The sequence below is a fragment of the Lucilia sericata genome, unplaced genomic scaffold, assembly GCF_015586225.1.
Source record: "Lucilia sericata isolate MDLA Ls3-8-SP2 unplaced genomic scaffold, ASM1558622v1 Contig000835F_arrow, whole genome shotgun sequence".
NCBI lineage: Eukaryota > Metazoa > Arthropoda > Insecta > Diptera > Calliphoridae > Lucilia > Lucilia sericata.
Window position 1 is genome coordinate 50,664 of NW_023994827.1, and position 144,179 is coordinate 194,842.

The window sequence follows — 144,179 nt, forward strand, 5'->3', positions numbered from 1 at the left end:
CACAATTTGTTATAGGGTTAAGCAGTGGTGTCATCATATAGTCACATACCTTGTAACCACTATCCCCCAAAATATAGGTGTTTTTAAATTCTTTATTCTCAAGTCTAAATTTTAAACGGCTGTTATTAAATATTGTGCTATCATGGGAAGATCCGGGCCACCTTGCTACAATATCTTGAAAAATAAGTTCATTGTTGCACACAGCCTGAACGTTAATGGAAAAATATCCTTTTCGATTTCGAAAAAGTTCTGCATTATCACCACCAGGAGATTGTATGCGCACGTGAGTACAATCGATCGCACCAATTACTTTCGGAAATTTTGCTGTTTTATAAAACTCATTAATATTTTTTTGCATAGCATCGAATTTAATAAATTCGCTAGATAGTGAAGCAATTGCTTGTGAAACATCTTTAACTGCTCGACCTGCTGATGATATACTCAGTCCACAAAAATCGGCCACAGTTGTTAAAAAACTACCACTAGCGTAAAAACGCAGAGCTAACAAAAGTTTGGTTTCTGGTGATAATGCAAAATTTCTTAAAAAAAAAAAAGATTAACCACATTATCACTGAATTATGCTATTTCTCACCTTTCCGTTTTAGATAATAGTTGTTTGCTAATCCTGCTAAGGATATATTTACATGTTGACTTGGAAATTCGGAACCTCTTTCTAAAATTATCTTCATCCATATCCTCAAGGTAGTTTGGTCTATTTTTATAGATTCTCTCAGCATTTTCTTGAGGCTGAATCTCTTCAATTCCTCTTCCATTGAGATTAATTCAAAAACTCTGCTGTTCATTATTTTATTTTTATTTGTGGATATAAAAAAATTTTTGTTTTTTAAAACTGAAAAAAGTAACAGTTATGTCAATTTATTGTATCGATAAATTATTAACCGTATGATGAGTTCCGGTTAGCATTTAACGATAGTATAAATAATAAAATTTTATTGAGAAAACAAAATTACGCTGACAGGCCGAAAAACGATAACCAGAGATTGAGATTATGGGCCTAAAACTAGTTATTATAAAATTTTTTTCTGTATTAAAATCGAAAACATTTGAGCATTTTTTTCTTTATTTTTAGCACTTTCTAGCATTTTTTTCAAAACAATCTAGCACTTTTTCGCAATTAGGTTTTGGCAACACTGCTCATTATTGGTTATTAATATAACCACAATCGTATCTACGATGACATTTGCGTTATTTGATGTCTAGCCGTCCGTATTACCCACCAAAAATTGCCTAATATTATAACCTTTAATAAATAATTTATTTGTATTTGAACCCAATATCAGAAACAAAAGAATCCTTTAACAAAATTGTATTTTTTCTTTACTTCAAGATCAATTGAGGCAACCAAACAACGTGACTGAGAAAAAATTAAGTGAATCGTGGTATAAAGAGCAATAAATTTAAACAAATTTTGATATTAAACAATTTTATAAACAAAATATACATATCAAAGAAAATAAGTTTTTTCTTATCAAGTAAAATTTTTGGAACTAGTTTGAAAGCTATCACAAAAATGTATATACAAACATTTAAATAAAATTAAAAATAAAATATAGACTCATAGCATTAATGTCATGTGAAAATGCAAATTTGTATTATTTTTTTAATTCCAAAAAATATAAAATTATTTTAAAACTTTTCACCGATACATATACAATAAATATACAAAAATAATTAAATATAAGTTATTAATATTTAAATAATTAAAAAAATCAAAATATGTGCATAAAAAGAACAACAAAATATGTTAAATAATTAATATAATAAATTAATTTTTATATACATACATCTGTATCTACTCTTAAAAGGAGCAGATGGGTGTCTGGTCTTTTTCCACTTTTACATTGAGACTTTTTCTCAGGGGTGAGCACGCAAGCGTGTCGAGTTTGTAGGCAAAGGGGGGAAAGAAAAAAGGGAAGCAGCAAGACACGCACGAATCGTAATTTGAGGGGTTTTTTCGACATTGGTTTTCCTTCATGTTCGTGATTTTGCTAGTTGTTTTATTTATATTCTGCTCTCACAGCGTAAAGATCGTGTGAGACTACTCTCACATATGAATTAGTGTTGCCATTTGCAATAATTTAATTTTTTACATATTTCAATTAATTTAAAAATAATTTATTTTTTCAAATGTTATTTTTTTTTTTTTTTTCATTTTAGTTATTATTTATTGAATCTTTCTTACATAGAAATTTACAATAAGTATTGAAATCTTAACCTAAACTATAACTAACGTCGTTATTGCCACTGCAATTTCAACAAAAGTTTTCGATAATTTGATTATCTGGCAAAATCCAATGTTTCCGTTCTTCTCAGTCGTCTATGACCCTCAAATGACAGCAACTCCCTGGCAAGGGGATTTGGGTGATCCATTAGTTTCGACAGGTAGGTTAAACAAGAGAGTTTGATCTCCTCGCGTATTATGGGGACATTGAGATCCCTATGAATATTACTATTGCGAATGTACCACGGGGCACCTGTTATTGACCTTAACAGTGCTGACTGCTTTCTTTGTAATTTTTCAACATTAGATGAGGAGGCTGTTCCCCACAGTTGAATGCCGTATAGCCATATCGGTTTTATAACTGTTTTGTACAAAAGCACTTTGTACTCCAAGTCTAGAGCAGACCGTGGTCCAATTAGCCAGTACAATTGAGCTGACTTTAATTTTATTTGTGTAACCTTGGCTTCAATGTGGTGAGTCCATGTTAAGCGGCGATCAAGGTGGATACCAAGATATCTCACATGGCTTTGTTCAGGAATTTTTATATTGTTTATCTGCACGGGAGGACAATTTTCCCTTCTTAAAGTAAATGTAACGTGAGTACATTTTGTAGCATTGACTTTTATTTTCCATTTGTCCAGCCATTTTTCCAATTCGCCGATGTGAAACTGGAGTTGTTCAGAAGCTATTGAAGGGTTTGCATGCATGCTTACAAAAGCGGTATCATCCGCAAATGTAGATGTGTGAGTCAGTGCGCTCGTTGGCATATCTGCAGTATATAAAATATATAGGAGCGGACCTAGAATACTCCCCTGGGGTACTCCAGCAGATATTTTTCGACGTGAAGAGATCACATCTTTAGATCTGATTTGAAAAGATCTTTCATATATGTAATTTTTAAGCAGTTTGTGAACATTCGCAGGTAGTAATGTGATAATTTTGTGTATTAGTCCATCGTGCCAGACTTTATCAAAAGCTTGAGAAATATCTATGAATAATGCAGAGCAATATTGCTTGCTCTCGAAGGCCTTCCGAATAAGAGTTGTTATTCGATGTACCTGTTCGATAGTGCTGTGCTTTCTTCTGAAACCAAACTGATGGCCAGGAATAATGCAATTATCGTTAAAGTGTACTAAAAGGCTTTCAAGCAATAACTTTTCAAAAAGTTTTGAGAATAAAGACAACAGGCTAATGGGACAGTATGATGTCACTTGAGTGACATCTTTCCCCGGTTTTGGTATCATAACAATCTCGGATACTTTCCATGAGTTAGGGAAGTATCCAATACGTAGCATCGAGTTAAAGATGAACAAAATAATTCTCAGTGCTGAATTGGGCAGGTTACTTATCATCGTGGTAGTAATTTTATCTATACCAGGTGATTTTCCTGCCTTTAGACCTTTGATTGTCATCTTCACGGTAGAGAACCGGAATTTTATTGGGTGTGGAACCACATTATTTATAATGTTAGCACTAATAGAAGAATCTGTATCATTTTGAGTAAACACATTCTCCAAGTGATTGGCGAATGCTTCAATTTTTTCTGACGTATTTCTTGCCCATTGACCATTCTGGAGGCGTATAGGTGACTCATATGCAATACGGCACTGCATATTTTTAACAGCTTTCCAGAGACTATATTCTGTTTTCTTAGTAGGGTCTAAGTTTTTGAGATAATTTCTCAGATTAGATTCCTTATTATCCTTTAAAGCGATGTGAAGTCTTCTTTGGCACTGATTAAGTTTAACCTTTATGTTTGGAGATCGTGATTGTTGCCATTGACGTCTGAGTGTTCTCTTTTCTTTAATAAGAGACTCAATGTTCCTAGGACATTTCGATTTTTTGAAGTCTCCCAAGGTGACTGGCAGACTTTGACAGCATCTTGTAAGATATCCGTAAATATATCGACAGCGAATTGTATTTCATGGTCATTCTTCAATGAAATGTTTTGTGGCAGGTGTGAGCTAACATACATTTTATACTTTAACCAGTTCGTTTTCTTGTTAGGGAAACAAGAATAATAGTTTTCCAATTTATTTGGGGTTTCTAATAACGTTAAAATTGTAGGCGAGTGGTCTGACGAGAGGTCCAATGAAGGGATCTCTGAAACAAATTCTCAAATTATTATGAGTATTAAAATTTTATTATATCTTTAATAAAAAATAAATAACTATAAGAAGAACTAAAACATACAGCTAATAGTTAACAGTATTTTAGTATTTTTTTCATAAATTTTTTTATATAAATATTTACTTAAATAATTAAAACAATATTTAATATAACAAATATTAAAGAAATAGATTTATTCACTTATAAAATATTTAAAAAAATAAATTAAGAATTATAAAAATGGCAACTCTTACACTCATAATTTCAAAAAGCAGGCATGCCTTAAAAGTCTCAATGTAAACATTCAAGATTTTACGAAGGGCATTTAAAAGAAAATTGAGAAAAGCCCAGGGGGAAAAGTCTCGATGAAAAGAGGACTTTTTCAAAATTCGTACTTTAAAGGGTGAAAATGTGTAAAATAGGTGATTTTGGAACCTTTTTTGGCCCTTTATAACTTTTTAACTAATAACCATATTAATACTAAGTTCACACGAGCAATTGAATTACTTAATTCGGCTTCTGAATGACGATAGCCAGTTAACCCGTTTCTACGGCACATTCGTAATTCGTTTTGACAGTTCATCGCCATGTTTTTTTTCATTCATTATTTTGTACTTTTTTGGAATATTAGTGTGTGTGTCTATGATACAAAAATACGTTTGTTACATTATTTTAACAAATTATTTATAATTTTATTTTTTATTTGTCTCCAACTAATGAAATCAAACAGCTGATTATGATAACTACCCGATAAAAATTAGAGATGACACTCATTCATTCGTAACTCAAACTGAACTGCGTACAGTTTGTGTAATTCGCACCTGAAATTTTGTATGACCAATCATGTCATTCAGTATGTAATTGGAGGTTGAATGATGAATGAGAGCGTGAATGATGAATAATTGCATCATGTGAATGAGGTATAAGATGTTTGTAAATATTTTAGACATATCTTCCAAAATAACAAAACACCTGTTTTGTACTTTTTTAAAATTCAGTCCTTTTTAGGGTGTAAACAGGAGAAACCTGTATTTTTGGTACTTTTTTTAGTACATTAAGAAAAATTTTTAGATTTATTACGTATATTTATTTAAATATGGAGTAACACTGCAATATTTTTTGAAACATAATATTTGCTATTTAACCTCGGAAGAAAAAAGAACAAAAAATGGTAAAAACGGGAAATTTAGTTTTACTGCTACTCATTGAACCAATTTTTTTAAAATATGAAAAACATTGTTAATTTACTAACACAAAATAAGTTATTATTTCGGTATTCGGGTACTAAGGCCAATAAAGGACCAAATTCGGGTAAATAGTTTAGCACTTTTTGAAAACATAATTTTTGATTTATACTTTTTATGTTTACAGGATTGGCATAAAACAATAACAAAGTAAGATGGAAACAGCTGTTTCACTTTTTTTGTATGTGTTTACATAAAAATACATCCCTAATCTAATGCGACTTGTTTGTTTTTTTTTTTTTTAATAATTTCAAAAAATGAAGAGCCATACGACTTTCAAATTTTCCATCCGTATTTTCTCTTAATGTGATTTCGTTACATATTGCGTTTAGACGATCCCATCCGTTCTCTTCTACCCGAATTTTTTATAGATCATATTAAGGTTCTATAGTTGAAACGAAAAGTCGACTTTTCGACTTAGACTTTTTTCATTTAATTAAAAGTCGACTTTTCGACTATAAGTATTTTATAAATAGTCGACTTTTAGACTTTTTCCGACTTCTTCAACTTTTCGACTTTTTCCGACTTTTCGATTTTTTCGACTTTTTGACTATTTTCGACTTCTTTCGATTTTTTTCGACTATTTTTTGACTTTTTTCGAGTTTTTCCGACTATTTTAGAGTTTTTGACTGTTTTTCCACTTTTTTAAAATTTCCGACTATTTTTGACTTTTTTCTACAATTTTCGAGTTTTCGACTTTTTCAGACTTTTCGACTTTTTTCGACTTTCTTCGACTTTTTTCGAATTACTTCGACTTTTTCGACTTTCAGACTTTTTTCGACTTTTATTAACAAAGTCGACTTTTCGACTTTTTCTACAGACGATAGTCGAGTTATCGACTTTTGTGGAACAAAATAGTCGACTTCGACTTTTTTCGACAAAAAGTCGATTGTTCGATTATTCGAAAGTCGATTTATAGAACCCTAGACCATATTACTTGTGTGCTCGTGTGAAGGGGGCTTTATCTGTGATATATCTAATCTTATCTTTAGAAGCTGTAAAAATCCGATATTTATATGTCAAAAATAAACCACATTCTTTCAATGAAACGCTTATGTAAATTTCATTGGATTTTCATCAAAATTTCAAGTACTTCGAATATGTTGTTTGTAGTGACTTTTCTACATCTCTTTCCTCATTTTTAACTGTGGTTTCATTTGTAAGGATATGCTTGGTTTATAAAAGCGAAAAGTATGTAGTCGCATTTTTAGATGTGATTAAGATGTCGTTTGTAAAGTATTACATCAATTATTCTTTGCTGGGTCTCCTTTGGAACCCAGCAAAAAAAGAACTTCCAAGAAGCGAAAAAGAAGTAGAATTTACTCCATGGAAAAAGACCTGAAGAAGTGTTGATTTTAACACAGGCTTGCCATAGGTGGGATGTCCTTTTTATTTGATTCCAAATTCACTATAATACCTTACATGTAAGTTTTAATTAAATTAAAAAAATAAAACTAAAATTAATTGAATTATGTGCTAAAATTTTATTTTGTTTTATTACTTAAAGCTCTGATACACGGTTGTCAGATCTTACAACATTGTCAGTAAAATGTGCAGAAAATGTCCAACAATCGTGTGAATTTTCAATTTTTCTTTTGTAACGTTGTCAGAAAAAGCATTACTGACAATATTGCAAGATAAAATTTGTAAATTGACGCCGTTGTTAGACATTTTCTACATATTTTACTGCCAACGTTGTAAGATCTAACAACCGTGTATACATAGCTTTAGTTCTATATTTAAACAACATTATATCCCAGCAAAAAAAGAACTTCCAAAGAAGCGAAAAAAAATAGAATTTACTCCATGGAAGTACTGAAAAAGACCTGAAGAAGTGATGATTTTAACACAGGCTTGTAATGGGAGGGATGTTCTGAAGTCATTCTTAAGAAGTAATTTTTATGCTCCTTTTTTGGAAGTTATTCGGAAGTGAAATTGTAGTATTATAGAACACAACTAATTTGACTTAAATAATATTAACATTAATTAGGGTAATAGAAACATTTAATACAAAAGCCCAAATATAATATATTTCATCTCATAAAAATGTAAGAACAAAAAATATATCTTCATCATTGAAAAAATAGAATTATTTTCGCTTCTTCAGAAGTCTTTAACATCACTTCCTCAGAAGGTAAAAAAATTCAATTAGTGCTACTTTTGAAGTGGTGATAAATGTTATTCTTTAGGAAGTACTTTGTTTTATTTTTGCTGGAAAGTTACTATAGTGAGGAACCGATACAAATGACGCACGGTTCCTATAAAATGAGAATTTATAAGAGGGGATTTTTTGTGCTTTTTTAAACTTAACTTTAAATATAATGAAAAGTTTGTATTTAATTTTCATTGAGTAGCAAAGCACCCATTTTTCTAAAATATTTGGCTACGCTGATTCCAAATCAGAATTTTCCCATTTTGAAATGTCTAAAACAATTTACATGTGAGAAATCTTTAGTACTTTTTATCTTAAGTTGGGAACTGCAGCATCCGTATTAAAAAACGTAAGCACAAAATGTATTCGTGTATGAACTTTTCATGGTCCATTTTATCGCAGCACTTATATTCTTTAATATATTTTAATTGTTCATAAATGAGTTCAGATATTCCAATAATATGACAATTTGAATCAAAATATTTCATAAACTCGTTATTAAGCTCGTGCACGTATTCTACAAAATCATCTGGCGGTCGTATTAATTTATTGTTATCAAATTCTTTTTCTTGTGTAAAGGTGTATTTATCGAAGTAAGAACAATTATCAAACGTTGGCATAGGTAGTGAACATTGATGCAATTCTCGCATTTTTTTTTAAAAGTAACCACACACAAAAGCGTTCTCTCGCATAAATATTACTGAATCTAAATTATCGTTACATATTTCTATGTCAGGATTATCATTTAGGTTAGATTGAGATTGATCATTATCATATGTATTGTATATTTTTGAAAATGAATCATCAATATTACTATAAGTATTATAAATTGTTTCAGATGATTCAATTCCAAAGTTATTTTCGCAATCTTTATTTGTAACAATATTAACATAATGTATGCCCCAACGTTTTTGGAAAAGACAACAAAACATATATGCCGTTACACTTTCCGAATTTCCTGAACCTTTTCGGATTTGACCAAATAATTGTGGAAGGCTTTCATTATTTAAAAGCCAACCATTTAGATACGAAAATACTAACAATTTATAATACTATAAGTATTATAAATTGTTTCAGATGATTCAATTCCAAAGTTATTTTCGCAATCTTTATTTGTAACAATATTAACATAATGTATGCCCCAACGTTTTTGGAAAAGACAACAAAACATATATGCCGTTACACTTTCCGAATTTCCTGAACCTTTTCGGATTTGACCAAATAATTGTGGAAGGCTTTCATTATTTAAAAGCCAACCATTTAGATACGAAAATTTCTTTGTAATATCAGTTCCGTGGATATCACTTACCTCAATAGTTTTATCTGCTCACTAGCTTCTTTTTAGAAACCTATTTGATTTTCAGATTCGCAAAATATTTCCTTACCAAATTGTTTCTTTGTGGTAGAACTATTGTGTACATCAAGGTCTATAAGACCAGATGAATACAACATATTTCTACCTGATTGTGAGGTTTTATGTACTTATCAGATAATTTCGGAGCACATCAAATTGGTAAATTAGATGTAAATAGATCATTAAAATATTTAATATCACTCCAACTTACTTTTTAATTATTAAACGATATTGTATTTTTGGGGTTAACTAAACAATTTCGAGTGCTTTTTATTAGGTACGGTGTATCATGCATTATTTGTGAATTTACAACAAAATATGGCTTTTTTGCTGTAATATTCAATATATTGAATAAATTAAAAAAATTTTACCCTTGATCCTTGTACGGGTTTTAGACCAATGTTTCTTTTAATTCAAAAAAATTGCAATTACTTCAAAAAAATATTTTTTGAGATTTTGAGCACTGCAACCGTTATGAACTAAATAATATAAAATCGGTTCCTTCCATGCATGTCCGCCTATTCCTTGGGCCATAAAAACCATTACATGTGTGGCAACATTCGATGTTCGAATACCATCACCAAAATCTTCCAGTCCAATAATTTTGTCTGTCTTTTTGTCGTAATACATATTAATTTTGAGTAACATTTCGTCACACGAAATAGAAACAAATTTCTGGTCGTCAGTCAAGCTTTTAGCCCTAAGTTCCAATAAATGTAAGTGAGATTTTTTTAATCCGAGTGCTTTTAGCCAGTTTGATACGAATTCGGTTCGGGCCAGTGCAGGTCTGTCTTGAGTTAGCGGTATCAGGTGATAAGAATTATGTTCCCAAGACGACAGTCTTTATTTATGTACCGAAACGTTTTCCGTTTGAACACCTTTCTGCATTAGATATTGCATTTCTTATTATAATTTTTAAATTTGGTTTTAAACTTTTAATTTGTTAATCCAACATTTTTTCGTACTTTACTGTTCTCAATAAGCTTATTATTTTTAATTTCTAACTGTTTATTACTACTACTATTACTACCACTAAAACTAAATTTTTTTATACAAATACGTTTGGGTGTATTGGAATTTTCATTGATTGCTAAACTTGATTTATTGATTGAATCTTGAGCATTTTCAGAATTTTGGATATTTTCCAAATGTGTTTTAGGATTAGGTAAATTTTGATCGGGAATTTTTTTTGTTGGAGTACATACAATCCGAAAAATGATTTGAGCAGGCATGTAATGTTTGAATTGGGTCTTTAACTTGAAATAATTGAATCCACATATTTCCCCACTAATCACATGTACGCTTACCGAGATATTTGGGGTTAAAGGATACAAGAATTAATATTTTGAGTTCACGACTTCAGATACTACTACATTTCTGTAGACTATATTTGCCAACTTGAAAATAAAAAATTTCTTCATCTTTTGGAAACTTAAAAAGTTTGGAATAGTTTTTACATTCGATTACACAATAACGTTCCATTTTTTAACTTTTTTATAATTAACTATAGATATATCAACGTTCTTTCTTAAAAACAAAATTTTAGCAATAAGTTAATCTTTTAAAATCCGGTTTTCTCACACAATTTTCAGAAATTGATTTTTTTATTTTGTAACGTAAATTAATTTTTTGACACTATTTTATTGAATTTATTAAAGGGGTAAAAAATAATTTTTCCGTTAACAGGGTTGTTTTTAAAATATCTTTTTAGTATCAAAAATGTTAACTACACAAGTAAATATATAAAAAACCACTTTTATTTGCAGAATATTTACATGCTGATAGTTTTTCTGTCCATGGAATTTCATATAAAAAAATTCTCTCTCAAACCCGACGCTGTCAAACTACATATATGTACAAGGCGAATAGATTATAAGGTGAAGTCATTTCATTTTGCTGCGAATTCATTCAATTTTTTATATATGGAGTTTGACAGCGTCGGTTTTGAGAGAGAATTTTTTTTATATGGAGTTTGACGGCGTCAGACTAAATTTCCATAGGCAAAAAAACAATCAGCTGTTGAAATGACTTCACCTTATTAGTTTCGCCATGATATATGTATAAAAAATTTCATGAATTCGCCGCAAAATGAAATGACTTCATCAAGGCGAATTCAGATAAGGTGGTGTTATTCAATCAGCTGATAATTTTTTTCTTAATTCGCCTGCCAAAGTTTGTTATTGTTTACATTTTTATACCCACCATCAAAAAAGATGGGGGGTATATTGATTTTGTCATTCCGTTTGTAACATATCGAAATATTGATCATAGACCCACAAAAGTATATATATTCTGGGTCCTCATTAAATTCTAAGACGATCTAGCCATGTCTGTCCGTCTGTCTGTTGAAAGTACGATAGAGTCCGAATGGAAAGAGCTAGAGGGTTGAAATTTCACATAAATATTTCTTATAGGTAAGGTTTGTTTGGTATTGGAAATGGGGAATATCGGTCCACGTTTTCGGATAGCCCCCATACAAGTGGCCCCTCGAAAAGCAGCTTTAACAGCCATCTTGTTTAAAAATACGAATATAGCGATGAAATTCGACATAAGTAAGTTTCTTATGATCCAAAATCACTATGCAAAATTTTATGAGGATCGGTTCATAATTGACCCTACCCCCCATATAGGCTTGCCAGACGTACTGTTTTCAGCAGTACGCGTACTTTTTTTTAGTAATTGTACTTTTAACTGCATAACCCCTAAAGAAGTACGCAAATGTACTTCTTTTTAGTATTTTTACTTCTTTTTGTACTTTTTTTTTGTATTTTACCATAATTTTATAGGTATAAATATGACCATAGACAATTATTCTACTTATAGAATCGCTATTTAAGGACTTAATAGATAATGCTCATCCATTTGATATGAGGTTTGGTGCCTTTGTCATGTATTAAATAATACATTTATTAATTTGATTTAGACAGCAATGCAATGAAAGTTTTTAATGAATTTTCGAAATAAAAAAAATTTGAAATCTGAAGGACATGTTTGAATGTTAAAATGGTCTGTAATGCTCCGTCATGTACCATTCGATGACTTTATCCATCCCCGCTGTGGAACGATTTAAAGAAAAACGATCCTGCCATTCTAATTTTTCGTAAATGAAGTATCTGAGGAAGTTGGAAGAAAGTTATTGACTTGTAATAATTGATTGATTGACTTGTAAATATTGATATCAGAATAAAATAGTATGGGTTTTTAGAACGTTTTTCTATCAACGATATTTCAGTAATTTGTAACACAATTTGTTACTATATTCCGTTCGCGTACTTTACAAAATTTGCAACGAGAGAGTATGAGAATGATAAATATGACAGTTCGTTGATAGAGAATTTTTTTACTGGATATTTTTTCTCCAGTAAAAGATATCAAACATATGAATGTTCACAACAAATTATTGATATTTGAAAATGTAAACAAACCAAACAAAACAAAAATTTGGTGAATTCGACATTTTTTAAAGAAAAAATATAAATTAATAACACACGAATATTAAAAAATGATTTGTAATTGGATTAATTATAAATTTATTTCTCATGAATTAGTTTTCAATTGAGTTTGTTGTGAAAAATCATAACAACCTATATCAATATACCGTTTTTAGAACAATTTAATTGAATTTTTTTAAAAATAAACAATTGTACTTTTTTCTACTCAATTGTACTGCTTTTTTAACTACGATGTACGTTTTTTGTTGATTTCAAATCTGGCAAGCCTACCCCCATATAAGGTCCCCTTCAGAAAATGACTTTAACGCTCATTACTGGCTTAAAAATACTAGTATATAGATGAAATTTGACATAAGTAAGTTTCATACGAGTCAAAATCTATCTAAAAAATGTTATGAGGATCGGTCCATGATTGACCCTACCCCCCATATAAGGTCTCCTTCAGAAAATGACTGCAACGCTCATTAATGGTTTAAAAATACGAGTGTAGCGATGAAATTCGACACAAATAAATTTAATACGAACCAAATTCTGTCTACCAAATTTTATGAGGATCGACCCATAATTGACCCTACCCCCCTATATAAGATCCCCTTCAGAAAATTACTTTAACGCTTATAACTGGCCTAAATATACGAGTATATAGATGAAATTTGACATAAGTAAGTTTCGTTCGAGTCAAACGAGGTTTGATGGTGGGTATATAAGATTCGGCATAGCCGAATATAACACTCTTACTTGTTATATTTAAAAATTTCCGTTAAACGGAGAAAAACTTCGTTAATATTTTGAATTATTTACGTAAAAAATCTGAAAATACCAAGCATCTCGTAAACAAATATCATTTTATTTAAATAATTGCATAATTGGTATGTATACAAATATGTTATTTAAGAAAAATATTTTTTTCTGTTAAATGTTAACATATTACACAATATTCTTTTATATTTTATATTAAAATTGTGTAGATAATGTGATTAACTAAAAAAATCTCTTCCGGAACACTTAATATTAAGAAACGCATGAAGTATTTACTCGGCTGGCGGCAGCTGACTTCTACGTTATGGCTTATTTTTGAAATCTATTAAATGTTAATAAATTAAACAATATTGTTTTATATATACACTATATAGATAAAGAGATTAACTAAAAAAGTCTGTTCCGGAGCGCTTTATATAACAAAACCCATATGAGGTATTTACCCGTCCGGCGGCTGCTACATTATGGCCAAATATTGAAAAGTACTCCGCCGGAGTAGAATTATCCATTCGCAACAAATATTCATTCATTCGTTATATAATATTTTCATGAATATGTACTTTTTTATGTTTATTTTATACAAAAAATTAAGTTTTACTTAACTTCAGGCACTCACTTAAATTTTGCAAACTAATCTGCCGGAATAGAATTTTTCGTTTGAAACAAACATTATTCAATTCAGAATATATTTTCCTCACAAATTTTAATATATTTATCTTTATTTTTTAATAAAATATGAAAAATTTTCATCAAATGAATTCGCCGTACTTATGGTTTTTGACATCTACGTAAACCAAATGCAAAAACAAAATACATGTAAAATGTTGTTGTTGCAGAACTGCCACCACCTTATCTGAATTCGCCTTGTACGTAAACCAAATGCAAAAATAAAATACATGTAAAATGTTGTTGTTGCAGAACTGCCACGACCTTATCTGAATTCGCCTTGGACTTCACCTTATAGTCTATTCGCCTTGGGCCCAGCAATCAAACCATAATGATGATTTTGTAGTAATAATATTCGCTTTAAAAAGAACTTATTTTTATAACTAGAGAATGTTTAGATATAGGTTTAGAAAAAATATAAAGTAAAATAAAGATACTTAAGTTTACACTCGAAAAACTTAGTTAGTAATTTTTTAAAATAAGTTTAAGATATTTAAAAGTATTAAATCATTATAATTTTAGAATAGTTCTTTTATTTGTATCATTTTATTTCATTTGTATGTATTTAGTAATCTTTCATGTCTGGTTTTAATTTTATATTTAATTTTAATACTTTTAAACTCTTTTACATTTTGTTGTATTTATTTTAAAATTTAGATTTCAATGATAAATTCAATTCATATGTAAATTCATATTTAGATAGTAATTAATGAAATAAAATTGATAATTACACAATGCGGTGCAATAATTGTTTAAACATTTAAGTTATTAAATTAGTTACATATTTTACGAAAACAATTTTAGATTTTTAATAGTTAGATTTTAGATTAGAATTTTCGACATTCGACTTATAATCATAGAAATTTAAGTATTTGTTGGAAATTTAGGATTAAATATATAACTATTTATGGTTATATAGTAATATAAAATTTTGTAGAAAATTTGAATTATATTATTTTAGGAGTTTAGATTAGAAATTAGTTTTTATAATAAAGTAACTATGTATATTGGGATTTTAAGTTTTGGATAGAATGATATTTAAATAAATTTTAGTATTTTATATTTTAAATGGTTCATTTTCTGAAGGGCTGATATTTGTTCACTGGTAACATGGAGAAACTGATGATGTGACAGTTTAGTGTCAACTTCAAAAATCTGAAATCCACGTGGAAACTTTGCGATTCATGTGGGAATCTTCCACCACGTGCTGCGATGTAGGTTTTGGACTTGAAGGTTCCAAAAAAGTGATATGTCGAGGAAAATTCCACGACCAACTAAATTATATATCCTTTAAGGAAAAAATCTGTTTTATATTTGCAAAATTTTTCATTGATGTCATCTTTCCTACCTCTTGTAATATATGATTGTCACAAACAATTTGTTTAATAAATCTCCTCTAATAAGGAAAAAGAAGCTCTAGTCTTCACCAATTTTATATATTCTCGATTTATTTTTTCTTATAAAATATATTTTAATAGATTTGATCTTCCAATTATTTCTCACAATGTGTGAACTTAATATCCTTTATTTAACCCACTTACCACTTTAAAAGTATTTCTTTTCTATTAAATATTTCCTTGTCTTTAATTCGACTTTTTGTCGCAAAGATCACTTTAATAATGAAGCTTTAACTTTTAATGAGATGATTAAGTGCGTAAAATTAATTTGATGCGTAGAAAAAAAGAAGAATAAAAGACAACACTATGTATATTTAATTGACCATACGTGGGAAAAAGAAAAAAATGAAATTTTACAAAACCAGAATCATGAATTTGATGATCTTAATGAGTTCAATTGCAATGCTATAAACATTCGCACATAGTTACATATGTATACGCACTAATTGAGTAATAATCATACAGATTGACAATTGCATAAAGAAATACATATATGGTTGATAAAAGGATGTATATTACATCAAATCCGAAGAAATACACCTAGGCCACTATCGGGCCTGTTGTGCGCTTCTTATCATGAAAAAAAAGGGAACTGAAGGAATTATTTTTCAGTGTTCGTAAACTCAGTTTCCTGAACGTAATTCCTAAGAATCTTCTTCCAATCAGTATTAGTCAGGAATGTTATTTCCGGAATAACATCACTTCCAAGATACTTGGATCTAACTTCGACGAATGTCTGGCAGTGGCAAAGGAAGTGCTCCAGAGTTTCACTGTCCTCTCCACATGCTCTACATTCGTCTGAATCCGCACGTCCAATTTTGCACAGATGTGCCTGTAATCCTGTGTGTCCACTCAGAATACGTACCATCATACTAACTTTAGACTTGCTCGTTTTGAGGAGATTTTTCGTCTTGCTCTCATCAGGGTCACCCCATAGGATCTTTGTGATTCTACCCACTGTTTCATTATTCCAAGAGACCTTATGGGATTCTCTCACCCATATTTTTAGTTCAGCTTTTGTTGCGTCGAATGGTTTTGCGTTTGTCAGGTTAACTGCCCTACCTTTTAAAGCTATTACATTCGCCCTTTCGTTACCGACTACTCCCGAGTGGTCTGGTACCCATATGATGTGAACCTTACCTCTGGGAGAGTATTCAGTTAAAGCTTTCTTACAATGCAATACGGTCTTAGATTTAGTTCTATCGCCTGATATCGCCCTAATTGCCTTCTGGCTATCGGTAAATATATCCAATCTACGCATTCCGTTATTGCTCGTACTTCTGCCTGGAAGCTTGTGTTATGATTTGGTAAACGGTGGTATATTTCTGTTTCTGGGTCTTCAATATAGAACCCCAGCCCCACTTTGTCCCCCAATTTAGAGCCATCCATGTAACAACGGATTCCTACTGGTATTTGCTCTAATGTTCCGCTGACCAAGACATTCTCTCTGGGATTAGCGTTTCAAAGTTTCTGACATATTCTGTGTCTGGTATACGGTCAGGCGGCCAGTTTGCCTAAAGTAAAGAGCCGTTCGGCTGTAAGCGCCGCTTCATATCTTAAATATGTTTCAATGGGTGGAATATCTAGCAACGTTTCCAGAGCCTTGGTTGAAGTAGTACACATGGCACCACTTATACCCAAGCAGCATGTACGCTGAACTCCCTGTAGAAGTTTGATATTGCACTTTTTGTCAAAAACAGTCCACCAAATTATTGAAGCATAAGCTAGAATTGGTCTAATTACACTTTTATAAAGCCAATTTGTCATAGTAGGACTAAGACCCCATTTCATGCCTATAGTTCTCCTACATATCGCCCAGCACCGATGTGCCTTGTTGATCCTATCCTCTATGTGGTGTCTCCATTTTAATTTCCGGTCGAGGATTACACCTAAGTACTTAACTTTGTCTGTCACTGGTATCTTCTTGCCCAGGATGCAAGGTTCAGTGTACGTAGAAATTTTTGTCTTGTGAAAAGACAGATTTCCGTTTATGCCGGGTTAACATTGAAGGCGCCTTCGATGTCAATACATACCGCCAGTGTATATAGTTTGCTATCAAAGGATGCACCTATGTAGTGGACAACTTCGTTTAAAGCGGTTTCCACCGATCGTCCCTTTACATAAGCATGCTGCTTAAATTTTAGGTCTTTGTCGGGTATACTGCTTTTAATCATATTAACGACTACCCGTTCCAAATACATATATAGCATGCGAGAAGATATAAGCGACGCCAACAACCTAGAGTATTTTACTAATCAACAATATGTTCCACAAGAAAGTTTCATAGAACGAGAAAATGCCAAAAAAAAATTAGCGAAATTAACAAGAATCGCAACATAATTCTTTAAATAAGTATGTATTAAAAATTAACCATAAGTGCCGGCCTAGATTGAAACTTTTTCTTAAGGGTGAGCACGCAAGCGTGTCGAGTTTGTATGCAAAGGGGGGCAAGAAGAATGGGAAGTAGCAAGACACGCACGAATCGTAATTTGAGGGGTTTTCTCGATATTGCTTTTCCTTTATGTTCGTGATTTTGCTAGTTGCTTTATTTCTATTCTGCTCTCACAGCGTAAAGATCGTGTGCGACTACACTCACAAATGAATTATACTATGTTTCCACTGGCTTGAAATCTACTAGATTTGCGTAACCTCTTCGAGGTGTTTCCACTGAGCTTACTCGTTTTTGATATTCGAATTTTCGAACAAATCCCGTCATTTTATTTTGATAAAACGGCAGTAATGTTAATTTCCTTCAAATTTAAACATTAAAAATACAAAATTACAGTTGTAAAAGTTTATTAAATGCCACTAATTTTAAAATTATAATTTGTTTTGTTTTTATTTCGAAATGAAATGTCACTTTTTCGTTGAAAACATTCAACTTGAATAGATAGCCTATAGTTGTATTTGCTTATCCTAGACACAACGTAGTGTTGTATAAGCAAAAAAATACATTTTCGACATGTTTTAAATCAAATCTAGTAGATTAAGTAGATTTGGATGATCAAAACTATATGGCAAAACTACATGATTTCAACTAGTTTTGCCCAAATCCACTAGATTTGCTCAAAACGCCTCAGTGGAAACATAACATTAGTGTTGCCATTTGCAATAATTTATTTTTTAACATATTTCAATTAATTTAAAAATAATTTATTTTTTCAAGTGTTATGAATATTAAAATGTTATTATATCTTTAATAAAAAATAAATAACTATAAGAAGAACTAAAACATACAGCTAATAGTAGCAAAAATATGTATTTTAAAGTATTTTAGTATTTTTTTCATAATTTTTTTTTTATATAAATATTTACTTAAATAATTAAAACAATATTTAATATAACAAATATTAAAGAAATATTTATATTTATTCATTTATAAAATATTTAAAACAATAAATTAAGAATTATAAAAAATGGCAACTCTTACACTCATAATTTCAAAAAGCAGGCATGCCTTAAAAGTCTCAATGTAAACATTCAAGATTTTACGAAGGGCATTTAAAAGAAAATTGAGAAAAGCCCAGGGGGAAAAAGTCTCAATGTAAAAGAGGACTAATTTATAGAAAAAAACAACTAAAAGTTACTTTTTCTCCTTTATATTTTGAACAACCATGTAGATATTTTGTACTGTGGGGAATATTTTCTTTAAACACAATACTATTACATGTTGTTACACTAATACATTCAGACGACTTGATAAGACGACTGAATAAGCAGTAGGGTTCTATAGTTGAAACAAAAAGTCGACTTTTCGACTTTTCGACTTTTTGCATTTAGTTAAAAGTCGACTTTTCGACCTTTCGACTTTTTCCATTTTATGAAAAGTCGATTTTTCGACTTTTCGACCTTTTTCATTTATTTAAAAGTCGACTTTTAGACTTTTCGACTTTTAGTACTTTATAAATGGTCGACTTTTCGACTTTTCGACTTTTTCCGACTTTTCGACTTTTTCCGACTTTTCGACTTTTTTCGACTTTTCGACTTTTTCCGACTTTTTTCGACTTTTCGACTTTTTTCGACTTTTCGACTTTTTTCGACTTTTCGACTTTTTTCGACTTTTTCCGACTTTTTTCAACTTTTCGACTTTTTCCGACTTTTCGACTTTTCGATTTTTTACGACTTTTTGACTATTTTCGACTTATTTCGACTTATTTCGACTATTTTATACTTTTTTCGAGTTTTTCCGACTATTTTAGAGTTTTTGACCTCTTTTCCACTTTTTTAAAATTTTCGACTATTTTCGACTTTTCGACTTTTTTCGACTTTTTTCGACTTTTTTCGACTTTCTTCGACTTATCGACTTTTTTCGACTTATCGACTTTTTTCGACTTTTCGACTTTTTTCGACTTTCCGACTTTTCGACTTTTTTCGACTTTTATTTACAAAGTCGACTTTTCGACTTTTTTCATAGACGATAGTCGAGTTATCGACTTTTTTGGAACAAAATAGTCGACTTCGACTTTTCGACTTTTTTCGACAAAAAGTCGATTGTTCGATTATTCGAAAGTCGATTTATAGAACCCTAATAAGCAGTGTTGTTGTTGCTTATATCAAAGCATGAAAAAAATTGTCGGTACCCTGCCAGCAACTCAACTAACTTTAAATGCATTAAAAGCCGACTTTTTCATCAACTAGTTATGGTTGATTCTTGGATTATTTTCAATGGAGCCAACTGACTATTTTAACATGGCAATGTCCTACGTAGTAGTCAATTGTCCGACTCTGCATGAATTTTCAACTAGCTTAAAGTTAGTTACTAACAAATTAGCTTAAAGGTAACTCTTTATTAACTAACTTACAGTTAGTTGCAGAAAAGTCAAGTAATAGTTTTCTTTTGTATTCCCTATTGTATTAATTAATTACATTTTAATTAAATATATTTAAAATTTAACTACTAGTTATCTAAATTACATTTCGCTTTAATACAAGTTATGATATTAGTTCGTTAAAATTAATAGACATCAGTTTTCTGCAGGGGAACTAATAATAACACCGGTATCCATAAAATTATGAATGATTTGTTCATTATTTCCATGATTCCCATTGATCCAAATCTAAAATAAATTTTAAAATGTTATGTGTAATGTTAATTGTTAATGTATTATATTTACAGTATTAATCAGCAGAATTTTGAATTTAGGGACCGAGTTTTGAAATATTTAACCTTTTATAAATAATTTTTCCAATTTACTGACTCTAATTTCACAACGTATACAAGAAAATGACTAAAATGTAAAACAAAATTCCAAATAATAAAGAAACATGAGAAAACATGTCGAAACAAAATGCTCTCCAGATAATTTTGGGGTAGTCCCGCATTATATGATAGTTAGCTTGTAGCTAGTCTTTAGAAGTCGGCTGTTTACGTTAATAAATACCAAATTTTGGAACATTTCTTCATTACATTGTTCTTCGTTTACAGTCAGTCTACTAAAGTTAACAAATAAAATCATAATATTAGAGAAACAAGAGAAAATTTGTTGAAATACAATTAATTCTCTCCAGATAATTTTGAGGCACTTCTACATTACATTATAGTTAGCTTGTAGTTAGCATTTAAAAGTCGGTTCTTTACGTTGCCAAATACAAAATTTCGGGACAGCTCTGCATTACATTGTAGTTAGCTTATAGTCAGTCTGTAAAAGTAAACTAGAAGTAAATTTTTCTCGTAGTCGACTACAAAATTGCTGGCAGGGTATTTATGGACCGATTTTGCTGATTTTAAATAGCGATCTTCTCGAAAGCATGTCTAACAGAATTATTGAAGATTCGGATCTCGCCGATATCTGGGGTCCTCTAAAAACTGATTTCAACAAACACACAGACGGACAGACAGACGGACATAGCTTAATCAACTCCGCTACCTATAAGGATCCAGAATATATACTTTATGGGGTCGGAAAATTATATTATAGAAATTACAAACGGAATGACAAACTTATATATACCCTTCTCACGAAGGTGAAGGGTATAATAAGTGCTGGTTCACACAGACAAACTTTTGATTTTGTGTGTGAGAGAATCAAATATCTTGGGAGCACTGATTGGAAAATTCTCAGTAATTGCGTCCAGGAAACTGAGTTTCTGAACATCGGACGATAATACATTTAGTGAATACTATATAAGGGTTTTTTACTAACAAACATTTTCCATGAAAAGGAGCGCACAACAGGCCTGATAGTGGCCTAAGTGTATTTCATCGGACTTGATGTAGTTACATCCTCCTATCAACCTAACCTGGTTTCTTTTCAAAGCATGCACTAACATTCTCTTTTTTTTGGTAAAATTTTCAGAGGTTGTCTCGGATTTAAAAGAAAATAATTTTAATACTAAGCGGAGTTATTTTTATACCTTTCACCTTCGAGGGATGGGTATATCAATTTTCAGAAGACCTTCGGGATCCAAATCTTTAACAATTCTGTCGGACATGCTTTCGAGAAGTTTCCTATTTAAAATCAGCAAATCCATAAATAATGGAGACATGAGCAAAAGAAAAATAAAAACCATTAAAGGTGAAAAATAAGTCTGAAATCGTAGTGGTTAAGAAGAGCTTCGTGGTTTTTTATTTAATAAAGTTTGAATGTTTTTCTATAATAATACAAGTCAAAATTTTATTTTACGTGACTAAGTTTTTGAGCCACGATGTTGAAAATTGGTTATTATTCGGGTTAAACAATGCTAAATTAAATCTAGCTTTCGGAATTTTATAGAACACATTATTTTGAAGGAATATCCCAAATTTAAAGTCAATACGACATATAGAACTCGAAAAATATCACTTCGAAAATGAGAAATATATCGGGGTAAGTAGGTATTTACTAGGGGTTCTAAGCGGGGAAATTTTCCCGGGAAAATTTTATCGGGAATTCCATATAATGTTTTTCATTAAATTTGCGTAAAATATCAGATATTTTTGGGTAATGTTTTGCTTAAACTACAAATTTTGGTGCTAATAAATTCAGTTTCAATAGCCATACTTAAATATTAAAATTTAATTAAATATGTAACAAGGGCTGACTTCCAAAACGTCAGTTGCTTTGTATACGAACAAAGTATAGTGTTTCATAACGCCGCAGTACAAAACATTGACAATACATACTTTTCAAAACGTCATCGATAAGTATTAAAAACGCAGCGAAATGGCAATCATCGCATCAGTTTTAAAGTTGATGCTTGTTGAAATTATTTGCTAGAACTACACAAACAGCTGACTTACTAAAAGCAATATTTTGCCATTGAATACTCAAACGTTTATACCCTGGTGGAGACCATTAAAACTCAACCTTTTATACCCTAGTGGAGACCATTAAACCTCGACTGTTTATACCCTGGTGGAGTCCATTAAAATTCTTCAACTTTATTGGTGGAGTACCATTAAAAACTCAAATTCAGAGTTGTGAAAAATGGATATTCGAAATAAAAACTGGTGGAGACCATTAAAACTCAACCTTTTATACCCTAGTGGAGACCATTAAACCTCGACTGTTTATACCCTGGTGGAGTCCATTAAAATTCTTCAACTTTATTGGTGGAGTACCATTAAAAACTCAAATTCAGAGTTGTGAAAAATGGAAATTCGAAATAAAAAAAAGTTAGAGTGCTATTCGGCTGAGCCGAATCTTAAATACCCTCCACCAACTACTTTTATATTAACACTTTTCTAATTGATCAAATATTTGTAGAAATAAGTTTTCTCATGTCTTGAATAGAAAAAATCCCAAGATTTAAACAGCTTAAATCTATTACAATTACAATTCCATGATTTATTGAACATTACAAACGCCATTTTCACACACAATTTCATTGTATGTGAAAGATTTAAGGATTTTCAAAATACATATATATATATATATATATATATATATATATATATATGTATATATATATATATATATATATATATATATATATATATATATATATATATATATATATATATATATATATATATATATATACATATACATATATATAATTTTGTTCTACACAAATTAATAATGCAACTAGTTAAATACGGTTTTAGGGGCAGGACCTAGTATGGGAGATATGACCAATTATAGACCGATTGTAAAAAAAAACTTTAAGCTAGTTTAAGTGATTTTCCGAAGGGAACCTTGTATGGGACCGACCGCACCCATGTTATGTTTGTATGAATTTTTGTATACAAAACTAATATTTGTGCCAAATTTTGTACCAATAGCTTTATTTGGTAATGAGTATTTGGTAATGAATATTGTGCATTTAAGTGATTTTCTGGAGGGGACCTAGTATGAGAGCTATGACCAAATATGGACCGATCGTAAAACAATTTTATAGTTTAATTTATGTATATAAGAGCAATATTTTTGCTAAATGTATGGATATCAATATTTTGTTATGAGTTATGTGCGTTTAAGTGATTTTCGGGAGGGAACCTTGTATGGGAGTTATGACAAAAAGTTGGACCGATCATGAAAAAATGTTCAAATAACATTTCTGTGTAATGTGCGTTCAAGTGATTTTCGGGAGGGGACCTTGTATGGGAGCTATGACCAATTATGGACCGCTCGGAGAAAAATTTCACAGTAATATTTCTGTGCATATGAGTAATATAGAGCGTGTGCTAAATGATAGCAAAGTTCTATGGGGGATTGTAATTTTGCTATGGTGGGAACATTTTTACATTTTGCTGTGCCAAACGAAATCTTTTTTGATTACATTAAATTTTGACAATTGTCACTAATTTCACAAGAAAATCTGCATTTATTTTAATAAAAGAAACACTTCTATTGATTTTTTATTATTAAAATAAATTTCTACAATCACAAATGTATTATAAACTATAATTATAAAATATTTTATTTTTTGTATTTTCAAATTTTTCTTTTCATTTGTCAAAAATTTATATAGCCCTATGAGCTAGTAAAATTTTATTCAACTCATATCTATCAAACAATTTACTTGAAAATGTAAATTACATTTTCAAGTAAATTGTTACCGATTGGCACACACACATAGTACCAAACTTTATATGGATATCTTAATGTAGTAATGTGTTATGCGCGTATGGGAGCTATGACCAATTATGGTCCGATCCAAAACAACTTTCATAGTAATATTTCTTTGTATATGAGCAATACTTATACCAAATTTTATATGGATATCTTAATTTAGTAATGAATTATTTGCGTTTAAGTTATTTTCGGGAGGGGACCTTGTATGGGAGCTATGTCCAATTATGGACCGATCCAGAAAATTTTTTCTCTGAATGAATTCTATTGACATAAGATTTTAATTTGTAAAACTTTGAATAGATTTCGACATTGTGACGGAAGTTATTAACAAAAAACCCATTTTCCGGAAATATGCACTTTTGTATGGGAGGTATATTAAATTGTGGACCGATTCTGGCAATTTTCAGCAGGAATCAAGCTCTTGTGTAGAAACGAATGTATGGTGATTTTCATGGAATTATCTTGCACAGTTTTCGAGAAAATTACATCAGAATGTGTAAAAAATGCTTATTTTTTCGAGGTTGTTTCAAATTTTGGTTCATAACTTTTCCCGGTGTGAACCGATTTTGCTCATTTTCAATACCAAATTGCCTAGGACAATAATAAATATTTTGGGTGAATTTCGTTAATTTTTGTTGCATAGCTAAATCGACTCAGAATTTCATAAGGTCCAAGAATATATATACTTTGTATATATATGTATATATATATATATTGCAATGTAAAATAAATAAAATATTATTTCATAAAACTAAATATAAATTTTTACCACTTTCTAATAATATAGAAATGTTGAAAACTTAAGAAAAAAATGCAATATTTTTTTAAAAATTTTAGAGTTTATTATGTATTGAAAAATTTTATAAATTTCCCGAGAATTTTTTTTTTTAATCAAATCCCGGGAAATTAGAAACTCTAGTATTTACATAACGTTTTAATACCGTTACCCAAATAATAATACATAAATTGAATACCGATTCCGTGTGTGTGAGAGAAAGAGATGGTTCATATTACTTTTTCTATTTCTCATACATAAATTCAAAAGTTCCCAGAAAAAGTTTCCTTGTGTGAACCGGCACTAATATATTTCTTTTAATAAAAACACTTTTTCCATTTAACCTTAGAATGCAACTTTAAAAGGTCCTTAATTAAGAATTACAATTCCCATAGTAAAGTAACAATACGAGGCTCATATGAAATTATGACTAGTTGTTTTTTTTTTTGTAAAAATATTTTGGCTGTTTATGCGCAATGCGCGCAGTATATAAAAAAAATTAATATCATACTCAAATTCAGTACTAAAATAAAAGTAATCTTATAAAATTCGTTTAAATTAAATATTACACAAAATATCAACGGTCTGGTCTAAACAAAACGGTTTTAAATAATTATGTTAAAATAATTAGCAAAGTGTTTAATAAATGTTTTGAACAAAGCATCGAAATGGAATTAAAATAAAAATATATCGTCCTATTAATCTTTGAATCGAATGAACTAGTATTTATGTATACATTAAGTGCAAATTCAAAACAAATTGAGAACAAAAATTGTGTACATACTATATACATTATAATCAATGTAATAATTACAATATTTTTAAATAATAAAAATAAAAAGGAAACAAAATATTATGAAAAATAAAGATGTACGCATAAATAATTATGAAGTTAATTTAGATAATGTTGAAATGTAAGTAAAATGTATGTCACACATCATTATATTACATATGTATGTACTGTTTGTTGGTATATGTATTAAATTCTATATGTGAGAGTGTGTTACCTCCTACATTCTCTCTATCTCTCTTAGTTGCAATAAAAGGGATATTTTTGTGCTAAGAAATATATACATAGAGAGTGTGGTTTGCGAAAGAGAAAAAAGGATACGAAATAATATTGTGCCGAAATACATAGATATTCTTCATTAAGTTTTTGACCTAAGACAAAAAAATATAAATTATTGGGAAATGTATAGAAGTTTATTTAAAAATAAGTCTTTTAAATCACCATTGATAAAAACGAGTTTCGAAGTGGTATTTATTGTTATTATTTTGTGCATATTGTTTGTTTAAAATTATGTATACATTTGACTTTTGTAAGAGCAAATGACGTTAAAAATGTTTTTTATTTTGCAGAGTTAATGTGAAATATATAAAAATGAAAATATTTAATTGTCTAAATACGATACCAAAAGATGATACTTATCTGATCTTGGGAACTCATAATAATTTGTGGGTTATTTTCTGTAAATCATTTCACCTTTAACAAATTTATAATGTAAGTTGTTTTTCTTTGTCAAACTTTTTGTATGAATATACATATTTTGTAGGTAAGGTGAAGTACATACATACTTACTTCATAAAAACTTATTTTAGGTTTACTAACCAATTTTAGGCAAAATTCACGAAAATCGTATTCATAAACGTCAAATAGCTTCAAATACCTTCAATAAACAATTGATAAATACATATAGAATTTTTTAATGTAGGATCGACCCTTCTTTAAGCCAAAAATAAGTTGATTTAAAAAAAATCTCACATAAAACTTTTTTCGTAAATTTTAGGTTGATAGCGAAAACTAATTACATATGTTTTCTTTTAAAATAAAATCTGATAATTCTAATTTTAAAGTTTACAAATTTGTAAATATAATCCCAGACAAATTTTAAACAATTATATTTTGGGAAAAAACTCAAATCTAAGCATTATTGGATTAATAGAAGAATATTTGACAAAATTCGGATTGGCCAGCACTATTTTTAAGCAATTTGGAAATGCCCGTCTGTCAACCAAATGATGGCAAAATCTTTTTATTTCCCTTTTTAAAAGTTTGTTGGTTAAATATAGTGCCATAAAGCAATTAATTATTTAAATTATATTGATTAGTGTTATACCAATGCAAAATATATTCACCGGTGTTAAAATTAGGCAAATATCAAAGAAATTTATCAATATTTCCAAAAAAATTATTAAAAATTTAAATAAAAATAAGTATAAATAAGAAAATGTGCAATAGTGGTGTTTATTTTGTCGCAAAATATTCTTTATTCGGATACTTTAAAAAGTAAAAAGGATTCATAAAAATTTATTATTATGGATTATTAACCAATTTTAGGCAAAATTAACGAAAATCGTATTCATAAACGTTAAATAGCTTAAAATAAAATAAACTGTTGACAAATATAAGATTTTTATATAAATTTTTTCTCAGATAAACTTTTTTCGTTAATTATAGGTAGCGAATACTAATTATTTTTTCTTAAAAAAACTCAAATCTAGGTATTTTTGGATTAATAGATGAATATTTGACAATATAATAATTGGCCAGCACTATTTTTAGGCAATTTGGAAATGACCGTCTGTCATACAAATGTGGCTATCATTTGGATGACAGACGAGCTTTTCATCATCATTTCATATCATTTATTTCGCCTTTTTCATAGTTTGATGGTTAAATATATTGCCATAAAGTAATTAAGTATGTAAATTATATTGAAATTTATCAATACTTGCAAAAAAATTATCAATAAAAATAAGTAAATGTGCAATAGTGGTGTTATAAATAATATTTTGTAGCAAAATATTCGTTATTCGGATATTTTTAATCAAGGTTGGCAACCGTTATCGCTAAGCTATCGCTAAAATACCTTTTCAGCACTACTAACGTTACCGCATACCAATACCTAAATAAGTCGAAATGCTAAAATATCGTTACCGTTATTCTATAAAAAAAAATACCTAAAAAAGGGAATAAATCTACACTTAATTAATATTGTTAACATAACTACATACATATACTGCAGAATAGACTATACTCTAGAATATAGTCAATAATATAGAAATAGAATTAGATTCTGCAACAGAGTCAGAGCCAATGTATTACGTACATAGATCCATAATTATAAATGATATACAACATGATCGACTTTTCTATAAAGCAAAATCTCTCTACCAAATTGTATAATGATCGGTTCACAATTGATATAAGATCCGAGTCAGAAAATTACTAACGCTTGTTAAAAAAACCAAAATCCGAAAATTACTTTAAAAAGCCATGTTGAAATTCGACACAAAAAAATTTTTTAAGGAACCGAAACCTATGTATATTTATGAAAACTACTTTTATGAGGATCACTCCTACAATATAAATCCCTTACGGAAAATCAGTTTATAACTAATAATTCATTCCAAAAGTTTACCATTACAATTATGGTAGAATTAAAAATATAATCGCTCCTTTAAATTATGGAGATCTTGGTCCATAATCGACCAAATCCTATTCCGAAAATCACCATAACGTTCAATAGATTAATTGTCAATAGCAATAATAGCACCACATCCGAAATTGATTTTTTTCAATTTCGGATGTGGTTCTACATTCTGCATAGCCGAATATAACTCTTAATTAAAAATTATTTGAAATTACCGCTAACACTTTTACAAAGTACACTACCAGTACCGCTAAAATAGCCATACCGAAATATGCCAAAATACCGATAACGCTAAAATACCAATACCGAAATAAGCCAAAATACCGATACCGCTGCCTTATCACCGTTTCAAAACGGTCGCCAACCTTGCTTTTAATAATAAAACTTATGTATATGTTATATTCATACATCTGAACTAAATAAACCTTTATTATGTATATCATAAATATTAAATATAAATATTTATTTTTCTTAAAAGTTCGTTTTTATTGTCAATAATCTATTATAAACAAAAATATAAACTTATGAAAACCGAATCAACGAATATTTTATTCTAATTGTACGCAACACTAACACATAAAATGACCAAATTGTACAGTGCAGCCAAGTTAAACAAAAACAAATAAGAGTGCTATATTCGGCTGTGCCGTATGCCGTAAAAGGAATGCTGCCCTATAAACATCAGGGTGATATTACTCATCAAATTTACTGTGTAGGACCTTACATGAGAGGTAGGGTGAATTATTGACCGATCAACATAAAATTTGTGTTCATTTCAATGAACAAAACACCCATCCCTGATGTCAAACAACACCCACCTCTCAACTGCAGCCAACTTCAGCTTAGGCACACTAAAGCTAGCTGCCGCTTTATTATCGTCACTTCAAATATAATTTTGCAAGTAACAACAAGTGTGTGAGCGCTAAAACAAACCAAGTAAAACAACAACCCCTACAACAGACAGTGAGAACTCAAAGTGTCTTTTAAATACATAAATTACAAAACCTAAACCTAGTGCTAAAACTTAAAACTAGTGGTAAAATATATAACCTGTGTTAAAACCCTAAACCTAAGAATAAATAGTAAAACCCTAAAATAAAATTCTTAATTATCACAGTGAATATCACAGTTAAAAACATGAAACAATATAATAAAACCCTAAACCTAAATTAAAACCCTTAAGCCTAAAAAGAATTGAAAATAAAATAAATACATTAACATTAACCTAAAATTTATTAAATATAAATACTTACCCTATATATTAAATACTTACCCGTTAGAGTTCAATAAACATATGAATTTATAACGTTTGTGAAAAGAAAAAGAAAAGAGTTTTATTTACTTACATGCTACTTAAGATTAATCTATACCCTACCCTTTCTAACCCGTAATAACAATTTGATAAAGAGATTTTGGCTCACATGGAACTTATGTTACTTACGCTATACTCGTATTTTTAAGACAGTAATTAACGTTAAAGTCATTTTCTGAAGGGGACCTTATATGGGCGATAGGGTCATTTATGGACCGCTCCGCATAAAATTTGGTAGAGAGGTTTTGGCTCGTAAGAGACTTACTTATGTAAAATTTCATAGCTATACTCGTATTTTTAAGCTAGTAATGAGGGTTAATGTCATTTTCTGAAGGGAACCTTATATGGGGGTAGGGTCAATTATTGATCACAAAAAACTACCATTAATAATATAAGTATTCATTTTCATATATGTAGATTAGGCTTCGTTTCAAAAAACCCTTTATATGTGATCATACTTAAAATTTTCAGATTTTAAACTTTGCAACTCTATATTACGACAACCACGAAAGTTAGAAGACTCAAACCAAGGCGAATTGACTATAAGGTGAAGTCATTTCATTTTGCGGCGAATTCATGAAATTTTTTATATATGTAGTTTGACAGCGTCGGGTTTGAGAGAGAATTTTTTTTTATATTGAGTTTGACAACTTCGGGCTAAATTTCCATGGACAAAAAAACAATCAGCTGTTGAAATGACTTCACCTTATTACTTTCGCCATGACTCAAACTTTGTCATTACGCAAGTTATAATGGAGATGATGATGAAAAAACCATTGTTTGATGGAAAATTATTAAGTCCTAAACGGATTACAATAAATTAAACATTTTAGCACTATTTTTTGAAGGACATTGAATATTATATTTACGAATGATAAAATCAAGTTTTAATTTTTTTTAATTGCATTTTTTCTTTTTCTCTTATGCATTTATAGTGCATCCAAATTCTGTTAAATTAAGTTTATATATCTTAAATTTGCTGGAGAATTGTATGGCGCAATTTACATGAAGACTTTTCAGACGTCTGTTTTTTCCAATTCTCTTTTGAGAATCTTCCAAAAAATCATGAACATTTATAAGGTGATTTTTTACATGCAACTATTCATGTCGTTTTTGCTGTTTAGTTGTATAATCCTTTTTAATTACTTATTCGTAATAAAAGTAAAATTTAATTTTTAACATAAAAACAATTTAGTTTGATTAAAAATAAATGATAATTTTAATGTTTTTATTAAAAAAAAAACATGTATTTATTTTTTACATGAGTATAATATCAACCGTACGAATAAGTGTAAAGAGGAATCTAAAAAAAATCATGAAAATCCCAAATAATGTTTGTTTTCTTTCCCCCCATTCTTCTCTACCCCGCTCACCAGCAATCATCGACAAACATGAAAACAGACGTCTGAGTAAACATGAAAAAAATCATCGTGTAAATAGGGTGTACATTAAAGTCAGGTTTGAAATATGTTCTGCAGTTTTCGATCTATTAAAAAATGTCGCCCAAAATCAGTGTTTTGGCCGCAGATATGTATGCACAAAGTATATTAATAAAGTAGCGACATCTCTTGTTGTACAACAACATCTACAACAACCACATATATTTTGTTTTTGGAATAATTTAAGAATGTGTCAAAATAAAATTTCCTTGAACAACAATGTGAACAAAACATAAATAAAAAATATTACTTTTAAGTTAAAAATATTAACAATTTAATTATATTATTATATATTATACAATTTATTACACTTTTAAACTACTTTAAAACCACTTTTAATTCACTTTTTCAACTTTTCACAAATTTTAACAAATAGCAAAACACAATTTAAAAATGGCGACGTAAACAATGTTAACAATTTTCAAAACAAACTTTGACAACTTGCTTCATTTATCTAGTTTAAAAAAAATAGTCAGCTGTTCAAGTGATGCTACTTTATTAATATACTTTGTGTATGCAGATGAAGGAGATGGAATTTTAACAAAATAAGTACTCCAGTATTATTACAGATCGAAAAACTTTCAAAAAAAGTCTAATATCACAATTTCAAAAATATCGCGTGAAGCCTAATGTACATATTAAAGGCCTGCACAAGACAACAACAATGCGACAATTTGCTAAAAAACGAAATCTATTTAATTTGGTTAAAACCGATAAAAAATTTTAAATCGTTTGACGAACTTAAGTAATCTGTATACATATATTAAAGTACACAGTACATAGAGGATTTTCTGTTATGCTTATCTCTGTTCACACTTTCATAGTTAATAAATCCTAAAATAAAATTTCCTTGCAGCCAACAGTACAATATTAATTTTATTAATTTACTTAAATTTTCAGTAAGAAGTCTCGATTTTATAAGAAATCAAACTAAAATAAATGTCAATGGAGGTTGCAGATACAATATTTTATTGAGGACTATTGTCAATTAAATGATGTATTCAATTTTACAACATATACGAATACTTCGTGGACTACTGCTTATCATTCCTTTTGTGTGTATTGGTGCATATTCTGGTAAGTCAAATTAGAAAAATCTAATTGGAAATGTTAAAAAAAATATGGATGCAGTTACATCCATATGTGTTTATATTTATGCAAAAATTGGTAAAAAATATATTTTTGACATTTTAAGACCACAAAAATTTAATGTACAGATTTTCGAAGAAAAGTTATAAAGCTACAATGATGGAGTACTCCACTATGGAATGAATTAAAACGAGATAGTCAAATTTAATATACTGTTGATAAAAAAACAAAGAATTTGTTCACATTAAAAATCGCATTAGTGTAAAAAAACACCATAAAAATTGCTACCATTTTACAGAACCTCATGTCAAAATATCGAAAATTTTTATAAAAATTTGTTTATTTTTTTTAATAAATTATTTTGACAATTTTATATTCGAAAAAAATATGCAACAAACAACTGTTTTATAATTTGATATATGTAATGGCTTTTATATTTACAATTTAAAATGTAGTTAATGTATAGTACACTAGAATTACATAAATATTATTTATTTATATTTTAAGATATGGGAAAAAATTCATCACCTCAAAACCTTTTCACAAATGCTGGCCGGTCACAATTCGCAACAAAAAATAATTCACGGGTAGTTGTTCAAAAAGGAGGACTAGCGATTCTTCCTTGTGTTGTAAAATTAAATTCTCCCGCAACGGTAAGTAAATTAAATTTATTAATTTGTAATTTTATTCTACGTTTCGTGACGAATCAGCTGAAAATCTGTGTAAGCCTGTTTGAATTTTTGTATGAAAAACACTTATCAGCTAATTCGTCACGGAACGGAACATTGAAAATAACTGAGCCTATATACTAGATTTATATACATATTTATTTTTGGACGGCAAATACCACAGAAATTAGGGTGTAATAGGAATAAACATTTTTCGATTAATGATTCATCTCATAGTTTGATGAACTAGTTTACTAGTATTCCTTTTTACGTTCTGGTAACCAATAAATAATATTAAGCCACATTTGGTCCCCAAAAAAACAAATTTCAAACGACAAAATTTTTCTTCTAACTTCTAAACTGTCATAGAATCCAATAATTATCGTTATTAGTTTTTAAGGCCACAAAAATGCATAAAGAAATGTAAACAAATTTATTTAAATTAAATATTAAAAAAAGATACTAATTGAAATAGAAAAACATTTCATATAGTGAAATTGGGGTCGAAACGTTGAAAATACTATAATGTAACTGGATAATAATAAGGTAGAACCACTCGATTTCTTACAAAACCTGTTAAAATTTTATTGCTACAGTGGCTCCTACAGTCGACAGACTTAAACCCGATTAAGAATTCATGGTAAAATCGGATTAACAATTACGAACACTCACGTAAAAACACAACAGACCTCTGGGAGAGCTGCCATGAAGTATGGACGTTCATAACGCAAGAAGAGTGTGGCAAACTGATCGAGATTATGGCTTTCAGAGTTGAATTTGCCGTGAACCCAAACAGAAGATACAAAATACTAAAAATTTTGCACTAGAAAATGTTAATTTATAATAAAAATGCTCCTTTAGTACTACGCCCCAAATATGTGTAAATGAGTTAAATTTATTTTTCTGAAGTATAATTAGGTGGATTTTTATTTATTTTAGTTTAAAAATATCTTCAATAAATACAGTTTTAAAAAAACATAAAACTTGTTTAAATATCGTTTTTAGTTTAATAAGTATGACCGAAAGTTTAAATATTTGACCATCATTTACACATTTTTGCCTCACACTGTATGTGCATATATCTTAAATTTAGAGCATTTTTTTAGTTTCCCTGATTTTTTTTTACAAAAATTTCACCTATCACCATTTCAGTGTGAAGACTTGAAGTTCAATAATAATTGTAATACTAATCAAGTATTCAATGTTATATAGTTAAAATGTATTTCAAATATTTTTTCACTTTTTCAATAAATCTTAATACATTATTAGTTTATAAGTTTATTGGTCCAGCAGATCATTGATAGCTTGTCGAATAAATATAATTTTGACATAAATATACTTATTTTAAACATTATACATACATACATTACATACATTACATTAGATTAATTTTAATTTTATTTATCATAAATTAGTTTTTAAAAGAGTTTATTTGTTGTGAAAAATCATAACAAATATTGTCAATCTAGCGTTTTTAAAACAATTTAGGTTGTCTTTCTCTTAACGATGTTGTGTAAATTTTTTATTTTAATAATATGTTAGTATCATGAAGTTTTAAAACAATAATATATTTTTAATGATACTACATGTTTTGTTAACTTTAAATATCCATTTATTTATAGGAAAGAAATCAAAGTTTCAATTATTTGTTTTTAGTGCTTTGTTAGCGATTGAGATTTCAGCAAAATCTTTGTTTATAAACAAAAACTTGCAAATTTTTTTAAAAAATTGGCTTTCGCGTACTTTTTTGGATATTTTTTTGATTGAGAATAAATTAAAAATTACTCTCTATCATTAAGTTACTGGAAAATACACGAAAAGACCTATTATTGTGAGCGAAAGTCAATTTCTTTACGTACATCTTACGTACTTATGATTTTTTAAATTTAAAACTTCAAAAATGGCGCTTTTTACATCTTTTGCTCTTAAAAACTAAGTTAACGAAGTGATCGGGGAAAACTAAAAATATATTCTTACTCTATGGACTCTATGGACAAAACGGAATTGGTATATGAGAACCCCTGCATTTTTTTGGTGTATCACTGTGAAATTATTTACACAAACCAAAATTAACATTTTCTCAGTATTTTTTTATGTCCATCTCACAGTGGTATAGGAAAAAAAAAGAGGGAAATAATTCGGTAACTTCTAAACGGTTAATCCGATTTTAATGAAATTTGGTATGCACAAAAAGGAGGTGTTGTCGAGTTTAGGTTTTGGACCTTATAGGCCAACCAGGGGCCCGGCGGGGGGTCCTCAAATTAGGACACCTCGGCTATGTTAAATTTTTAAAACGATCTTATTTCTTCATTTGAGTTCCGATTTAAAAAAAATTTCGTATATAGAATCTTCTCATCGAGCACTATAAAAAATGTACTATAAAAAATGTGCAGTAAATTATCTCTTATAGTTTAGGAGATATTCGCATTTGAAAATTAAAATTTTAAAATTTTTACCGTCCTTACTTTAGTTTTTTGATAATAGCGGGTCCAAATATTCCCGATTTTCGCCATTTTTTTTTTATTCGCTTAACAACAAGTTTATATATCAAGCAGTGAAAGAATTATGTAAAAATCATGACTGAGTCCAAAGTTATAGGCATTTTAATTTAAAAAATTAAAAAAAGGCGATTTTTTGCCATTTTTTGGGAAAAAAGTATCTTTTTCTTTTTAAGTTATCTAAAAAGTTTCTAAGAAGATGTATATAGAATTTATACTTTTTGAAAAGCTGACTTTACATAAAATACGATAAATGAAACGAAACCTAAAAATTTTTGATACCGAGGGGACCAGATCCATCCAAAAAAACCCTATTTTTTATATAAAATTCAATTTTGAGCAAAAATTCTCAAATCGCATAGTCGATATCAAATTATAGTGACCTGTTTTATATGACCCAATATGTTCTTAATCATTTTGTAACGGGTTTCGATAACCCCGCCCCTGGTATGGATATAATAGGCAAAAAACCAAAAAATCCCATTTTTGGGATTTTTTAAAACTTTTTTGGGAATTCCGGGATTTCTAATAAGAAAATTCGAAATTTTTATTTAATTTTGGATTTTGAGTAAAAAAATCTACCTAACTGTAAAATTTCATCAAAAAATATTCATAAATAAAATTTTTATTGCAATTTGAAAAATTTGTATCTTCGCAAAAACTGAATAAAAAACATTTTTTAATTTTTTTTAAAAAAGTATTCCGCGAATTTTTTAATTTTCAAAAATTATATACAGTTTTGAAAAATAGACAAAATTACCTTTCCATTGATATATAACATGCCTACCTAATGTTTTTTAAGTGACAAATTAATTAGGGAAAACTCAACATCTTTTAGAGAATTTACCTAGTACTATTATTTTCATCCATACATTTGTTAGGCATGTTTTACTACCTAAATTTTTATGAATTTTTACAGCCACTTTTTACGATTAATCTTTTATTCTTTATCCCTAAAAAAAATTAACAAGTATTTATTTTATATAAAAATAGTCTTTATTTATTTTTTTTTATAAATTAATATAATTTTGTAAAATAATCGGTATCACAGTAGTCCATATCTAAAAGATAAAGTAAATATTTAAATTCATTAATATTTTCAAATGCTAACGTTTTGTAGCAAATCCAACGTTTCCTTATAGTAGATAAAACAGGATCAGAAGATAGAATCAGATTATTAAAAATATCTTCATTTTGAGACTGCCTAGAACACTTCCTTGAGCTAAACTGATGAATATGCTTAAAGTCTCTATTCCTCGATTCTTGGGGTTCTTCTGTAAGCTCTCCTAAAGGCAGAATATTATGTTCTATGATGACCTTTCCATGACATAATATCTTGTGAACTGTAGGTGTCATTTCTTTCCAGGGATATAATTCCAAAAGTAATTTAGAAACTTTTGTAGAATACTCTCCAAATTTTGTTGCGTTCACTTTATGCTTGCTATTTATCGCCATTAGAATAATAATGACCTTTTGCAGTAAATCCATACTAATTCCGGTTATTTCGGAAGTAGTTTCAAAATGTTTAAAAAAACGTCTAGCGGTATTACCATCGTTTGTGCTTCCATATCCTGTGAGTGGTTTATCAATATTTAATCCCATCCGCTTTTTAAATTCCTCTTGAATTCTTCGTTTCTCACTGGCTCTCATTTCCATTAACTCCTTATTGTTATTTGCACTTTTGTTTGCATTTTCCGGTATGCTTCTGTACTTTAAATCATATGCTAAATGTAGAAAATGTTCCAGAAATCGTATGCGAGCATGTAGGGGGGATATTCCAAATTGTAATGTTTCCTCATTTATTGATCTTTGCTTGGAAATATTCGAAAATTCTGATTTTTTATCACCACATATGTAGCAGTACCAAGTAGATGATGTTCCTGTAATGGCATTTCCAACTTTCCCATCAATCATTGTAAGTTTTAAATCATAGGACATGTTAAACGAATAATTTTCTATTTCGATTGTTATAGGTTCCAAGTTTTTAATTTCTGCTTCAATACGATTTATCAAATCTTGCGTTGTTGTTTTGGATTCCTTTATATACTCAAAGCTTATTGGCCTACAAAAAGCTTTGGATCCTGGAGTCGAATTCTTCCAAATATCATCGAAACTGGTTGATGGAGAATCGCTGTCAGCATACTTTCGAATTCTTAATGGAACTAGCGATGCCATAAATACACTTTTATACTCGGAAGATGATTCACTTGTGTTGATTTGTTTATATTCCGAGAGTGCTGATAATCCATCACATCCCCACTTACAAATGAGTTGAAGATCACAAGAATTTATTTTTTTTAGTTGGTCTGAAGAAAAGTCAGAAGCAATCCTTAAAGCAGTATTTTCGAGTAGAGCGCCGAGTCCAATAACAGCCTTCCGATCAGTTATTTCAATAGGAGGTGGTATAATGCTTTTCTTCTTTTCATTTATTTTGTCATATGATGGTAAAACATCCACTCCTTTTTCAGATAGCGCCTTTCTTAACGTTATGTAGTTATCACGACTTAATCCCAGCTGCAACATAAGCGCAATAGCTTCTTCCTCAGTGAACGTTGTATCAGATGATGGTGTGGGTATACTCTTTACAATTCTTTTCAGTCGTCTTGGTGATGCGGTTGGAAGAATATTTGCAATTTTTATGGCATCCAAAGGCTGTTTTTCTTTTCTTAACATTGCTTTAAAAGTGTCCGAAACTTCTTCGTTAGATAAGGTTTCTAGTGAAGTTGATAACCTTTTCCTCTTAGATTTTGAGCTCAAATCCTCATACTGCTTACAGGGAGCACCAACAGTTGATACGCAAATAGCAACTTCTACACATTCATCCAGCCAATCAGAAAATTTCGATCGAAATTTAGCAATGGAATACCGAACACTCTTCAGTTTTATATCAACTGATTTTATAAAATTTTCAATTTTACATATATCAGTTTTATCCACTTTATTTTTATGTGCAGTTTCAATATATTTCAATAAGAAGTTCACTTTATCTTGAAAAGGAGCTGAAGAGTGTTCAAATAAAATGGAGCACAAATCATTTTTTTTAGTACGATCGCCATGGTTAGAAAATTACAAATAATTACAAACAGATATAAACCTGTCTTATATATTAATTACAGGTACTTAAATTAAATTATTTTTTAAAGGGTTATGATATTCTACCTAATATGTCTAACGTATCCTTATGTAATGAATTTTTCCTCAATAGGTCACTTTAATAAGCTACCTATTAAAGTGACCTATAGGGGTAAAAATCATTACAGTTTAAAAAATAATACCTGAAAATTTTTTAATATATGTAACAAATTTAAGAGTTAACGTTATGGATGAAAATAATAGTGCTAGGTAAATTTTCTAAAAGATGTTGAGTTTTCCCTAATTAATTTGTCACTTAAAAAACATTAGGTAGGCATGTTATATATCAATGGAAAGGTAATTTTGTCTATTTTTCAAAACTGTATATAATTTTTGAAAATTAAAAAATTCGCGGAATACTTTTTTTTAAAAAAATTAAAAAATGTTTTTTATTCAGTTTTTGCGAAGATACAAATTTTTCAAATTGCAATAAAAATTTTATTTATGAATATTTTTTGATGAAATTTTACAGTTAGGTAGATTTTTTTACTCAAAATCTAAAATTAAATAAAAAGTTCGAATTTTCTTATTAGAAATCCCGGAATTCCCAAAAAAGTTTTAAAAAATCCCAAAAATGGGATTTTTTGGTTTTTTGCCTATTATATCCATACCAGGGGCGGGGTTATCGAAACCCGTTACAAGATGATTAAGAACATATTGGGTCATATAAAACAGGTCACTATAATTTGATATCGACTATGCGATTTGAGAATTTATGCTCAAAATTGAATTTTCTATAAAAAAATAGGGTTTTTTGGATGGACCTGGTCCCCTCGGTATCAAAAATTTTTAGGTTTTGTTTCATTTATCGTATTTTATGTAAAGTCAGCTTTTCAAAAAGTATAAATTCTATATACATCTTCTTAGAAACTTTTTAGATAACTTAAAAAGAAAAAGATACTTTTTTCCCAAAAAAATGGCAAAAAATCGCCTTTTTTTAATTTTTTAAATTAAAATGCCTATAACTTTGGACTCAGTCATGATTTTTACATAATTCTTTCACTGCTTGATATATAAACTTGTTGTTAAGCGAATAAAAAAAAATGGCGAAAATCGGGAATATTTGGACCCGCTATTATCAAAAAACTAAAGTAAGGACGGTAAAAATTTTAAAATTTTAATTTTCAAATGCGAATATCTCCTAAACTATAAGAGATAATTTACGACGACATTTTTTATAGTGCTCGATGAGAAGATTCTATATACGAAATTTTTTTTAAATCGGAACTCAAATGAAGAAATAAGATCGTTTTAAAAATTTAACATAGCCGAGGTGTCCTAATTTGAGGACCCCCCGCCGGGCCCCTGGTTGGCCTATAAGGTCCAAATTCAAAACCTAAACTCGACAACACCTCCTTTTTGTGCATACCAAATTTCATTAAAATCGGATTAACCGTTTAGAAGTTACCGAATTATTTCCCTCTTTTTTTTTTCCTATACCACTGTGCATCTGTTTTTGTTTTGTCCAGCTTTTTAAAACCCAATGTCCAGCTTTTTGCGAATCGGAATCTGGCAACCCAGATTTTTATTGCATATTTCGGTTTTTCGCAAACCGATTTTTTTAAACATTCGTTTTCGGTTAACCGGGTTATCCGGTTTTTAAGTCTCGGTTAACCGGTTTAAAAAAATTTTAATTTTTAGTACAAAATTGTATGTTTTCTTTGATTTTTTATTGTAATTCGCATTTTTAAAAATTTTGGATAGATAGTTCTAAAAATTATTTTCAATTTGTGTGTATGAAAACATACCTAAGATTGTTAAAAAAAAGTTAGGAAAGTTAAACATATGTACATACATATATTATGTATATAAAATGGAGATTGACAATTTCAGACAATCAGGAAATTAGTAAAATGTTGGCATTTAAACCAATAAAAAATTAATTATTTATACTTGATAGTCCTGGACAAAGAATAATAAGAAGTTGGACTATGACATTGTTTTACAACAATAACATTTCCTTCTCTTCACAGACGAGTTCTGTGTAAATTCAACACACTTGTGAGAACTCAATTCTCTCACAATACTTCAAAACTTTTTCGCGAAAATACCGGGATAATAGGACTTGAACGACGTTTTTTCACAAACATATAACTATTTTTTAATTTTTTACACAATTTTATCGCATTTAACAATCCGAAATATTTTTATTTTTCACTAACTAAAAAAATATTTTTTTAATTTTTTTGACAATTAATTTTTGTGTGTTGAAATTAAAATTGACAAAACAAAGTTGTATATTTTGGTATTGAAAATGAAAAAAATTATTTAAAATAAACTTATTTTTTTGCAAAAAAAGAGATTTTAAGTCCGAAAAAAATATTTATTAAATGTTTATTGATTAGATGTGGGCAAAATAAATTAAAAAATCTGCGAATGTAGAAATTTAAATGTTATTTATTTTTCCTAAAATTTTTATGTACGATTTTATGCAAGTATGTATGTTTGAAAAGTGTGGTGAAAGTGGTTGGAGCTCCAATACTAATACAAAAATTCTACCAATACATACTTAGAGTTAGGTACCGAATGACAACTCCTTTACGTACCAACTGACAAGCCCCAATTTCTTTATATTCTTTGGTCCTGGACATACCATTTTTATACCCTACACCACTATAGTGAGCAGGGTATATGGTATTGTGCTGATGTTTGTAACACTCAAAAATATTGATCCTACACCACCTTTAAGTATACCAATCGGCTCAGAATAACTTGCTGAGTCGATTAAGCTATGTCCGTTTGCCTCATTTAGCCCAAGGACAAACATGACTGAATGTATGTATGTATGTATGTATGTATGTATGTATGTATGTATGTATGTATGTATGTATGTATGTATGTATGTATGTATGTATGTATTATATCAAATATTAGCAAGTCAATATTGACACTTGAAAATTATATTAAAAAAATAAAAATGATTGAAAAATTTGTTTTTTCTGAAAATGTTTTCAATAATTTTATAGGAAAAACATAACTTTTAGCAGTTTATTGCAGCAGCAGGGGCTATTTTGCCAAAGGAATTGTGCTAATGCTACGAAATTTTGACTATATATTGTTATAATTAGTAGTACATTCATTAATTAAGCAAACATCAATCTCTTGAATATAACTTCTACATTAAAAAATACTAAATAAATTATTGATACTTACTCGCAATGTGGTAGAGTATGATGTATTCGGATACATTTTGTACTTTCATATTTTTGTTTTTTTATGTAAACAAAAATAAAAATACTCATACAATTGTATTAAATTCACACAGAACCTGTACATGTGAGAGAGTAATATTTCTTATTCTCAGTCTCAGTTCTATTTATTTTTCTATGCTGAAGGGGTTGTCAAATAAAATTTTTTATTCTCTTCACACAGACGAGTTCTGAGAGAATAAAACACACTTGAGAGAACTAAACTCACTCACAAAACTTCAAATTTTCTTCGCGAAATTGCGAGGATATTAGCAAATAATAGTTTTTCTTATCACTTAAACTCAATATTTATTATTTTTTGCGACACTTTTATTGTATTTAAAACCCCGAAAATAATTTATATTTTACAAACGAAAAAAACTATTTTTTATTCTTTGACATTTCATTTTAATTAAAACTCAAAAAAGAATAGTTGTACATTTTCGTATGAAAATGAAAAAAGTATTTCACATACTTTTTTTCTTTTTCCATTAGTACAGAAAAAAATATCAAATAGACGTGTTTATAATATGTTTTAAGATGAAATATCTTCTGAAAAAAATTAATTAACTATTATTTTCATTCACTATTATATAAAATCCCAGTAATAAAATACAAAAAATAACGTATCAGAAATACATTTATTATTTAGTACTTTTTGAACAACTGTGTTTATTTTTGTGCTTCTACTAATACATTCTCACCAGTTAGGTTTTTGACAGGGGACTTAGGTCTTTGACAATCACTTTCGCCTATATGCTACTATATGGCTTCCAATTTGTAATTAATCCTTTAATTTAAATAGATAATTATTTTAAAAAATATTTGAAAGTGATGTAAATAACTTACCTTTCAACAAAGTATGTTTTTTATGTTAATTGCAGGTGCCAGCAAAGAGTCTGTTTGTATCAATATACATAACTTTTCGGTTTCAGGCATTTGGTTAGTCGCAGACAATATTTTTACAACAGGATCCAAAATACCTGTTGACATATCCAATTTTTGTGACCACGTTTGCAATGTTCTCACCGAGGGAAGGGGAAAATATTTCTTTCTTAATAACTTGTACGCTTTTGCACTTGCGGAATACAACGTTATTGATTGGGCAATATCTGCTTCCATAAAGTTTTGTCTTTTATCGCCGTTCTTGAGTTTTTTAATTTAACCTTTAGTAAAGAGACGCTCCAAGGAATCCTCTAGATTAACATTTGCAGAACTTAAACTCTGAACTTGACAAATATTTTTAGTATTAGTCAAATATTTTTAGTACTCCATTCTCCTTCCGTAAAACATCTCTAAGAATGAATTTAATTAAATATTTGTGAATATTTTAAAAATTAACATACATCCCAATTTTCAAAGATTTTATATATTGTTGTCTGTAGTCATCATTGGCGTGGTTTTTTGTTCCAAGATTCAATTTCATTTGTATTTTGGTTTACATTTTCATTGTAAATTTTGTTTTCATTTCCGTTTAAATTTTCATTCGTAGTTTCATTTGGAATTTCATCTGGAGTTTCGTTTGGAGTTTGATTTGGAATTTCAATTGGAATATCGCAAGACTCTATGGTGGAAACAACCCCCGGTTAAAATTTTTGTGTACGGCGATTACTAAATCCTATTCATATTCATGAGGCCTACCGAAATTAAATTTGTGATAACTTACTCAACTCAAATTTCAAATTTCTGTCGAAATCCTCTTTTTTAAAGTGTAAGGCACAATTTTTTTTCTTTTTGGACATTAACGGGTTTAAAACGGTTACAAAATTTTATACAAGACTTTCTTTGTATTACATCCTTTGGGAAATTCACAATTTCTCACATGTTTTTTACTATTACTTTGCTTGCACTTGCCCACAGCACACTTCATGTTGATATTCTTTATGAAATATTTCTTTTTGGTTTTCTTGATATTGGGACTTTCTTAGATTCCTTCACTTAATATATTTGCAATATTATTTTTTTTTAAATAAGTTTTGCATTAAAATTAAAACAAAATTAGTTTTTTTTTTGTTCGAAATCAGTTACAATATTTTTTGAAAACTGTCAATGTATTTTTGAATGCAAGGTTGCCAACTCTCACTTAATACATACATTTTTCACTAGAAATAGTATTTTTATATACGAAACAAATATGTCAACCCTTAAAAGGGAACAACTACGTCATCTAACGGTAAATCATGCGCAAGGCGTAATCTTTAGTTCATAATTCTTCAGTAATACAATATTACGTGGTAATTTATGATTCTAAGGGACGTAAGGCCGTACAACGAGATAATTGCAACAGGATCATTACTAGATGATATGTATAAATTAAATACATACATAAAACAAATTTCAAAAATTATTATGCCAAATGGCATTTAAGGCTTGGGTATCTTTGCAATGAAAATTAAAAAAAAATTGCAAAAATGGTTCAAGCTATAGAAGATGTATAATATATAGAAGATGATATAAATAATAAAAGTTGTACGGTATGTATGAAAGGATTGCCATATGAAGATCTAGGGCAACAAAACTTATGTGGTCCTATGGAAGAAGTTTCATTTAGTTCTCATCATTTATTGACTTTTACAGATGATTACAGTAGAAAAGTTTTTGAAATATTTAAAGAATTTAAAAAGCTTGTAGAGAATCAGACTGATAGAAATATAAAAGTTCTGCGAATCGTTTACCATGTAAGTCATAATAATTATACTCCTGAAGAAGTTTGGTCAGGACGTAAGACTTTAAAACATTTTAAAGGTTTTGGTTGTATGTCTATTGTACAAGTTCCCAAAAAAAAAAAAACGAAAAAAGGTTGATCCTAAAGGCAAATAATTTGTTGGATAATGTGCTACATCTAAAGCATACAGATTTTTTGATCCAGAAGCGAAGAAAATAACAATTAGTAGAAATGTCATATTTTTGGCAGACAAGTTTCTCAAAGATTTGTGTGAAGACAATAACAATGTTTTTTATATTCCATTCGATGAAAAATCGAACAATGTTCAATCGATGAAAATTATAATTATGGTAACGAAGAAAATTATTCTGGTTCAGAATGTTACAATTCAGAAGATGAAGTTTTAACAGTTGGAAGTTAAAGTAATACTTCAGCAGTACAATTAGAAGAATCCATAATAATTGACAATTGACATACTGTAAGTAATGATGAAATCTTGGACGAAATTGCAAATGTAAATTCTACTAGAATTCGTAAAATTCTAGCTCGTTATGCAAATGCTGTATCAAATCTTGATCTGGTAGAGTCCACTACAGTGAAGGGGATTGATTATGAAAAGACGTTCTCACCCGTTGTGAGATATTCATCAATTCGCTTATTACTCGCTTTAGCTATTAAACATGACTTAGACATTTACCAAATGGATGTTGTAACAGAATTTTTGCAAAGTAACTTGGATGCAAATAACACGAGAAAAGCGCAATGGAACACTTTGGATTGATCAAGAGCTATACTTGAAAGACATATTTAATAAGTTTAATAAACAAGTGAGAGTATTATATTCGGCTGTGCCGAATCTGATATACCCACCATCAAACCGTATGCCCTAACATCATGATCACTCATCAAATTAACTGACCTTTTTTCATAAAATTTTTTTGACCGAATTTGGTTCATATAAACATGTTTACATGGAATATCATCGCAGGAGACAGGCTTATATGGGCGGGTAGGTTAAGTTACCTTTCCGCACGAAATTTGGTAGGAAGATTATATCAAATTTCATAACTGTACACATAATTTGAATCCAGAAATGATCGTTAAAGTAATTTTCTGAAAGGGTCTCTATATAGACCGATCCTCAATAAATTTCGTAGAGAGATTTTAACTCGTATAAAATTTATGTGTGTCGAATTTCATCGCTTTACTCGTATTTTTAAGCCAGTAATGAAATTTAAAGTAATTTTTAAAGGGGATCTTATATGGGGATCAATAATATGCTGATTTTAATAAAAGTCAGTAGAGTGGTTTTGGGTCATAAGAAACTTACTTATGTAGAATTACATCTCAATACTCGCACTTTTAAGCTAGTATTGAGCGTTGGAGTAATTTTCTGAAGGGGACCTAATAGGGGGGTAGGGTCAATTATAGACCGATCCACTTAAAATATGGTTAAGATATTTTGGCTCGCAAGGAACATACTTCAGTCGAATTTCATCGCTATACTTTTATTTTTAAGCCAGTAATGAGCGTTAAAGTGATTTTCTGAATAGGATCTTTTATGGAGGTGAATTATGAACCGGTCTACATAAAATTTGGTAGAGAGATTTTGGCTCCTAAAAGTCAAATTTCATCGCTATACTCGTATTTTGAGCGTTAAAGTCATTTTGTGAAGGGGACCTTAAATGGGGTAGGGTCAATTATGGGGTAGGGTCAATTATGGACCGATCCACATAAAATTCGGTGGATAGATTTTCACTCGTAATAGATTTAATTATGTAAAATTTCATCACTATAATCGTACTTTTAATCCAGTTATGAGCGTTAGAGTTATTTTCTGAAGGGGTCCTTATAGGGGGATAGGGTCAATTATAGACCGATCCACATATAATTTGGTAGAGAGGTTTTAGCTCGTAAGAAACTAACTTATGTCAAATTTCATCGTTGTACACGTGATAGATTTAATTATTTCAAATTTCATCATTGTGATCGTACTTTTAGCCAGTTATGAGCGTTAGAGTCATTTTCTGAAGGGGTCAATTATAGACCGATCCACATATAATTTGGTAGAGAAATAAGACACTAACTTATATCAAATTCATCGTTGTACACGGATTTTTAAGCCAGTAATGAGAGTTAAAGTAATTTTCTGAAGGGGACCTTATATGGGGGTCAATTATGGACCTATCCACATAAAATTTGGTAGGCAGGTTTCGGATTGAAAGTGACGTCAAAGTCATTTTCTGAAGGGGACCTTATATGGAGGGTAATTTGGTAGGAGAGATGAAATTTGGTAGGGAGATGAAACTTATGAAACTTACACAGAAAAAACTGAAGATGTGTTTTAATTATCAAATTGATTGTATCAAGCAAGTTTTGCACCTATCAACAAAATGATGATATCAGTTATGAAATTTGTAAAAAAATATTTTTTTCCAATTAAAGAAATAATCAAAATAATTAACATCAGTAATTAAATTCAAAATTTAAAATTAGTTAATTCATTAATTGGATAAATTAAATATTTAATAAAATAAAACTTACATTTTAATTAGTTTATTAATCAAATAAATTGAACAGTTTGGTTAAAAATGTATTAAAAATCAATAAAGTCGATGATTGAAACAATCAAAGCATTAATTGAATGCTTACAACATTAAAGGATTCCTTTACCTTTAACAATGCGTTAAGCACTCTCAAAAATATCTCTTTATTGTCACATTTGAACAAATAAAGGATTTATAAATTTTAAAATATTTATGAAACTTCAACTTCTTATGCCTAAAATATTATTGACTATTTGAGAATTATTTTCCGTTATAAATAATGAAATTATTTAAATAAAATATCAAAACAAAAAACCAAAATAAAAAAGTAGGCTGGAAAAACTTTTTTAGACAATTAAAAAATTAATTGATTCAATTAAAAGTTTAATCAAATTTGTATACTTAGGATCAAAACAATGAGATAATTATGACAATTAAAAAATTGTTTAAATAAAAGTTAAAGAAAGAGGAAAACATGTTAATTGAAAATAAACTACCGATAATTTTTTCTGTGTATTTATGTTGAATTTCCGTTATATGCCCGTTAAGGCTGTTTTTCGGGGGTCCACTTGTATGGAGGGCTATCCGAAAACGTGAACCGATATGGTCCATTTTCAATAAATTTTCAAAAATTTTCAACCCTCTAGCTCATTCCGTTCGGACTCTATCGTGTTTTCAACAGACGGACGGACATGGCTAGATCGTCTTAGAATTTAATAAGGACCCAGAATATACATACTTTTGTGGGTCTATGACCAATATTTTGATGTGTTGGAATGACAAAATCAATATTTCCCCATCTTTTTTGATTGTGGGTATAATAAAGGAGTTAGTACACCTCTGGATGTTAATAAGAAATTAACGTTCGAATTATCTCTAAATACTGAAGATGCAATAAATAAAATGAAGAACCCAGCAAAATATTTGCTTAAAAATTCACTAGAAAAATCACCAGAACTGATCGAGTAAATTACTTACAATTCTACTAGAAAAAGTACATATTTTTGTTTGAGATGTTCCAAAAGAATGTCAATATTATTGGTCGGAAATAAAATCAAAAATTTATAAATCTTAATATGAATTTTTATTGAATAATAAAGCAAATATTTGTGTTGCATCTAATGTGTTTTTACGAAAAAAATATACATGTTTTTATCAGTTTTTATCTGATTTTAACATACCATATCTTATTTTATGCACAAAAATCTGAGTTGAAATAAAAAAATATTTAAAAAATATATTTTCTAATAAAGTGTGGGTCATAAACAAACGGGAAATTGACAATAAGCAATTTTTCATGTATACGCGAATGTCTCCAGAAGTATATAAACTTTTGCTGGACCTTATTTCTCCCTATCTTCAAAAAACTCTCTATGGGAGCCTTTGCAGCCACAATGTCGATTGTCCGTGACATTGCTGTAAGTACTTAATTTAAAGTCAATTTTCTTATTCCATAACCTATAACTGTTTTTAATTTTTCTAAGAAGATATTTGACACAAGGAAATTCGTTCCAATCACTGATATAGCCCTTCAAATTGGGGAAAGAAACGGTTAAAAGCATTATTCTAGAGACAACTGATGTGATTTGAAGCAAATTAGGCAGCACTTTTTTTGGGGGGGCCTCAAATTAAAACCACAATACATATTCTTAATTTTTTTCTTGGTTCGGAGACATAGATATGTCGGCTTTAGTTTTATCCCTTTCAATATTTCCTAAGCCATCCTAATGTACATATTTTTTTAACTTTTCCGAACTGACCAAAAACGGCGATAGCGCCCCATCCATGGAGTAAATACGTCAAGAGGATAGGGCAGATTTGTCGTTAGTAAAATAAACCAAAAAATTTAAAATAAAATACTTATTTCCATGTTTTACATTTTAATTCATTAAACAAAGTATAATAAACCAGATATTTATTGTTTATTTCACATAACATAACAAAAAAATTTTAACAAATTATTATTAATTTTTTCTATATTTATATTTATATAATTATATTTTCCAAAAAATTATTATGTCTTATTGTTCATTATTATTGACGTTCTATCACTGACCAATATATTTTTTCTATCACAAAAACTAAAAAAGTTAGCACAAAAAATTCACACAGTGAAATATTTTCGCAGCCCTTTGAAAAACAATTAATCACGTCTGCCTCCCATCATATATAAAGTTAATCTTTCAAACTTTCAGGGATGATAGATAATCGATAAACGAAAACAAAATTTGATAATGCGATAAAATCGATTACATTACTTTTTGCTTACAGTGCATTCCCCTTAAAGGCCAAAAACTGATGTAAGCCAAAACAACCCTATTCACTTGCAGGTTTTTTTTTCGAATTTCATACAAATTATTTGATCTTAAGTCCACTTCGCCTATAATCCATTTTCATGTAAAGGCCAAATTTTCTTTGCATGCATAATTAATATTGTATAGAAAAAATATTTCATATAGTCCACCCTGTTTTTTTAATACTTTTTTTAAACAAACTGTCAAACTTATTTTTTGAAAAAATAGAATCATTTATTTTTCATATAGAAATTGATATCTATCTTGTGTTTGATTTAGTCATCCAAAGACTTATGCCCGAATTCAGAAAGAAAAAACAGAAAACAATTTTTAAAATTTTGTATGAAAACTACTCAGTTTTTGTTATTGTTTTTCATATAAAATTTTAAATGTTGTTTTACATTCTTCTTTCTGAATACGGGCCTTAAAATGGATCTCATAATTTAAGTTTTTTTGTTTTTTATTACAATAAGCCTTTATTTTGTTTAAAAAAGTGGTTTTATTGAAGAAAGTACATACTTTGTATATAGTCCAAAATGTGTATTATATCAGGATTCAGTTATAGTCCATAAAGTGGCTTAAAAAGAAATTCGCTATAGTCCTAATTCGCTTATAGTCCACAAAAATTGTGCAACAGTAGTGCAACTATAATCGAAATCTACTCTATGTACTCGGTTTACAAGTTATTCGCTATTGGCAGATGTGCACCTATGGCGAGTGATCCCCCTTTTACCCTATATGTTTTTTATATATTACAATTTACAGGAATTTTTACATTGAGTTGGTTTGGAAAGAGACTGGTAAACAACAAGCTTCCAATACCTCCGCCAAAAAAATTTACTGAATACGGAAATTAAAGTTCCTCACTTTTTTGTTGGTGGCGCCGCATTCCCTTTAAGGAGAAATTTAATACGTCCTTTTTCTATAATACGTCCTTTTTCTATAAATATAAATATTTTTTTTTTATAAATATAATAATAAAATTTTTTTACGAAAATTTTACATTTTCTATTAAAATTTGACATCTTTTCTATAAAAATTTCATAAAGGCTTTGTCTGGAGTCTCTTCCTCAAGCGATGCAGTTAAGCTCTTTTCGATACTCTAATTTCTGCCAGAGTTCGCTTACAGTTTTTTGTGGAATTGGTGAGGACGTTAGAGGTTCCAGCTTCTGAACTGAGCATAGGTAGTATAAAAATATAAAAAAAAAAAATAAATAAAGAATTTTTCTGCCTATTTCTTTACATGCTCTTTCCCTAACACATCGATTAAAATAAGAAGGGTCTCTTTTGTCGTAGACATTTCTTTTTTCCACATTTTCAATTAAATTTAACACAAAACTTGATTCATTTTCATTTTTCCATTGTATTATTTTTATATTTTATTTGTAAGCAAAAAAATAAATAACTGATTTCCTACGTAATGAGCGATCAATATGACATTTTTCATAAGCAGGTGACATTTGACGAAAAGTTGCTTTAAGCACATTATAAGGCCCAACTATAATGTGAATAAGCAAACTTAAGTTAATGACAAAATCGAACAAAAAGTCTCTCAAGTGCTTAAGAAAATTAAAGGAAACTTTTAGGTGGCTATAATGCACTTACGTGCATTCAAAACATTTTAGCTCCATTTGCACATTTATGTGCCACACGTAATAAAAAAAGTACATATTTCATAATATTTTATTGAAAAAAATAAATTTTCTTGACAATTTTAATTTTTTTTAATTTTCTTTTTTTTTAATAAACAAACAATTGATTCCGTTCTGAATATGCTGTCAGTATCGCTCTTTGCTTAAACAAATAAAATTTGACGAAACTTAACGAAACTCTCTTAAGTACATTATAGTTTGACACATATGTTTTATATGTGTTCGCACAGTTGCTTAAGCTGACTTCAGTTTATGCAAGCCTTTAGGGCTATAGTTTGACACATAAATTTTATATATATTTGCACTGTTGCTTTAGCTGACTTCAGCTGGGGTATGCTTATTATATTATTTTTCGAAAAATCGGATCATAAATAACGCAGATATGAACAAAAATCCAAGACAACCTCTGAAAATTTTATCAAATATAGAAATATTTAGTTAATTCATGCTGAGACAGAAATTATAAACAAACAACAACTACACACATAAAAAGTTTTAATTTTGTATTTGTAATTGCTTGTTTATAAAAACAAAGCATAGCAAGAACAACACGATGCGAATAAAGATGTCTGTTATTGGTTAAGGCCTAACTATAATATCCTTTCATAAGTCGAAGTAAGCTTAAACAACTGAGCGAATACATAGTGTCGGTCCACACACAGAAACTTTAGTTGAGAAACTTTTTCTTAATTCTCTTTTAAAGTTTCCTTAATGTCCACACATAGAAACTTTTGTTTCAGAAACTACGTGTAACTTGCATTGATTTTTTTGTACAAATGAGAAGAATAACAAAACAAAATGAGTTTCCGAGTACGAGAAACTCCGTACCGCGAGAGTGATGAATGATATTTCTTTCTCTTTCTCTCCCACGCAAAATCAAAAGTTTCCTAAAAATAGTTTCCTAGTGTGAACCGGCAGATATAAAATGTATGTGACAAACTATAATGTACTTAAGAGAGTTCCGTCAAATTTTATTTGCTTAAGCAAAGAGCAATACTGACAGCTCATTCCCTATGGAAAGTGCCGGTCCACATACGGAAACTTTAGTTGAGAAAGTTTTTCTTAATTCTCTTTTAAAGTTTCCTTAATGTCTACACATAGAAACCTTTGTTTCAGAAACTACATGTTAATTGCATTGATTTTTTTTGTACAAATGAGAAGAATAACAAAACAAAACGAGTTTCCGAGTACGAGAAACTCCGTACCGAAAATTTTATTTTTCAAAAAGAAACTTTTATGTTGAATTTTACCTTAATTCCAAAGTATTTAAGCAATTTATTGATAAAAAACTAATTTCCTAAATATAAATATATAATTATATAGAAGTATAGGTCAAACTTGAGCCGATACTCATTCAATTTGGGAAAAGGATATATTTTTAAATAACAGTTAGTTATGTTGAGTTTCATTGCGATACAAATGGTTACAAGTCAATTTTAGACGTTTAAGATATTTTTTGAAGGGGGGTTTGTATGGGGGCTAGGGTCAAATAAGGGCCGATCATTACGAAAATCTGCAGTGTCATTTATACTTATATAAAACATATTTGTGTCAATTTTTAGAAAGATAATAGTATATTTGATGTAATTATGGCATAAAAAGCCCAAATCGGGAGGTACGGTTGTATGGGGGCTAGGTGAAATAATGGACCGATTTCAACCATTTTCAATAGGCTTCGTTACTGTCCAAATTTCATCAAATTATCTTGAAAATTGCGGCCTGTACCTTGCGCACAAGGTTTACATGGACAGCCAGCCGGACAGATGGACATGTCTTAATCGACTCAAAAAATGATTCTGAATCGATCGATATACTTTAAGGTGGGTGTAGGACCAATATTTTGTGTTACAAACATCAGCACAAACGTATAATACCCTCCCCACTATAGTGGTGTAGGGTATAAAAAGTGAAACAGCTGTTTACATTTTACTTTGTCATTGTTTTATACCAATCGTATAAACAGAGAAAATATATATCATACGACTTTTATTCTCTTTTTTGTCATACGGATGGAATTTCATTTTACTTTTCATTAGACTTTACGTACGTAAAGCGTGATCGTGTGAAGAGCCCTTTATTATACACAAAGAAAACAAAGAATAAAATGAAAAGCGACAAGAAAATTCATTTATTTCATTAAAATATTATGAAATATGTATTTTTTATTACGTGTGTAACATAAATATGCAAATGGGGCTTAATTGTTTTGAATGCACGTAAGTACATTATAGCCACCTAAAAGTTCTTAAGCATTTGAGAGTCTTCGTTCGGTTTTCACATTACCTTAAGCAAGCCTTTAGAAACACGAAATTAAGCTTTTAGGTCCCAAAATAAATATTAATCTATAAAATAGGACTTTTTGTTAATTTTTCGTTCTTCAAAAGGTACTTTTTGCATTTTCTATAACATTGAACTTAGAAACATGAAATTTAGTATGTAGAGCCCGGAGTAAATAAGAACTTTTTGCTACTTTTTTTCAAATGACACTTTTTAAATTTTCTATTGTATTGAACCCAGAAACATGCAGTAAATGAGAACTTATTAAAGGGTACTTTTTGAATTTTCTATATATTGAACCTTAAAACATAAATTTAAGCTTGTAGAGCACGGATTAAGTGAGGACCTATAAATACTGGCTTTTTGGTATTTTTTTCGTTCTTTTAAAGGTACTTTTTGAATTACTTTAATATTGAACCTAGAAACATGAAATTAAGTAAATGAGAACACATAAAAAGGGACATTTTAGTACTTTTTGATTCTTCAAAGAGTACATTTAGAATTTTTGATAACATTGAACATAGAAACATAAATTTAAACATTAAGAGCCTTAAGTGAAAATCTGCAGGAAAGAATTTTTGGCACTTTTTTGTTCTATTACTGGTACTTTTTTGCTTTTATGCATACACGTAGCACCCTGATTGATTGAAAATCTATAAAATGGGACCTTCTGTACCGCAATTCTGTAATTTTTTAATTTTAACTACCGATATCGTAAAGTAACGTAAATATCGGTTGCATTAACGAATTTTCAATTCTGTAACTTTTTAACGACCATAGAATATTTTAACGACAAAGATCGGAAAAATATGAGAATGTCAAAAGTTTTGTATTGAAATATTTTTAAAATATAAAATTATTAACATGAACTTTTTATTTGTCGTTACATTGCCGATACTTTTCGAATTTTTACTATTTAACGACAAAATTTTGTAGTTAAAAAGTTACTGAATTGCGGTACTGATACTTTTTTATTTTTTGTAATAAAACTCGTACTGACTGTTTTTTTAACACAACAGCGAGTTCGCGTGTTTCTATCTATCGCCAATTTCTATCTATTTATGAAAATTTTGAAGAATATAAGAGTTTCCAAGATACACGGAATTTTGTAATTAATTCATATATGTGGTGCCAAACCACCCATTGTAAGGACGAAATTTTATATTTAATTCATATGGGAGGTACAAAGTTTTCCATTGAAAGTCCGCCTGTTATACTCAAAATGTTCAGATGAATGTCAAAATTCTGCAAGTAAAATTTGAAGATTCTAGCTCTAATAGTTTCTCAGATATACGAATTTTTCTATTTAATTCATATGGGGGCTTCAAGCTCCCCCAGATGAAAGTCCGCTTTTTTTCTCCAAAATGTTCAGATGAATATTTAAGTTCTTTGTGCAAAATTTGAAGAATTTAGTTCCATTAGTTTCCCAGATAAACGAACTTTTGTATTTAATATGGGAGCTGCCGCTCCCCTCATGGGTAGTCCGCCAATTTATTACCCAAAATGTTTAAATGGATTCTAACTGTAATAGTTTCCAAGATAAACGAATTTTTGTATTTGATTTATATGGGAGGTGCCACGCCCCCTAATGCCAGTCCGCCTACTTTTTGTCCTAAATAATCATATTGACACTAAAGTGGCTCCGACAAAATTTGAGGACTCTAACTGTTATATTATCTCAAATATATGCATTTCATATTTTCTTACCTATTCCAGAATATGCTGTGAAAATTTGAAGAAAATCGGTTGAGCCCTTTAGTAGTCTATAACGTTCAAACATACAAACAAATAAACATACAAACAAACCCATATTAATTTTTATATATATATAGATAATTTTACCGAAATGGTTTATTTACGATTTTCAAAAGTCCATGTTGTTAGAAGAAGAATTTATTTCAATGTATTATTAATACATATCGTTACCTGAAACGCAAACGGCCCTAACTAACCAAAATTCAAAATCGATTTTATTGGTGATTCTAATGTATTGCAAATGTCCACACCAAAAATTGGACTCCTCCGACCATAATTATCAATTTTATTGACAGAAAACAAAAGGTCCTATCTACAAAAACATTTAAATATTGAAGGTATTATCCATTTTTATATACGCCATTGTCAACTATCATAACAAATGATAGGTTTGACTATTAAACAATTTGTTTATTTACTTTAAATAGTTTTTTGCTTCTCCTGTAAAATTTTAGAAATGTTAGAGAGGGCCGTTTGCGTTTTAGGTGACCATATATTCATAAGCTCTTCATTGATAAATGTATAATACTTTATGATTCAGTAAAACTGAAATACTTACACAATTTCACCTATATATTTGTTGTCGCGCTTTCTTTTTAAATAACACTTTGAATGTTATTTATGTACAAAGAAAACCATGAATTAAGATAATTTGAAAAAACGAGAAACCCCGTTTGGGTGATGAGGTGTATGATATATGTACATATAAATTACAGTTTATGATAAATTAATTACACTTATTATTGCATTAAATAAATACTACAAAACTAAAATTGATAATAGGCTATTGAAAGCGTCCCTCAAAGACTTTTTATATGATATCAAAATTTCATTCCTTTGAGTGAAACATGACAAAATTGGTAAAAAAAAATTAAACAAGTATAATTTTATCCTTTGATCCAGCTCATCAATATTGACCCCAAGACTAAAATTTTGAGAAACAGTATCTTAGAATGACCCAAGATTTTTTCGGTGGGAAAATTAATACCTTATTATTTCTCCACACAAACGGGGCTACCCTAATGTATTTTTTATTTTATGCACTTGTAATCTTTTAATATACATAAATTTAATTAAAAAAGTATATTTTTGTGTTTGTATGTAGGTATCATGGATTAGACGAAAGGATTTTCAATTGTTAACAGTCGGTTTATCGACACACAGTAGCGATAAACGATTTTTAGTTGAACATACTCGGCATATGGGACATTGGTCACTACGAATAAAGTCTGTGCGAGAAGAGGATCGAGGTCTTTACGAATGTCAACTCTCCATATATCCTACCCAGTCCATATTCATTGAGTTAAAAGTTGTAGGTAAGTACTTATTTACTTATAAATTAATACATTTTTTTTTGCAAAAGCAGACAAATTCCTATCCCTTTGGTTTCGAAATAATTATAAGGTACAAACTTTTTGTTAAAATAACTATTCTATAAATTATGTATACAAGTTATTTGGATAAAAAATGCTTTATAAAATAAAGGAATCTCGTCATTTAGTTGTTAGTCTAAAAAAAGCGCAAGTTACGCGCGCGAATTGACCTGATTCGTGATTTGCTCAATTTAAATGTTTTATGATCGCTTAATATAAAATTTCCAACATGGTTTTAGCGAAAGCGTTTTTAGATGATTAATTCATTTAAGTAAGGTTATGTTTAAGTCATAAAATGTCATGTTTAACATAACATTTTATGACTTAAATATTGAGTTAAATCTTAATTTGAATAATTTATTATTTAAAAACTTTAAAACTGAGGTAATTTTTCGAAAAATAAACTATTTTTTTTAGAAATTTTAAAATGTTTTTTATAAAAAGGTAGAATTTAATATAATGCAAAATATCCTACCCTTATATTTTCCTATATTAAAACATAAAATTATGACTTGAGATGCTATAGTTGAAACATTTTAAATATTTTTTAAATACATATAACATTGAAGAATAAAATATATTTTTATAATTCACTTGTCTATATTAAAATCTTACTTACCAGTTCGAGTCAAAAAATTTGGAAAATAACACAGAAATCAAAATTTTACATAATTTTCATGTTGTGCCTTATAATTATTTCATATGAAATCATCGACATAAAAATAAAAACATTTCAAAAGATATATTTTTAGTTAATGAAATGTCTGACATTTGATGGGTTCTAAACAGAATCCCTATGTTACAAGAATATGAAAAATAAATTAGTTGTAAAGCTGTCAACAATTTCTATCCAAATTGTAACCATCAGCTTAGAGTTTAAAACAATATAATTTGATGTAATCTGAGTGAATGAAAAGTGACCACGTTCGTAAGAAACTGTTCCGCCTGTTTAATACTTACTTGATGAATCGGTTTCGTTTCAGTTTTATGTCACTTATTTATAAGATAAAAGAATGTAAAATTAGAAAAATTTCCACTTTTGTCATAACAATAGGGAAACTGAAAATCATTCTTATTTTACACTCCTTTGTGTCATAAAAGCGACTTTATAATATAATTTCTTTTTTTCTCTCTTCTCTTACTTTATGAATAATTTAAAAAATTAACACACTTATTTACATATTTACTGAAATGTGCAAACACTTATTCTTCTAAATTTTGAGAGCAAAAATAAATCTGCATTTTTATTCTATCTAAAAATCATCATTTACGTTTCATTTTGGTATATTAATTTGAACTAAAATTTAACAACTAAATAAATATGACATGACAATTTTTATAGCTGATAAGCTACCGAACATTGTTTATACTTTCTTTGTATTTTTTCGTTTGTCTTCGCAGACCCCCTAGGATGTTGCTACGGACCCCTAGGGGTAAGCAGACCCCCATTTGGGAACCGTTGTTCTAAGGTTTCAGCAATGTGCCTATTTCGAAAGAAAACCCTGAGGTGGCAAGTAGTCATAAAATTGTAAATATTAATATTTTAATGTAGCAAAAACCTCACAAACAAGTATCATGTTATTGGATAATTGATATTAAACAAATAAAAATGGGTAACTTTTGTAAATCTTGTTATAATTAAACGAAATTTAATTTATTAGGCCTGCCACAGAATTCCATTTCCATCGAAAGTGGGATTATAACTTGTAAATACATCGATAAAAACTTAAAAAAATAATAACATTAAACTATTGTCAATTCCACGTTGAAAATGTGAAGTGGTTTCACTCTGAAAAAGATGTCATTTTCCTTTTTGGAAGATCGGGATGGAATTCTGTGTTTCGATCGGGATGGAATTCTGTGTTCCCAAATTTTGTACGATGAAAATATATAAATAAAGTTAATACCAAATTTGTGTATCTGGGAAACTATATGAAGTGAAACCATATGACTTTTTAGAAAACCGACAGCTTGTAATACGGAAGAAGAAAAGTAGATAATAGATGAATTAAGGCGGCGTACTTACTAATTTGAGTACAAAGAAGAATCTAAGATATGTACGAGGAATATGGACTTCAACACAATGCTTGCCGTTATGATGGAGAAAATAAATGAAATTAACGAGAAACCAATAACGAAAAACTTCCTGAGCTTCTAAAGCTAAGTTAAAAAAACTTCTAAAATTAGTTACTATAAACTTCTTGCCGACAATGAGAAAATTGAAGATACTCCTAAACTTTTTGCTGAAATGGAAGCAAAACTTCAGGAATATTCTAGAGCAACAGATGAAAATATTCAATAAATGTCTGAGATTATTAACAGCAGAGAAACAAAGGTTAATAATCTCCAATTTCAGGAAGGATCGGTTATCAACTTTATAGTGGAGGAAATTAATGAAAATATGTCCGACAAGGATGAATAATTTGCAATGTCAAGAAGGTGCTGTACAAATTATACCACGAACTTCTAGATTCCTGGTAATAACGGCATTACACCATATAATGTGTTCAAGATATATGCACAATGAAGAAAAAGCTATAGAGCTGATTTTGTCATTAAAAGAAAAGATGCAGTAATTCTTGAAAGAGTGCCAGCGAACAGCATAAACAATTATGATGACTTTAAGATTGAGTCATTTGTAAGTGGCACAGATATGCGGTTTGTGCCACACAAAAGTCATCATTCGATGAAACCTCATTTGCGCTGTCAAAAAAAGGCGAAAATAATTACAAAACCACAAATATGTTTAACAAAGGAAGTTAAATATTTGGAGCATCGCGTAACAGCAGAGGGAACACCAACAGGTGAGGATAAAACAATTTCTCTAAAGGACTGGTCATGATTGAAAAATCTCCATGAATTGCGTACTTTTCATGGCCTTTGTACATATTAAAGGTAATTTGTCCCAAATGTTTGTAGTCTAGCTGCATCCCTCCATGAGTGAACTAAGACGTCGCAACCATTCCAATGGGGTGAAGAAAAAGCATTTCAGAAGCTCAAGGATCTACTATGTAAGACACAAATTTTGTCATACTCTACAGCTGAAGAAAAGTTTATAGTAGGTAGCAACGCAAACGGTTATGGAATAGGCGGTTGATGGTACTGATAGAGCCATTGGATACTGAACAGACCAATTGGTCTCTTGCGCAATGAAATGACCCCGAGATGACAAATATCGGCTAAAGAAGAATATAAAAGCATTAATGACATCTTATTGGGCTCTTTGGAATAGTATACAGTTGTAAAAGGGATGGCTACCGGGTTGGCAAAATAGGTACAATCGTACTTTATTGGTAGAATTCGATCTTCAAAAGTACAATGGTACACGAATGCACGGTGGTCAATTCCGGCCAAAAATGATTTCTTTCAAATATATAATTCTGATAAATTGTTGATGGTAAATTATAACTTACATTTCAATCATACAATTAAAACAGTGGTGCTCAAACACATACTAGTTTTATTTGTGCTGGTAAAGCAGCAGAGAACAGAATTCAATTCAAAATAAAAGTATACAAATAAAATGACTACAAACTATAACTGTCAAATATTTATTATGGATTTTGACAGCCAGCGTATATCTCATGTTCTCCTACATTAATTCGGCTTTCTCAAAATTTTGTTGTTGTATTTCTGTGTGTATTTTAAAAACGTCGCGCACAAACCTTGCTTCGACAAGTGCTGATCAGCAACTGATTTGATTTTGTTTTTCAAGTTGAGAACAAACCAACTGATATTGTCCTTATTATATTCTAAGACGATTTAGCCACGTCTGTCCGTCTGTATGTTGAAAGCACGATAGAGTCCGAACGGAAAGTAAGTAAGTAAGTGTCTCATTATCAAAAATCGATCTACCTAATTTTATGAGGTTCGGTCCATAATTACCCTACCCCCTAAATAAGGTCCCCTTCAATAAATTACTCGACATAAGCATGTTTCTTATGAGTTAAAATCTCTCTACCAAATTTTATGAGGATCGGTCCACAATTGACTCTACTCTCCATATAAGGACCCCCTCAGAAAATTAATTAAAAAACTAAAAAAAGCTATACAAATCTAAACTTTGAAAGATCATACAAAAGGAGAAAGGGCTAGGGGCTCACTTGTATGGGGCCCTTTGTCAGTACCAAACCAACCTTACCTATAAGAATTATTTGTGGAAATTTCAGCTATTTATTTAAAGAAATAAAGAATTTATAGATTTTTGGCCGGAATTTACCACTGTGCAATGACCGATTTTATACAATTTAAAATATGTATATTCCCTTATTGAAATAATAATTTAAAATTGTACTTTTAACACCGACTACGTTAAAATTTTTACTAATCGTTAGAAAAAAAGTAAACATATTGTAAATAATCCTGGAAGAGATTACAACCAGACAAGCAGTAATAACACTTACCAAATAGAATACTTTTTATTATTTTTTTTATCCGGCCGCTTTTCTATGGTCTTGTCTATAAGGTAGGGACTTTTCTATGAATTAGACTTTAGACTAATATATATACTAATCTATAGATCCCTAGAACGGTTTTACTGGGTTGGATGTGAACAATCGTTAGCCGATTGAAGAAGTAAGAAAAACTCGTGGACAACTTCAACAGTACAACATTTTAGAGGATTGCAGTGGATGTAGCAGGCCCTTTCCCTATCAATGTTGCTGAAAACCATTATGTTCTAATGTTTATGGACTATTTCAGCAAATGGCCAGAGGTATATGCTATTCTCAATCAGGAATATAGAGCAGTAGTAGGCGTATTTGTGAACAACTGAGTATGCCGTTATGATGTACCATTGGAGTAACGATCCACTGTACGAATTTTGAATTCTCCTGATTGGAAATGTGGGATTTATACGGAACTAGCTAAAGTTCCAAGTATCGATTTTTACAGATCATAATAGAAAAAACTAAATGACTTCACTAAGAACTTCTATCGTTCATTATTTAAAAACTTGAGAATTCGTTTGGAATAAATATCGAGAGTAATTTTCAAATAGAACGACGGAAATTGTAAACACACATATTATGAAAATCTCAAAGTTTTAATATAGAACAAGGCATTAACAACATCTACAAAAACTGCATGCATTTTGTTTTCAGAATTAGTTACGATTGCACAGTGGGGCAGAATCGAAATTTTTTGAAATAAATCTGGCATTTCTAAACGGCTGATAAAATTTGGCGTGAGCGTAGCCAAGGAGTATTCGAGTTTAAGTTTGGAAGATGAACTCCGCAGATGCCCCAGGGACGGCGCTGTGGCGGCTCAAAGTGCCATTTTTTTGTTTTTCATCCAAATACAAAGATTTTTATATTTTCTGAAAGCGCTCGACGAGATCTTGAAACATGCTTGGACATACTACTTATCTCTTATAATATCCGAGTTATAGGCATTTAAAAATTTAGTGATACAAAATTTACCATACCTTGGTCCGCCTTTTTTTTGAATACCGGGCGTAATTTTGGACCAAATGGACTCAATTTTTTCTTGTTATTTAGACAACAAAATTTCCAATAATATACAAAATAAATTTCAGATCAATATCATTTACAGATCCAAAAATATACGTTTTTTAATTTAAAAATTCAAAAAAATTTAGATTTTTGCCAAAAATGTGTCTTAACTCTTTTATTAATAAAATAAAATTTTCTTTAAGAACATATAACAATTTTATAGTTTTCTAAAAGGTATCTTTACGCTTGTCCTATTTTTTGAAAATGTTGCCACTGCGTCCTTCCGAATATGACCTATTTTTTATCAAAACTTCAACTTTGGGCGACATGTTCTAAAATCCCAAAGCTGGGATCAGAAAACTGAAAGCAATTTTGGAAACCTCAATATGTTTTCTATTTACTCCAAATGTATTTTCCCAGCCCTGAAAGAAATGTGGACCCTATGGGCAAAAAAGTAAAAAATCCCATTTTTGGGATTTTCATTCCTATTTTTGGGAATTGCGGGATGCCCTTTGACCTTTTCAATTTTTTTTTTTTTGCATTTTCTTATTTGAAATGACAAATTTAACAAGCGTTGAAAATTTCATTGAGTTTTGTCCATAAATAAAGATTTTGTCTTATATTACATATTTGTTAAATTTCTAAAACTATGATTTATATCAAAATTTTAATAGGGTCGCAGATAGCTACAACAATTTAGTCCATATTTATCCCTTAATATCATTTTTTAGTTAGATATGGAAATTCTCGACCCTTTACAAAAAATTTCAAGCCAATATCTCAATTACATTCAAAAATATGTTCATTTAAACCTGTGTCCTTTAATTTCATCTTTTTCATATTTTAGTATTAAGTATGACAGAACATACATTTGGTGTTGAATAAAATATTTGGACAATTTTTAAAAATTATTTAGTTAATTATTTTACATTGTATATACAATAAAAAATTTTTAATTTTATTATGAGCCACGCACAACATCACCTAAATCACCCCACACAAACCACCTTTCCCGCCCACCGAAATATAAAACACAATTTAATACAATATCATCAGTTAGTATAATAGCTTTTTTTATTTGAACTGTTTATCTTAAACATAATACAATTAATTTTTACAACCTACTTATATAGTTAATTCCTAACACTACTTATTTTCTATAAAATAATCTGTCATATCGGTATACATATCCAGAAGTTAATATAAGTCCTTTAAATCTTCCTTGTTTTGAGATGATAGAGTTTCATAACAAATCCATCTTTTTCGCATAGTTGAAAGAACAGGATCAGAAGATAGAAGTAATCTATTAAAAATATCTTCATTGTGTGATTGCCTGGAGCATTTTCTTGAGCTGAATAGTTGAACATGCTTAAAATCTCGATTCCTCGCTTCCTGGGCTTCTTCTGTTAACTCTCCAAGTGGAAGAATATTCGATTCAATTATTATTTGACCATGACATAATACTTTGTGTACTGTTGGTGTTAGTTCCCTCCATGGATACAGAGATACAAGTAATTTAGAAATTTCAGATGTATATTCCCCAAATCGATTTCCATTTATTTTATGTTTACTATTCAGTGCCATTAAAATAGTGTTAACTCTTCGAAGCAACTCCTTGTCGATTCCAGTTATTTTTGAAGTAATTTCAAAATCACGAAAAGAGAGAAGAAGAAAGAAGTTTCTGTTATGGCATTGCAGACCTTTCCATCAATCATTGTTAAGCTTAGCTGATATGATACGTTAATAGAGAATTCCTTTATTTTTATGCAAATGGACTCCAGTGCATTTATTTCATCTTTTAAATATTCCACTAAATCTTTTGTTGTTTTCTTTGACTCCTTTATATATTCAAACCCAATGGGTCTACAAAAAATTTTTGAACCCGGAGTTGTATTGATCCATATATCTTCAAATGAATTTCCGATGCTTGACGATGATGGATTAAGGGAATATGAACGAATTCGTAATGGCACTAATGATGACATAAATACACTTTTGTAGTCTGCTAATGTCCGACTTCCACAAGCATGTTTGTATTCTGGAAGTGCTGATAAACCGTCACATCCCCACTTACACATTAAGACAACATCACAGTTATGAATTTTCCTTAGTTGGTCTTCTGAAAAGTCTGACACAATTCTTGATGCTGTGTTTTCGAGCAAAGATGATATATCAATACAAGCTTCCACATCATTAACAGCAATAGGTGATGGTAGGATAGTTTGTTTTTTTTCCTGGATCGCCTTGTATGATGGTAATATATTGTGTCCTTTTTCATGCAGAGCTTTCCTTAATATTTGGTACTTATTTCGACTGAGACCCAGTTCCAACATAAGCGCTATTGCTTCCTCTTCAGTAAAATTTGATTGTGATGTTGGAGTTGGTATACTTTCCACAGTTCGCTTAAGTCGTTTTGGTGATGCATTAGGAAGAATAGTGGCAATATGTACGGCATCCATAGGTTGGTTTTCCTTTTTCAGCATTTCGTTAAATGTATCAGCAATTTCCTCATTTGAGATTGAAAAAAGTTTTTGTGTGACCCTCTTTTCTTTTGACCTTGAACATAAGTCTTCGTATGACTTGTAAGGCGCTCCTGTTGATGTGTTGTAAGTTGAGATTTCCGTAGTAGTTTCCATCCAACTACAAAATTTTAATCGAAATTTCTTTTGATTTCCATCCACAGACTTACTTTTTACATCAAAAAGTTTTCAATTTTTGATATGCCTGTTTTGTCTACTTTTCTACTATATGTAGTTTTTATATAATTTAAAATGTCTTCAATTCTTTCTGGCCCTTTTGATGATACACTCCATAAAACGGAACACAACTCTTCGTACTTTAATGTAATCTTCATTGTAGATTTATTAAATATGGTACTTAAAATCTGAGAAGTTTACTTATATACTAATTCTTGTCATTTCCGATACAGGTATTCCAAAGTAAAAAATTACGAATTGTCTACCTATTAACATTTAGGACTATATTACTATAACCTGTAATTCAGTCATTGATATTTCTTATTAGTGAATGTTGGAGAATCAGTATTTTATTTTTTTGTTTTAACTTTTAATTATAAATTTCCTATTGGGGTTTCTGAAAATGTAACACTTATCATTAAACTCACATTTGCTATCTCTTTACCTCAATATTAAAATATAACCAGTATTTTTAAGCTGCTGTTAATTTATGTAATGTACATCATGTTAATTACATTGTTCATTCTCATTGTATTTTTTGTATTAATTATATATTTCTTCTTTTAATCTACCTACTTCTGTACTTAAGTATAATAACGGTTTTTATTTACACTGATTTTTGAATTTTTGGTACATATTAACTGCGACTTAAAATTATATTACTATTCTTAATTTTTTGATACTCTGTTAAAAAACATTAAACTGATAATATTATAATATCATCTGCCTTGCTGCGTAATTAAGTCTAAAGCCGAGCTGCTTAATAATCGAATTTAAGTTTGATAAAGTTTACAGCCAAGCTGCTTATTTAATAAATTTAAGTTAAAATCAAAAGTGTAGTTTGATTAATTCTCATACATTAAAATTGGTGCCGAAACCCGGGAAAAAACCCATTTGTAATAAAATATCATAGCCGCTTGTAATTGAACTCTGATTGTGGAAACTTCTTGGAATTGGATTCATCTTGGTGGACTTATGAGAAGGCTTTTATTTATTGAACGATTCCGCTATCAACCGAAGCCAAATAAATAAACCAGCTTTGCATTTATCTTGCTTGTATTTGAAATTGTATTTCGATCGATTCCAGGATTATTTAATCGGAAAATTTTGGTTTGAAATCATAATAAACCGTATGTATAAATCTTAATTTTGTATTAAGAATGGAAGACATTTCAAATATAATTGAAGACCAACGTGGGTTATTAGACAATTTAAAACGAACACCTCAGAGGTTTGAGAGTAAATCTAGGGTTCTAAAGACACGAGGTTATGTTCAAACCATTTTGGAAGCTATAGAATCAGTATGTCAGCAGTTTACAGATACACACTACCATCTTATTAGTTTAATTCGAGAAAGGTCCATTAGGTCAGATGATGTACCCTATTTTTCTGAAGAAATTTTTGAGGAATTTCAAGATTTCTTTCAAATGTTTAAAGGAAGATTGCTAGATATTAATGCTGAGACTCAGCAACCTCATTCGCCAATATTTCACTCAAGCACATTTCATGCATCAACATCTAGGCAAAATACGACGATACCAGCTGAGGCACGATTGCCCAAAATTTATATACCAATCTTTTCTGGAGACTACCTGTCTTGGATCTCATATAGAGATATGTTCGTATCATTAGTACATAGTAATGTGTCATTATCAAAGATACAGAAATATTATTTCCTTAAGGGCTCTTGCTCTGGTACTCCACTAGACATTGTTAATGAATATCCAGCTTCTGAGGAAAATTACGACTTAGCATGGGATGCTCTTAATAGGCGTTATCACAATCGTAGAAAAATTGTTAGCACTCTATTATCTAAACTGTTCTCAATTCCGAATTCCAATGGTACTGCCGAAAGTATACAGAATATTTTGGATACTACACGCAATTGTTTAGCTCTACTAAATACTTTAGGAGTCACAAAGGAAACTTATGATGCAATTATAATACACATCACTGTAAATCGCCTTGACGTTCAATCAAGAAAGGAGTAGGAACAGTCGCTTAAAGCCACAGTAGAAATTCCTAAGATCAGAGAACTTTTTTGTTTTTTGGAAACATCGTTTAGGACACTTGAATCTCTCGCAGAACCTACTCAGTCAATTTCGCGTGTAAAGACATACCCAAACTCTAGAAATAATTTTCGTAGAAATATCCATATAACAACTTCGAACGATGATAGCAATTGCCCATGCTGCAACAGACGTCATTTCTTATACAAATGTTTTAAATTTATATCTATGCCATCGAACGAAAAACGTGAACTTATGAAAACCAAACGAATTTGTCATAATTGTTTGAATGTTGGTCACTTTAGTCGCGAATGCCGCTCAACAGCTCGTTGCCAGACATGCCAACAAAAACACCACACCATAGTTCATAATGAATTTACAACATCAGCGTCTACGGACCAAATATCGTCTAATAGATCAGAGACAACAGAGAACTCTTCCAATATTGCAATACACTGTAGTGCACTTGCAAAACCTCAAGTTTTATTAGCCACAATGCGAGTTAATGTTAAAACATACTATGGAACTTTTTCCCTCAGGGCAATGTTAGACCACTGTGCCCAAGCCACACTTATTACTGAAAATGCATCACAAACTTTAAGATTACAGTCCTTTAAAACATTTGCTCAAATTAGTGGAGTTTGTAAAAATAAATCTATTACTACTCATAAATATGTAAATTTAGTACTGCAATCTAGAACAGAACCTAGTTTTGAATTGAAATGTAGTGCTCTTGTTGTACCGTCCATCACACATTACCAACCTATACCAACAAATAAGGGAAAACTTCCAAATATCGATAATTTTCAATTAGCTGACCCAGAATTCTTAAACGCTTATTATAAATTTATGACTGAATATGAAAACTTAGATCACATGAAAGCGGTTGGTGTATATCCCAATGATTTGGGAAGAAATTGCTACTTTTTACCACACCATGGAGTTTGGAGGGAAAGTAGTTCTACAACGAAATTAAGAGTAGTGTTTGACGGTAGCGCTAAAAATTGTACAAAATCTTCATTAAATGATGAATTGGCTGCAGGGCCAGCACTTCAAAATGATTTACCTACTACTGTTATACGTTGGAGACGCTTTAAAGTTGGCTTTCGATCAGACTTAGAAAAAATGTTTCGCCAAATTAATGTTATAAATGACCACCAAAAGTACCAACAAATATTGTGGCGTAAAAGTGCCAATAGTGATATCAATATCTACAAATTATCGACAGTTACCTACGGTACAACTTCTGCCCCTTTTCTGTCTACATCAATAAGCAGAAGATGAGACTGAAAATTATCCAACAGCAAGTAAAGTGCTCATCTCTGATACATACGTTGATGATATAATTTCAGGTGCTGATAGTTACGATGAAGCTATTCTGCTACAACAACAGTTGTCTAAAATGTTAAAAAAGGGCGGTTTTACACTAAGAAAGTGGATCTCTAATGACAGACAATTTATTAGTAGTATACCTATTGAATATAGAGAGATTAAGGACGTATTTGAAATAGATAAAACCGACAGTGTTAAAGCTCTAGGTCTGGAATGGAATGTCAACACAGACTCTTTCTCTTTTAAAGTTAACTTTAAGCGTAATGATACAGTAACCAAAAGAAGTATACTTTCTGATGCTGCAAAATTATATGATCCGTTAGGGTGGCTGTCCCCATCAACAATTAAGGCAAAGATAATGTTTCAAAGGTTGTGGTTGTTAGGAGTAGACTGGAATGACCCCCTTCCTCAACATATAGCATCCGAGTGGCTAACATATATTTAAAATTTAAAAGGATTAAAAATTATTAAAATACCTAGATGGATCGGATTAGTTAAAACAGCTAAACTTGAGCTACACGCATTTAGTGATGCGTCCACATTAGCGTTTTCAGCCGTAGTTTATTCTAAAGTTACTGCTGTTGATGGTAATTCCGTAATAAGTCTCCTACAAGCTAAAACAAAAGTAAGTCCTCTTAAAAGACTATCTATTCCAAGGCTAGAATTATGTGGCGCTACACTTTTAGTCAAGTTAGTTAATAAAATCCATACAAAATTTGAACATAAAATTGATAATATCACTTATTGGACTGACAATACAACCGTTTTATGCTGGATAAGAGGTCAATCTTCGAAATGGACAGTTTACGTTGGTAATAGAGTGGCTGAGATTCAAAGGAAATATATAGCATCCAATGAGAATCCTGCCGATTGTGCGTCCAGAGGCATACTCCCAAGCGATCTTGCTAAAAATGATATGTGGTGGACGGTCCCTAAATGGTTGAAAGAGAACATACAAAACTGGCCACTACAACCCTCGTTAAATTATGAAACTGTTGAGGAAATATCTAAGTCATATGTAACAATAAATGCTTCAACTAATACAACTGTTAAAAATAAATATCCATATATATTTCAACTCTATTCGTCTTTAGAAAAACTTGTTAGAATAACCTCTTATATTTATCGATTTCAATATAACATAATGATTCAAAAACGACATAAACAAAATCAAGCAATATATAAATGTAAGATGACTGGTTTTCTCACCACAATTGAACAAAGAGCTTCACTTCAAAAACTTATTATAATATCTCAAAATGTTGATTTTTTGGACGAAATAAGTGAATTACAAAAATATGGAAAGCTATCGGTCAATAATCACCTTTCACGCTTGTGTCCATTTATTGACTCTGAGAATATATTACGTGTGGGAGGACGGTTACAAAATTCTAATTTGGCTTATTCTTCAAAACATCCAATTTTGCTTAAAAAACAAAACCCAATGTCAACTCTTATATTTACAGATGTGCATATAAAAACCTTGCATGGATCTCTTTTACAGATGCAATCGTACGTAGCGAGAAAGTACTGGATTTTATATGGTCGAAATTTGGCAAAAATGGTAATACGATGTTGCACAAAGTGTTTCAAATATAACGCTAAAGCATCGCAACAAATGATGGGTAACCTTCCTACTGTACGTTTAACGCCTGCTCGTCCATTTAAACATAGCGGTGTCGATTATGCAGGACCCATAATTATCAAACAGTCAACTGCGAGAAATGCGGTTAAAACGACAGGGTACATATGTCTCTTTATTTGTATGGTAAGAAAGGCATTACACTTAGAAGCCGTTACGAGTCTGTCAACGGAAGCATTCTTGGCTGCATTCCGCAGATTTTCTTCTCGTCGTGGAAAATGTACAGATCTGTACTCTGATTGCGGTACGAATTTCATTGGTGCAAATAAAGAACTGCAGATTTTATATAACCGAAATAAGTCGTCGATACCAGAGGAATTGCTAGAAATACTGGCTACTGATGGAACTCAGTGGCATTTTATACCACCAGCTACACCAAATTTCGGCGGTCTTTGGGAAGCCGGCGTTAAGTCGACAAAGTACCATCTTAAACGTTTACTAGATTGCAAGGTTGTTACTTATGAAGAATTAAGCACTTTTCTGGCTCAAATAGAAAGTTGTCTAAATTCTAGACCTCTGTGTCCATTAAACAATGATCCAACTGATGCTAATGCTTTGACACCATCTCATTTTCTAATCGGAGAAGCAACAAACTGTATACCAGAGGAAAATTTATTAGACTGCAACATTAATCGACTCACAAGATGGAAGGCAATTGAAAAACTTAAACAACATTTTTGGCACCGTTGGAGAAATGAATGGTTGTGTCGTTTACAATCTAGGCCTAAGTGGTTGAAACCAAAAGGAAATACTAAAGTGGGAGATCTTGTACTTATTATTGATGAACGCTGCCCACCTGGAACATGGCCGTTAGCTCGCGTGAAGGAAGTGCATCCTGGTGCAGATGGTATCGTACGAGTGGTTACTATACAATCCCATGGAAAAATCTTTAAGCGACCCGTTTCAAAAATTGCATTTTTGCCGTCAGATGAAGATTATGAAAAGCTAAGAAATAACTCCGACTGAAGAACAGTTGTTCTTGGAGGGGGAAATGTTGGAGAATCAGTATTTTATTTTTTTTGTTTTAACTTTTAATTATAAATTTCCTATTGGGGTTTCTGAAAATGTAACACTTATCATTAAACTCACATTTGCTATCTCTTTACCTCAATATTAAAATATAACCAGTATTTTTAAGCTGCTGTTAATTTATGTAATGTACATCATGTTAATTACATTGTTCATTCTCATTGTAAATTTTGTATTAATTATATATTTCTTCTTTTAATCTACCTACTTCTGTACTTAAGTATAATAACGGTTTTTATTTATACTGATTTTGGAAATTTTGGTACATATTAACTACGACTTAAAATTATATTACTATTCTTGATTTTTTGATACTCTGTTAAAAAACATTAAACTGATAACATTATAATATCATCTGCCTTGCTGCGTAATTAAGTCTAAAGCCGAGCTGCTTAATAATCGAATTTAAGTTTGATAAAGTTTACAGCCAAGCTGCTTATTTAATAAATTTAAGTTAAAATCAAAAGTGTAGTTTGATTAATTCTCATACAGTGAATGAATCGAAATTATTATTACCTGTATATTTTTACCTACATGATCATAAACGAAACAGAACGAAATGATCTGTCGAAAAAATTTAGGTAAAAAATAGTTATAAATTTCTGAAAATTTAAGCATAATAGGACCTTTCAATTATAAGGATAAGCAAACAAATAGAAAATAGGTAAATATAAGATTTAAATATGTTCTGTCATATTTAATACTAAAATATGAAAAATATGAAATTAAAGGATACAGGTTTAAATGAACATATTTTTGAATGTAATTGAGATATTGGCTTGAATTTTTTTGTAAAGGATCCAGAATTTCCATATCTAACTAAAAAAAGATATTAAGGGATAAATATGGACTAAATTGTTGTAGCAATCTGCGACCCTATTAAAATTTTGATATAAATCATAGTTTTAGAAATTTAACAAATATGTAATATAAGACAAAATCTTTATTTATGAACAAAACTCAATGAAATTTTCAACGCTTGTTAAATTTGTCATTTCAAATAAGAAAATGCAAAAAAAAAAATGAAAAGGTCAAAGGGCATCCCGCAATTCCCAAAAATAGGAATGAAAATCCAAAAAAATGGGATTTTTTACTTTTTTGCCCATAGGGTCCACATTTCTTTCAGGGCTGAGAAAATACTTTTGGAGTAAATAGAAAACATATTGAGGTTTCCAAAACTGCTTTCAGTTTTCTGATCCCAGCTTTGGGATTTTAGAACATATCGCCCAAAGTTGAAGTTTTGATAAAAAATAGGTCATATTTGGAAGGACGCAGTGGCAACATTTTCAAAAAATTTTACGCCAAAGCGTTCTGCGTAAAGATACCTTTTAGAAAACTATAAAATTGTTATATGTTCTTAAAGAAAATTTTATTTTATTAATGAAAGAGTTAAGACACATTTTTGGCAAAAAAACGGCAAAAATCTAAAATATTTTGAATTTTTAAATTAAAAAACGTATATTTTTGGATCTGTAAATGATATTGATCTGAAATTTATTTTGGAAATTTTGTTGTCTAACTAACAAGAAAAAATTTAGTCCATTTTGTCCAAAATTACGCCGGTATTCAAAAAAAGGCGGACCAAGGTATGGTAAATTTTGTATCACTAAATTTTTAAATGCCTATAACTCGGATATTATAAGAGATAAGTAGTATGTCCAAGCATGTTTCAAGATCTCGTCGAGCGCTCTCAGAAAATATAAAAATCTTTGTATTTGGATGAAAAAAAAATTTCACGAGTTTAAAAATTTTACATGTCGTAGGTACCCTACTTTGAGCCGCCACAGCGCCGTCCCTGGGGCATCTGCGGAGTTCATCTTCAAAACTTAAACTCGAATACTCCTTGGCTACGCCAAATTTTATCCCGATCGGATTAGCCGTTTAGAAATGCCAAATTTATTTCCAAAAAATTTCGATTCTGCCCCACTGTGGATTGTGTCAAATTCATATGGCATTTCTTTATAAAATTGAACATAAATTTCTTTTAACAACAATGTGAAGAAAAGATAAAAACAAATTTACTTTTAAGTTTAAAAAATCAAGGATATAATTATTTTATTATACATTTGTCCAATTCACAATCCTAGTGTATCTACGTATCGTGTGTATTTTTGTATTAGTTTACACTTGTGTATAAATGTTGTTGGTAATTTCAATTAACAAAGCTCGTATAATTCAGTGGTGCTCAAACACATACTACCATAGACTACCATAATTTTATTTGTGTTGGTAAAGCAGCAGAGAACTGAATTCAATTCAAAATAAAAGTATACAAATAAAATGACTACAAACTATAAAGTATATGCTAACTGTCAAATATTTATTATGGATTTATGACAGCCAGCGTATATCAAAGTCTATATATAAAAAAGTATCAACTGTTCTCTCATGTTCTCCTACATTAATTCGGCTTTCTTAAAATTTTGTTGTTGTATTTCTGTGTGTATTTTAAAAGCGTCGCGCACAAACCTTGCTTCAACAAGTGCTGATCAGCAACTGATTTGATTTTGTTTTTCAAGATGAGAACAAACCAACTGATATTGCTCATTATAAAAAGAAGAAGAATTAAACCTATAGTGTATGTGTATCAACTTAGCGTCAGTAGAATTTTCTTACCCTATCACGCGTGCTATCTTGAGCTCCTCTGGCATAATTTTACGTTTGTTTTTCATATGTTTATTTATTTCGTATTCAATGTCAAACTATGATTCTCATTTGAATGCCCAATTTTAAAGAAGATAAAACAGAAGAAGAATTATTTCATAAAGTAAACATTTAAAAAAGTGCTAAAGTGAAATAAAATGAAAAATAATTTATATTTGTGATATAATTACTTTAGTTTTTCAATTATACCCTACACCACTTTAGTGGGGAGGGTATATTGGGTTTGTGGCGATGTTTGTAACATACAAAAATATTCGTCCTATCCCCACCTTCATTTTCTGAGTCGATTAAGCTATGTCCGTCCGTCCGTATGGCTGGCTGGCTGGCTGTCTGTCCAAACAAATGATTGATTATGAAAAAATAAATCACATTTAATATTCATAACTGGTGTAGGGTATCATATGGTCGGCCACGCCCGACTATACTTTCTCACTTGTTATAAATATTGAACATGTTTTTCTTTCTTTTTTACAACATGGCTTTTTACAATACAATTGGCTGTTCACAAACAGATATCGGAATTCTTTAATAAACGATACAAAATACAAAGACCAGTTGTGAATCGGACAATTATATAAATTATAGGACTTTTAAACCACTTTAAAACAACTTTTAATTCACTTTTCATACCCACCATCAAAAAAGATGGGGGTACCTACATTGATTTTGTCATTCCGTTTGTAACACATCGAAATTGATCATAGACCCACAAAAGTATATATATTCTGGGTTCTTATTATATTCTAAGAAGATCTAGTCATGTCTGTCCGTCTGTCCGTGTGTCTGTTTGTTGAAAGCACAATAGAGTCCGAAGGGAAAGAGCTAGAGAGTTGAAATTTTCCACAAATATTTCTTATAAGGTTTATTTGGTATTGAAAATGGGAAATATCGGTCCACGTTTTCGCATAGCCCACATACAAGTGGCCCATTTTCAAAATAAACTTTGACAACTTGGTATTAATATCTAGTTAAATAGTCAGCTGTTTAGCGATGCAACTTTATAACTTTGGGCTAATGTGTTGAAATTAGATTATTTTAAAGCAGTGTCAGGCAAACGAAGAACTATATCTTTTTCGCTCTACCTCTAATTTTTTGTTTAAGCTAACTCTTACTAAATAACTTAAAAATCGAAGCATGATCCCCTATTCCACACTATATTAATACCAAGTTCACACGGAGGAGTTGAATTACTTAATTCGGCCTCTGAATGATAATAACCAATTATCCCGTTTGTCAGCGAATTTTTTTTAAGAAAAATTATAAAATTATAAAAATAAATGAAAATTAGAAAAAAATGAAAAACTAACAATCTGTGTAGTTAAAAGTGAACTAGCTTTATTTGAATCAAATACAAATAGAACCTAAAAAGACAATGGATAAGCCCACGTCTCACAGAATTTTGTAACTATTAAAGGTAAAGTTATAGAAACGTCAATGTACAATATAATTTTGTTAACTTGGACCAGAAAGACACATACTACATTCATTTGTAAAAATAAATGACTCATCAAAATTTTAAATTTAAGGAAAAAAATACTTTAAACGAGAAAAATCAATCTTGAGAAAAATGCAAACTACAAGGGTAAAAACGGGAAAACAATTGTATTTTTAGTACTTTTTACTAACTTTTGCACATGTTCAACCACGTCAGTTGAAACATGACTAATCTGGAAATATAAAGATTTACAATAGGAAGCGTCAATACCTATATCTTTCATTCGTAACTTGGATCCGAAAGGGGAAAATTAGTACTTTTAGCTCATTTCTAAAGTAAACATTTTTGGTTTTGCTAATATTTTAGTACATATTTTTGTAATAATTTTTATTAAATTTCATTAATACTATTTCCAAAAATAAAAGTCAAGAGATCATATTTTTGGACCATCTGAGCGCCAAACATCGAAATGCGAGTTTATGCTGTGATAACAAAAAAACCTTGGAATCAAATAGTATCCTATATTTTTGAGTAAAAATTTGATTTTTATTTTCTTTAATAAACACGACTTTCGGAGTACTGTTATCTTGTTTTGGTTCATATTTCTTTACTTTGAAATACATTTGTTACTACTGAAAGGCACAGTTAGATTCATCAGATTCGTTTTTGACTTAGGAATACCTGTGTAAGTTGCTAGTTTGACCGTTAGGTTGCCGTTCGATTTTCGTAAATTAAAAACGAATCAGTTAATTCACAACGGAATGTCATTGCTTGATTTGCGTCATTGTTTGAATGATTAAGTTTGATTATTATTATGAAGAATGGAAACAATATTATTTAGATAATAATAATGGAAGTTATGTAATTGAACTGGAGGGAGAAAGTGATGATGGACGTTTTCGAGAGTACACTGTATTTAGTTAGTACTTTTTATAAACATAGATTTAATGAAAACCTTTTACAAGAATGTTTCGATTTATTCACAATTCCTATATTGTTTTCCTTTTTTGCAGAGGCAGAAGCTGAAATAACTGGATCTCCAGATATACACATTGATGAAGGCTCAACTTTAAGACTAGAATGTAAACTAAGAAAAGCCACGGAAATACCAGAATTTGTATTTTGGTATGTACTTTTATTAAAATTCTATATTTATCAACTTCAAGGTTTATTATACCCTACACCACAATAGTGGGGAGGTGTTATGCATTTGTGTTGATGTTTGCAACGCAGAAGAATATTAGTCCTACACCCACCTTTAAGTATACCTCCGAATTACTTTCAGAGTCGATTAAGACATGTCTGTCCATTAGTCAGGCTATTTATGCAAACCTTGTGCGCAAGGTACAGGCCGCAATTTGATACTAATTTGGACCATATATGTTTTTGGCCCGACTATACTTTCTACTTCTTATTATATCGTGTTTTCGTTAGTAGGAAACAGAGTACTTATTTCTTAAATTCTAGACAAGTGTTCCACTGTCATAATGTTTGTGAACGTTACGACAGAACTAAAAGTTCCAGTTCAAGATGACGTGCTCTAATGCCCAGTGTAATAATGTCCATGGACGTTATGTCACATAGTGTACATGAACGCAAAATACAACATACACCAAAGTTACGAGCATTTCTATCCAGGATTCTATCCAAATTTTCCAATGGGTGGAGAAGCTAGACGGTGGAAAAGGAAAAGAGCCATTAAAATACCTATACCTACTGGTAACGTTGAGGAGTCAAATCCTAAAAGCTAGGAGATTACTTCTAACTCGACAGGAAAAAAGTGCAACTGCTCTTTCCAAAATTGGGAAGGCCTAAGACGGCGTCAACATCATTAGCCAGTACTGGTAACGTTGTAGAGTCAAATCCTAAAAGCGAGGAGGAAATCACTCACTTGTCAAAAGACAGAGCAGCGGTCCTTTCCAAAATTGGGAAGGTGCCCGTTAAAAAGACTGCAATAGTACCCACTGCATCAGTAGACAATTCAGACTATCCGGAGGAGTCAAATCCAAAGAGCGAGGAGGTGATCACCAACTCGCTAGAAGACAGTTTAATGGATGACCATGATTGAGGTTATTCACCGAAACGAGACTGCTACCAACGCTTTGATGGCTAAAATAAATATAGGTAAGCTTTAATCCCCGAACCTTGGACGATTCAAAACAAGGTTTCTGGATCTTTAGAAGTACTATGGTATACCAATGATTTTGTACACTTTAAATATGTTTATTTCATTAATACAATAATTATTTAAATTTGTACTTCTGACAAAAAAGTGAAAAGGACTACAGACATCGGTCAAATTTTTACTTACCTTTAAAAGAACAAAAGTAAAATTTTTATTTGTATTCTCAAATGTTATAACCACATAAGCAGTAATAATTTTTACCAAAAATAGTACTTTTTAGGATTACCTTTTTATCCAATCCAAAAACTCTTAACAGTTCATATGTACATTGATTAGTATACTGACAGGTTTACAGGTTTGAGATAGTTTTTCTTTATCTCTATACTTATATGACAAGAAAGAAATTATAATCCGGCTTGGCCATATGATACCCTACCAGTTAAGAATATATGTAAATGTGATTTATTTTTCATAATAAAGCACATATTTTTCTTGGATATTACCTTGGTTCCGATATATTTAAGAAATTTATTGGGGGCTAGGCGCAAATAAAACCGATCCTGATAAAATTTGCTAAATTGATTTATATTTATATAATATTTATTTGTCGTGAATGTTTATAAGTGAATATTGGACATTCAAGTCATTTTCTGAAGGGGGCTTTGTAAGAGCTAGAGTCAAATGAGGCCCAATCGTTATGAAATTTAGCAAGGTATAAAACTTAGTTGTGCCGCTTTTTATTGAGATACATGTACATATATTTAACATAATTATGAGCTCAAAATCCCTTTTCAGAGGGTTCTGTTGTATGGGTTCGAGGTAAAATAATGGACCAATTTTAAACATTTTCATTTTCGTCCTTGGGATAAAAAAAACGTGTGTGACACTCAAAAACACTCATTACCCGATATAATGCTTTTTATACACCTAGATGAGTAGATCATTTTACCATTTTTAGAATCTTCATATACCCTAAAAATCGAAAGATATTGGAAAAACGCCTTTTTTTACTTGACAAACTAAAAGAATTATATCTCAAACCGATTCTCTTAACCGATTCTCTTTGCTAAAGTAAAATATCAACGTAAGATGCAACACAAATACATATTGTAGCGGAACAACATTATTATTATTAAATAAGTTATTATTTCATTATTATTAAATTAAATTTACATTTAATTAATTTGCTTCCGTTCAATTTAAATTTCTTTTATTTTATGAGTGCATTTATTCAAATATGTTTGACTATAAAATTGATCTCATATTTATATTTTTAATTTTAATAACTCATAAATATTATTTCTCATTTACTTTTTACATATTGTTTCTTAATTACTTTGTTTTCATTTCACTCATTACTCTCATTGTTTGATTCTTTTGTTTACATACTTACGTACATACATATTTCTATGCAATTGTTTCTCAATGTTCTTTTGTTTTACATTCTTATTATGTTTTGTTTCTTACAAGGTAATACTCTGTAAAAATGCGCTCATGTAAATCAATCAATTCTCATTATTTTGTTTAAAAAATTAACGGTATTATTTTATTGATTTGTTTTGAAGCTTAGCTTTAAATATTTTGTAAAATAAAATTCATTCCCATATAAACTGCCAACTGATCAAAATTAAAATTAAATTAAATTAAGATAAAGTGGACATTTTTAGACTTTAATAGTCCGATTTGTTCCTTTATTACAATAAATAAATAGTATAACCCAGCTTAGACGTTTATCGACTGGCTTGGGTTTACTAGATAATAAATAAAACAATAAAATAACAAAATACAACCTAGGACAGAGGGTTTATTCCTCCTTCCTACAAACCTAGGACAGAAGGTTTATTCCTCTTTCCTGCAACTGGCGCCCAACGGAAATTTTTAATTGGACTACGAGAAGATTGTTTGATCCTGATTTGACGAATTTGAAAACCCCAGTGTGAAGACACCAGTACGTCATCTTTGCTAAAGTGCATTGCATCATCGTTGCTGTTCTTTTTGAAATTGTTCATCATTGTTGTTGTTTTGCAATGTTTCATCGTCTTCGTTGTTGTTGTTGTTTCGTCGATCTCCACTAATTGGTTATTGTTGTTTGAAGAGATAAATACATCTTAGTATAAGCAGCTAAAAAAAGTCTGGGTTCCCCTATATTGTTTTCAAAATATTTTTCGGTATTCGTTCAAAATGAGACGCAGTCCTTGTAACAATTCCACTATCACAGATAGTCCAAATAATCCACGTCCATCACAAAATGGTGGCCTAAGCCAAACACAAAATGGTGGCGTAGAAGTCCACGCGGCCCAAAGTAATGTTTCGGCATCAAGCCTTCCAAACCCCAGTTAACATGGTTTTAACTGACGTTCAGTTCAGAGAACTTTTAGGTGGTCTGACCACAAGACAAGATGTAAAGTCCACATAATAATTGGTAATCGGTTCACGAAAATCAAATTCATCTGTCTACCAAAAGCTACAGGCAATAGAACTTTGATTGGGATTGATTTCCTGGAAGAAAATGGTATAGTTCTAGACTTAGCCCAACGTATATGGCATTATAAGGATGACCGACATAAAAATTTTGTTGTTCCAAATGAGGTAAAAGATTTATTGTCCTGGTAATAATGATTACTCACCAGGTGGTATTAAGAAAATCTTTGAAACTCAATTCCAGAAGACATAGAGTCACCCAAAAACTCAAATTTATTTCCTCCCCTAAAAAAGGTTAAATACAATGAGTATTGTGATAACATATTTAAACCAATAGAGTTAAATTCAATCGAAATAAAATAAATCAATCCCCTCACTTATCTGAAAATCACAGAGAAATTCTAGAAAATTTACTAGATTCCGAAAAAGAAATATTTGAGGATATTGAAATACAGATTTCTAATGTAGAACACTTCCTAAAAACAGGTTCACATGACCCAATTTCAAATCCTACTTACAAAATTTCACCAAAAATGAAAATTTTGCTAAAACAGGAAATAGATAGCATGCTCAGTAAGGGTGTAATAGAGGAAATGGAATCGCCATGGGCATTTCCGGTAGTGTTGATACCTAAAAAGGATGGCACAGTGAGATTATGTGTCGATTATCGCCGGTTAAACGCACTAACAACAACAGATACATATCCACTACCGCGGATTGATGATCTATTACACTCAGCTAAAACAACCCCATTTATGTATACTTTAGACTTGCGTTCTGGTTATTGGCAAATAAAAATAGCAGAAAAAGACAAACTTAAAACTGCCTTTACAACTCCATTCGGAATATTTGTATTTAATCGAATGCCATTTGGGTTAAAAAATGCCCCAGCCACCTTTCAAAGGTTAATCGACAAATTCCGTAATGGCTTACCAAATATTTTAATTTTGGCATATCTGGATGATATAATATTATGTTCGAAAGATTTAGAAACACATATTGCAGACCTAAAGCAAACGTTTAAAACATTGGTGGCCAGAAAGAGAGTTTTTAAAATGCATATGTGTAGTGTAAAATATGAAAGAGAACATAAATGAAAATATGTGTGCTTTGCACTGAAAAAAACTATATGTTTGTACTTATTTGTGTTATTCATATTATTTGTATTATAAATGAACAACAGAGGGAATGTATACATCGATGTATGTATGTATTGACGAAACGATGTATTGATGCATATATTGATATTCTTACATCAATTAATGCATATGTTGATGTATTTATGTACATATGTATGTATGTATGTCCGTCTATAAGTGTTCAAATGATTAACCGTTAATCGATAAAATTTTGGCGATTAATTGCTTGAATAAATGACAATACAAATATAATTGTAAAAAATTATTTACATAATAAATCTATCTATCAAAAGTATTTATACAAACATTTATTTGTGGCGGCTTTTGAAAATATTATCTGTGTATCATTTCATAAAGAGAGCAACTAAATTAAATTGTTTTTGTTTTGTGTATAGTTTGTTTTGTTGCTGAGAACATTCGTATTGTATGTGTATGAGTGAGAATAACACAATGCCCGCAGGGGCATGTTTGGCCGCCAATGGTTTAAAAGACTCGGTTTTCATCTACACCGAGAAAAATGTTTGTTTTGTAAACCGGAAGTTAAATACTTGGGACACATATTTACAATGGATGGTCTAAAAGTTGATCCCGAAAAAACAAATGCCATAAATATGCGGCCAAACCCAAGAAATCCCAAAGAAATCCTTTCGTTTTAACAAACCTGTTCATAGTATAGACGTTTTATTCCATCGTTTGCAAATATATCTAAACCTCTATCAGACTTAACTAAAAAAAATGCAGTTTGGAAATGGTCTGAAATAGAACAAAATGCCTTCGATTCTTTAAAGAAGCTTTTAACATCACCTTCAATTTTACAGCAAGTAAATGAAAATATGCCATTTGTTATAAAAACAGATGCTAGCAACTATGCGATTGGAGCTGTTTTACTCCAGGGGGAGAAGGAATCTGAACACACCATTGAATACGCTAGTCGTTTACTACTTCCTGCTGAGAGAAATTACTCCACAACTGAACGCGAAGCCTTAGCTGTCGTTTGGGCAGTCCAAAAGTTCAGAGGATATATTGAAGGTTCTTAAGTCCTGGTCCTAACAGATCACCAACCCCTCAAATGGTTGTTTAGTTTAAAAAGCCCAACAGGTCGCCTAGCAAGGTGGTCGTTACAATTACAAACGTTTAATATAAAGTTTCAATATACTCCTGGTCGTCAAAATGCGGTAGCAGACACTCTTTCAAGACCTCCATGTCTTCTTAAAACACACAATGACATAAAATGCGAATGCATGTCAGTATATATTGATTTTCCCAGAAAAAGAGCCTCGGATTTTAGAAAAGCCTCAGATTTTAGAAAATGGAAGATCCTGATATAAAATCAATCATAAACTCATTTGAAAACAATGACGAAAATGTCATCAGACATACAAATAGAGGTTACGTCATGTTGGATGGTGTTTTATATAGATTTTGTTCCTCAGAAGAGTCAGAAAATGGACAACTTGTACATCATTCAATGCGTAGCATGATTCTGTTTAATTATCATGATAGCCCTACTGCCGGTCATTATGGTATCGACAGAACTATAAGTCGAATAACTCCACACAATTATTGGCCAAAAATGAGAAATAACAGATTATGTTAAATCTTGCATAGAATGCAAACGTTATAAACCAACTAATATGAAACCTGTTGGTCTTCTTCAAACTGTTTGTAGTAATCGGAGATTTGAAATCGTAGCAGTTGATTTATTCGGTCTACTACCAATTACCCCACAAGGTAATCAATGGATTTTGATTGTGGAGGATTTATGTAGTCGTTGGACAGAACCATTTCCATTGAAAATTGCATCAGCTGAAAACTGTGCACTTACGTCATTAAACGAAATTTTCCTAAGGTATGGAGTTCCCAGAAGACTTCATTCTGATAATGGCACCCAATTTATTTCTGCGGTAATGCAAAAGCTAACTTATTGCCTCGGAATACAACATTCATTCAAACCAGTTTACCACCCAGAAGCTAATCCGGTGGAAAGAAAAAACAGAGTTCTCAAAGTGCAGCTTTCAATATGTGTCGGTCAAAATCACACCACATGGGATCTAAAGTTACCATCAATAAGATTTGCCATGAACACAGCAAAATGTGCAACAACAGGCTATTCTGCAGCTTATCTAACTTTTGGTCGTGAGCTAAGAACACCAATTAAAGTTCAAAACGATCTAAGAGCTATTGTGAATGCTGAAAACGTTGTGCCACAGATAACGCCACATTTACTTCGCCTTGCTGATACCCTAACATGTGCAAAGGAAACGGAAGAGAAAATGCAGGACAAAAACAAAGTGTATGCTGATTTAAAACGAAAACCCCAAGAAAATATAAATATTGGCGATAAAGTATTTGTTACAACACACATTTTAAATAAGAAAAGTAACAATTTGACATCAAAATTTGTACCTCGAAGAGATGGCCCATACGTCGTCCTAAGCAAAAAGGGATCTTCATATATACCCCTATCAACTTATCATGCCTCAGATTTAAGTTTATATAACGGAAATTCTGATATGCCTGTATATGGCTTAAAACGAAGAGGACGTCCCAAAAATTTTACAAAAATTTTGAAAATTCAACACAAAATCATGCACATTCATGCAACTTTCGAAGATCCGAGCGAAAAAGGAAACAACCAACACGATACATATTTCTATGCAATTGTTTCTCAATGTTTTTTTGTTTTACATTCTTATTATGTTTTGTTTCTTACAATCTAATACTCTGTAAAAATGCGCTCATGTAAATCACTCAATTCTCATTATTTTGTTTAAAAAGATTAACGGTATTATTTTATTGATTTGTTTTGAAGCTTAGCTTTAAATATTTTGTAAAATAAAATTCATTCCCATATGAACTGCCAACTGATCAAGTTGTTTTAATCAAACAACAAGCGGAAGACTACCTTAAGGTACCTTTAAGGTACGTTCACACCTATCAAATATTTGACGTTTTTTATCAAATATTTGTTGGCTGAATGTGAACACAAAATATTTTTGAAGAGCAAACAAAATATCAGCTGTTTTTCGTGAAACATTTTTATTTGTCAACCTACAAATATTTTCTTAATGTGAACACAATGTGAACACCAAACATGAAACATTTAAAAAAACTATTTAATAATATTTTTTACGATTTCATAGAAATTTCTGCCTAAAAACAAAAAATTAAATACATTTTTATTTCATAATGTGCTTAAAATGAGTATTTCTATTTTGACGTTTTGTTTGAAGAAACAAAGCCAAACACAATTCAATACAAATAGTAAAAGTTTGTTTGCCCGGTGTTCACATTACAACAAATAATTTCGTAAAACAATTGACGGATAAAACAGTAAAAAAACAAGATTTTGTTTGCTGGCAAAGAGGAACATAACAACAAGAACAGCTAATGCGCAACCAAACCAAAACCCAAAAATATATGTGTTTATATTTACTAAAAAGCTATATCATTGAATAATAACTTCTATATATTCTAAAATTTCATTTAATATTGTTTTTCATCAAAATTTCACAACAAAAAAAATACAAATTACATTTCAATACCTTGTGCAAGTGGAAAAGAGATAGATAGACTTGCACAAGGTATTGAAATGTAATTTCAATGGAAAAGAGATAGATGGTGGATCTTTACTGTCATGTTGTTGCTATTTAGTATAGTCAATGTAGCGAAAAACCTTGGTTGTTTGGAACCATATTATAAATAATTTTCATTAAATTACATATCTATAAAATTGAAAATTATAGAGAATTGTTTATTATTAATATATTTTTATATCCATTAATATAATAAATAATTGTTTAAATAAATTGAGTAATAAATTAATTAAATAATTTCTCAATTAATTACTAAACTATAGACTAGATTATAACCTATAGACTAGACTATAAACAATACTATAAACTCGAGTATAGACAAGACTATAGACTAAACTATAGCTTGACTATAGACTAGACCAGCGGTTCCCCCGGTTTTTACTTCGCGGACCCCTTGAGGAATTTATTAAAATTCGCGGACCCCCATAAATATTTTGATATCTTATTGTTCTAAATATGTAATTGTTCATCCGAAAATTGTCATAGTCCATAAATCCCAAGGTCAAACAGATGTAGATATGTCATTTCTATAAAATATTCCCGTACATTGAGAATAATTAATATTTCAGAGAAGTTTCAATTGCCTGTTTTTGAAGATAGAATGACTTCATTGTTGAAATGTTAACATGATGTTTAATTTTATGATCGTGAGATCTTTCACGTTCATTTTTCTTTAAGATAACGAAAAGGTTTCTTCATCAAATATCGTCGACATGTGCTTAAAGAGTCATGTTGCAAAAATTTTTTGCGATTGCAGACGGGTGAACTGAGTATGTTAGCTAATTTTTCGGGAAAATAATATAAGAAAGTTGAACTTCTTCGATATTGTTGCGGAATGCGTTATCCGCATAATATATGACTTGAACTCTTTGCGAAAGTACTGTGAATTTTACTGCATGGTTTTGACTATTTACGCATTTTCTGATGTTAATTTAATAATATTGGTCGACAAAATCAAGTTAAAATCTGTGTATCACGTCGGAATGGAATATTTATATTTAAAATTACCTGGATTAACGTATTGAAAACGAATAAAGAGTCACCTCTGTTTCGGAAATATATTATTTTAGTCCTTCCAAACAAGAACACTTTTGTTTACAATTTGACAAACTTAAATCTGCGATAAGCTTGTCCTTGAATTATGAAATGTGGCCTAACTTCATACTCCGAGATAACAGTATCTCTTATTTAATTGTAATTTGGGAACCGTTGGACTAGACTGCAAACTAGACTATAGATGCATATATTATGTAGCATAACTATATATAGTATGTTGTTACCAACCAATAAATAACAAAACAAACAACAAAAATAATAATTATCATTAATTTACGCAATTGCTTGAATTTCAATTAAATGTCACAACTTTGTCTCAGATTTATATTTTATAAAAAATAAAATAAAACCAGTCATATAAGCGACTATTTACATTTTTGTATGAGGTGATAACACTCATTTTCAGAAAATAAACAAAGAACAGCTGTCATTTAGGCTGTTTGATCTTACATTTGGTTTGCAAGATCAAATAATTATTTTACCAAAATGAAGTAAATTATTTGACTTTTGGTGTTCACATTGATGAAACAATGAGAATATATTTATTTGCCAGCAAATCAATTTGTTTTATGAAAATCATCCGCATTGCTGTTTGTTAACATGAAATATTTTATGTTCAGATTCGACAAAGTTTTTTCAATCGTGTTATATATTAATATTATACACTTTTATTATAAAAATTTAATTTTAAACCTAATAAAAATAGTTAAAATTAAAACAAATTGCCAAATTGCTTATTTCTTGCATGAAAATATACGATATTCTGTGGCTGCAAAACATGTGTGTGTTTGAACCAAATTATTTTTGCACTGTTTGATAAAACAATACCATCAAATATTTGTTCAAGTCTGAACATGAAATAAATATTGCATTTGTTTGACGCAACTTTATAAATATTTATAACAAATATTTGGACCAAATATTTTACAGGTCTGAACGTAGCTTAAAGCCTAAAATAAAACAAGTAAGAAAGTATATTCGGGCGTGGCCGACCATATGATACCCTACACCAGTTATGAATATTAAATGTGATTTATTTTTCATAATAAAGCATTTATCTTCAATATTCCCTTGTTCCGATACATTTAAGCAATTTACGGATGAAAAACTAATTTTCTGAAAGAGGCTTAATATGGGGGCTAGGGGCAAATATGGACCAAGCCCGATAAAATTTTGTGAATATATTTATATTTACATAATATTTTATTGTGCTGAATTTCATCGCGATATTTGTGTTTATAAGTTAATTTTGGACATTCAAGTAATTTTATGAAGGGGACTTTGTATGGGAGCTAGGGTCAAATGTGGCCCGATCTTTATGAAATTTGGCAGGGTCATCAAGACTTCTATAAAACTTAGTCGGTATATCTGTATATTTAACATAATTATGAGCTCAGAAGCCCTTTTCGGGGGGTTCTGTTCTATGGGGACTAGGTGAAATAATGGACCGATTTTAACCATTTTCAATAGGCTTCGTCCTTAGGTCAAATAAAACTTGCGTGCCAAATTTCATCCAATTATCTTGAAAATTGCGACCTGTACCTTGCGCACAAGGTTTACATGGACTGCCAGTCAGCCAGCCAGACGGACGGACGGACATAGCTTAATCGACTCAGAAAACGATTCTAAGCCGATTGGTATACTTTAAGGTGGGTCTAGGACGAATATTTTTTTATGTTACAAACATCAGCACAAATCCAATATACCCTCCCCACTAAAGTGGTGTAGGGTATAATTAAATTAAGATAAAGTGGACATTTTTAGACTTTAATAGTCCGATTTGTCCCTTTATTACAATAAATAAATAGTATAACCCAGCTTAGACGTTTATCGACTGGCTTGGGTTTACTAGATAATAAATAAAACAATAAAATAACAAAACACAACCTAGGACAGAGGGTTTATTCCTCCTTCCTACAAACCTAGGACAGAAGGTTTATTCCTCCTTCCTACAATATAAGCTTTATTATTCAAATGGATAATTTACTTTAGCAATGAGTGATTTGGAAATTTTTGTTTTTACGAAAAAAATTATATTTTTTCAGTTTATATCTGATTTCAGCGTTCCATATCTTATATTATACATAAAAGTATGAGCTAAAATAAAAAATATTTAAGGTTAGGTTAGGTTGATAGGAGGATGTATACTACATCAAATCCGAAGAAATACAGCTAGGCCACTATCGGGCCTGTTGTGCACACCTTTTCATGAAAAAAATTGTTAAGTCAGGAATTTTATTTCCGGAGTTTCACTATCCTCGTCTGAATCCGCACGTCCAATTTTGCATAGATGTGATTGTAATCCTGTGTGTCCACTCAGAATACGTACCATCATGCCATGGGTACTATTGATGGCACTGTGGTATCCTTATCAGGCATAGGAATAGCAGTCTTTTTAATCGCCACCTTCCCAATTTCGGAAAGCACTGCTGTTCTGTCGTCTGGCGAGTGAGTGATTTCCTCCTCACATTTAGGATTTGACTCCTCAACAGTACTTGCTAACAATGCTTTGGGTACCGTCGTAGGTATTTAAGAGTTCTTGCCTCTAAATAATAAAAAGTGGGTCAAATAAAGTGTGGGTCCAAAATTATTTTGAATTGTAAAAAATTTTAAAAAATATAAAAATTTTTATTTAAATCTAAATATTTTACACATTTCCGTAAAAAATATAAAGTACAAGGAAAACTCTTTTCAAAACAGTTGAACAATATTAAGTCTGTTAAAAAAAATTTGAGATATAATTTTTTATTCTGTCTAGTCAAAAAAGAGTTTTTTCAATATCTTTTGATTTTTAGGATATATTGAAGATTCTAAAAATGGTACTGTAATCTACTCCACTAGACCTACAAACTTCACTAGGTCTCGCGATGAGTGTATTTATTTTATGTAATTTTGTCACACCGTGTAATTTCATCAAATTATCTTGAAAATTGCGACCTAAGCTTTACATGGACATCCAGACGGACGGACATGGTTTAATCGACACAGATTGGTATTCTTTAAGGTGGGTATAGAACAGGCGCGGATCCACGGGATCCCACGAATTTGTTAATGTTTTTGAAAAATCCAACTGCAGAAAATAGCAACAAGTTTTAATAATTTGTCAGAAACATAACAAACAAAACTGTAGAATTATATCTACAACTATGTATATGTATTTTGAACTTTTTTAGAATACTAAAGATCTTTTAAATTTTCAAATACAAAATTTTATTACAAAATATTATTTGAAAAAAATCTAATTGCCAGATATAAAATTTCAAAGCAAAAAAAAAAAAAAAAAACAAATTCAATTTCATTCGTTTGTCATAAACTCCATTTTTTTAATGAACTCATTATTTTTAAATTTTACTTTATCTTACCAAAAAAATTGAACTTTTCTATCAAGACCGAAAGTTCATTTTACCATAAGTCGATAGTTTTACCACCTACATATTTACGTATCATATTAAAAAAAGTTAAGTGCTCCACTAATTTGATTCGAAAATATGTGCCTAAGGTGTACTTTAGAGTCTATTTTTGAGTTTGTTACACAAATGTTATGCGGGGTGATAAAGAAAATTATTTTTCTGATTTAAAAAATAGGAACGCTTAAATTAAATTAAGAATTTTTACTTAAAATTAGAGACTAATTAAAATTGTGATTTTCCATTTCGTGTGAGTACTTTGAGTAAAAAATTTACATGTATTTTGTTTTTTTATTGTTACAATAACAAAATGTAAAAATTAAATTTTAACTTAAAGTGATCGCACTATATCTTGAAACAGGACCTTAATCCTTAATATTATTAAGGTCCTGTTTCTAGATAACGTGCAATCACTTTAAGTTAAAATTTTATTTGTATTTTGTATATCACCTGAAATGCATAAAGGCATTTTTAACTATAATAACAAAATTTTTTAACAAAACTGACTACTTTTTTTATAAATTTGACGATAACTAAAATATTCTGTCTTTTAAGAACAAATGAAACCATTTTTTAATATTCATGCAATATTTGTAAAATATTTTTGTTTGAAACATATTATATGTATATATGTATGTAAGGATGTCTTATTTAGAATTTGCCAATGAAAAAGTTTAAACATATATGTGTATATGTATGATCTCAATATTCGTGGCATCATAGGAATTTGTCTCGATAGACAAGCGACAATTGTTTCACTAAACTCTTGTACTACCACTTCCCTATTAGTTAGACAATGCAAGAAGGATCTGTCCTTGTCTTTGTGTGGGTATAGATGGAATATCCTAGGCATATGTTATTGTGGGCTTCTTTCAATGAGAAACGCACAAGACACTTTATAACCCGAAATACGCGGGATGTATCGAGTTTGATAGCTCCTTGGGCTCATCTTCAGTGAGTACTGTCGCAGTTGCAAAGACAGGGAAAAGGAAGAAACGGTCTTCCATCTTCTCTGTGAATTCCCTGCTTTAGCCGCTAAGAGAAACTGTTTTTTGGTAGTTTCTTCATACCCAACCTTGGTAAGATATGTGGGTCTGAGCTTTTTCACTGCTACAGGCTGGATCTAATGCTATACAATACCGCACCTGACGAGAAGTGGTCCGGTCAAAACGGAATCTTTTCGATTCTACTTGGCTGTTAGCGCGCAGTGAACTACCACGTTAACCAACCAACCTTACACTTGTGTAAAGGGACTGGTTCAAAACTAATCCAAATATAAAAAACATTATATGTACATTTAACATTGTCATGTAAATGAAGGACCATGTAATCCAAACATACATTACATCAGACTCATCCCAAAACTACTCTTTTGCTAAAATTATGGGATTACATAATCCACTACATGGTCCTTGTACACCAATTTAGAATTAGAATTTTTTCATTTCCTGTTGCATCATTAATGATGGTTTACAATTTGCCTTTAAAAAATCGCTAATAAATTATAAAATCCTAGTGATTTTTTTTTTTTCCAAAATATGTTAAAAATACGTTAACATACAAATTCCCGTTTTCCCGGGAATGAATAAAAAAATTTCCCGGGAAATCCCGTCATACTTTTCCCGAGAATTCCCGGACGGAATTTCCCGAACCCCAAACTCTAATCAAAATACTTAATGCAGCATTCCTTTTACGGCATACAGTTTGTTGGTGGGTATATAAGATTCGGCACAGCCAAATATAGCACTCTTACTTGTTTTTTTGCTACTGCTTAAGTAATGATAGAGTCGGAAAATGAAATAAAAAACAAGAGTGCTATATTCAGCTGTGCCGAATCTTATATACCTTCTCCACAGTGCACATTGGGGTATGCTTTAATTAAACTTGGCATAAAGTAAATATTTAGAAATGATCTTTTTGAAAAAAAATTAATATGCCTAGAAAGATAAGACTTTTGTCTATATAACGCCATCATTAGTTTTCCCATTTTTATTGTATAGGCCTTTAGATGATGCAGCAAAGTTTATGTTTTTATGTATATTTTTCTACAATTTTTTTGTTATTTAATACCATAACTTTTTTGTACGAATTTACCATTTAATACAAATTCCTTAAAATTTTCTTTTTCGATACCAAATATACTATACTATTGTTATGTATGAAAAGGTATTATTTTAAATCAACTTTACAGACAAACATTTGATTATTAACAACTTTTTAAAATGCTAATTTTTATAGATATTTATGTTTTTTTTTTGCAATTTTTAAAAGTGAAAAAGTACAATTTGGCCACTGATGGCCTCTAAGCGACCATATCCCAAAGATACTCTGAAATCTTCTCAATAACACCAAAATTAAAATTTTTGCCTCTTCTGCATTTAGGCTCACTTTTCTAACACTTCATGATATAAAAATATTTATATTTTATTTAAAATCTAATTATTGAATGCGAAATGAATTGATTAAAATAATCAGTAAAATAGTAGAAACTAGTAAAATAATGACAGGATATGCTATTGATAGATGCTTTATTGGTCTTACATTCTTGTAAATAAGTTTTGCAATAATATTAGACGCAATCAGTTTGTACGGAAAAAATCCTTCATGAGAAGAGTAACTCTCATGAGAGTTTGGTATCACTGGAAAGGTTTTTAAAACCTAGTACACCGGTATATAAACCACTTATTATCATGTTAGCGATTTTTAGTGACAAAATATAGGAAATAAAACAGCTTTTCGTATAATTCCCTATCCCAAATCCCATATAACTGTAAACACAACTTTCTCTACAAAAATGCAAACAATTTTCCAGGATATGCATTAAATATTGTCTTTCGCGACATAATTAGTAATTAGGATATACATATATGAATGTAATATATAGAAGTGAAAAAAAATTTTCGTAAATAAAATTTAAAAAAAAATTTGTTTTTAAAATTTTGCAAAAAAAATTGCATTAAGTGCAACTTTTTCTTTTTTTACTTCGTATCTAGAGGACTTCCTCCCTTATGAATTTAGGAATATTGACAGGTGTCATTCTGACTTCCTGTCAATCAACCTAAGCGCCATTACAGTTTGTGAAAAAACCCAGCAGCATAAATTCTAGGACAGCAACAACAATCCTTATGTTTCAATAAATAAAGTCCGTTTTGAGAACGTGTAAGAAACTTCTCGATTTTTATTATATTCACGCAGTAAACAAGTAAGTGCATCCTGCATTTTATCATCAAAGTTATTTATTCGTCTTAATAAACAACAAATTTCTTCATATAATGGTTGGAATTTGTTTAAATAGTTAATTTTTTATTGGTTTAAATGACAACTTTTTACTAATTTCCTGATTGTCTGAAATTGTAAATCTCCATTTTATATACATAATATATGTATGTTTAACATTTCCTAACATTTGTTTAACAATCTTAGGTCTGTTTTCATATGCAAAAACGGAAAATAATGTTTAGAATTATCTAACCAAAATTTTTAAAAATCACTATAAAAATCAATGAAAACATACAATTTTGTACTAAAAATTAGATTTTTTTGAAACCGGTTAACCGAGACTTAAAAACCGGATAACTCGGTTAACCGAAAACTAGTGTTTAAAAAACCAGTTTGCGAAAAACCGAAATATGCAATAAAAACCGGTTTTTCGGTTAACCGGTTTATAAACACTATACACAAGACATTTGTCCAATTCACAACTGGTCTTTGTATTTAGTATCGTTTATTAAAATACAGAATTCCGATATCTGCTTGTGAACAGCCAATTGTATTGTAAAAAACCATGTTGTAAAAAAAAAAGAAAAATATCTTCAATATTTATAGAAATACAATTAAATTGAAAAACTAAATTAATTATAGCACAAATATGAATTATTTTTCATTTTATTTCACTTTAATGCACTTTTTTAAATGTTTACTTTATGAAATTATTCTTCTTCTGTTTTATCTTCTTTAAAATTGGGCATTCACATGAGAATGATAGTTTGACATTGAATACGAAATAAATAAACATAGGAAAAACAAACGTAAAGTTATACGAGCTTTTTTAATTGAAATTTCCAACAACATTTATACACATGTGTAAACTAATACAAAAATACACACGATACGTAGATACACGAGGCTTGTGAATTGAACAAATGAAACACACAGTCATCCAAACAAAATACTCAAAAAAAAACATGAAAAAAATCTGTCTTTTTCAATTTCAGAGGTTGTCTCCGGTTTTTGCTCATATCTCCCTTATTTATGGACCGATTTTGATGATTTTTTTTTTAAATAGCGATCTTCCCGCAGCATGCCTAACAAAATTATTGAAGATTCGGATCTCGCCGATATCTATGGTCCTCTAAAAACTGATTTCAACAAACATACAGACAGACGGACATGGCTTAATCGACTCCGCTATCTATAGAATATATATACTTTACAGGGTCGGAAAATTATATTTTGGAAATTACAAACGGAATGACAAACTTATATATACCCTTCTCACGAAGGTGAAGGGTATAAAAAGGAAACACACTATGGTGAAGGGTACATAAGATTCGGCAAAGTCAACTTCTAGACTTCTTAATTGTTCTTTTTACATTCGAAAAAAACAATTACATTACACTATGCGACAAAAATAAATACCTGGGAAGTGACACTATTTTTCTGAAAGGTGGATCAGAGTAGAACAAGAATATGTTTTTTAAATTTGCCAAACACCTCCAAAATCTTGAGTTACGGGTAAAAAACGGTTTTTCGTACCTTTAAGCACTTATAAGTCAGTAACTTAGTTGAATCTGAATCTGATTTCAAGTTTATCTACGGATTTAGAAAGTAGAAGCTGAGGCCCTTATAATGACATATATAACGTTTAAGTAACCTGGAGAAATATGTGTGAATTTCATCAGCAAACATATTTTTATACCCACCATCAAAAAAGATGGGGGTATATTGATTTTGTCATTCCGTTTGTAACACATCGAAATATTGGTCATAGACCCACAAAAGTATATATATTCTGGGTCCACATTAAATTCTAAGACGATCTAGCCTTGTCTGTCCGTCTGTCTGTCTGTTGAAAGCACGATAGAGCCCGAATGGAAAGAGCTAGTGGTTTGAAATTTCACATAAATATTTCTTATAGGTAATGTTTGTTTGGTATTGAAAATGGGCAATATCGGTCAACGTTTTCGGATAGCCCCCATACAAGTGGCACCTCGAAAAGCAGCTTTAACAGCCATAACTTGTTTAAAAATACGAATATAGCGATGAAATTCGACATAAGTAAGTTTCTTATGATCCAAAATCACTATGCAAAATTTTATGAGGATCGGTGCATAATTGACCCTACCCCCCATATAAGGTCCCCTTCAGAAAATGACTTTAACGCTCATTACTGGCTTAAAAATACTAGTATATAGATGAAATTCGACATAAGTAAGTTTCATACGAGTCAAAATCTATCTAAAAAATTTTATGAGGATCGGTACATAATTGACCCTACCACCCATATAAGGTCCCCTTCAGAAAATGACTGCAACGCTCATTAATGGTTTAAAAATACGAGTGTAGCGATGAAATTCGACACAAATAAATTTAATACGAACCAAATTCTGTCTACCAAATTTTATGAGGATCGACCCATAATTGACCCTACCCCCCTATATAAGGTCCCCTTCAGAAAATTACTTTAACGCTTATAACTTGCCTAAATATACGAGTATATAGATGAAATTCGACATAAGTAAGTTTCATTCGAGTCAAACGAGGTTTGATGGTGGGTATATAAGATTTGGCATAGCCGAATATAACACTCTTACTTGTTTTATTTTAGTTTTGCACCGTTGCCCATGTTTGGAGATGTTTTTTTTTCATTATTTTATGTAGGAACCGTACTATTTATTAACTGATTAGAAACCCATGAATAAAACGCAACTTTGTTTTTAAAAATCCGTTAGTAATTGACGATGTTATTGATCTTTATCTTAATACAAAATTTTTTCAAAACAGATTTTCCGAAAGATGCTTTATATGGGGGATAGGGCTAAATAAGGTCCGATCCTCCTACAATTTGGAGGAAGGATTTAGATTTATATAAAAGTTATTTAAGCTGAATTTCATCGTGATATTGATGTAATTAAGAGAATTATGGATTTAAAGTGACTTTCTTAAGGAGGATTTGCATGGGGTCTAAGGTCAACAGTAGTAACATATTCCTTGCATCTGTTTACTTGCCCTTCGATTCTCCCACACTACCACCAACGTCGGATCTGATGAAACTGGTTGAAGAGGCACAAAGGAAAAACAAGTAAGAAATTATAGTCGGGCGAGGCCGACCATATAATACCCTACACCAGTTACAAAAAATGTGATTTAGTTTTCATAATAAAGCATTTAAGTTGAATTGTACCTTGCTCAGATATACTTAGGCCATTTATTGTTGAATAAAATTGTGGACGTTTAAGTCGTAGTTTGAAGGGGGCTATGGTCAAATGAGACCCTATAATTAAAAAATTCTTGAGGGTCATCATGGCTAGTATAAAACTTGGTTTTGCAACTTTTTGTCGAGATACGAGTATATTAAACATAATATACTATACATACATATAATATACATATAATATACATACAACTAAACCGGACTATTCGTCCGGTTCAGTTGTATGGGGGCTAGGTAAAATAATGGACCGGTGTTAACCATTTCCAACAGGCTTCGTTTCCGGTAGCAGTTACAAAAAAATGTGATTTTTTTTTTCATAATAAAGCATTTAAGTTGAATTGTACCTTGCCTCAGATATACTTAAGCCATTTATTGTTGAATAAAATTGTGGACATTTAAGTCGAATTTTAAAGGGGGCTTTGAATAGGGGCTATGGTCAAATGAGACCCCATAATTAAAAAAATGCATGAGGGTCATCAAGGCTAGTATAGAACTTGGTTTTGCAGTTTTTTGTCGAGATACGAGTATATTAAACATAATTATGAACTTAAAAGCCCTATTATTCCGTTTCAGATGTATGGGGGCTAGGTGAAATAATGGACCGATGTTAACCATTTTCAACAGGCTTCGTCTCCGGTACAATAAAAGATCGTGTGCCAAATTTTGAATTGAATTATCTTCAAAATTGCGACCCGTAGTTTGATTACAAGGTTTACATGGACGGACGGACGGACATAGCTAAATCGACTCAGAAAATGATTCTAAGCCGATTGGTATACTTTAAGGTGGGTATAGGAGCAATATTATTGTGCGTTACAAACATCAGCACAAACCCAATATACTCTCCCCACTAAAGTGGAGTAGGGTATAATAAGAAAATTGTAATAGGTTGTGATGCCAACTCCCACCATGTAGCTTGGGGTAGTACAAACACCAATCGCAGGGGACAAGCCCTCATGGATTTCCTTAATACTAAAGACTTGACTTGATAAATCTACCTTCGTCAATAGAATCAGAGAAGAAGTATTAGATATAACTATATGTTCAGAAGAGCTTATAAACGAAATTCAGGATTGGAGAGTTTCGGACGGGCACTCCTTTTCTGATCATCGGTACATAAGATTCAAAATACTAAGGCCACCACCAAAGCCGATAAAGATTCGGAATAAGTCTAAAACTAATTGGACAATGTTCGGGACCTTATTAAAGAACCGTTTAGGTCAGGACACTTTTCAATGTCGAAATAAAGAGGATATAGATGCCAAAGTGGAAACGTTCACAAGTGCCCTGGTTGAATCGTTCAAGGACAGCTGCCCTCTGCGAGAGCGGAGATCTGCCCAGGAGAAACCCTGGGTAACTGGGGAGATCCTTGGGAAGACTCTTCGCAAACTATTTAACCGGGCACGGCGTAAAAAGGCCACAGTATACTGGGATGAGTATCGGAATAAACTTGGTGAATATAAGAAAATCGTTCGAAAAGCCAAACGATACTCCTGGAAACTTTTCTGTGAACAGGTAGATAGCGTAAATGACGTATGGAAGATAAAAAATTCCTACCCAAAACTCATGTCCAACCGGAATCTATGATCGATGACACGGGCATGAGGCAGGAGGATATGGAGGAGGCAATGAAACTCCTAATGGACTCTCATTTCCCACCCGGTATATCGAATAACGTAGATGAATCGATATTGGTGGAAGGGGAGGATAACACGGAAATAGTTAATACATCTGACATGGTTAAAGGGGCAATCAAGAGCTTTGCTCCCTATAAAGCTGCAGGGCCGGATGGCATTTTTCCGGCACTTTTGCAGATGGAGGCGGGGCTGGTTTCCGTGCATCTGTCACAGATATTCACTGCAAAATAAAATTGACATATACCCCAGTTAAATGGCAGGATGCAAGGGTAATATTTATACCCAAACCAGGGAAACCTAGCTATGCGACACCTAAGTCCTATGGACCGATAAGTGCTACGTCTTTCCTACTTAAAACCTTGGAACGGATAGTCGATAGCATGGTTAAGAGCAGTATACCATACAAAGACCTTAAATATAAGCGTGCTTATGTAAATGGACGATCGGTGGAAACCGCTTTAAATGAAGTCCTCCACTACATAGGTGAATCTTTCGATAGCAAACTGTATATACTGGCGGTATGCATTGACATCGAAGGTGCTTTCAATAACGTGCACACTGATACCCTTATCCAATCCCTAGACCAGTTTTATGTTGACCAGGTGCTTCGTAACTGGATCAACTACATGCTAAGGAACAGATGGATAGTCTGCGAAATGTACGATATAACTATTAAGAAAAAGGTATTTCGCGGTATACCACAGGGTGGCATTTTGTCATCTTTACTCTAGGTTACCACGATTAATAGCCTCCTAAGGACTTAGACCTGTCTGCTACGCAGACGATGTCGTAATACTTTTAAAGGGAAAGGATCCAAATTACTTGTGTAGAAGAGCTGAGGAGGCTCTGAATACGGCCTTGAGCTGGGCTCAACCGAGAGGCCTCAATGTTAACCCGGCGAAGACGGAAATCTGTCTTTTCACAAGAAAGACAAACATTTCTACGTATACTGAACCTTGCTTCCTGGTCAAGAAGATACCGGTGACAGACAAAGTTAATTACTTAGGTGTAATCCTCGACCGGAAATTAAAATGGAGACACCACATAGAGGATAGGATCAACAAGGCACATCGGTGCTGGGCGATATGTAGGAGAACCATAGGCATGAAATGGGGTCTTAGTCCTACTATGACAAATTAGCTTTATAAAAGTATAATTAGACCAATTCTAGCTTATGCTTCAATAATCTGGTGGACTGCTTTGAACAAAAAGTGTAATATCAAACTACTACAGGGAGTTTAGCGTACATGCTGCTTGGGTATAAGTGGTGCCATGTGTACTACTTCAACCAAGGCTCTGGAAACGTTGCTAGATATTTCACCCATTGAAACATATTTAAGATATGAGGCGGCGCTTACAGCCGAACGGCTCTTAACTTTAGGCGAACTGGCCGAAAACAATTATAGGACACGTCATCAATGTATACTGGACACATTGGAAGGTTATACACATTCATCGGACGTGCCTGATCGTATACCAGACACAGAATTTGTCGGAAACTTTGAAACGCTAATCCCAGATAGAATGTCTTGGTCAAGCGGAACATTGGAGCAAATACCAGTAGGAATCCGTTGCTACACGGATGGCTCTAAATTAGGGGACAAAGTGGGGCTGGTGTTCTATATTGAAGACCCATAAACAGAAATATACCACCGTTTACCTAATCATAACACAAGCTTCCAAGCAGAAGTACGAGCAATAACGGAATGTGTAAATTGGTTTATAATAAATATAGCGCCCACAGGGCTTAATATATTTACCGACAGCCAGAAGGCAATTAGGGCGATATCAGGTGATAGAATTAAATATAAGGCCGTATTGGATTGTAAGAAAGCTTTAACTGAATACTCTTCCAGAGCAAGACGAGAAATCTCCTCAAAATGAGCAAGTCTGAGGTTAGTATGATGGTACGTATTCTGAGTGTACACACAGGATTACGTGCACATCTATACAAAATTGGACGTGCGGATTCAGACGAATGTAGAGCATGTGGAGAGGACAGTGAAACTCTGGAGCACTTTCTTTGCCACTGTCAGGTATTCGTCGAAGTTAGATCCAAGTATCTTGGAAGCGATGTTATTCCGGAAATAACTTTCTTAACCAACACTGATTGGAAGATTCTTAGGAATTACGTCTAGGAAACTGAGTTTCTGAACATGGAAAAATAATACATTCAGTGAACAATTTTTTTTTCCATGAATTGGAGCGCACAACAGGCCCGATAGTGGCCTAGGTGTATTTCTTCGGATTTGATGTAGTATACATCCTCTTATCAACCTAACCTAACCTAAGGTCAAATAAGGTCCAAACAATACAAAAATCGGTATAAATGAGTTTGCTGTAATCTTAAGTGATACTGCTGATTCTTTAGACAATACGGTCTTATTTGACCCTAGTCCCCATTCAAACCCTCATTCAGAAAATTACTTCAATTCTATAATTCTCCTCTTAATATTAATATCACGATGAAATTCAGCATAAATAACTTTTATATAAACATAAATCCATCCACAAAATTTTTCGAGGATCGGTCCATATTTAACCCTATCCCCCATATAAAGCATCCTTCAGAAAATCAGTTTATGAACAATTTTGTATTAAGAAAGATCAAGAACGTCGTAAATTGCTAACGGATTTTTAAAAAGTAGCGTTTTTCTCATAAATAGACAGAGTTTTCTAATCAACTAATAAATAGTAGGGTTCCTATATAAAATACTTTCAAAAACATCTCCAAACTTGTACAACGGTGCAAAAGCTAAATAAGAAATATGTTTGCTGATGAAATTCACACATATCTCTCCAGGTTACTTAAACATATATATATATATATATATATATATATATATATATATATATATATATATATATATATATATATATATATATATATATATATAGATTTAACTATGTTACTGACGAAACACGAAAAACCGGGTTTTTACCCGTAACTCAAGATTTTGGAGGTGTTTGGCAAATTTGAAAAACATATTCTTGTTCTACTCGGATTCACCTTTCAGAAAAATAGTATTACTTCCCAGGTATTTCAATTTTCGTTTATTTTGTCCGTGTTATTATACCCTCCACCACCATCAATGGTCATAGCATCCATATAAGGCCCACTTCCGAAAATCACTTAAACGCTCATATTTCATTGTCAAATAAAATTATCTTGATAAAATTCGACACAAATACGTTTTGTCTTTATATGAATCGCTCTACGAATTTTTTCCAGATATGCCTCCATATAAGGCCCACTTACGAAAATCACTTAAACTCATATATGTATTTCTTTGAATAATAAAGCTATAGGAATAAAGTACGACTTGAATATGTTTTGTGAGCATATAAAACATTCTACCAAATTTTTTTCGGATCAGTCCATATTTAGTAATGGCTCCTATATAAGGTCCACTTCAAAAAATCACTTAAACGCAAATATTTCATTATCAAATACAGATATCTTGATAAAATTCGACACAAATATGTTTTGTGTACATACATATGAATTGGTCATAGCTCCTATATAAAGTCCACTTCCGAAAATCACTTAAACGCACATATTTCATTAATTGATAAATCTATTGGAGTAAAATTCGACTTGATTTTTTTTTTTGCATATAAATCACTATACGAAATTTTTCCTTTATCGGTCCATAATTGGTCACAAATCCCATATAAGGACCATTTCTGAAAATGGACATTGCACATTGACAATAAAAGTTATTGGGATAAAATTCGACATAAATGTGTATTTTGTGTATATAAATCATTCTACGGAATTTTTTTCGTATTTTTTATATGGGAGATATAAGGTTTTCTTCTGCAAATCACTTAATACCACTTAATTCGGTTTTAAATGAGAATATCCGGATAAAATTCGAAATGAGTATATTCTGTGTATAGATAAATCATTCTATTAAAATGTTTTCGAACTGGCCTATTAATATACATTTTTCTAAACCTAATCAAAATTAATTCGACATATGCATAAATGTTAGTACTCTCATTACGGAAACAAAAATTTGGCCAAGTTATCTAAAAATTAGATAGTTAAATTGGTTTAATAAAAAGTAGCATGCTGGTGGATGATATTTACTCTTACTAGTTTTTTCCTGCGTTTTCATTTAAAATCAAACATAAATTATATTTTTCTCAATGATATTGACATTTAAAATATTTTTAAATGTTTTTTTCGGACTGAAATTAAAAATCTTAAGTACTATTTTATTCCGAAATTAAGGTGAACATTTTCAATTTCAATTGTTCTTTTCTGAATTTAGAATAAAAGTTGATGTTTGATTCAAAATTAAACTTTTCTAAATTGAAAACGAAAAATGTGAATTTCAATTGATCTTTTACTAATATCGAATGAATATTTTCATTCTGAATCTCAAAGGGAAAATCTTATTGAACCGTTCTAAATACGTTAAAGTGGACAGGAAAAAAGTAGCCAGGAAAAAAGTGCATAATAAATTTTTCAAACTAGTTCAAATCTATATATGAATTATTTTAGCATCTAATCGCGCGAAAAAAACGATCTAGATCATCTAACTATCTATAATACATCTATCTATCTACATCTATCGATCTATCTATCATCTAGCGATCTAGATAGCTATCTATCTATCTATCTACGATCTATCTATCTATATCTAGCGAGCGAGCGAGAGAGCGAGCGAGCGAGCGAGCGAGCGAGCGAGCGAGCGAGCGAGGAGAGAGCGAGCGAGCGAGCGAGCGAGCGAGCGAGCGAGCGAGCGAGCGAGCGAGCGAGCGAGCGAGCGAGCGAGCGAGCGAGCGAGCGAGCGAGCGAGCGAGCGAGCGAGCGAGCGAGAGCGAGGAGCGAGCGAGCGAGCGAGCGAGCGAGCGAGGGAGCGAGCGAGCGAGCGAGCGAGCGAGCGAGCGAGCGAGCGAGCGAGGAGCGAGCGAGCGAGCGAGCGAGCGAGCGAGCGCGAGCGAGCGAGCGAGCGAGCGAGCGAGCGAGCGAGCGAGCGAGGCGAGCGAGCGAGCGAGCGAGCGAGCGAGCGAGCGAGCGAGCGAGCAGCGAGCGAGAGAGCGAGCGAGCGAGCGAGCGAGCGAGCGAGCGAGCGAGAGCGAGCGAGCGAGCGAGCGCGAGCGAGAGAGCGAGCGATAGCGAGCGAGCGAGCGAGCGAGCGAGCTAGCTATCTATCTATCGAGCTATCTATCTATCTATCTATCTATCTATCTATCTATCTATCTATCTATCTATCTATCTATCTATCTATCTATCTATCTATCTATCTATCTATCTATCTATCTATCTATCTATCTATCTATCTATCTATCTATCTATCTATCTATTTATATATGTATATAAAAATGAATGCGTGTTTGTTTGTTAAAGTTAAAGTTTGTTTGTTAAAGTCCTCAAATTTTGTCGGAGCCACTTTAGTGTCAATATGATTATTTAGGACAAAAAGTAGGCGAACTAGCATTAGGGGGCGTGGCACCTCCCATATAAATCAAATAGAAAAATTCGTTTATCTTGGAAACTATTACAGTTAGAATCTTAAAATTTTGCACAAATAACTTTAACATCCATTTAAACATTTTGGGTAATAAATTGGCGGACTACACATGAGGGGAGCGGCACCTCCCATATTAATTAAATACAAAAATTGGTTTATCTGGGAAACTAATGGAACTAAGTCCTTAAAATTTTGCAAGAAGAACTTAAATATTCATCTAAACATTTTAGAGAATAAAGGACGGACTTTCACCTGGGGAGGCTTGAAGCCCCCATATGAATTAAATAGAAAAATTCGTATATCTGAGAAACTATTAGTGCTAGAATCTTAAAATTTTACTTGAAGAATTTTGACATTCATCAGAACATTTAGAGTATAACGGGCGAACTTTCATTGGGGAACTTTGCACCTCCCATATGGATTAAATATAAAATTTCGTTTATCTGGGAAACTAATAGAGCTTGATTCTTAAAATTTTGCACAAATTATTTTAATATTCATCTGAACATTTTGGGAAAAAGTGCGGGCTTTCATCTGGGGAGCTTGAAGCCCCCACTGAGAAACTATTGGAGTTAGAATCTTCAAATTTTACATGAAGAACTTCGACATTCATGGGAACATTTAGAAAATAACGGGCGGACTTTCGTGTATCTTGGAAACTCTTATATTCTTCAAATTTTTCATAGATAGATAGAAATTGGCGATAGATAGAAACAGGCGAACTTGCAATAATTTGCTTGACGTCTCTTATATGTAACGTATTGTAAATCTGGAAAACTATTGTATACATATTGCTTTTAGGGTAGCAAAGCTAGTATATGTATAATTATAAGTTTATTAAAATGTGTGTTTCAAGTTTTCTGCTAAATTTTTACATCTGTGAAACTATAAGAGCTAGAATCCTCAAATGTTGATTCATGTAAACTTTTGGATAATAAAATGGCATATTAGCAATAGGGGGCATGCAAGATTTGTTGTTCAGTTTTTTCCAGTTTTAATTTCAATAATATCGGCTTATCAGTTCTTGAGAAATTTAAGTTCATTTTATTTATACCCTTCACCTTCGTGAGAAGGCTACATACATACATACAAACATACATACATACATACATACATACATACATACATACAATACATACATACATACATACATACATACATACATACATACATACATACATACATACATACATACATACATACATACATACATACATACATACATACATACATACATACATACATACATACATACATACATACATACATACATACATACATACATACATACATACATACATACATACATACATACATACATACATACATACATACATACATACATGATTTTGAACATGACCCTATCCCATTTCGATGAAATTCTGTACACACATTTTTCATGGAAATACGGAATTTAAAGTTCTCCAAAATTTCTAAATTCGTTGCGGATTGGATTTTTAGTTGGTTGTTTTCGCGTTTTATCGAAATGGGTGTCAAAATTGCCGTAATTTTTAGCTCATACAGAAAAATATTTAAAAAATAGTTTGGCATTTGGTTTAGTCCATTTCAGAAACTTTTAGAATTTTTGAAATTTATATCTAGGGACTATATTCAATAGTTGCTATCTGTAATTTGCATGAAAATGCGATTTAATGACAAAATATCCAGCAAACAATCCCGCATCAGTTATATAATTTTCAAAGACAAAAACATATTTTTGGCAATTTTATGGGTCATTTCGTGTCAAGTGACCCAACTTTAAAAATCGATGTCTATCGATGCTATAAGGGCAATTCCATATCATGTGATCCAACTCAAAAAATCGATTTTGACGAAATTTGCACCAAGATTAATACTATTGGATAGTAGGCTAGACACAAATTTTCCAGAACTGCCGGACATAGATGGAGTCAAATTTGGACACTTGGTCATACAGGGTTTTATTCAAATAGGTGTAACTTTTTACCTATTGGTTCCAGAAAAAATTCATCCAAAGGAGTTCAGTTCTTCTATGTTTCAAAAAAAAATTATTTTTTAAAATTTTCTTTTTTAAATTAAATTAAATGCCAAATATTGAAAATTATCTTATTCTTAAGTTAAAAAATATATTTTTTTTCGCATCCCATTATGGGACTATAAAGACCTTAAATTAAATTGTCTATGCTTTCCTTTGAGTAACAAAAGAAAAAAAGGGGGGTTTAAAAAAAAATTTTATTTTAAAAAATTACAAGATTTTTTTTGGAAAGATTGAAGAAATAGCTATCTGAACTCCTTTGGACTTGATATGAAATTGCCCTTATAGCATTTTGAATTTTTTTCGATATTGAAAAAAGGAAAAAATCGGAATTCAAAACATTCTACTCCAAAAATTGCTATATAATTTTCTGTTGCATAACAAGATTCCTTACTAATTTGGACATGCTGAACAGAAATAAGTAAAAATATTTAAAATCACATACCACATGTATGTGGAATCGTCTTGGACTATATTTACATATCTTAAGTGGACAAACAGTTTTATTAGATTTAGTAGATATGTATGTACTTACATGTATAATTTTCGAATACGTAGGTTATATTTTTTATAAATAATATATAAAAACTATTTTATTTTTAAAAACAAATTATTTTTTTTTCAGGTATCATGACAACAAAATGGTTAATTATGATACACAAAATGGTTTTTTTGTAAAATCAAATATACACAAAGAAACCACAGTGTTAGATGCGAATACGATGAAAAATGATGAAACGCTTGGTAAAGGAAATAAAACTGCTCAGTCGTTAAAGTTTTTGCAGCCAGTTGGATATTCACTGCCAGCATCTATAAGTACTTTGACCATACAAAAAGTACGTTTTCATCACGCTGGAAATTATACTTGTGCCCCGTCAAATGCTCGATCAGCAAGTACATCGGTTCATGTTCTACAAGGTATATTTTCATAGATTTTGTTTTAAACCTGCAGTATAACTTTGTTTTGTAAACATGGCAGATTTTAATTTTGATATATACATTGATTTTGATATAAACATTAGGGTGATCGATTATTCGACATTTTCCAAAAACCGGTTTTCGAATAGTTCGAATAGTTGACATTTGAAAAAAACCGGCTGATATTTTTCAAATTCAGGAAAAACCGGTTAACCGGTTTTTCATTATAAATAACAAAATCTATTTTTGTTATCTTAGTTTCAAAAAACTAATAAAACATGGCCCGAACGGATTTGTAACAGTTTAAAAGATTATAACTTTAGATCTAGTCGTCTGATTTACATTACTTCTTTAATGTAAAACAAAATTGGAAAAAAGTGTGACACTTCGGTTAAACATAAGTAACTATGTAATCCTAGCTTATTCTAAAATCCCTGTTTAGACAATTTTCATAGGCATTCTAACACTTCCATAATATTTTGGCCGCAAATTAATTATTGTTATTGGGCTATAATATATATGGGAAATTCTCTTTTTAATTTAAATTTTGGGGTTCAAAAAAATTATGAAATTTTTTTAATAGCATATCAATGATATTTTGCGTGGACATTGTCTAACATCTTAAAAGTACAATTATCTTCTCGTGAATAATTTTTAGCAAAAGCCGCCAAAGTTATAGCGGTTTAAAGTTAATAGTTTAAAAAAAATTCCCAAAATTACTTTTTTACCTGAAACTCGAAAATATAAGCGTGGATATAATTCACAACGAAGTACCCAAAATACAAATTAATTTAACCCAAATATTTTAAATATTCGTGGATAAATTCGTTTTTAAGAGTTTTTTATAGACTATTTAACATGATGCATTAATATATTAATTACAATCATTAACTAAAAAATTATGCAATATGTGTGATAGATTAAAAATTATGAGGTTTTAATTTATTTATGCATATATTCGAATGCATTTTTTAAAAATTGCATTAAATACAAAATGGTTGTATTTTTTCGAACGGCTTATAGATTTTGCTATAAATCTCATTAGTAGCAACCTAAAAGAATATAATTTTATCAATTTTAATTAGAAAAACACTGCGTTTTCTGCACACGAGAAACTTTGATGCAAATATTTTTCTGGCAGTTTTTTTTCGAACGGCTTATCTATTTTCTTATTAGCATCATTGTCAGCTACCGGTTGATGTATAATGTCCTTAATTTAAATTAGCGGCTTAGGTGTGCTTCATCGATTTTTGTGGTGAAAGAAACCCCACATATTCAGTCCACAAAAGGCCTTGATTGAATTTTTTTGATGCAAACCAATTCTTTCCATATAAAGATTGATTACTGATAAAATTGAGAATTAAAAATTTGTTTATAATGCGAAAATTCGCTAAAGTAAAAAATGAAATTGAAATGAAAGTAAAAAATGAAAATTTGTATTCGCTCTAAAATCTTTGCATGCTAATATTTTATCGCGGCGTTATGATTTCAACATGTAAAATTAAAAGTATTTCGATCTCGCAATATTTTGGGTATATTGAAGTTACGCTGTTAGTGTGCTACATTTAGTGTGTACATTTTACATAACCGAAGAGTCGCAAATATTTTATCCAGAAAACTGCAATTTTTGTAAAATTGTATAAATTTGGTTTAAAAACATTGCGACCACGTAATTTTTTACTTATAAATGGAACAACAATCAAATATGGACTATAGCCATTCAACAAGTGTATATAGATTACATTAGCAAAATTTACTTTGAGTGTTTATTTCTCCAACATGGAACTACTCACGACGACAAAATTTTATGGACGTATTCTTTCAAGTCTTGTGAATAAAAATTAGTCATCACTATATATATATATATATATATATATATATATATATATATATATATATATATATATTTCATTTTTTTAATTAATTAACAAATTATATTTGTAAAATTTATTGGAATCACATATATATATATATATATATATATACATATATATATATATATATATATATATATATATATATATATATATATATATATATATATATATATATATAGTTATGACTAATTTTTATTCACAAGACTTGAAAGAATACGTCCATAAAATTTGGTCGTCGTGAGTAGTATATATATATATATATATATATGTGATTCCAATTAATTTTACAAATATAATTTGTTAATTAATTAAAAAAATGAAATAAGTTTAATCAAAGGTGCGTTAGAAAAATATACTCTAATTCCTGGTCTCCAATATTTTTAAAATTTATTATTATGTATTATGTATTATTATTTACTTCAAAATTTAATTTAAGTAATCTTTGAATACAAAGCAAATAAAAGTATTCGAAACCGGTTAAAAAAACAGGTTATTCGATATTCGAAAAATCAACAATTAGAAAAAACCGACACTTGTAAAGGAGAAAACACAGGTTTTAAAACTGGTTGAAAAACCGAGTCGATCACCCTAATATACATACATATGTATTTTATTAATTTGTATACTGTAAAATATGGTGGTCATCAGACCATATTTGACCTTACCCTCATATAAGACCCCCTTCAGATAACTTCTAACGCTCATCACACAAACATGTTTTATGTAAATCAAAATCTCTCTACTAAATTTTATGAGGACCCTAGCAACTATCCAGTATAGAAAACTTTAATTTTTAATAATCCATTTAACAAAATTTTTTAAAGTTTGAAAATGGAGTTTTGGAGATGCTGTTAAAATAATGGCCCTTTTTTGACCACAGACTAAACCGAGTAAGCGTTATCCAATTTGAACAAAAATTCGTACTAGCACATTTATGAACCTTATAAAGATAAACATAATATTTTTTTGTAAAATTTTTCAAAACTAACAAAAATTTTCTTATATTTACTTTTATATGTCTTCAGAATCACAAAATTCTCGGGGGAAATTTTAATAACTCAAAACTTTTTTAACCAATTTTGAGTTTTTCCATCTTTTTGGAAAGGCAATTTTGTAGACATTACGATTTTGCTATAAAATGGTGCAATAATTAATACTTAAAGTCTCATTTTGTGAAAAAAAAAACTCCAAAAAGTGCCATTTTTCCCATATAAACGCATTTACAAACTTTGGCGGCGATGCGCGGGCTCTTACCCTCAAAATAATTGAATAATATTTTACAGTCTTCCATTTGACGTTAAAATACAACATAATTTCACTATTAGATGTTGATCCGAGCGAAAAGCCTATTTTCGACCCACCCTAATATACATACATACAATAACAAAATCTCACAAAAAAATCATCAAAATGCTTAAATTTAAATCAATTTTTATTTAAAGAAAATATCTAAATTTATAAGTATAGTAATTTATAATTTTATAAATTTTAAATTAATTAACAATTTCTATTAGCAATAATTATCAATTACTTTATTTACTTTTGTCAAATTTAAACACAAAAACATACAATATTTTAAAACAAATTGCATACAATAACAAAGTCTTACTGAACAAACAACCCATCAAGTTTTATTGTTCAGTCAGCTTGATTTGTACTAACCAGTCAAACTATCAGTTTTTTACGTCCCTTAGTAAGAAAACGAAACCAAGAACTAAGCAATACGTAAGCAGCACACGCAAATCTGTTTTTACTGTTCAGTCGTTGTGTTCAGTTCTGCTGAGTTGAAAAACTTAACATGGCCGCTGCTTGTGTGTGTGGCTGCTGAAGAAAAACAAAACCACTTGCAAGTTATTGCAGCAGTGCGTTGACACAGTTGACTGACTTCAGTTAGCTTGTGAGCTAACTTCAGTCGACATTTAAAAAAATAAAACTAAAAACTAAATATTAAACCCTGGAAATAAACACACAAAAAAAAAAACAAGTAAGAGTGTTATATTCGGCTATGCCGAATCTTATATACCCACCATCAAACCTCGTTTGACTCGAATGAAACTTACTTATGTCGAATTTCATCTATATACTCGTATATTTAGGCCAGTTATAAGCATTAAAGTAATTTTCTGAAGGGGACCATATATAAGGGGGTAGGGTCAATTATGGGTCGATCCTCATAAAATTTGGTAGACAGAATTTGGTTCGTATTTAATTTATTTGTGTCGAATTTCATCGCTACACTCGTATTTTTAAACCATTAATGAGCGTTGCAGTCATTTTCTGAAGGGGACCTTATATGGGGGGTAGGGTCAATCATGGACCGATCCTCATAAAATTTTTTAGATAGATTTTGACTCGTATGAAACTTACTTATGTCGAATTTCATCTATATACTAGTATTTTTAAGCCAGTAATGAGCGTTAAAGTCATTTTCTGAAGGGGACCTTATATGGGGGGTAGGGTCAGTTATGGACCGATCCTCATAAAATTTCGCATATTGATTTTTGATCATAAGAAACTTACTTATGTCGAATTTCATCGCTATATTCGTATTTTTAAACAAGTTATGGCTGTTAAAGCTGCTTTTCGAGGGGCCACTTGTATGGGGGCTATCCGAAAACGTGGACCGATATTGCCCATTTTCAATACCAAACAAACCTTACCTATAAGAAATATTTATGTGAAATTTCAACCCTCTAGCTCTTTCCATTCGGACTCTATCGTGCTTTCAACAGACAGACAGACAGACAGACGGACGGACGGACGGACAGACATGGCTAGATCGTCTTAGAATTTAATGAGGACCCAGAATATATATACTTTTGTGGGTCTATGACCAATATTTCTATGTGTTACAAACGGAATGACAAAATCAATATACCCCCCATCTTTTTTGATGGTGGGTATAAAAAAAAAAAAAAAAAACAAAATACACAACGCAATGAAACCAACAGACATCCAAACATACGAAACTGAATGCACCAAGAAACAAAAACAATATACACAAGGCAATGAAACACACAGCCATCCAAACATATGAAACGAAATACTCAATGAATAAGCAGTGTTGTTGCTTATATCAAAGCATGAAAAAAATTGTCTTTTTTATGAAATTTTCAGAGGTTGTCTCGGATTTTTGCTCATATCTCCGGTATTTATGGACCGATTTTGCTGATTTTAAAAAGCGATCTTCTCGAAAGCATGTCTAACAGAATTATTGAAGATTCGGATCTCGCCGATATCTGGGGTCCTCTAAAAACTGATTTCAACAAACACACAGACGGACAGACGGACATAGCTTAATCAACTCCGCTATCTATTAGGATCCAGAATATATATACTTTATGGGGTCGGAAAATTATATTATAGAAATTACAAACGGAATGAGAAACTTATATATACCCTTCTCACGAAGGTGAAGGGTATAAAAATATTCTCAAACCTGATGTAATGGAGGTTTTGTATTACACATTTTCGAGTTACCTGATGTGATGGATAAATTCTGCGGCCAGATTCGGATTCAGTGCTGCACAATCCTTTAGAAAAGTATACTTCGGTTTCTGGGTTTCGCCTTTTCCCAAAATTTTTTAGCCTATGCAATCTAAAGGGACCTTGCAGTTATACCGATTTTCCTGAAATTTTCATAGTATCTTCTTAATATCAAAATATGAAAAACTTTGTAATTATTACTCTATTACCATTATGTACATATAGTTCAAACTAAAATGGACGGGGTCATAAAGTGGGTGTTGAACCATCCAATATGTCCATACAAATTTAATTGATAGTATCAAAACATAGCAAGAATTAACTAATTCAGGATAACATCATTTAGTATTAATTATTAAAATTGGGCGGAATATGAATAGTGGGATGCCACGCCCACTAATAAATAATAAAATTTAAATGAAATCTTTTCAAAAAAATTTACAGAAAATTTGATTTTAATATTACGTAATTTATATCGGGCGGAATTAAAACAGTAGGCGTGCACGTCCTACAAAAATGTAATCTATAGTGGGTGCGGCAGTTGCTTTGAAAATAAACTATTTTATCATCGAACATTATGATGCATGTTAAAATAATACACTCGCATTTATCTTAAAAAATTATTTTTGTCGCTACATATACATATGTTTTTTATAAGATTCAAATGGGCGCGGCGACTAAATTAACCTAAAATGGATACGAACAAGAACAACAAATTTTTAAATAGAGGAATTCCATTTTAAATTTAAAATATTTTTCCCATAAAAAATTAAGTGTAATCGATCTATATTTTGAGCATAATTTACTAGATTTCGCTATAGTGTAAATGGGGGGTATAAAATTCAAATTTAGGACAAACATTTTTAAGTCGCATAGTCAATACAAAATATAATAATAACTCATTTTAGATAGCCCAAAACGTTCTTAATAATTTTATAAATTCGATAACCCCGCCTCTAGAACGGAAAAAATCCCAAAATCGCATATTGCTCTAAGAGGAAATAATGCGAAATTTGTTAAATTGGCAACGCTGTCTAGGGGTACATTCCATATATGATAAATTTATGGCCGGCAATGAGCGTCCAGCTATTTACGAAATAAATTTGTTATCATATTTAGAACTCATATGTAAAGATCTACATTAGAGTTGTCCAAAAAATATAGATTTTGAATAAATGGCTTGGCAAATTGTTAATAACTTTATTGTTTGTCCTTTGATATAAGTAAACCTCTTGGATAGATAATTTTCTCAAAAATATGGACGAAATGTTAAGAAAAATAAAAAAGTCCTATTGTTTCCCAATTGTACACTTTTTAATCGATATCCGGCACGGGTTATCGTTATCCGATTTGACTAAAATTTAACACCAGAGTGTTAGACACTAATAAACAAAATAAGACCCATCTGAGCAAAATCGATATTTTTGGACACCTCTAACCTACATACATATTTATGATTATATTTAAGCGCGCAACTTATTAATCAGTTTTAGGACATAGAAAGTAGACTCAGTTTGCAGATTAGTCATCCATCAATCTTCCAAATGCCTACACACGATCACACTTTACGTACGTAAAGTCTAATGAAAAAGTAAAACGATATTCCATCCCTATGACAAAAAATGAGAATAAAAGTCGTATGATTATTTTTTTTTTTGTGTTTACACTATTGGTATAAAACATTAACAAAGTACGCTGAAAACAGCTGTTTTCCTTTTCTTCTTTGCGTTTACATAAAAATACATTCCTGATCTAATACGACTTGCTTATTTTCGAATCATTTAAAAAATGTATAGAGCGACTGTCAAATATTCCATCCGTACTTTCTCTCAATGTATGATGGTTTTATTACATAGATCCCATCCGTTCTCTTCTACACAAAATTTTGACAGATCATATTACTTGTGTGAAGGGAGCTTAAGTAGTTCACAGAATTCAATATTGAAAAGTTTATATTTAAACTTGCTAGAAAAATCTTTTCGTGTTGAATTTCATATTAAATAGTTGAATGGGCGAAGTAAAAATTAATGATGACAATTTTAAATTTTTTAAATTATTCTATTTTTTAATTGCTAAAACATATACTACTAAATATAATTAATTATTTATATATTTTATAGATGAAAAACCAGCTGCAATGCAACATTTTAATCGGACTATATGGGATGGAGAAATAAATAATAACAGCATGAGTACAACTGGAACTACTACTGCGAACAACTCTTTGAACGTCATACCAAGTATATTTTACCTCAAAATAATATTATTTTGTACATATGAGACGTATGCCATGAGCATAAGTAATCTGATATTCAACATCCTAACAGACGTAAAGTTACATAATATTAATAGATGAAGTTTAATTAAATTAAAAATGACATTGTAAATTTGTAAGGTTAAATAAAATTATTTCTAAATATCATGCATGAAATTTGGATTAATAACAATGTTAATGATATTTAAAATAAAACATACATACTTCTACTTAGTACGAGTATACATCCAAAGATAATGAGTTTACTTTAATATTATTTACATCAGAAGTTTAAATTTTTTTAAATACGATATCCTGAACTTTCTATATATTTACATACCTTTATATTACACCGTCTGACATCCAAAATTAGACACGAACCAGATGATATATGTACATACATACGTCTGAAAATAGAGATTGAATGAAGCAGAACAGCGTTCGCAGTTTTTTATTTCGTGACCCTGTTTCCTTGTAAAAGGATTTCAAAGGAGCAGATTTAAAAAAAAATGTTATAAATATGTACTTCCGCTTACCCTACTATGCCAAATTTGGTGTCAAATATCTAAGACGAGTTGTAAAATATTTTGTGTTATTTTAATATTTTTCATCAAAGTATCAAAGTATCATCAAAGTAGTATCAAAAGATGTCAAAAATGCCCTTCAAAATTTTTTTCTGAAAAAATAATATTGAATACCAAATATCTATATTAGGATACAAATTTTAAAAGACATTTTGACATCTTTTTATCCTGACAGTATAAAATAAAAATAATACAACATTTCTCAACTCTTCTTGTTCTTTCGACATCAAATTTAGCATTGATTGAGCAGTAGACGTTTTTTAAAATATTTTTAGAAAAATTTACTTTGAAGTCCATTAAAAAGGACACATGATCACGAAATAAAAATCTAAAAACGCCGTTTTTCTATATTAAATTTATAGTTTCAGGCGTATATCATCCGGTTCATGTGTAACGATTTTTTCATTTTTTTGTCGGATGGTGTTATTAGTTGATCAACCCGACATTACAACTAGGAAAACCATATTCCATGTTTTAACTGACGCGTTTTGATCAAATTTAAGTTGTTTTGGACAAAACGAGTTTAAATCATGTGGTTTTACCATAGATTTTTGATACAAGGGACCTTTACACGATCACACTTTACGTACGTAAAGTCTAATGAAAAAGAAAAAAGTAAAATTCCATCCGTATGACCAAAAAGAGAATAAAAGTCGTATGATTTATATCTATTGTGTTTACACGATTGGTATAAAACAATAACAAAGTAAGATGGAAACAGCTGTTTCACTTTTTTTGTATCTGTTTATATAAAAATACATCCCTGATCTAATGCGACTTGCTTGTTTTTTTAATCATTTCAAAAAATGAAGAGAGCCATACGACTATCAAATTTTGCATCCATATTTTCTCTCAATGTGTGATGGTTTCATTACACATTGCGTTTAGACCAGCCAAGCGCAGAAAGAGAGACGCTAAGAAACTGTTAGTGTAGTGGTGAGAAAATACTAAAAAACACTTAGAAAAAATATTGCCTAATTACGCTTGTTATGATCAAATTTCATAATAAGTAAAATAGTAAATTTTACAGATAAAACATATTCAAAGAAAAGAAAAATACATATATATTTCTTCACAAAGATAAAGTTTTTTTATTTAAAATGTGTAAAAAAAAGTATTAGAAATACTGTTTTTATGTGTTTTCATTCTTATGCATTAGTAAAATTTTTTTGGAGTGTACGAGTTTTTTGCAAGTAATTCTCTTGTTTACAAATTGTGTTGTTGTTTTTACAAATTGTTTTGCAATTTTTGAAACTAAGCGACATCAACCTACATTGTTGAATGCTGTTAAGCAACTGAAGATAATTTTTTGTATTTTTACGCTCTAGCTATGAATTTTGTTTACGATCGGGTAGTGTACGTGTGAATTGCCGAAAATCTTCGTAATTTGAACAATATGAACGCGCAACGCTGGTTTAGACGATCCCATCCGTACTCTTCTGCACTAAATTTTGACAGATCATATTACTTGTGTGCTCGTGTAAAGGGGTCTTTAACCTTTAACTACGGACTCGTCCGTACGTTAGTGTAATTTTGACACCTAACTCACATAGACAATTTTTGGATGAAGTAGGTACCTACAATGTGAGAGGAGAACGGGCGTTGTTGGTGTCAAAATGACCACACGTCCGAGTTTACGTGATTTTCCTTGAATGAGATCAGTGTTTCTTAGTGGAGAAAAATACCACACGTTGTAATAACGCTACATTTTTTCTTTATACTTTCGATAGATGTCATCCGTTTTGGACGAATATTAAATAAAAGTGTAAAACAAACAATATAAAGAAATAGGGGCTTTTTAGTTGGTACCTAAAGGAGTTGTCTTTCGGTACCTAACTCTAAGAATGTATTGGTATAATTTCAATTTATAATATCTTTACTGTTAATAAAATAATGCTCGGGGGAAGACGAACACGTCGGCGAAATCAACCTCAATTGTAAGGGTATCTCAAAAAAGTCCCGAAAAACGGGGAGGGAGAAGCTAGACGGTGGAAAAGAAAAAGAGCCGCCATCTTACGCTAAAGTTGCAAGAGAAGATACTGAGAGGATCTCTGCTATGCAAACAGGCAAAATTCTAATAGACTAGCAAAATAAGGTAGGAGATCTGGTCAACAAAAGGATAGTGAACCACGCAATCGCTTCAAAGGGTATACAACCAATAGAGAGCGTGAGCTGCGAGTTCAGCATGAGCGTGATGTTAATGGGGTTGGCATCTCATGTTCTGACACCCTGAAGAACTTGGTGGAAAGTATCCCCCTCCCTGGGACGGCGACAAGCTTGGACTGGTAAAGAAGAGGGATCTTCCGATGCTCATAAAGTCCACTGTCTACATGAAAGGATGGGGCAGTAAATTGGCTAATGAGCGTATATTGGAAATTCTTGGAAACCAAATCGCTGAACTGGCCGACCAGAACTCCATGGCTAGTCTTGCCAAGAACAAAGGTAGGGCTTATTTCGCCTCTAAAGCTGTCATATTCAAAATTGGGAAGGTGCCGATTGGAAGGGCGGTTACAACAAACCCCTACAAGGACACTAAAATTCCTAAGATGGTGCCCACATCATCATTAGCCACTACTGGTAACGTTAAGGAGTCAAATCCTAAAAGCGAGGAGATTACCACTAACTCGCCCGAAAAAAGTGCAGCTGCCTTTTCTAATATTGGGAAGGCACCGATTGAAAGTGCTGTCACAACTGGTCTGTACTGGTAACGATGAGGAATCAAATCCTAAAAATGAGGAGGAAATCACTCACTTCCCAGAAGACAGAACAGCGGAGCTTTCCAAAATCGGGATGGTTCCAATTAAAAACACTGCTTTTCCAAGACCTGATAAGGACACCGCAGTGCCATCAATAGTACCCAATGCATCAATAGCCACTTCAGGCTTCCCGGAGGAGTCAAATCCAACGAGCGAGGAGGTGATCACCAACTCACCGGAAGACAGTTTAATGGATGACCATGATTGAGGTTATAAACCTCCATCGCCCGAGAATATGTATCTTATGTCACAAAAACTTATGTTTTCTCCTCTCAACAGGATTATCAACATCGGATGCAATGGTGCTGAAGCAAGGTCGTGGCAACATATACCTTGCCCTTCAATTCTCCGACACTACCACCAACGTCAAATTTGATGAAACTGGTTGAAGAGGCACAAAGCAAAAATAAGAAAATGGTAATAGGTTGTGATGCCAACTCCCACCATGTAGCTTGAGATAGCACAAACATCAACCTCAGGGGACAAGCCCTCATGGATTTCATTAATACTAAAGACTTGATCATATTGAACTTAGGTAATAAAGCTACTTCGTCAATAGCATCAGAGAAGAAGTATTAGAGTAGACATACGATATTGCGGCTGCGGAGATGGATATTTTTTTATATTGAGTTTTGACAACTTAAAACGTTGAAGAAATCCGCACCAAATTAAAATTTAGAGTTGCCATGCCATTCATACTTTCCATGAACAAAAGTTATGTGGTGAATAAATACACTATGAAATAGAAAAACAAAAAACAATAAAATGGCTACAAATCCGCAGCCGCACTCCATTTAATTTAAATTTTCACTTGAAACCCGAAAACGCAACCGCATCCGCAGGTTTGTATTTCTACTCGTAGATATAAATATATGTTCAGAAGAGCTTATAAACGAAATTCAGGATTGGAGAGTTTCAGACGAGCACTCCTTTTCTGACCATCGGTACATAAGATTCAATATACTACGGCCACCATCAAAGCCGATAAAGTTTCGGAATAAGTCTAAAACTAATTGCACAATGTTCGGGACCTTACTAAAGAACTGTTTAGGACAGGGCACTTTTCAATGTCGAAATAAAGAGGATATAGACGTCAAAGTAGAAAAGTTCACAAGTGCTCTGGTTGAATCCTTCGAGGACAGCTGCCCTCTGCTGCCTTGGGAAGACTCTTCGCAAACTATTTAACTGGGCACGGCGTAAAAATACCGCAGTATACTGGGACGAGTATCGTAGTAAACTTGGTGAATATAAGAAAATCGTTCGAAAAGCCAAACGAGACTTCTGGAACAGGTAGATAGCGTAAATGACACATCGAAGATAAAAATGATGATTAATGACACGGGCAGGAAGCTGGAGGATATGGAGGAGACAATGAAACTCCTAATGGACTCTCACTTCCCACCTGGAATATCGGATACCATAAATGAAGCGATACACAGTGGTATAGGAAAAAAAAAAGAGGGAAATAATTCGGTAACTTCTAAACGGTTCATCCGATTTTAATGAAATTTGGTATGCACAAAGAGGAGGTGTTTTTGAATTTAGGTTTTGAATTTGGACCTTATAAGCTAACCAGGGGCCCGGCGGGGGTCCTCAAATTAGGACACCTATGTTAAATTTTTAAAACGATCCTATTTCTTCATTTGAGTTCCGATTTAAAAAAAAATTCGTATATAGAATCTCCTCATCGAGCACTATAAAAAATAGCAGTAAATTATCTCTTATAGTTTATGAGATATTCGCATTTGAAAATTAAAATTTTAAAATTTTTACCGTTCTTACTTAAGTTTTTTTTTGATAATAGTGGGTCCAAATATTCCCGATTTTCGCCATATATGTAACAAATTTAAGAGTTAACCTTATGGATGAAAATAATAGTGCTAGGTAAATTTTCTAAAAGATGTTGAGTTTTCCCTTATTAATTAAAAAATTCGCGGAATACTTTTTAAAAAAAAAATTAAAAAATGTTTTTTATTCAGTTTTTGCGAAGATACAAATTTTTCAAATTGCAATAAAATTTTTATTTATGAATATTTTTTGATGAAATTTTACAGTTAGGTAGATTTTTTTACTCAAAATCCAAAATTAAATAAAAATTTCGAATTTTCTTATTAGAAATCCCGGAATTCCCAAAAAAGTTTTAAGAAATCACAAAAATGGGATTTTTTGGTTTTTTGCCTATTATATCCATACCAGGGGCGGGGTTATCGAAACCCGTTCCAAAATGATTAAGAATATATTGGGTCATATAAAACAGGTCACTATAATTTGATATCGACTATGCGATTTGAGAATTTTTGCTCAAAATTGAATTTTCTTAAAAAATAGGGTTTTTTTGGATGGACCTGGTCCCCTCGGTATCAAAAATTTTTAGGTTTTCTTTCATTTATCGTATTTTATGTAAAGTCAGCTTTCCAAAAAGTATAAATTCTGTATACATCTTCTTAGAAACTTTTTAGATAACTTAAAAAGAAAAAGATACTTTTTTCCCAAAAAAATGAAAAAAAATCGCCTTTTTTTAATTTTTTAAATTAAAATGCCTATAACTTTGGACTCAGTCATGATTTTTACATAATTCTTTCACTGCTTGATATATAAACTTGTTGTTAAGCGAATAAAAAAAAAATCGGGAATATTTGGACCCGCTATTATCAAAAAAACTAAAGTAAGGACGGTACAAATTTGAAGAAATAGGATCGTTTTAAAAATTTAACATAGCCGAGGTGTCCTAATTTGAGGACCCCCCGCCGGGCCCCTGGTTGGCCTATAAGGTCCAAATTCAAAACCTAAACTCGACAACACCTCCTCTTTGTGTATACCAAATTTCATTAAAATCGGATAAACCGTTTAGAAGTTACCGAATTATTTCCCTCTTTTTTTTCCTATACCACTGTGCGATATTGGAAGAAGTGGAGGCTAACACAGAAATAGTTATTACAACTGGCATGGTTAAGGAGGCCATCAAAGCTGCAGGACCGGATGGCTTTTTCCCGGCATCGAAGGCGCCTTCAATAACGTACACACTGATACTCTTATCCAATCCTTAGACCAGTTTTATGTTGACCGGGTGCTCCGTAACTGGATCAACTACAAGCTAAGGAACAGATGGATAAGCTGTGAGATGTACGATATAACCATCAGGAAAAGGGTATTTCGCGGTACACCACAGGGCGGCATTTTGTCCCCTTTTCTCTGGGTAACCACGATAAATAGCCTCCTAAGGACCCTATGCAGACGATGTCGTAATACTTCTAAGGGGAAAGGATCCAAATTACTTGTGTAGAAGGGCTGTGGAGGCTCTGAACACTGCCTTGAGATGGGCTCAACCTAGAGGCCTCAAAGTTAACCCGCCGAAAACAGAAATATGTCTTTTCACAAGAAAGACAAAAATTTCTGAGTGTATTGAGCACTATTTCCTGGGCAAAAAGATACCGGTAACAGACAGGCTTTCGCCAAAATTTAATCCAAATATCTTGGAAGTGATATTATTCCGGATATAATGTCCCTCACAAACACTGATTGGAAAATTCTTAGGAATTACGTCCAGCAAACTGAGTTTCTAAACATAGGATGATAATACATTTAGTGAATACTATATAAGGTTTTTGTTTTTAACAACAATCATTTTCCATGAAAAGGAAAGCACAACAGGCCCGATAGTGGCCGAGGTGTATTTCTTCGGATTTGATGTAGATACATCCTCCTATCAACCTAACCTTATAAAATAATGTCTTTTTTGGGATTCCAATAAACCTTGTCAAATAAACCGCCTATTTTATTGAAGTAACAATTAATTAAAATTTATTTTTTTTTTCATTATTTTTAAAGTATTTAAAAAGGAAATATTTATTAAAAAGTATTTTGTAGCTAATTTTTTCCAAACAATTTTGTCAAAATTGTTAAAGTCCGTAATTAATACACATGTTTTATTTTAAATCATGTCGAAAATGTTTTTATACCCTACACCACTATAATGCCGATATTTGTAACACCCAAAAATATTGGTCCTATACCCACCTTACAGATCTTTCTGAGTCGATTAAGCTATGTCCGTCTGTCTGCCCGTCCGTCCGTCTGTGTGTCCATGTAAACCTTGTGCGCACGCTACAGGTCGCAATTTTCAATATAATTTGATGGCATTATCCTTAATTTGACACAAGGAAGAAGCCTATTGAAAATTGTTGTATTCGGTCCATTATAATTATGTTAAATGTTGTAGAATAATACAAAATTGGAAAATCTTACCTTTATATAAGTTTAAATTATACTGACTTGAAGGTGAAAATTCACTCTTAAACACTAGTATCACCATTAAATTCTGCACAAATAATTTTAAAGTCATCGTAAATAGCTCTACCAAAATTTATACGGATAGGATCATATTCACCTTTGTCCCCCAAATAACCCCTCTTTCGGAATTATTAGAAAAATAATCCATATTTTAAACATATTATTGGTGTAGGGTATCATATGGTCGGTCATGCCCGGCTATACATTCTAACTAGCAACTAGAGTATTCAATTATTCGGGTATTTGTCTTATTCGGTTTATTCGACAAATAATTATTTGGGGTTTTAAGTTGGCCGGTTAATAAGCAGATAATTTAAAATTATGTATTCGTTTAATCGAATAAAAGGAAAGTTGATGTTTTTTTAATAATATTAGTTCTTTTTTACAATATTTTTCGTCTTATAACAAATTATAATTTTCCACTTCTTTAAATTCAATTCTATTAAAATTTGTTAATTAATGTTTTTCTCAAATATTAGAAATTATTTAATTAAGTTAATTAATTTTAGGTTTTTGAGATTTTTTAACGATTTCCAGAATTCATACGTTTCAATAAACTAGTGTATAACTATGTATTGCTGAAGAACTTATTAGAAATACTTTAGATACCCATTGCACCCATATTGAATTTTGCATAAGATATACAGTAATTTTACTGTTTTCGTTTTATTCGTTATTTGAAATTTGGCAATTTTTATTTATTCGAGCGATTAATGGTCGAAAATTGATCGATTAAGCGATCGACAATTAATCGTTTGAATACCCTAATAGCAACCAAACTTAAGTTGAGTTGCCAGTAGTCAACGCAACTGACATAAAACTTGGTATTATGAATGGCAACTTTCGTTAGTCGCCAAAAACAATATGGATACAATTTTAAATGAAAGATAAATTTGTGAAAAATATAAAATAAATTCAAAAATGAAGTTCTAAGAATTTTGTTTTCTAAAACAGTTTCAATTGAAATGAAACAATTTTGGAAACATAAAAAAATTATACAAATCCATTAAAAATGACACAGACACAATAAAAATAACATTTACAAAATTCCACGCAATTACTTTAAACATCATCTCAGCAACCACAAATTTCTAGTTGCCAATTTGGCAACTAAAATTCGCAGCTGTCGGTTACCAGTTGCTATCTACATATAATGTCATTTTGGCAACTAGAAGGAATAATCGGAGGACTACTATATTTCCATCTCTCTTCACCTTACACTTAATTTTTTTCAAATGTAAAAAACAAATTGCATTACAGTCAAACCCATTTATAACTATTTCTTGCTCTTTACGAATTCATCTTAATTACCGGAATTTTGATAACTATTTTGATACAAAAACATATTTTATAAAGAATTCTTGGTTAAAACGAATTACTATTTAGTCCCATGAATAAAATTTTATATATTTATCCATTTCCATATCGAACTTCAAAAAATATGTGTTGAAAACCAAATAAACGGATTTTACTGTACATGCAAAGTCAAAAAAGTTGTTAGTGGTGTTGATAGTGTATTGAATGAAAAAAATGTTTTATAATGAAAAAAATATTAAGGAATAATTAAAAAACAAATCCAATACACTTTTAATTAGAATTTAAGCAAATATTTAATAAAATAAGGTTGTTTTCCTTTTAATCTTATTTTTTTGCAATTCTTCTTCACATACAATTTCTTCAGTGTTTTCATTTTTTGCTGTTTTTTTTCAAACGAGCGATGAAAACAATCATACAGCTCATTTCACACACTCATCGATTTTTTTTTCTCTAAAATTTTATCTAATGGCGGAATTCATGGCGAAATGGTAAAAAAATGTAAACAAAACCATACGGTTCGAATTTACTTTTTTGACAGCTGTCAGTGGTTTCTTATCTGGTTATCTGTGGAGGACTATGACAACATCTTTGTATACTAGGGTGATCGATTATTCGACATTTTCCAAAAACTGATTTTCGAATAGTTTGAATAGTTGACATTTGAACAAAACCGGTTGTTATTTTTCAAATTCAGAAAAAAAAACGGTTAACTGTTTTTCATTATTATATTAAGGAAACTAGGTAATCTTTGCTTATCAAAATATCCCTTAGTTTTATGTCAAAGATTAGTTAATTCTGTATGTTTTAAGTATTATTCACTTCAAAATTTAATGTAAGTATCTGTTGAATGCAAAGCATTAAAAAAAATAAAAGTATTCGAAACCGGTTTTTTAAAGTAAAAAAACGGGTTATTCGATAAATCAACATTTAGAAAAAACCGAAAATATTTTTAAATTTAAAAATTTTTTTTAATATTTTTTTTCAAAATGAAACCCTTTTTTTGCTTAAAAGAAAGCCTATACAATTTCCTTGAAGGGCTTTATAATCCCATAATGGGATGCGAGTGGGATATCTACCAAAAAAATAATTTTTTAACTCAAGAATAAATTTTTTCAATATTTGGTACTTAATTGTTATATTTTTTACTCAAAAGAAAGCTTAGACAATTTCCTTTAAGAACTTTCCCTTCAAGGAAATTGTATAAGCTTTCCTTTAAGCAAAAAAAAGGCCCATTTTGGAAAAAAAAAATAATTTTTTTTTGAAAGAATGAAGAAATAACTTTCTCCTCCTTTGGACAATTCTTTCTAGAACCAATAGGTGACATGTTACACTCATTTGAATAAAACCCTGTATGACCAAAATGTCCAATTTTGACCCCCTTTAAGTCCGGCAGTTCTTGACCGATAGAGCTGAAAATTTGTGTCTGACCTACTATCCAATAGTACTAGTGAAACATACATTGCCATCCGCACTTCTTCAAAAGTCGAATATCTCGCGTGACAACCTTATATGAATTAAATACAAACACTTTTATATCTAGGAAACGCTTAAAACTAGAATACTCAAATTTTGCACAAACAAATATGTCACTCATGTGAATATTTGGGTAATAAATTTGCGAATTAGAAATAGGGTGCCACGCCCCTATTTCTAATTCGCCTATATCCCATATGAACAAAATAATAAATTTCGTATATCTGGGAAAGTATTAGAGCTAAAACTCTAAAAGTTTGTACGAATAACGTTGAAATCCATATAAACAATTTGAAGGAAAAATGGGAGGACTAGAAATAGGGGTGTGGCACCTGCCATATGAAATAATAACAAAAATTCGTATATCTAGGCATTTGGAAAAAGAGTTGAACTAGCAATAACGAGCGTTGCGTATAAATTAAATACTAAATTAGAAGTGTAAAATTGTATATGGGAAATTTATACATAAACATTTATGAAAATTAATGGAAAAACCATTGTGGTCATGATACCTTTTATACAAAATAAAAAACGTGTATAACGATAGTGTTTTTTGTCATGAAATGTAAATGTGAAGGGTAAAGAGATTTTTATTTACATACATATATTGCTTTTTGGGTAGCAAAGCACGCTGGGTATAGCTAGTTATAAATAAAATGAATTGTCTTACTTTTCTCATTCCTTCTTTTTTAATTCATTATTATCAACCATGTGAAAGGGAAAAACTACCTATTCTCAATAAATTTGAATGAAATTTGGGTTTTCCGTTAAAAAATTTACTTTAAAAACAAGTAGAAAGTATTGTTGGCCATGGCCGACCATATGTAGGGACCTCGGTGTAATAATCTTAAACACTAGTATCACCATTAAATTCTGCACAAATAATTTTAAAGTCATCGTAAATAGCTCTACCAAAATTTATACGGATAGGATCATATTCACCTTTGTCCCCCAAATAACCCCTCTTTCGGAATTATTAGAAAAATAATCCATATTTTAAACATATTATTGGTGTAGGGTATCATATGGTCGGTCATGCCCGGCTATACATTCTAACTAGCAACTAGAGTATTCAATTATTCGGGTATTTGTCTTATTCGGTTTATTCGACAAATAATTATTTGGGGTTTTAAGTTGGCCGGTTAATAAGCAGATAATTTAAAATTATGTATTCGTTTAATCGAATAAAAGGAAAGTTGATGTTTTTTTAATAATATTAGTTCTTTTTTACAATATTTTTCGTCTTATAACAAATTATAATTTTCCACTTCTTTAAATTCAATTCTATTAAAATTTGTTAATTAATGTTTTTCTCAAATATTAGAAATTATTTAATTAAGTTAATTAATTTTAGGTTTTTGAGATTTTTTAACGATTTCCAGAATTCATACGTTTCAATAAACTAGTGTATAACTATGTATTGCTGAAGAACTTATTAGAAATACTTTAGATACCCATTGCACCCATATTGAATTTTGCATAAGATATACAGTAATTTTACTGTTTTCGTTTTATTCGTTATTTGAAATTTGGCAATTTTTATTTATTCGAGCGATTAATGGTCGAAAATTGATCGATTAAGCGATCGACAATTAATCGTTTGAATACCCTAATAGCAACCAAACTTAAGTTGAGTTGCCAGTAGTCAACGCAACTGACATAAAACTTGGTATTATGAATGGCAACTTTCGTTAGTCGCCAAAAACAATATGGATACAATTTTAAATGAAAGATAAATTTGTGAAAAATATAAAATAAATTCAAAAATGAAGTTCTAAGAATTTTGTTTTCTAAAACAGTTTCAATTGAAATGAAACAATTTTGGAAACATAAAAAAATTATACAAATCCATTAAAAATGACACAGACACAATAAAAATAACATTTACAAAATTCCACGCAATTACTTTAAACATCATCTCAGCAACCACAAATTTCTAGTTGCCAATTTGGCAACTAAAATTCGCAGCTGTCGGTTACCAGTTGCTATCTACATATAATGTCATTTTGGCAACTAGAAGGAATAATCGGAGGACTACTATATTTCCATCTCTCTTCACCTTACACTTAATTTTTTTCAAATGTAAAAAACAAATTGCATTACAGTCAAACCCATTTATAACTATTTCTTGCTCTTTACGAATTCATCTTAATTACCGGAATTTTGATAACTATTTTGATACAAAAACATATTTTATAAAGAATTCTTGGTTAAAACGAATTACTATTTAGTCCCATGAATAAAATTTTATATATTTATCCATTTCCATATCGAACTTCAAAAAATATGTGTTGAAAACCAAATAAACGGATTTTACTGTACATGCAAAGTCAAAAAAGTTGTTAGTGGTGTTGATAGTGTATTGAATGACAAAAATGTTTTATAATGAAAAAAATATTAAGGAATAATTAAAAAACAAATCCAATACACTTTTAATTAGAATTTAAGCAAATATTTAATAAAATAAGGTTGTTTTCCTTTTAATCTTATTTTTTTGCAATTCTTCTTCACATACAATTTCTTCAGTGTTTTCATTTTTTGCTGTTATTTTTCAAACGAGCGATGAAAACAATCATACAGCTCATTTCACACACTCATCGATTTTTTTTTCTCTAAAATTTTATCTAATGGCGGAATTCATGGCGAAATGGTAAAAAAATGTAAACAAAACCATACGGTTCGAATTTACTTTTTTGACAGCTGTCAGTGGTTTCTTATCTGGTTATCTGTGGAGGACTATGACAACATCTTTGTATACTAGGGTGATCGATTATTCGACATTTTCCAAAAACTGATTTTCGAATAGTTTGAATAGTTGACATTTGAACAAAACCGGTTGTTATTTTTCAAATTCAGAAAAAAAAACGGTTAACTGTTTTTCATTATTATATTAAGGAAACTAGGTAATCTTTGCTTATCAAAATATCCCTTAGTTTTATGTCAAAGATTAGTTAATTCTGTATGTTTTAAGTATTATTCACTTCAAAATTTAATGTAAGTATCTGTTGAATGCAAAGCATTAAAAAAAATAAAAGTATTCGAAACCGGTTTTTTAAAGTAAAAAAACGGGTTATTCGATAAATCAACATTTAGAAAAAACCGAAAATATTTTTAAATTTTAAAATTTTTTTTAATATTTTTTTTCAAAATGAAACCCTTTTTTTGCTTAAAAGAAAGCCTATACAATTTCCTTGAAGGGCTTTATAATCCCATAATGGGATGCGAGTGGGATATCTACCAAAAAAATAATTTTTTAACTCAAGAATAAATTTTTTCAATATTTGGTACTTAATTGTTATATTTTTTACTCAAAAGAAAGCTTAGACAATTTCCTTTAAGAACTTTCCCTTCAAGGAAATTGTATAAGCTTTCCTTTAAGCAAAAAAAAGGCCCATTTTGGAAAAAAAAATAATTTTTTTTTTGAAAGAATGAAGAAATAACTTTCTCCTCCTTTGGACAATTCTTTCTAGAACCAATAGGTGACATGTTACACTCATTTGAATAAAACCCTGTATGACCAAAATGTCCAATTTTGACCCCCTTTAAGTCCGGCAGTTCTTGACCGATAGAGCTGAAAATTTGTGTCTGACCTACTATCCAATAGTACTAGTGAAACATACATTGCCATCCGCACTTCTTCAAAAGTCGAATATCTCGCGTGACAACCTTATATGAATTAAATACAAACACTTTTATATCTAGGAAACGCTTAAAACTAGAATACTCAAATTTTGCACAAACAAATATGTCACTCATGTGAATATTTGGGTAATAAATTTGCGAATTAGAAATAGGGTGCCACGCCCCTATTTCTAATTCGCCTATATCCCATATGAACAAAATAATAAATTTCGTATATCTGGGAAAGTATTAGAGCTAAAACTCTAAAAGTTTGTACGAATAACGTTGAAATCCATATAAACAATTTGAAGGAAAAATGGGAGGACTAGAAATAGGGGTGTGGCACCTGCCATATGAAATAATAACAAAAATTCGTATATCTAGGCATTTGGAAAAAGAGTTGAACTAGCAATAACGAGCGTTGCGTATAAATTAAATACTAAATTAGAAGTGTAAAATTGTATATGGGAAATTTATACATAAACATTTATGAAAATTAATGGAAAAACCATTGTGGTCATGATACCTTTTATACAAAATAAAAAACGTGTATAACGATAGTGTTTTTTGTCATGAAATGTAAATGTGAAGGGTAAAGAGATTTTTATTTACATACATATATTGCTTTTTGGGTAGCAAAGCACGCTGGGTATAGCTAGTTATAAATAAAATGAATTGTCTTACTTTTCTCATTCCTTCTTTTTTAATTCATTATTATCAACCATGTGAAAGGGAAAAACTACCTATTCTCAATAAATTTGAATGAAATTTGGGTTTTCCGTTAAAAAATTTACTTTAAAAACAAGTAGAAAGTATTGTTGGCCATGGCCGACCATATGTAGGGACCTCGGTGTAATAATTGACCGATTTCAACCATTGGACCAAAAAACAAGTATTGTCCAAATATAAAAAAATATCGGAAAATTTGCGGCCTGTAGCTTGGACACAAGGTTTACTTTAAGTTGGGCGTTACAAACAGCTGCACAAACGCACAATACTCTTCCCACTAAAGGGCCCTTCAGACGATCACACTTTACGTACGTAAAGTCTAATGAAAAAGTAAAATGAAATTCCATCCGTATGACAAAAAAGAGAATAAAAGTTATATGATTTTTATTTGTTGTGTTTACATGACTGGTATAAACAATAACAAAGTAAGATGGCAACAGCTGTTTCACTTTTTCTAATGCGACTTGCTTGTTTTTTAATCATTTCAAAGATTAAGGGACTTTTGATTGGCAGGGCTACGAATAGCACGTGTTAATTTTTTATTTATTTTATTTTATTAATAATTTTTGGATGATTATATCACACTGAAACGTTATTTTTTATATTAATATGGTTTGGCCGGAAGATCGAATACTTGTAAAGGAAACTGACAAAGGACCAGTGGATGTGAAGGTTCCTCGCCCTAGACACTTTGTGCATGGTACAGGTATTTTTACAGCGTTTATTGGTTCTCGCGGGAATGACGCCCTTCCCATGGTGAAATTGGGAAGGAAGATTTATGATAAGTATGAGAATGTGGAGATATTTTATGTGACTAGGAAGAAGATCAGAATAACATCTCTTGATTTGAACATGATTAACCGTATTGTACAGGATGGGGAACTGCTCAAATCCTTTACTGTTTACATTCCATCGGACATGTGTGAGGTAAAGGGTGTGTGCCCTATTCCCGTGGATTACTCGGAAAAGGAAATATTCGAGGGTGCTTGGCCCAAGAATATTTCCAGATTCGGCTCCTTACCTGACTACTGTAGGATAACGGAGGTATTTCGTTTTACCCGTACTGTTGATGGTGGGCGGATACCATTTGACTCTGTCCGTATTTGTTTCTCGGGGATGTCCTAACCTCTCATGTTTGTGTCAACGGGGTGAAATTTCCGTATAGGGATCCCATTATTCAATGTAGAATATGCTGGCGTTTTGGTCACACCGATAGGGTTTGCACCCGGGCCACTTCTGTATGTGTCAGATGTGCCGACACTCATTTGGATGTGGCGGATTGTAACGCGGCCTTGGAATGTGTGAATTGTGGCGGTCCACATGAGTCCTACACAAGGGAATGTCCTATTTACAAGAATCAGATTAAATCTAAGACTGACAAAGCGAATTTATTAAGACCAAAGTTACCAACTATCTCTTTACCAACGTCCCTAGAACAGCACCCTCATTTAATTTGACGAACTTCCCTGTATTGACACCACGCCCAACTAGTGTACCTATGAAGAGGATCCGGGCTGAAGAGCCGGAACCTCATGACGTAATTGTGACTGCCAAGCGCGGTGAGTCTACCGTGGTTATTTCCAATGTTTTGACGACATCCGATCGCAACGTTTCTGCGGACATTGCTCGCAGACCTGCTAAGGAGCGTAGGGTTACTGGTGAGTCCAGTGGTGACGTGATTGAGGAGAGATTGTGTTCTAGACTTAGGAACGTAATCTCTGCGCATTTACGTGACTCGGATTCCGAGTCTATGGACCACTTTAGGCCATTATTTAGTGCCATTGCTAGGGGTTTGATGGAAACTCCCAATGGTGCACATTATTTGGGGGAATTTTAGGTACCTTCGATAAGAATCATGAAAATCATTCAACTTAATTGCACTAGCGTTCGTAATAAGAAACACCAACTAGAACAATATTTACTTAATAATGACATTACAGTAGCCTGTCTTCCGGAAACCTTTTTGATGAACGAAGCTTTTAAACTTAGAAATTTTAAGGTCATCAGGAAGGATAGATGTGATGGTACGGTTCATGCTGGCGGGGTCGCTATCATTGTTCGCAACGGTATTGATTGCGTCAGTTTGAATATCTCATCCACTAACAGTTTGATAGAAGTTTGTGCATGTAGAATATCCACAGTTAACGGTCCTATCATTGTGATAAGTTTATATATACCTCCATATTGTAGATTGTCTCAACGCGATCTCTCCTCTATGTTGAGTACAGTGTCGGGCGGCTCGTTGCTTATCTGCGGCGACTTTAAATCACACAATGTGTGTTGGGATAGTCGTGAGAGTAATCTGAGGGGCGATACTGTTTTGAATTTCATAGAGGATCAGGATCTGGTTCTGCTGAATAATGGGGACCCCACATTTTTCGGTAGATCGACCTCTTGTATAGACTTGTCCATATGTTCATCGGACCTGGCGTTGAATTGTGATTGGATGACTCAAAGGGAAACCCTTGGCAGTTTACACTGTATTATACATATCCATCTATACATCCGTCCGTGTATGAGCTGACGAACATAATGACTATTCCCAGTTTTATTGACGAACGTTATCTTAACAGGAAATTATCTAGGATCATAGATGCCGACTGTCGTTCTGACTCTATGGCTGGGGAATTTTTTGAAAATTTTTCTCTTTAATTTAACAACACGTTTGGTGTTACGGTGAAACGGACAACAAGACCACCTAATCCCTGGTGGAATTCAAAATGCAATGAGGCAAGTGCTGGACTGAGACTGGCCGTTGGTAGATATACAGCTGACCCATCTCGCTCAAACTTCCTTCGTCTATCCGACGCAAAAAGCACTATAAGTATACACTACGTTATGAGAAAAAAGGTTGGCGGGATTATTGTTCGACCGTGGATGGTGACATCTCTGTGGCGGATCTGTGGAGAAAGGTTCGATTCTTCATGGGTAATTATAATGGAACACTGCCTGGCTTCGCGGGCTGTATCCAACAATTTTGTGGGAATATTTCGGGTCCGATTGGTCCCATACGTTTTCTTTTGCTGAACTGGATAGGGCGATATCTGTGTCGAGGGACACCGCACCCGGTATGGACGGTATCCGTAACTCGCATATTCGGCTATTTAATACAGCCATCAAACTTGGTATATAACGAGAATTTAATGCTATTCTTTCTTCGGGAGTCATCCCTATGAGTTGGTACGATTTCTGAATTATTCCGCTTGGAAAGAAGGGAGGCAATCGCAATGACGCGAGTTCGTTTCGTTCGATTGCTCTGGCGCCTGTATTGCGCAAACTATTCGAACGAATACTTTGTACTCGTCTGTTCCAATTCCTAGAGTCCAATAATATGATTAGCGACCTTCAGTCTGGCTTTAGGAAGTCAAGATCAGCATCTGACAATATTGTTGCGCTATGGTCTGCCGTGGAATTGGCCTTTAGTGAGGGTGAACCATTAGTAGGTGTTTTTGTTGATATTAAACGTGCTTTTGATGGGGTTAATATTTCTCTATTGTGTGAGAAGATGATTGATCTTGGAGTTCCTGTAGATTTTTCCAAATTTATATATAATCTTTTCCTATACAAGAGACTCAACGTGTCAAATGGTGTACATCTAGAAGCTCCTTCACTGGAGTGCCGCAGAGTTGCATACTCAGTCCTATTTTCTTTAACATATATGTGGGCGACGTATTTCATGATATACCAGAGGGTGTTCATGTCCTAGGATATGCTGATGACATTGTCATATTTAGCTCCTACTCTGATATATCGTTGGTAAGAACGAGGGTACAGCTTTCACTGGACCGAATCTCCGCAAAATTGCTCCAATTGGAGTTGTCCCTGTCGGAGACGAAGACGAAGGCTATGATTTTTACTCGCAGGAGAAGGATACATGGTATCACCCCAAAACGGGCGAATGACAGGCCCGTTGACTTTGTGAATTCCTTCAACTTTCTGGGCTTTGTATTCCACCCCAAACTTTCATTGAGGATCCACGTTGATAAGGTGGTATTACGGACGTTTGGCTTTGTCAATGCATTGCGATCACTCTGCGGGGTTTATTGGGGGTCCGACCCCAGTTGTCTGATAGGACTTTATCTGGGAGCGGTTCGACCAATCTTGGAGTACATGGCGGTGCTTCTTCTTGACTGTCCAGCGTCTTATATGTTAAGACTTGAGAGGGTCCAGTGGAAGTGCCTGAGAATTGCTTTAGGAGCAATGAACTCAACCAATACCCTGGCTCTGGAGCAGCGACTTGCATTTATGGCTGACGGCACGATCAACAAGATCGTATCGAATAGGCTCACCCTGCTCGCCAATTTATCATTCAACTGTCGAATAACAACATCAGGTCCTCATACGTCACAAAATTTCTTGACAAGTATTGTTCTCATGATATGTTTGACACTAGTGTTCACTCAATGTATTCTGTGCCCCTCAAATCACTTTGGCTAAAGCCCACTGTGGAATATCTTCCAATTGGAAAGGCCAAGGCAACACATATGGCGGTGAAATTACTGTTCGAACACTACGCATTGGTTAAACTTGCTTCATATCGTAGGATATATACCGACGGATCAAAGGCTCCCGGATTTGTGGGAAGCGGTGTATGGTTCCCAGAACAGAACATTGAGGCATGTTTTGTTTCTAACCCAATTCAATCGGTGTTTATAGCGGAAGCTGTGGCTATCTACGTGGCATTGTGCCTAGTAGAGCTGCAAGGGTCTGGGAGGTTTGTCGTTATATCCGACAGCATGCCGGTTTTACGGTCTATACAATCGTTCCCTGACAGTAGGACTAGTCCTCTGATATATAAGATTAGGGAAAAGCTATTTCATTTAGGGAATTTTGGTTTCGACGTAAGGTTTTTATGGGTAGCCAGTCACATGGGAATTGAGGGTAATGATTATGCTGATTGTGTAGCGCCTAGTGGCGATGGAACTAGTATTCAAACTGGCGTCTATATATCTGATGTCAAGGCATTAGATCGCTCTATCGCGATTGCTAATTGGCAATCGCGTTGGAGTGAATCTGAATATGGCAGACATCTTTTCATGTTTAATCCTCGTGTAAACGTGAAACCTTGGTTTAGTGATTCTACTCTTCCAAGGGAGGTTATATGTATGGTGAACCGCCTGAAGTTCAACCACACGAGATGCTTAGATCATGTTTATAAGATAAACATTGTCCAAAGCAATATCTGCTTGTGTTGTGAGGTTCAGTCTCCTGGTCACCTTTTATTTGACTGTTCGGACATCGACCGGTCCTTTCGATTAAACTTTATTAACGATCTCATGAAAAATAAAGTCAATTCATTGATTATAACCCATTTACTCAAACTAAATAATTCTGTGATATTTAAGTTTATTTGCGAATTTTTTAAAAACATAAATATTAAAATATAATAACGTCTGTAATAATCAAAAGTCTACTTGGTTTTAAGCCTATATATACATGTTACGGTTGCGAACTGATTATCATATTTATATGAAAATTTGTTTGCTTTGACCACTGTTCAATGTATATTAACATCATTGCTAATCTTACAGCGAATACTGTTAGATAAAAGGTTTGCGACTTCGATATATTTATGTACCTATGTAACGTACGAATATGAGTGATATGCAAATTAGGCTTTAGAGAATGAGTATTTTACTCAATTTGTTTATTTTCTGCTTGCACCTCTACTTATATTTTTTATTGCCTTTAATATTGTTTTTTTCATTGTTTTATTCGACCTTATTAACATTCAAAATTTTCCATAAAATTTAATTCCTCGTGAACATTAAATAAGAACATTACAATTCCGCTATTTAGTAAAATAGAAGACAATGAAAGAAAAACGTGTTGAATTATATAATCAACTAAATTTGTGAATACATAAAATTAGAAAGTATTACCTTTCTCAAATCTTTCGAAGATCAGACAGTAAGTACAATACCTTTGTTTTTCGATACATTTTCCTCATAATTTTCTATGAAATGTAGGAACTTCGACATTTTTGTATGTTGTTGTTGGATGTTGTACCAAATTAATTCCAAAACATCCAACCAAAATAATACTTTAAGGACCTTTTCCCACAACGTGGATACTCCTAGGAAGATTTCTGAATAAACTTAATTGTATGGAGGAAGCTGTCTTTTTATAAGCTTTGAAATTCCCAAAACTTCATCAAAGTCTTGCCTTCGAAATCGGTCACTAAATGAAACATATTAAAAAGAAGTTCAAAACTCTGCTAATGTCAAAACTGATAATTTCACCAATATTGTAAAAGTAACAAGAGTTGGGTGAAGAAAATCGAATTTTAGTTTGAAACGTACTTTGGAATTTATATTTATAAAATAATATCTAGAGCCAAGAAAATTGTCATTGCACTTCGTCTACATTTTAACACCACAATCCGGAGGACTGGCCAGCTGAAGGAAAAGTCAGTAAGTACTTAAGCTATGTAAATTTATGTTTTTTATTATTTTCTTAACTCTTAAATATTGGTTTATATTTAAAAATTCCCTTTAAAAAATTAAATTTTATTGAAATTTCATAACACCAAAATTTTTTTTTATTAAACTTATATAAATCGGGACTACCCTACTCTTCTTACTTATATTTAAACCCCTATGTTAATTCTTAAATAGTCATAACGTTTTATTAAATTTAATACGATGCTAATCCTATGTTAAATGAACATAGTTCTCTTATTGATCTTAAGTAAAAAGAAGAAATAATGTTATGTTAGTGACGTCATAACTTTGTTATGAATATTCGTTTGCTTTTTTTGTTTTCTTGAAAGCTCAAATTTTAATATTCAAATAAAGTAAATATTGTTATTGTTGTGAATATGGACAACTAAGTTTTTGTAATTTCGACTTAAACAGTTGATCGTGGTTGGTTTTGGGGATTCGCTACAAGTATTTATCGGATGAGAGAATCGAAGGTTGGGAGGGCAAACATTTAAAACGGGGAGTACAACATCTGGCCCCTGGTCATCAGTTTATCTATCTCTTTAGTTTCAGTATAGGGGTATGTAGCTTATAATAGTTAATTGTTGTTGGTTTAGAGTTCAATGTTTTGATAGGCACGTAATATTTTGTTTACGGCTGTGAATTAGGGATTGTACAGACCCACCCCGGTTGCCGACGAGCTAGACCCTAACCAGTACGTGCCGAGGACAATCCCGACATTCAGTAGACAGCTAGGTGGCCGTAACAAATGGCGCCCAACGTGGGGCCCATGCCAGCTATCTGATTTAAATGATTGGATGTAACATTAAAAGCTTTTTAATCTTGCTTTGAGTCCCACGCAATAAAATCTCGTTGTATATATTTACTAGAATATGATGTTTTCTTTCTGGAATTGCTATTATAATTGCTATGCTATTATTTAGACCGTTTGATAGACATTACGTTCAGAGTTAATATATACTTCTGCAAGTAGTTTGTTTTTGTAACTTCCTTTCGGTTTCTTTGAGGTTTTTCTATTGAGCGCTTAGTTTGTTTTTCTGGAGTTACAAAGACTGATTTAGTTTGTTAGTCTTTCGTCCGTTTAACTAGACCAGGTTTTCAAAAGCGGAAATCTTACTAGGAATCCGAACCTTTAATAAGATAATATATGATAGATAAACTTTTGTAAAATTTCAATTGACGATCAACTGGTAAATTAAGTCGAATTTAATAATGAATTTATTGTATTTTGTAAAGTTTGTTTTCGTTTTTTTTTTTTTTTTTTAATTTCTAACTAATTATTAACTTATAGATTATAATAAATTAATTTGAAAATGGCAGTAAGACATAGCGGAGATAATTTGCCTTCGGTAGGAAATTTAGGAAATTGTTTTGTATGTTGCAGTTCATTAAATAATGCATCTGATATAGTTAGAACAGTTTGCCAACATTATTTTCATAAGACTTGTTTAACTGAATGGATAACAACTCCACCGACTTGTCCACAATATCGACAGTCATGTAGGGAAGATAGTTTAATTAATGTAAGAAGTGAATTAGATACAGATTTGAGTCAACAACACAACTCTAGAGGTGCAGTTCCCAGGTTATTACAATCTAGAAGAGCTACTAGATCATCTAAGAGAGTACAAAATCCTCTAGATTGGACACTTAATGTTCAAAACCAATCTGCTCGAGCTTCATTACCTATAGCTACTGGTAGTTCCGATAATTCAAACGGACAATGGTCTCAAGCTCCCCATGAGGACCTAAATTTAAAAATTTCTGGCCTCGAAACTAAGTTTAATTCAGAGTTTTCTAATATTCAAAATGCTTTAAGAGATTTAACTTCACAAATTTCGCAATTAGCTATACAAAGACCAACAGAACCGGAATGGCTAAAGGAAGAATTTCCTGCTTTACGAAATGAACCTAGGGTACAAAATTCAGAAAGTTTGCCTGCGAATGATCGTCGTTCTGAGACAATACCTACCAGTGTTCCTCGTACACAAAGTTTTCATCCTAGTTATCCAGCTCCTAACAACTTTCAACGTATTTCCACAACTTCTTCTATAGTTCATAATAGTGGACGAATAGCTCAACTTATTCAGAGTTGGAACATATCTTTTAGCGGATGTTCCACAAAGATGTCGGTAGATAAATTTATTTATATAGTAACATCTCTAACAAACAGTAGTTTAGGAGGAGATTTTGAAACTCTTTGTGAGTACATACACATTCTCTTTACTGGTAGATGTCTTGATTTGTATTGGAGATATACGCAGACCGTTGCTAGAGTGACATGGTCAGCTTTGTGTGAGGCTTTACGATTTCATTTTCAAGATCATCTTACTGATAGTGATATAATGTAACTTATTCGTGATAGAAAACAAAAGGATAATGAGAGTTTTGATGAATTTTATAACGCGATCCATTATTTTTGTGATAGGCTAAGATATCCTCTTCGAGACCAGGAGTTATTAGAAATAATTCGTAGAAATCTTCGACCAAAGATTAGGAATGAACTGTTTTATCAAAATATTTCTTCAGTGGCGCATTTGCGTCACTTAATATTACGTCGCGAAGCTCTGTTAGATGACATTGAAAAATCAAATATTAGACCTGCAAGAAGACAAGTAAATGAACTTGAGGTAGATAATGAAGACATTGCCACAGAACTCGAAATTAGTGAGATAGAGAGATCAAAATGTTGGAATTGTCGTAAGGAGGGTCATCGATATGTTGATTGCCTAGAAGATCGTAAAATATTCTGCTACGGATGCGGAGCAGAAAACATTTTTAAACCCAATTGTAGTGTTTGTAAGAACCGGGGAAACTCATCTGCCGGGCTACAAAACAATACACGATTGTGCCCCAAGAGAAATTAATAACCAATAAAATACCGGATGTGACTTAAATTTATACTCAGACTGACTTTTTAATTCTTGGCCATGACAACCAATCTGGAGAAAAATCACATAATTTTTATAATATAATTCCATACCATCAACGTCTTGAAAATGATCGCAGGATAAGATCTCAGATTTTTTGTGATAGTATTCATTTAAAATCTATCATTAAGACAAGAAAGAAAAATGTAAGATCAGCCATGCGTATAAAATCATATTGGAACAGGATTAGACAAAATAGAAAACAATTTAGAAAAGCTGTATTTGCATTTGGACAATTAGAAACAGATCGCCGACCTTATGTTAGAGTAACCTTATTTGGACATGAAGTTTATGCTATGTTAGATTCGGGTGCGTCAATTACCTGTCTTGGTAATCAAGCAGCTAAGGACCTTCTATATATTGGGAGAGAGTTTAAATCATTAAATGAATTTGTTAAAACTGCAGGAGGTCGTGAGCACCGAATAGAAGGTTATATCGAAACAGAGATTAGTTTTCGAGGAAAATCGCGAAAGATGAAAGTTTATATAATACCTGAATTATGTCAAAATTATTACCTAGGTGCAGACTTTTTTGAGGAGTTCGGTTTGTTAATGAAAATATTGGAATTTTTTTCTTATAAGGACGATGATTTAAAATGTTTTCCGGAAATGCAAAATCTGTCTCATTTAGAGAGAGCTCGCTTGAATACAGTTATTGATTTGTTTCCGTCATATGAAAAGGAAGGCTTAGGTCGTACTCATTTGTTGCAACATACGATAGAGTTATGTAAGGATTCAAGACCAATAAAACAACGGTACTTTTCAGTGTATCCAGCTGTTGAGAAAAAGCTACATTTAGAAATTGATCGTATGTTAGATTTGAAGGTTATTGAGTTAGCACTACCAAATTGTCCTTGGAATAATCCGGTGGCCATGGCGGAACGTGATGGAAAGGTCAGATTATGTCTTGACTCTAGGAAGCTCAATAGTGTGACCATAAGGGATGCATACCCTATGCCAAAGATAGATGGCATACTAAGTCGTCTTCCTAGAGCCAGATACATAACCTCTCTAGACCTCAAACACGCCTTCTGGCAAATCGAGCTAGACGAAAAGTCTCGTAATTACACTGCCTTCACCGTTCCAAACCGTCCCTTATATAGATATGTGGTGATGCCTTTTGGACTTTTAAATGCCCCAATGACGATGTGCCTTTTGATGGACCTCGTTATTCCTCCTCACTTACGTAATATGGTATTTGTCTATTTAGATGATTTACTGTTAGTTTCTGATACTTTTGAAGCCCAGCTTAAGTTACTAACGGAGGTCTCACAACTTTTGCGAGAAGCAGGCCTAACCGTTAATGTGGCTAAATGTAAGTTTTGTATGCGAGAAGTTAATTATCTCGGATACGTAATTGGTAATGGTGTGATTAAGCCGGATAATTCCAAAGTATCGGCCATATTAGATATGAAACCACCTAGATCTGTGCGGGAACTACGACGGTTCTTGGGCCTCGTAGGATGGTATCGACGTTTCGTCGACAACTACGCCTCCCTTACCGCGCCACTTGCAGACCTGACTTCTAAAAGTAAAAAATTTGAATGGAATGACACAGTACAAAGTGCATTTGATGAAATAAAAGAACGGCTTACATCAGCTCCCTTATTGATTACGCCTGACTTTTCTCGACCTTTCGTAATACAATGCGATGCTTCTACTTCAGGTGTTGGAGGAGTTCTTTCGCAAGAAGATGAGAATGGTGTCGAAAGACCTATAGCTTATTTTTCTCATAAGTTAAACCGTGCGCAAAAGAACTACTCCATAACCGAATTAGAATGCCTAGCTGCGTTATTATGTATACAAAAATTCCGGGGATATATAGAAGGCCATCCTTTTAAAGTCGTGACTGACCATGCTTCCTTACGTTGGTTAATGCGTCAGTCCGACTTAAATGGTCGATTGGCACGCTGGTCTTTGCGGTTGCAGGGTTTCGAATTTTCTATAGACCATAGGAAGAGAAGTTTAAATGTCGTCCCTGACACTTTATCTAGGCTCGAACAGATAGATTCATTAGAAATACCACCTTCTCCTCTAGTTGATTTAAAATCACCACATTTCCGATCGGTGGAATACACTAAAATTTGTAATTCCGTTTTGGAGAATAGGGATAAGTTTCCAGATTTACAAGTGATTCACAATTTTCTCTATAAGAAAGCAGATTTTTCAAAGGGTGATCCTATATCGGAGGAATTGAGTTGGAAACTCTGGATTCCAAAAGATCTCACGTTGAATGTTATAAGAAATGCCCATTGTCCACCTTTGGCAAGTCACTGTGGAATAACGAAAACTCTTGAAAAGATTCGTCGTAATCTGTATTGGCCCAAAATGACCGTAGACGTTAGGAAATTTATTGGCGAATGTGACGTTTTGTGGTGGTTTTAGATTGGCAGGATCAAGTGGGTTGGTTTTAGATTGGCAGGATCAAGTGAGTTGGTTTTAGATTGGCAGGATCGAGTGAGTTGGTTTGTCAAAATAACAAAAGTAAATTAATTAAAGAGTTTGTTTTGTAACCGGCAGTGTTTGCCGTTGGCTACGCTATTGCTTTTGCCGATCTTACCTTAATAAGGGCAAAAGGAGATTTTCTGAATAAAATTCAAGGCAATGTAGTTGCCGATTTGAGTCTTAGTCTTAATCTGTTTTATTTGTGGCCAAGGGGCTCTTTTTATATAAAATTTACATATCTTCTTTACTATTCTAACTTATTCTAATTTACATTCTATCTTGCTTAATCCTATTCCATACATGCACTTATTCTAATTTCGACAGTTGCAACTTGAAGAGTTGACCAATCAGGTTGTCTTCAAATTGGGGAATTGAGTGACTTTAATAATGTCACTCAAACACCAATATGATCCCTTTAAGCATTCGTCACATTTCATTCAAGTGCAGCTTGATCGATTTTGTTTATGTTTGGAGTGTGCGGTGTATGTTGATGTGTGTGTGTTGATGTTCTTGTACAGTGGTGTGTAATGCAAGAGCACACTACACCCTCGCCCTTAAGAGAAAAATTAGGGGATTGATTTTTCTAAGTACATGCATGGTAACAATCAATTTTATAATATTTCTTATAAAAAAATAGTTTTACAATTACATATATTTCTTTTTATGTATATAAATCTTAATATTAAAATTAGTTAGAAAAAATTTCTGATAAACTTATAAAATAGAATTAAATGGTTTTAATTGATTATTGTGAAATAGTTTGGTTTTTCCATTATAGTCTATTGAAGTATTTACTCCATTTCTACTTATAATTCTATATGGACCCTTATACGGACTTTGGTTCTTCTTCCTATTTTCTACTTTTAATAATACTAGATCACCTACTTCTAAATTTAACTTATTTTCATATTTATTATTTAATGTTCTTTTTTCTTTGGTTTTGTTAATTATATTTTTGGCTTTATCTAATGCGAATTGTAATCTAACTCGTAGCTCTTGTACATAATCATCATAATTGTAAATTTTATTTTTGTTTATATTAAAAGTATCAGATGGCAAGCATGGCAATTTACCATATACTAATTCAAAAGGTGAATAACCTGTATCTATATGAGGAGCTGTATTATAAGCGAACGTAAAATATGGAATCCATTTGTCCCATTCATAATCATTTGCTGTTGTCAGCAAAAATTCATTAAGAACTCTATGGTTTCTTTCAACTGAACCTAACGTTTCATGGTGGTATGGTGTTGAAAATATTTGTTTAATTTGAAGTAATGAGCATACATTGCTCATTAACTCATTTACAAATTCTGTTCCTCTATCAGATTTAAGTACTTTAAACTGTCCATACTTTAGAATAAATTGTTCAACTAGTGTTTTTGCTGTAGTGAGTGCATCTTTAGTTGACATTGGGTGTGCAACAACAAATTTTGTTAATTCACATTGCATTGTAAGTATGTATCGGTACTCGTTTGAAATACGAAGAGGACCTACAGTGTCGATTGAAATCACTTCAAAACTATTGTTAGGTGTATTTGTTTGTACAAGTGGTTCTTTAATGTGTTTTGTTTGTTTGTTTTTACTACATTTGTCGCAATACGATACAAATTTCTTAACCATCCTACTCATATTTTTCCATATGTATCGTTGTTTTAGTTTTATAATTGTTTTTCTTATTCCCAAATGACCTGAATATGTCGTGTTGTGGAATTCGTCAATCAGTTTATATTTCAATACGTCGTCTGTAATTTTTATTGGAGGCTTAAATATCAATATTTTTAATTGAGGACTTTTATTATTAATTTTTATGTTCTCATAAATTTCCTTAAATTTTTCTTTTGTATACAAATCAAATATTTTATCTTCATTTGAAAGCGCTAATTCTTTTATATTTTCTCTATTCATTTTAGATATCAGTTTCCTCAGAATCGAATCTAGTTTCGCTGAGTTTTCGCTGAATCTTGTATGCATATAATTATTTTTGTTTTCAATATTTTGGGTTCGAGATTTCTTCATATTCGAAACGGGTTTCGTTGAATTATCATCACGACCTATGTGCACAATATTATTTTCTATATATATATTCAAATTCTCTACATTCTCAATATTATTAAATTGCAATTTGTTTATATTTTTGACGTCATTAATGGAGGTGCATTCCCATATGTGAAGTTGATCAGGCTTCTGAGATGTGCATTTCTCCAGTTTATTTTCTTCTACACGTGTATTTTCTAATTCATTAACATCATTTCTCTTATCTAATTCTTTCTTTGCCTCATTTTCTTTATTCTTCATGCCTCTTGTTGTTACTAAAACTTTTTTTTGTTTTTCGTCATATTCCTGTGGTATCATTTGTTTAAGTACATCTGAGTTAATTTCTATTCTGGAAAGTGCGTCTGCATTTGTATTCATTTTGCCCTTTTTATAGACAATTGAAAAATCATAGTCACACAGATCTAGTCTAATTCTAGTCATTTTTGATGAAGGATTCTTATGTGAAAATAGTGAAATTAATGGTCGGTGGTCCGTTACTACTATAAATTGTCTACCATATAAATAAGGTTTAAAGAAATTTATGCCCCAATGGATTGCTAAAAGTTCTTTTTCTATTATAGGTTTATTAATGTCGTGTTTTTGTAAAGATTTACTAGCGTATGAAATTGGTAGGTCTTGTCCAATGTCTCCTTGTGATAAAACTGCTCCTAGTGCGTAATTTGAAGCATCTGTGGTAAGTATGAAAGGTCTGTTAAAATCTGGGTATTGTAATATTGGTGGATTAGTTAATTTTTCTTTTAGTGTGTCAAAAGCACTTTGACATTCATTGGTCCATTCGAATTTAACTGATTTCTTTAATAAAGAATTTAATTGTTTTGCAATATCTGCAAAATTTGGTATGAATTTTCTATAATAGTTACAAAATGCAACAAATCTTCTGACTTCGTCTGTATTTTTGGGTATAGGATAATTCTTGACTATTTCGTATTTAGATGGATCTGTTCTTACACCGTCTTTAGTAATAGATGACCCAAATAAACTACTTCTGGTCTCAAAAAACAACATTTTTGTGGATTTAGTTTCAGATTATATCTATGAAGTCTATCAAGAACCTTGACAAGATTTTGGTTGTGATGATTTAAGCTGCAACCATATACTATTATATCGTCTACGTACAGAAAAGCTTCAGAATCCAATCCAGACAATGCTATTGTAAGCATTCTTTGAAAACTATTCGATGATACTTTCAAACCGAATGGGAGTCGTTTAAATTGAAAATGACCATGTGAGTGGAAAATGCTGTAAGTGGTCTTGAATCCTTTCAAGCTCAATTTGGTGAAATGAACTAGTCATATCGAGCGTCGAAAACCATTTTGCTCTTCCCAGTTTGTCCAAGACATCTTCTAATCTAGTTAGTGGAAATTTATCATTGACTATTTTGTCATTCAATTTTCTAAAGTCTACTACAAGTCTCCATTTCTTTTATCCTCAGTATTCTTTTCGGTACTAAAAGGAGTGGAGCATTATATGGACTAACTGATGGTTCTATTATATCCTCGTTAAGCATCTTCTGTACTTGTTCATTTATTATTTGTGTATGTGAATGTGGAAGTCTATAATTTTTTATATACACTGGTGTATTATCAGAAGTTGTGATATTCTGTTTATAAAAATTATTTACTGTTAAACTTTCATCATCTAAATGAAATACATTTTGATATTTTCTAAAAATTTCTATTAATTGTTTTTTTGCATGTTCGTCACTATTGTTTATGTTAAGTGTATTTAGTATTTTGTTAAAACGCTCGTCATTGTTTATGTTATTGTAATTTAATATGTCATAATTTTTAAGTGGGTCAGTCTGGAGTTGAATGCCTTTTAATGTTACAGTAGAGTTCGTTGTATTTAAAATTTTATATGTGTCATTCCGTTTTTGGGTGCTATCGAATTACTTAAGAAAATTCCGTCTTCTAACTCATTATTAAATATGACACTATCCTCATTTATATTTAATTTTACTGGTTGTATAAGTTCTGTTCTTGGTGGTATTGTTATTGTTAATTCACTATATGTTTTTGTTTACTACATTTGTCGCAATACGATACAAATTTCTTAACCATCCTACTCATATTTTTCCATATGTATCGTTGTTTTAGTTTTATAATTGTTTTTCTTATTCCCAAATGACCTGAATATGTCGTGTTGTGGAATTCGTCAATCAGTTTATATTTCAATACGTCGTCTGTAATTTTTATTGGAGGCTTAAATATCAATATTTTTAATTGAGGACTTTTATTATTAATTTTTATGTTCTCATAAATTTCCTTAAATTTTTCTTTTGTATACAAATCAAATATTTTATCTTCATTTGAAAGCGCTAATTCTTTTATATTTTCTCTATTCATTTTAGATATCAGTTTCCTCAGAATCGAATCTAGTTTCGCTGAGGTTTCGCTGAATCTTGTATGCATATAATTATTTTTGTTTTCAATATTTTGGGTTCGAGATTTCTTCATATTCGAAACGGGTTTCGTTGAATTATCATCACGACCTATGTGCACAATATTATTTTCTATATATATATTCAAATTCTCTACATTCTCAATATTATTAAATTGCAATTTGTTTATATTTTTGACGTCATTAATGGAGGTGCATTCCCATATGTGAAGTTGATCAGGCTTCTGAGATGTGCATTTCTCCAGTTTATTTTCTTCTACACGTGTATTTTCTAATTCATTAACATCATTTCTCTTATCTAATTCTTTCTTTGCCTCATTTTCTTTATTCTTCATGCCTCTTGTTGTTACTAAAACTTTTTTTTGTTTTTCGTCATATTCCTGTGGTATCATTTGTTTAAGTACATCTGAGTTAATTTCTATTCTGGAAAGTGCGTCTGCATTTGTATTCATTTTGCCCTTTTTATAGACAATTGAAAAATCATAGTCACACAGATCTAGTCTAATTCTAGTCATTTTTGATGAAGGATTCTTATGTGAAAATAGTGAAATTAATGG

General features: G+C 31.3%; 2 protein-coding genes across 9 annotated transcripts in view; one reads left to right on the forward strand and one right to left on the reverse strand.

Moving 5' to 3' along the window:
• LOC119608440 (putative nuclease HARBI1) overlaps positions 1–693 on the reverse strand; it is a 1,118-nt gene extending 425 nt beyond the window's left edge. Inside the window, exons 1-2 of the mRNA XM_037962857.1 lie at positions 593–693; positions 1–539 (exon numbers count right to left, since the gene is read on the reverse strand). The exon at positions 1–539 is cut by the window's left edge and continues 425 nt beyond it. Of these exons, the coding sequence (XP_037818785.1) occupies positions 1–539; positions 593–693 (640 nt within the window). The remainder of the gene's footprint in view (positions 540–592) is intronic.
• Positions 694–25,625: 24,932 nt separating this feature from the next.
• Positions 25,626–112,821, forward strand: LOC119608441. Of its 8 annotated transcripts, none has more exons than XM_037962866.1 (7): positions 25,626–26,060; positions 32,232–32,408; positions 32,928–33,073; positions 56,201–56,411; positions 75,742–75,853; positions 104,668–104,960; positions 112,444–112,821. In XM_037962866.1, exons 2-7 carry the CDS (start codon positions 32,324–32,326, stop codon positions 112,677–112,679), a joined length of 1,083 nt encoding a protein of 360 aa, XP_037818794.1. In that variant the 5' UTR covers positions 25,626–26,060; positions 32,232–32,323; the 3' UTR covers positions 112,680–112,821. The 8 variants fall into 8 exon arrangements, with proteins under 8 accessions (XP_037818794.1, XP_037818788.1, XP_037818789.1 ...); XM_037962860.1 differs by having other exon boundaries at positions 25,627–26,071; XM_037962861.1 differs by lacking the exon at positions 25,626–26,060 and adding an exon at positions 26,385–26,403.
• Positions 112,822–144,179: the final 31,358 nt, after the last annotated feature.

What these genes read in the sequence shown, in the direction of transcription:
- LOC119608441 (XM_037962866.1), top strand. Translation starts at nt 32,324, where the DNA reads ATGATGTATTCAATTTTACAACATATACGAATACTTCGTGGACTACTG. An exon ending in CATTGAGTTAAAAGTTGTAG is followed by an intron (nt 56,412 to 75,741) that starts GTAAGTACTTAT and finishes CCTTTTTTGCAG; the next exon opens with AGGCAGAAGCTGAAATAACT. An exon ending in ATACCAGAATTTGTATTTTG is followed by an intron (nt 75,854 to 104,667) that starts GTATGTACTTTT and finishes TTTTTTTTTCAG; the next exon opens with GTATCATGACAACAAAATGG.